This window comes from Molothrus aeneus, chromosome Z (genome assembly GCF_037042795.1).
Source record: "Molothrus aeneus isolate 106 chromosome Z, BPBGC_Maene_1.0, whole genome shotgun sequence".
NCBI classification, from domain to species: domain Eukaryota; kingdom Metazoa; phylum Chordata; class Aves; order Passeriformes; family Icteridae; genus Molothrus; species Molothrus aeneus.
In genome coordinates, this window is record NC_089680.1 from 46442200 (window position 1) to 46559930 (window position 117731).

Genomic DNA, 117731 nt, shown 5'->3' on the forward strand with positions numbered 1-117731 from the left:
CAAACACTCTCAACCGAAGCAACAACAGGCAACATAGCAGGATGGAAATCACTGGAACAGTAAGAACTGCTGTCCTTAGCTGAAAGATAATTCCATCAAGGGGAGATCACAACCACCAACCCAGCGACCACTTCCTCGCTACAGACCCCAAATCTAGTAAAAGAAGAGACTGCATGTATGATGTCGTCATTAGCACATCTGTCAGGACACCTCAAGTCCTTTTGGAGAAAAATGATGCCTGTGAAAGGACCAGATCACTGAATGCTTCAAGGGTGTTGAGCAGAATTTCAGAACCAACCAGCAACCACCAAGAGTGATCTTCATCCTTTGCTACCAGGTGCCAGCCCAGGACATCCCAGGAGACTGAGGCACTTCAGCAGATACGCCACCAGACAACTGTGGAGAAGCAATATCCATGGATGGAGCACAGGAAGGAATTCCTGTGGACACAAATTGTGGCTGCTAGTGCAGCAGCTGTCCTGGGCCTGCCGTGCCTACAGGAATTGAGATGACTTCTGGTAGCCCTCAGGATCCTTGCAGTGTGTGCACACATGTTTCCCATGGAGAAGTACAAGACAGGTCAGGTACTGATGCACAGATGATTTCCAGTGCTTCCTTTAACACATGTTGTGCTCCAACCCTGAGTAAACTGTAGAAGATTGCATGCAGGACTGACAGAGAGACAAAGACATCTTTGTTTAGGGTCTTTAGGGGGAAAGATTTCTTTCACCTACAGCTCTGTCCACTGTAGGCATCTGGCTGTGCTACTTATGTGCAAGTGCCATTCCTGAGAGCTGTTTTAGGTGCTGACAAAGTGAATGGTTTTGCTCCCCAGTCCCCTTTGCAGTCTTAAACTTGGTGGCTGGGCCTGGGGTGTCCTTGGTGATTGGGGTGAATCTCTGAGGTGTTCCCTGAGATGTCTCAACTGGTCATCCAGCAGCAAGAGCCTGGTTGAGCAACCGCTGCTGACAGCCTGTGTCCACAGAAGTGGCTTTTGGGAAAGAGCTCTCCCACACAACACTTCTGCTGTGCAAAGGGCCTCCAGCAGCCAACACGTTTGTGCTTTCTGTTGAGATCCAGCGCAGAAGTTGGAGCAGCATGTTCTGTAACTCTCTGCCATCCCACACCATTAGGTACCAGAAATCAGGCCAAGAGGCAGGCTGGTATCCCATCCATCTCTTTCTGGCCCATGCAAAATAGTGAGAAGTGGAAAGCTATCACTCCAGCAGAGTTGGTTATGAAGGGGAGCCTGACAGCAGTGCAACAGAACAACACTCCTGTTAGCCATGAGCAGTATCTCAACCTGTGGCAAGCCACTGGAAGAGCAGAGCTGACACCTGTTGTGGCTGGTTTGCATTTCAGGAGCTACATAGCATGGCCACATTCACGGTGTCTGTGCAGCAATGATGAAGCAGTTTATCCAGCTGGGCATACCTCCCTGGGAGCAAGGTCCTGACTGGCATGGAGCATTTACAGAGGTGGATGAGAAGAGACAGAAGGGAACTAACTTTCTGCACCGTGATATGCCTTGCAACTCTAGGAAAGGCATGACCAGTTTGCAGATATGATATCCTCAGGTATATTTAATTCAAGGCTAAGTTATACCAGGACACAGCCCAGTACATCTGCACTGAAGGGGAGACACTGCAGCAAACACTGAACTCTTCTTTATCCCTGCCTGCAGAGGACAAGGGGCCTGACATGGCTCTGGATGGAGACACGTGGAGGAAGCTGCTAATTAGTTATGACCAATTAGCTTCATCTTTAACAAAAACTTCACTGGTTCCTATTTTTCCTACTGTAATTATTTCCAGCCCCATGTAGCTCACTAAAACTAACTGTGCCACAGGTATGCGGGCAGGTGGCATGGAGGGCACAACACCTACCAGCCTTGGGACTGATTTAAAGCACCATTGCAATGGTAGTGCCAAAACTGGAAGCCTTTTCAGAGTTTGTGGCATTGGCATTTCCCATCAAGTGCAATAGCTTTTATGATGTTGAAAAATGTTATTGGAAGATGCAGAAAAAAAATGTCAATTGGTTTTAATTTTGTTTTGGAACTTTTCCTCCCTGCAAAATGCTGCCCATAGACAATACTTTTCTACCAACAAAATGACTCTGTAAAAGAAAAATATGTAGGCATTATTTTCAGCATGGAATTGTGATGTTGGGCTGAGTACTATTTTTTTCCCAAATGATAAGGACAGTAGAACAGAAAAGCATTTTACTCTTATCAAATAAAGGGAACAATATAGTCTTGGAGGAGTAGACAAAAAACCTCATGCAAAACACAAACAGTATGTCAGCTTAGCTTTGCAAGGCTGACAAAGCAGAAGTTATGCAAAGCAATGATATTGCACTTACTCAAAATGAGAGTTGAGGAACAGGCACCTAAAAAGGACACTGGACATAAAAGACAAACCCCAAAGAACCATATAGGGACTTCCAATAAGGTGTGCAACTATGTAAAATAAAGTAATACACATACATCAAGTAATCAGGGATAGCCAATGAGTATGTCATCAGTGTGTATGATTAAAAACTCTCAGTTTTGAGCATTTACCCAACGTTCAGGGCACTCAGTTTGAGGAAGGATTCTCTGAGTGACCAGCACATTGCAATAAAGAATGCAGCTTTCTAATACTCAAACCTATGTTAGAAAGTTTTTATCTGTACAATTTTGGTATTACAAGGGGGCTTGAAATTTAATTCTGCTTACCCTGGATATTGCTCCAAGTCTCCAAGCTTCGAACAGCTTGACACCAGAATGTGCCAGAGGTTCTTTGTCATAAAAAATAAGCTCAAAACCAGAGCAGATACTGATCCAATAGCTGGAGTCTCAAAGGCAGACTTTGCACTTTGCAGGAAGCTGTCATTTAATAACAAGGAGAAATAAGGACTTCATCTCAAAGGTAGTGGACCATGTGACCAAAGCAAACATCTAGCTGCAGAAGAGTACAGTACATTTCACCCCAAATGTGTCATGGTTACAATACCTTCTCTTCCACTGACTAACCCAGTGTACTGTTTTCCCCTCGGGAGAGCTCCTGAAGTTCAGCAGAAAGCACATAGATAATCTCATGATTTAGCATCTCCGTGCAGGCCCCAGCTTCTCACTGAACTTAGGAAAGGGGTTAAATTATCTCACCTGGCATTATATTATATCAGCTCCAGCACTGTGGCTCGGTCATTGGAAAGTGTTTGTGTTCTTGCACTTGGCATGTCCCTAGACAAACTAGAGCTAATGTTTTGTAAAGGAGCTCTTAGCACTGGGAGATGGCTGGAGAAGTGTCAGCATTTTCTCAGGCCACAAGTGAGCTCTTAAATGGGAAGAGAGCAAGCCTGAGGCCTTGTGTCTGGCAGGAGGTTGCCCAGCCTGCAGACTGGAAAAGAAACTCAGCACTGTGGTATAGTTCCTGCTACTGGGTGGTGTAGATATCTACCCACAGAAAATGCCTTGCCCCTTAGCTCTCACCTTCACCCTCGATGAGAAGCTCAAGCTTAGAATAAACATTAACCAAAAACAACCTCCCCAGTAGTGCTTCTTACCACTCTGGCAGCACGCCAGAATACAGAGCTTAGCCACAGCATATGAAGGTGCAGATCCTGCAAGCCCAATGCCAGCCAGGCCAAAAAGAGGTGTAAAAGGGAAGCTTCACAGCATCTTCTTGTTGGCAGCTCAGAGACTTATTGAGCCAACACTGGCTTTATGTGTTTGGCACCACTCCACTAATTTATCCTCTCAAACCCTATGAACTTTTGGTGGCCACAAGATCCTGCAACAAAGTGAACTTACAAGTTAATGGGACATCATAGGGAGGAGGGTGGGTGTGGAAATCAAAACCATCCTTTTTAGGGTTGGAGCTGGTGTTTTAAGGTTGAGGTTAATGCAGAGATAGAAAGCTTAATTTCACAAGTAATTTATGCAAACAGTGAAGCTCAGCAAAGACTGGTTCTAAGTAGAAAGATGCCTGTTTTACCACAGGCGCCAGCACAGGCAGAAGGAGCTGCTGGGCTGCATAACCAGGTCAAACTGTTTCCCAGCCACAACAGTGGTCAGTGGCAGCACAAATCATTCTTGAGCACTTCATGCAGAGGTAACCAAGAGGTTCAAAACACCCATGGCACTGACTGATAGTCACCACAGGTCTTGCAGGGGCCTGAGGGATTTGTGTCTGGCCCAATTGCAATTTTGTGACCTAAGTTCAGTACCACTGAAGTTTATGAAGCAGAAGGAAAGCAGATGAGAGCCCATGAGGACATGTGAGCTTGGCTCCAAGGTGTAAGTCTTTATAGGCCTTGCAGGTATTCCCGCATTCACCACAGTTTAATAAAGAATGACCACAAGTGATTGGTTATCAATATGACCAGAAAAGATGGTCCTCAGCCAATAAATGTGGAGCAAAACCAAGAGCTGAGGAAGACACAAAAGAAAAGAAACTTATAACAACCTTCACATGTCCTTCTCTTTTGATTTAATTTTAAAATTATTTTCAGAATTCCCCATCAGGATCAATACTTTGATACTTATATCTGTATCAGAAGAGTTTATGTATCACATGGACCAATGTTTATTATATACTGTAGATATATGTCAGGCTGTGGTTTAATCTAATAATACATGTTTCAAATGTCTTTATTATTAAACATAAGGCCAAGTCAGGAGGAAAGATTTTTAAGCTGTCGCAGAAAGCTCTAGGAAACAAAATTGTGAGTAAACTTCTAATTTTCATGGTCTTGATTTAGAAGATAGTATCTGTAACAACAGCAAAATTCTATATGCACTCGTGAACATAAGAGTATAAATAAATTAGATTAGCAATAACTTCTGTGGAGAAAAACCTTCTGCCTTTTAGACTTCCCTATATACAAGGCATACTTTGAGAATGAGCTCATTTTTTTTGAGATACTGTAGTAGGCTTCCAGTAACATTTTCTTCTTATCCCACACTTTTAATGTGTGCAGCTCTCGGTGACCTTCAGGGGATCTATCCACTCGTCTCAAAACTTCACTTCCACTTTGATTACTTCTCTGCTGTGTGGTTGGTGCCTCCACAGCTCTCTCCCATCTCAGTCTTCTATAATGCATTGAAACTGGCTGACTTGTCCAGTGAGGCAGACCATGTGTCTCAGGTGAATAGGTAACGTTTCCCCTACAGTCTGTCATCTTGGCTACAGCCCATGGGGCTGAGAATACTGTAGGCTATGAATTCCTCCCTTTCCTTCCTCTACAAGCACTGACAATTTGAAGGGTTGGGTTATCAACCACCAGATATTTAAAGAAGGCATAAGCCACTTGGGTTCAAGGTCAGTCTAAAACATAGAGCAGAGCCCCCTTGTAGCAGGGTCTGCTGTCAGTGCCAGCACTGCAGGCACACCTGGAGTAATACACCACTCAGCAGGAAAGTGGGGCAGCAGGATCTGGCATTGTGTTTAGGTAACGAGGGAGTGTTCTTGGTTCATTATCTCTGGAGATTTTACTTGTAGGTAAAGATCTCATTCAAGCCTCCATCAGAAAATGTATAAAAACCCTGCTAGATCTTTTGCATCATGTCAGTTCCTGTCATGACACCACAACTGATATTTCTTCTGCACCCTCAGCTGTAATCCTGAGCTGCATAGGACAGGATGGGCTAAATGGGGAGGAATAAAGAAGAGGATTAAACTCCTCTGACACCTTCCAATCCATTATAAATCTGACTTCATATGGTCCCATAACTACAGCCTTGCTTATTAGGGCAGATGAACTCCTGCGACCAGACTTCCCCCTCTGGTCCATTTCTTACTGACAGTTGCTACTGATGACCTTCTGCAGTATGGGAGGGAGGTGATGACGAACTCTTTTTGTTAGCTCTCTTCCTCCTCTTCACTAACAACCTCCTCCAGGTCCTGAGGTCCCTGCTCTGCTCTCTCTTTCACATAGGCTGCCTTGATCTGTTCAAGTTCACACAGCTCTGCCTCCAGCTCTTCTCTGTGCATTGACCGACGGTTCCTCAGCAGTTTCATGGGGAAGGGGTTTAAGTCATTGAAGGCAATGTTCATCAGCTTCCTACGATAGAAAGGACAGCTGTGGTCAACTTATTTACTGGCTGGTAACACATGGTAGCAGATACACCAGGAGCATTCTGGGGTATTAAAGAGTAGGGCCACAGACTTCAGCTCTCTGAGATAAGAAGTCACCAAACAGCCGAGTCTTAAAGGAATTCTTTCCCACACAAACACCAACCCAAGCAGTACTTCACATACACGTGTACCATCCCACCTTTTAAGATATCAGTGTGCAGCCATCATTTAGGAGACAATGGATCAGATGCCGATTCTGATGGCCTGTCAGGGAGGGATATTCCTGATGCAGAGCTTTTCTGATCACAGAAATCTGCATCTCAGGTACATGTTGCCATTCAAGGTCATGGGTTGTGCTGTGTTCCCAAATACCCCAACTACAGCTGAGAGAAATCCAGCAATCACTAGCACAAGTACCAGCTGCTACAAGAAGACTGACCCAGACTTTGTGGCTTGCTCTGCTGGTAGCATGCCTTTGCTTGAGCCAAAAAGATTTTAAATAATACAATGAAGGGAAAGTCAAAAAGAGATAAATGGATCCATGTGCCACAGACCTATCAATGCATTTGTGTCTCTCTTAATAAACTAGTCACAACTCCTGTTAAACTGACCCAACAGGCAAGCAAGTACAAATACAGAATGGAAGCTTGTCTACAACTCAGTCCTACCTGCCGTCCGTGATCATCCTCGTGAAGAAGCGTAGGTACTGGTAGATCTCCACACTGTCATGAATTCTTAGGATTTCCTCCTCATTGTATTTAAAAATTGCAAGAGCATAGCGGAAAATGACCTGGAGGGTTAAAAGGTATTTGAGTAGATAAAGTTTTAAGTAACTTAAGGTCCAGGCCATCCTGTAGAAAGATGGTGTTAGGCACATAGCACTGCAGTACAGACTAGATCCAGGGTTACTCCTGCTCTCAATAGTATGTTCTAGGGCAGGCCTAAAGGAGTACAGAGCTAATCTCAAGAGAATGACCATCTGTTAGCTAAATTGCAACCCCAGAGAATACCAGGCTCTACAAAAGTACCCCACAGGGGTTTCACAAGGGTTCTGCAGTTCTCCCTATGCACAGGGACAGTGCAGGACTCACATTTTCAGATACTGTCTATCTTATGCTGCCTTTATCTGTAATACTCCTAGTTGTGTCACAGAGTAGGAGACACCATGGCCTATCAGAGAGATGTTTTGCAGTACAACTATCTGCTAAAAAGTACCAAGTGCACAGAATCAGAAACTAGGTCTGCCTACTAGGAGCAAGTACATAGAAAACAGGGGCTTGGAGACATCAAAGCATGCCACCAAACAGGCAGGATAGGCCAAGCAGTTCAACCTCACGTATGTTTGACATATGTGTATGCCCATCACCCTGTCACTATGCCACAGAGGTGGTACCGATGGAAGGAAGGCCTAGACTGAGAGCTGCACCTTAGTTCCCTCATACAAGAAGGCATCCCACACTCGCAGGAGGATGTCGCTGACCAGGCTGTCCACAAAGGCCACCAGAAACCAGTTGAAGGTGATGAGTGAGACATCAATGCAATACTGTTCAAAATGAGCCATGAGGCGAGGCACCTTCTCGGACAGGAAGTCTTTGAAGACTCTCTGATCTACCTAAAATTGACAAAAAAGAAAACAATGAAGTCTTAGTCAAGAGCAGTCCTGCTGTTAGAGGAGAGGAGTGGTGAAACAGGACAATGGCCCTTGCATGTCAGGGTCATCACTGGTGCTGCCTTCTAGTGAACCACACCCTAGGAGGAGCAAAGCATCCTTTGTCTCCCAACCCTTCAAACTCACTGAGCAGTGTACTTGTATGTGGCATCCACAGCAAGGCAAGGCTGAAACAAGGCCAAGATATAGGCAGAGAAATACACATTCTTCTCAAGCAAAGAGTCATATTCCTTGCCAATCTCAAAGTCAACAGGGAAAATCTGACACATCTTCCTGCATTGGTCTTACTGGGATTTTCTGTGATACCATGAGCATCCAATTGAATGACAGGCATTACAACCTGCTCAGGTCTGAATGACTGTACATGGCCCAACAGACTGAACACCTTGAATACCTCTGACTTTGCAAGAGGAACCTGGTTTTCTCACTTAAGCTTCTCTTTGTGGTCTGATTACTGTCTGTGCTTTGCTTCTGGTTGCATGAGCCAGAATACAGAAATACAGTCAGTGAGATCTTTGATCCGGGTTTGTAAAGGTTTCATGTCAGTAGAGCCATGCTTTCTGGAGGGTAAGTGCTAAAGAGCAGGATCATGTTCAGGGCTTCCCTCTGCCATATCATATCAATGCCCCAGCTGTATCAGCCCACTTAGCTGTGGCACAGGGGTACAAACTATACAGGTAATACGCTTTGTCTTCAAAATTTGCAATTGTAAGTTTTCCAGCCAACTCAATTTATCAAGCCAACCCACAAAGCATCACCTTAGATGTTCCTCTTTACATGGGTCTTGGCTAGACTTTCAGATACCAACCATGAGGTCAGAAATTCTTTCTAAAGAAGACTTTCAGCTGACAGTGTTTTCTCACGAAATGTAGGCAAGCCTCTTCAGTGTGTCATATTTTCCCTGTCAGTCTCTACTTATACAGTATTGAGTGCTGTCTATTAAATCCTACAGCTAACACAGCCTCCTCTGGAGAGACATTTTGCTATCTTCAAAGTGATATAACTGTTTCCTCAGTCTGTGAGTTGGCCTCTCCACCACCACACCACTGTCCCAGTAAATGTTAGTCAACAAATTCACTGGTATCAGTCACTCTCAGCTACTGAGTCTTGAAGCCTCCTCTAAGCCCACAGATAAAAACAAACCTTTTTTTCTCTAAAAGGACCTCTTTCACAACAGAGACACCAAGTAAGGCTTACCAGACCAGGCACTGATGGGTGTGGGTGTTGTGGCAACACAATTACAATTCCATTGAATTATATGAGAGTTAGCTTATCTCAGTCTGCCTGGGAGGACAGAGTATATCTAACACAAGACACACTGAAAACCTTGAAATCCAGTGATTCTGAATCAGGTGGGTAAGCTATTTGCAGCACAACAGCTGATATCAAAAGGCCAGAATCTTTTCTGATGTGCAGAGAGCCCCATAGTGAGAACTAACACCATGCTTGATCATGGACTGAGGCAAATACAGTGAATATAAAAATCTCAGCATTTTCATCCACATGTACATGGCACACCAAAGAGTGCAGCTTCAAAAACTGAAGGGCTGCAAAGTGGTGGCTTCCTCATATTCAGTCTATACATACCAGAATTTGCTGCTTCAACTCTATTAAAACTTCTTTAAAATAAGTAACTGTGCAATTAATGGGGCACTTTCCTTCTGACTAATGTGATTTCATTTTATTACCTCATTTCCTAGAGCTGGTGACCAATTTTGCTGCTCTATGTGAATGTAACAATTTTGAACTCTCAAGTCTCCAATGCCTGTGCAATGGAAGGGATTGTAAGGTGCTATCACTATCCTGTGAGAAATCAAACACACAGCAGGTTGACTACTCACTTTTAAACCTTTACTTCACATCACTGTATGAGAGTCCAAGCAGATGTGAGGGTGCTCAGCTCACCTGTGATGTTATTAGTGTTTCACTGTAGTAATCTGCTGGCATTATGTTCTCCACAATATAAACTAGACACCAGAAAGCACTTTCCTCATCTTCTAGGACCAAAAGAGCAACAGCTGCCAATCTGTGATGGACAAGACATGGTGAGAGTATTCAGTACTGCAGGAGGAGTCATCAACATAGGAATTAAAGAATACAAGAGGTCTTTTTGCATGTCTCCAGCTCCATCAGTATCCAAAATATCAAATGTGGCAGGAAAGCCAGACAGAGGCAAGTGATCTGTTTTCATCTGTTTCTGATGTGATCTTCTTTCCCATGTGGCTCTGTCAGAACATATGGAACTGATGTGACAGAGAGAGGTTTCCCAGCTAATGGAATGTTCTGTAGATCTGCTGAAGTTTGTAGTGTGCTGATTTAGGCTATTTCAATACAAGAAAGAGGTCACACAGAGGTACTTCATATTATGTGATATAGTTAATCTCTCCATACATTCTTTACAGCCCTGACCTCCTTCAGCTGTGACTTACTGCCTTTTAGACAGACTAGAAAGATGATGCCTTTTATTAAGGGCTCTCTGGAGGAAAGCTTCTATCATCTTTCTGAGGATCATCCAAAGATCATTTGGAATAAACAGCTTATGCACATCTCCCTCATGTGAAAAGGTCCAACTAGAAATTCCCTTCTAACAGCTAACGCCTATTGCCTTTTCTACTGGCAGCACAATTCTAGGAAATTTAGGTTCATCTTTCCTATAGCCTTCTTTGGGAAGTGAAAGAAACTTTTATATTCTCTGAACCTTCTCTTTTCCAGACAGAAAACAACTGTGGTTTCCTCAGTCTCTCTTTGTGTCATTTGCTGCAACTCCCTTGCATGTTAACACCTCCCAACATTTCCTCCAACTGTTCTCAGCAAAAAAGGGAATCACCAGGGTGGTGTTCTGCTTTACTACTTTACATTATTACTTAAAAATTCAGCCCCAGCCTTGTGGTGTTATTCTGGGACTGCTTCACTCCTCCTCCTATAGCTGTGCTTTCCCATTCTGTAACTATAGAGATGCCATGCAAATGCATCCTGCTGCTTTCTGGATCCCAGTTACAACACTGGATGAAAAAATAAGTCACCAAATGCAGAATTCTGCAATTAAAAATTAAATACCTACAGCTAGGACAGAACTGTAGAGAGGCAAGAGCCTAAGGCTGCTTGAATCACAGCCTAGAGTATGTGTCTACACCTTTTCAGTGCCATCTCATGAAGAAGCAGCATACCTGTTCAATCCCTGGCAGTATCCAATGGCAGGATTGTGCCAGGAGAATGCCAATAACACCCTCCGGAGCCTGGGGATGAGCTGGGAGGTGGGAGAGGAGAAATGCTTGTTGTTGGTCAGTGTGCGGGGCAAGTCCAGCTCAATCTGCCGGCAGGCCGGGTGCTCAGTGCTCCTGCTCTGCTCCAGCAGCCGCTGGTAGTGGCCAGGCGCTGGGCTGCAGTGCCGGCTGACCATCCACCACCACACCCGCTGCCGATGCTCCACTGGGATGCCACTTCGGATCAGACTCTTCAGCTCTGCACAGGGGTTCAGCTCGCCAATGCTGTTCCATCTGTCACGGAGGGGCTTCTCCACTATTTCCTGGCTCCGCAGTTTGTTGGACTTTATCTCAAGGGCTTGAATTTTGGCAAGGAGTTTCCAGTCCTCAATTTCATAGTCAGGTACAGTCATAAACCCATACTCATCATACTCACTGGAGGGACACAAGGCAGTGTTTAGTTCAAATGACAGTGCTGGTACCTGTGTCAAGGACACTTAACACTTACATCCCAGCTACAGCCTGCTGCCAGGCTCACATCACCTATACTGGAGCACAAGTACGTACTTGCGGGTGGGCACCCCCTACCCCCCTCCCTTTCCAGGCTGCACTGAGATCTGAGAAATGCTCCATAGGCTTCAACTTCACTTTGTTGTGCTGTCACTTAATATCAAATCTGGGTTTTTCTGATCCCCTTGCTAGGGATTTTTTAAGTGATCTCAAACACTCATTTGTAACAGTACTCCTTCACTTCTCTGCATGTGACTGCCTACCTCAGAGCCTTAAAGACAAATGAGAACCTGCAGCACTGGAATACACACACCAACTCAAGTGTAACTTTGCTCTGAGCTGCAGACCAACCTCATCAGACCCCTCATCAGCCCCTAAAGAAATACTGAGCTCACCCTGTATACCTTCTCCCTACCCTGTCCCAGTGCAGAGAAGTTCTGTAGGAGAGGACAAGAAAGACTTTGGGGCATGAGATCAAAGAACAGAGATCCACAGTTCCTTCTGATGTCTCCTTGTACAAAATGCAAATCTCTTACTGATCAGAACACACCAAGAGTACAGATAGTACAGCTTGTCAAGGTTTGTGCACCATCTGTCCACAAGGTGGGAAACTTATAAGGTATCATCATATTCTTGACAAAGAGACCTAGAGGGGGTCTCCTCTTGTGGATGCCAGCCTGGTCAGGGAGAGAGAAACGGCAATTGTTTCTCACAGTGGTTTGTGAGAATTTTAAGGAATTGTAGGAATGTGATAACTTGTTAGTATAAACAATCTGCAGGTGATGTTTTTCCACTTTGTTTTCCTATTCTTCCCAAGGATGATGTGTAACTAGCCAATCAAGTAGAATGTATCGTATCAGTCTATATAAACTGAAAAATCCTTTGTAATAAACTTCTGTTTCTCCCCTTGCAATTGGGTCTCTCGTCTGTTCTTGTGTCATTCTCAGCTCAAGGGTGACATCATCTCCAAAGCTACATGGAGAACCTGTGAGACTGACCAAACAGATAAAATGGGAACTGCTACAGAACAGGGGCCCCCACTGTGCAGGAAGGCATAGACACAAATGTAGGCCCTGCTACAGAATGTTGTTAGATGTATTTTGCCTGCACACTTCCCTTTGCAGACAGGCTTCTACAAAGCTGTGAATATCCCCATGCTCTCAATTCTTACCTTACAGGGTTCAAGTTAAAACCTTCTTCCGCTTCTTCCTTCACATCCCACTGGAGAGCTTCCTGGATGAGGTTCTTCACCAATTCAGCATGCGAGATGGGCAGGCCAGGGACAGCCTCCTGCAGCTTTCTCAAGACTGTCAAGTATTTGCTCTCCATCTGGCAGTTTCTTGCTTGCAGGCAGGCACACTGTTGGGGAAACAAGAAGGAAAGAGCTCGCTCAGTGTTGCTCAGTGTTGCCTTCCTGTGTTGCCACTGCTCTCTACTGGCCTGGTCTCCACATAAAGTAAAGACTTCTGCAGAGCAAAGCCCCAGGAAACACATTTATTAGTTTTCCACAATCAGTGGAATTACAGCCATGAATGAATCACCATGGTCTATGAACAAGCATAAGCTGCAGTAGCTAACATGCAACTGAAATTGCTTGAGTGGGAGACCTACTACATTATCACCTACTTTAACTACTGCATTGCGTCAGTAGATGGCCACACCCCACCAGCTCAACTAAGGACACAGTCAAAGAGCCAGCTCTGCAGCTGAGTTCTCTGCTGTCTTTTCCCCTCATCCTCAGACAAGTTCTCTACACCACGTTGAGCTGTATCCTGCTAAAATATACCACTCCAGAGACTGAGCTGTAAGTATAGCATTTTCAGGATACATGGTAGCACCACAGACTAGGTGATCACATGCCCCTCAGGATCCCCAATCCCATGGCACTAGTACACATCATTTCTCAAGGAAACCCAACTGAGATCAAACAGCAGAACAGTACCTGCCACCACCTTAGTCCTGCTCACAGAAAGCAAAAAAAAAAAGAATAAGGACTATTAATGCACTCCACAAGTGGGGAACTGAGGCCACATAGGTGACAAGACTCACCCAGTGTCTCACAGGAAGCTCAGTGAAGAATCCTGTTCAGTGGGATGCAAAAGTTGAAAACAAGAACAAAACAGAGAGAATTACGTTGCATATAGAGGGGACAGAAAGGAGCATGTTTCTTTCATACTACCACTTTAGTCAGCATTTTACCTCACACTGAGCATGCTGGGCTCGTGTGATAACTTCCTTCTTGAAGGTTATGGTAGTGTCAGGATGAGAGGGCAGTAAGTTAGGAGGAAGGCAGGGTTTCAAAGAACTAGAAAGCAAACAGATGTAAGAATGGCAATAACACTCCAGAAGTCATACCTGTGAAGACATACCTGTAATGGCACACTCCCCCATCAAATGGCCCTAAGGCCATATTATGATCTCAGAAATGCTTGTTAGGCCTCAGTCTTGATGAACAGCACCTGGGCTAAGCTCTTGTGCTTCTCAGAAATATTGTCTGCTCTCAGGAATTGGTGCTAATGAGCTTTGGTTTTTAACAAACACCACTGGAAACTTATCTTTCTTGCAAACTCAAGTGGAGGAACATTTTTGTCATCAAATTTTCAAAAGTTACCAACTGCAGCCAGGATAGTAAATTACTAAAGGCAATTCTCTTATGAATGTATAAACAGTAGTCCCAAGTGAGACCCTCTGAGCTCTTCTGAACCACAGTGTGCTGTGATCAGTAACCTCCCTCTGAGTCTCTGAGTGGGGCCTCTCAGAGCCAGAGAACTCTCAGGTTTGCTGTGGAGCACCACTGCCAAACAATGATGACAAAGCCTGGGCCCATGCCCCCACTCCTCGAGGCTCATCCCTTTGGCCTGCTGAGAAGTTGCAGACATCTGACATGAGCACTTCACTGAGCTTGAGGGAGAATTTTCACGGGTGCCTTGTACGTACTCTAGGTCTGTGTGAATACGTTACAGAAAATGTACCTAGAATCTTAGATTCTCAAGTATTTTAGGTTAGTTAGGCCTATAAGTGAGTTACTGTTGTGATTGCAGTAAATTCCATAGAATCTTTTGTAAATTGTTTAAATTCAGCCATTGTTTAAGTGTGGTTTACTTTAAGTGTGTTAAAATCTTTAGGCCCAAACTATTGTTCAAGTCCAGAGCTAAGTTTTTTGCACAGGAGTCCACACTGAACCTTGTAGCTCAGTGGGAGGGCTTCCCTTATTCCTTTTATGCTAAAGCTTTCCCATCCTTACCCGTTTCCATCCCCAGCTTCCACATAGATTTTTAACTGATTTTTAGGTTAGTACTATTTTATCTTTGTGTGCTTTAACCATCTAGTAAGTAGTAGAGTGAACCTTGACAATGAGCTTTGCCATGCTTTCACTTCAATATTGAGTCTGCTATGCCTAACCTTTGCCAGTGATTCTTTAAGCAATCAAAGACACTCATTCACAACAATACCTTAAAACCCAGGGAAGTAAATCCTAGGCAAACCCACAAAACAAATGCTGGCACACAGCTCCAGCCTTGAGAGTCGTTCAGGACCAGAAAATAGGATTAGACAAGTCTGAGAGTAACCAGGTTTTTGACACTTATACAGCTAGAAATAAAAATACAACTTAGGAAAACGTAAGAACTCTGATCTAACTGCAAGACTTCACCATGCTGCCACCTAGCAATGTCAAGTCCAGCAAAGAAACCATGACTAGATGGAGTCAGGACTCAATCTGTCAGCTCTCAGGAAATTTTTCTGATTGCCTACACAGGGTTGTTTTTTTATTTGCATAGCTGAAATGCAGAAATTTGGGTTAAGCTTCAGCACCTTTAAGGCTAATCTTCACAGGTATTTTACTTCTATTGAAGAATTAAAATTATCATGTCTAATTTGGGAACAATACAAAGCAGTAAAGAGGTCACACTAAAAAAAACCACAAGAAAGCTTATTCCTCGTGGATCAAAATCTATTCTGGTGCCATAGAAGAGAAACTTTGAAAATAAATTAGTAACAGTTCACACCAAGGAAAAAGGTTCACTTTGGCTTACCTTCATCAGGAGAGCTTTTTCATTTTCAGCAACTCTTGTCCAGAGTCGAGTAACCTGGTGGATCTCAGAATTGAGAAACTGGTTCTGGGTTTTGTATGCATCAATATCATCCTGCCATGAAGCAAAACAGTCACACAAGGAGAGATCTTGAGGGACTTAAAATTCCTCACATTTCAGGGACATCAGATTAAGTTAATGACAATAAAATATCTCAAAAATTCTGTGTTCTGAGGAGTAGACAGGACTCCCTAGTACAAACATTACCTACAAAGGAAATCAAGGCACAATATTGTCTTGCATCAACAAGACACCTGAAAATGCTAAATGTATATACATACTTAAACACTGGAGAGATGCAGACCATATAAAGCCAGGGATTCACTTCAGATTAAGAATATATGTGTTTTGTTTGATTGATTGGTTTTATTTTGGTTGGTTTCTTTTTTTTTTTTTTATATGAAACAAATCTCAGCCCCATGGCTGGCAGGCAAAATGAACACACTCCACAGAAAGTGGCTCTTTTGGCAATTCTCCACCTCACACTAACTTATAATTACAGCTGTGCACATACAACAGCCTGCATCTGAAAGAACCAGGATGTATTGGGAAACTGCAAGACAGAAACACAGAGCAACAAAGTAAGTGAAGGCAGCAAGTCAGGCTGCAGCTGTGAAACAAAAGAAAGAAAATAAAGTGGGAGGCACTGAATGATGACAGAAAGTCAAACAAAACAGGCTCTAAGCTGAATCTGAAACTGACCCAGATGCTTTTTAGGACCCTATTGGCACCAGGTGAGCCCCTTCCAGCCTTCCTCTCTTTTGGAGAGGGATGGAGCAACCACCAGAAGTATATTCTGTGCTTACTGCAATGAACATCCCCCACTGAACTGATGGCATAAAAATGGACTCAAAAGACCTGTGCCATCTCACACACCTTCAGATGCTCAATCTCCTCCTGCTGCTTATACAATGTCTCTACAGTGATAGTGTTGGCTTCTTGCAGGGGATCAGAGAGCTCTCGGGCCATCTGTTCTGTCAAGGTCATGATGACTTCTTGTTTGGCATGGTTCTTCTCCATCAGAAGCTGCACATGTTCCTTGAGTTCCTGGATATGGCTGTCTCTCAAAGTCAGTATCTGCTCCAGTTCCTTCTTTTCTTGTTCAAGAGCTTCCAGTCGACTTGTCAGATCTGCAATTTGTCTCACTTTGTGGCGCACGAGCTCCAGCCTGTCCTTGTCTTCTGTTGCAGTGAGATACATGTTAGATACTCGCTTCTCCTGCTGGGCTGCTTCCAGAGCTTTGTGGAGAAGTTTGACTAGTTCCTGGAAAGGGAATGCAAAACCATTACATCACTGCGCTGTCCAGGGCAATGGCATTATGGACAGCACAGACCCAACAGTGAAATATCTCGAAATTGCCTCCTTTCAGAAGGAAAAAAAAATGCAGAAATCTTGAATCCACAGTGACACGACAGTGAGATGTTCTGCTCTCAGAGAGCCTGTGTCCTAGGTTGACTATATGATGCTTTTATCCCCAATTGTCTGCTCTGTTTATGCTGAATAATAAGTTTTGCACCTTTAAGACTTGTTCCAGAGAGTCAAGGGGGGAGAGAAGAAGCGCAGAGTTTGTTTTCAGACACTGAACTCACTCCTCCACTGGACTGTTGTTGTCTGCAGATGGACAGACAATGGGGCAGAGCTCTCCTTTGTTTTAGTTAGTTTTAGCTAGCTGAGGCAAAGAAGTTCCCTGGACTGTGGGGTTTTTTCCCTTTTCTTTGGAGCTGTTTAAACCTGCTTTGGACTGGACACCCAGCAGAGCATCAGCAGCTGCACCTGTGGCCCCCCGGGCCAGGCCTGGGCCGTGGCATTTCCAGCGCCTGAGGGACTGATCAGAGACTGAGTGAGCTGAGCTGCAACCTGGGGAGGGGACTTTCTCAGTTTGTCATCTCTTTTGGAGCAGCCAGGGGTTTTATTGTTTAATATTGTTTTGATTTTATTGTTTAATAAACAGGTTTTTTCCACTTTTCTCCAAGGAGGTATTTTCTCCTGGACCAGTTGGGGTGGGAGGGGCAGATTGAGTCTGCTCTCCTAGAGGAACCCCTTTGGGGGTTCTCTTCCAAATTTGCCCTGAACCAGGACAGCCTGAAAGGTCTCTGCAGCAGTTCACAGATGACTTGACGTGGATTGGTAGCAAAAAAGCTGTTGCCCACACTGTCTGAACTCTGGCTTTCCTACAGTCATTCTTGGGAAGCCCAGCAGAGAACATGGAGATCTGGTCAGCAGTGTGGTAAAATGGGAGGGAAATAATGCAGTCTGCAACTACCTGTGCTACCAGAATGAAACTGCAGTATCCATTTTAACCTTCCTTCTGACAGAGTCCTCCCTCACTCTATCCTGCATGAAGGCATGAAACCTTGCCCCACAACACGTTGCTGATTCAGGCTCTGCCATCTCAGACACTTAAGAAAGCAAATCAAGGATGCAACTGACTGCCCAACATGGGACTTGGCTCTCCTGCCTCTTCAGCTGGAAGAGCTACCAGCCTCATTAGCAGAGAACCTGGCATTGCTCCATGCTTTGAAGAACAGTTTCATTCATGAGCAACAGCCCTTGCAGTGACCCATGCCCTGACTTCTTATAGTTAAATCACACCTTAAAGGTGGGTCACTGTTCAAAAAGAATGATCTGCTGTTAATACCATGACTCCACCTGGCAGTTCTCACCAGTGTCACAGTACCCGTTCAGGACTGAACTTATCAAGCAACAGAGATGCAGAAGCAAGATAACAGCAGAGTACACTTGGATTTGTTTTACCTCCCTCTTACACCTACTGCACTTCCTAGAAAGAGCTGAAGGTCTTCTTTTGTGCTGGGCACACTTAGGCACACATAAGGTGGTAACACCAGGAGCTTCAACTGGTCTCCAGTTACTGCCTGATGAGCACTTCTCAGTGCTTCTATCACACCAATGTGTAAGGGAGTCCCTGTGCCCAGCCTCAGGGCCCTGACCCTTAGAAATAGTAGTCTCTTCATCACACTCACCTTCTGTGACTTGACTTCCTCTGTGAGCGTCAGAATCTGTTGCTGAAGGACACTTACTTTATCCACTGAGTTCTTCTCCCTCAACAATTCTTCTGAGCCTGGGAAGCCACTGTTCATCCACCTGGCCTTCCTAATCCAGTTCAGCCTGGGCCCCATCCTCCCATCTTCCAGGGTCCCTTCCTTAACTGAGGGGAGATAGACTTAATTTAGACAGAATTGCTCTTCTACTATGGACTCCCAAGTCTTGCTGTGGGGACTCAACAGTTCCGCAGAGAAGGCTGACATACAGGACATGGATAATTGACCCACAGGATTGGAGCCAAACCTGTAGGGATCAGACACTGATATGCCCACAATAAACAAAGTTGTGATGGTTTATGGCACCTGTTAACCCACCTTGCACCCTGCTCATGAATCTGGCCCACAGGAAATGGAAGTTACCACCATGGAAAGGTATGCATCCAGTAGAGCTGCCACACTTAGCTTGTGGCTGTGCAGCAATTATACTTTTACTTCAAATAAATCTGGTGGATTTTATTTGTTTGGGGTTGATTTGGTGGGGTTTTTTTGGGTTTTTTTTCTGGCTTCTGCAGAAAGTTCCAGAGGTAGGAGATAGATGGAACCTGAAGCAGAGCCAAAAGAGTCAGTCTTGTGGCAACAATACAGGAAGATACTTGAGACAATGTAACAGAGTTTTCATATCCCTTGAAAATTTGTCACCATCTCATTTCCATTCCTGCTAATCCCTGCTAGAAGGCACCCCAGTCAGCTGACACAGCTCAGTAACAATCACCTGCACCTTCTGCCTCTTGCTCCTCATCCACATTCTCAGGATGCTCTTGGAATTCATCAAAGCTAAAGACATTCCCGTTGCTCCCCCAGAGCTGCTTGGAGCCACAAATATTGTAGACAGTGTTTCTGAAACAAGAAGAGATCAAGACAGCCTAGTGAACAGAAGTCATGATCACCGACTCTAGCCAGTGCATAGTCAAACTATTCAATTCCTTACCTCCCCTTACTTCTCACCTCTCCTCCCAAAACTTATCTCCTTCATGTGCTGAGAAAATTAACTCTCTATAGAATTGGTGGATTTGAGGAGAGCAAGGTTGTAACCAGTGTAAACCAGGAAAATGCCACAGAATCAGTACAGCACAGCAACAGTCAAATCAGATAATCTTTCCCCATGTGCTTCAGCCCTATACATAAACACATCAGATCAAAGAGAGGATCACAGGTAACAGTAAACTAACCACATCCTTCCCTCTCCCCTTCACTTCCTTCATCCATCCCTATCCTTAGTTCACTGCAGAAATCCCCAGGTACCAAGAAAGGCTGCCAAGAGAAGATCAGTTACCTACAACACAGCCAAAACTGGGACAAATGATCACATTTGGAGTAGCCGCAGGTCCTGTGCTCTGAACATTTAATAAATAACCTTGCCAAAGGTTATTTACGAAGTCATAAACTAAAATGTAGGAAAGAGTTTCAGGAACAAAAAACTGCAGTCACACCCAGGAACAGTTTGTTACAACTGCTGCTATCAGATATTGCCAGAAGCACTAAGAGATGACTTGATAGAATCATGGAGAACTACAAAGGTACAAGTAGTTTGTGTAAAACCTGTACCAGAAAACATGCATACAAATCTTTTTCTTCTCCTCCTGTGCTGTCCTTCAGCTAAAACAAAAAACAAGTCCCTTGTTTTAAGATCTATAAAAGACTCAGTGTTTGCTGCTTTCTTAACTGTAAATGAAGCTGCCATTTAGATACCATTATCCTTTTGCCTTGCTACTCTAAGGCTCCAGAGCAGAAGAGCAGACATTGCTGACCTTGGAGAACATACTAGTGTGTAAGACTAGCAGACCTTCAGTCCCTGTAGTCTGCAGCTAATACTCATCCAATGCAATTTTCCTACTTTTCCCTATCTAATGCTGCACTGTTTTCTCCATGAGTCTATGGCAGCTCAGGGATCCAGATGTGCTATGCTCATGAAGACCCAGCCTGACAGTGATAGAGCCTGGAGAAATGTTTACTGAACAAGGGCAGCAATACAAATTGAAGCTGGAAAGAGACAATTGTTACTTAAGCTCATGCTTGAGTAAAAGCACAACACGGGAGCAGGGGCCAAGGACATGTTTGTGTCATTTTTAATCAATAGGAAAGAATGGATAGCCTGAAAAATAGAACAGCTGACTTTGAGGAACTACAAATGTACAAGTAGTTTGTGTAAAACCTATACCAGAAAGTATGCATACAGTTTTTTTCCTTCTCATCCTGTGCTGTCCATCAGCTAAAACAAAACAAGTCTCTTGAGATCTATAAAAGACTCAGTGTCTGCTGTTTTCCTGACTGTAGATGAAGCTGCTAACATGAAACACTGGTCTCATGGGGGATCTTTCTTCATAAAAGCATCAGATTGTAGCTGCAGCAGTGGTGGTAAAAAAACTACAGGCAACTTCCACACCAACGATATTTGGCAGGTGCCTGGCTGCCTACCACACCTACGGCCACTTACTCATTTTTTATTATGTGAAAATTAGCGACTAGGAAACATTTAAAGAGATACTGATGAAGTTGTCTTTGTGAAACTGTAACTGCCCCAGACTAGTAACTTTTAACCTGATGGGGCTATCCATTGCAACAGAAGCAGGCAGTGGGAATACTAACACCCTTGAAACTCAGCAAGCAAGAGCAAGTTGTGCAGTCAGGCCACGTTACAGGCTCAAGCTCCTTCTCCCTGGAGTTCCTGCTTTGGAGAATACACTACATTCAAGGTCCTTTGAAACTACTGGAATGAGCTAATGAGCTTCTATAACTACCTACTGAGTAGAGCTGAACCTGATCATGCGCTCTTCCAAGACCACTGTGCAGATGGCTCATACTAGGCATGAAAAGCACTGACTACACTGAAGAGAGCTTAGTCAAGTCCTAGGTCTGCTACCAGGATCTTTACTAATAGAACTAGATTATGTGAAATGCATCAAAACAGGGGGATGTGAAAGACCCACCTGCAGGAAGTTTACTTTGGCCTGGACTAGCCTCTGAAAAGGTGCTTCACAGTTCTCCAACCTAGGGAAGAGTCCCATTTCACACAATACATGACAGGCAAAGAAGGTACACAGTGGCAGGCCAGCTTGTCAACTGCACTGCAGTTCTCTTCATGCACTTACTGTATCTCTGTCCAAGGGTGCTTAAGGGAGATGTTCTGCAAAGCAGTAGATGTTTGGGGTGCAGGCAAAGATGCTGCCTTTAAACCCACTGCTTCTGTTGGTGTTTTCACAAGAGGCAGAAAGTCTTCATTGTCAACTACATCTACAAATATAAAAACAAAACAGGACACAAAAGCAAATAAGCAAGACAGAATTCCATTGGACTTTGGGTCCTTCATGTAACCTGACAGCCACAACAGCTTATACAACAGATACACATTACATGTGCAAGTGGTCAAGGACAGTGGGGTAGGCTTCCTTAATTTTAGGTTAAATTACATAAGTTTCCATGTACAAACAGAATGATCTACTCAAGGACAATCAAGTGATTTCAACCATATATATGAGCATGACTAACATTAAACAATCAAACTTTAATGGCTTAAAGGTATAAGGGAGGAGAATTTTGCTGTTCTCTTCCCACATTCCAAACCACATTTGATAGTTTTAATGTGCAGATAACACTCTGCAAGAATAGTTTGTTACCAAATTTTTGCCTGCTGTAGCAAGATGCCAGAACCTTTCAGAGCAGACACTAACTAGGGAGGGCATTATTTGTTTCAAACAAAATGTACATATAGTCATTACTGAACAGGTGGATACCCTGATTGTGCCCTCCCCTGATCCACTGACCTATCTACTACCATTTCTAGGAATGGACATCTTCAGCCCACTGCTGGAAAAAACATTACTTGCTTGAAATTTCAGAGGCCTTACAAGAGTGATATATCAAATGTGTACATTTCACACGTGTGAGGAAAATCAAGATGATCACAAGACACATATCCCCAAACATATGCTGTGGATAGGAGGCAGCTTTTTCACTTTTATACATAATAAGGCAGAAGTGTCCAACATTGGCCAAGTACTGATATCTGGCACCTGCATTTAAAAGCCTGACCAAAACTTCTACCCACTTCCAGATGAGGAACACCATTCATCACCAGGGGGCTGAAAGCAAAAGAAAGGCTAACATGTGCAACACCTACTTGGTCTTCCAGCCAGAGGTTCATTCACAAGCTGGGAGCTGCCCACAGGAAATCTGCTCTGAGTGTTGCAAAATTCCCAACGTCTCATTTGCAGCTGCTGCAGCCAGTACATCATTGCTTGTTTGCTGATTGCCTAACAAAACAGGAAAGGGAGGGGAATCATCTCATCAACACAAGACAGAGCCTGAGGAGATGACCACCACTTTCCTGCACAAGCCAGCAGGAAAAAAGGTCAGCTGTATCAAGCCTATCCATAGCTGTATCTGCTGTATCTGCATCCTCTGGTACTAATACTGATTTAGGAGGACAGAGGAAATTTTTAGTATGGCCTTAAGGGGTAGAATCTTAGTGGACCACTGACCTAATTTTAAATGTGGTTTGGTTTTTTATGGTCCAAGACTAAGCAGAAATGTCCCAATTGTTTTAGCCAGGAAGCATCCCCAGAGCTTTTTAACAATTACTTACACAGAAATAAAAGCCTAGCAAAGAATCCTCCTGGAACAACCATTTTAGACAGAAGAGTTAAGAGTTTGTGTTCTGTAAATGACATATGGACTGCAGGACTCCTCAATTACTTTAATTTGGCTCACAGTTCCGCTTTTATTCCTACTATTAAACAACAGCCATCTCACAGGTAAGGAGACTTGCCAAAACAATGCAAGTAATTTAGGTCCAAGTCATAGCAATCTAAGCTACAAGGACTCAAATGAAACTCAAGCTAAAAGATACCTGAGTAACAAGTATGTCTATCCTGACTGAGAATTTTTCATTACCTTCAAAGTAAAAGCTCTGCTTGGTGTTCTGATCTCAAAAACTCCTTCCCCATTCTCCATTTTGCAGTCAAAGCTGGCACTGGAGAGATCAATAGACCCCAAAGGATTAATGTCCTGGGCAGTTCTGTAGTACAGTAAGCGACATTTGTTTTCATCGTAAAAGAACCAGCGAGACTTCCAGGTCTTGATTGGCCCCTTGATACCCAGCTTATTTAAATAACCACAGAGTTTTTTTCTGGATGTCTCTGTGCTGGTTTTCACCGGTACATTTTCCAGTTCTCTGGGAGAAGGAAGCATGTCTTTCTCTCTTGCTGAGGTTCCATTGCTGCTGTTAGTGTCTGGATCTGACTCCACTAAACTGCCTGGAGCAGCAAGCATACATGCTCCGCTTTCTGGTCCTTTCTTCATCCCTTTAAGGAAATAGATCGAAACAGGATACTCTCTAGGTAAATAAGCCAATCCCAATTATATCATCACTGTTACAGAACCTGCAGACAACAAAAAAAGGAAGGAATAAGTTCAGGTCTGCCACATGACAAAAAAATACTTCCTAGCTTTCAAACTACCTAGCCAAGGTCTCCAACTCTACTTTTGGTCATTGCTCCCTGCCCTCCTCTGCTCCGATGACCTTTAATACCTGTTTTCTCCCTTTTTCATTCCTAAATTAGGCTGGACTAGCAGCCAAGAAACAGTACCTTAATCTCTTGTGAGAAAAATAAGTACAGCCTATGGGCATACCAAATCCATAGCAATAACCAGGGCCTTCAGTACTTAATGTTAAGGAACAGCTGAAGAAAACATGGCAAGATAACAAGCTCTGCAAGTAGGCACATAGTCAGGTCAAGGAATTGCAGGTAAGTGTGTCCTGGTATTTGCACTGAATGTTCAACTAATATTTTAAACCATGGCATCTGGAGAAAAATACAGCATTATGTAGCATCCTTATGAATAATTTATATCAGCTGACTATAGTTGTTAAAATGCCTGCATGTTACGTTAGTTCTTCATCCAGTAGAACAGATTCATATGATGAATTATGCACCAGAGAAAGTAATTCTGTGGTCATTGCAAAAGAGACTTGGTTGCCTTAGTGACCAAAGCAACCACCTGGGTCCCAGAAGTGTAAAATAAAAAGATAAAATTCGGGCTGGAGGAGATCTTTGTAAATCTCAAGTTCAACTTATCTCTCAGATATAAAAGCTGTAGCCAGCTACACAGGCCCCCATTCAGGTAAATTTTTCCTTATGCAAGGATGGCAATTTTGCCATGTCTCCAAGCACTTTTTCAAGTGCTTAACCATATGACAGATGTGATCTTTTGCTCAGAGTGGCAGATACCCACAGCTCCTGTATAAAGAAAGCTAACAACACTCCAGCAAAGTATCTATAAATAACTTCTTGCATTTTTTGAAACTTCAGTTCAAGACACTAACAAAGCTGAAGCAAATATGCGAGCAAATAAATTGCTGCAGTGTTAAGTTAGTGTGAATCCAACTGCAGACACAAAACTATTCAACCCAACATCCAGCTGTATGGCAACATGTCAGTGAGATAATACAATGGAGCACACTGAGATGTTTCCCAAGCTGATCTATTTCCTCTGCTCTTAGGAACAACTTGTCCTCATGACTGAAAGGTTTATGCATCCTAGCACTGGCTAAGCCCCAACATGTTTATTGCTGCCCCCTCCTGTTCCCACATTAGCTTTACAGACAGCTGTCAATAATGTTCACTCTTTGTGAAAAGCTACTTAAATTCTTTTAGTTCACTCCCATACACTGTGGATCACGGTTGTGAACACATTCACAAACACCAACAACAACCACTCTGCTACCTTCTCCTTCAGAAGGTGTTGCCTCAACTACACTTCTGAAACGCACAAAAAAACTTCATTTCCAAGCTAGTTTTGCTTGTCATAAAGGAAATATCATCAGGAGGAACAAACACTTTCAACTTTCCCAAACAGACGCTGAGGCTTTTATGTCAGTACCAGAGTAAGTATCTTCTGTACCCTCTGCAGATTCCATCACGCTTCTACTTCTTGCCAGCGTGATGATCCATGGATCCACACCATGAACAGGACCAAGCAAGGACTTTATGTAATTTAATTTAGGTTATTTAGTAAGCATTAGGTTCAAGAAACAAGTTATAAGGAATCATGTCAGAGCTGCATTCAAAGACCTCTAGATAAGACCTCACCTCCTTAAGGGAAGTAATGAGGAGCTCCTGGAAGCCACCGTCTCCTGGCACAGAGCTATTGCTGCAAGCACAACCAAGCAGGTACCCGCAGTCTACAGCAAATCCAACAGCAACAGAAAAGCAGCGTCTGTCTCTAGTTTTCTTCGGTCCAGTAACTGCCGGGGAGCTGTCTGAAAGATATATTTAGCCGAAAGCTGCCCCGACACTGACTCACCAATGAAAACGGATCAGGGTGGACCCTGCAAAAACCTTTCCGGAGCTGTGATCAACGCAAGGCAGCCCCCATGGCCACTCCCCGTGCCTCCCGCAGTGCCGCAGAAGCGCCTCCCAGCCCAGCTGCACCGCGCGGGGCACCAGCGACGGGGGCCGGAGCCTGGCCTGAGCCTGGCACCGCTCGTACCAGCGCCCGGCTGGGGCGGGGGGGCATCCGAGCCGCTCGCCGCTCGGGGAATTTGCGGGGGGGGAGTGGCGGCGCGCCAGCCCCGCAGCCCCGCCGGGAATAGCCCCGCCGGGAATACCTGCGGTGGCCGCCGCCCCGCGCTTCCTGCCGGGCCGGTCTGCCGCGCTGCCGGCGGGGCGGGGCCCCGGGACAGCGGCGGCGGCGGAGCGCGAGAGCAGCGGGGCGGGGGAGGTCAGCTGCAGCCGCGGGAAAAATATCAACAACAACAACAATATAGGGCATTTCAGACGGGTTTCGGGAAGAAAGTGATTCATCAGGGTGATGAGACCCACGGAAGGCAAGCAAGCAGAGAGGGACAGCTCGTGGGCTAGACGGGACCAGCAAGTGCCATCTGCCATGGAGCACTTCTCTCCAGAGCTGAAAAACCACCGGGTGGTGGATGCAGATGCTGCGAGAGGCACGGCTGTGCAGTCAGCTGGGGCAACTCAGCTCAGTGAAGCACATTTCACGGGGTAAAAACAGTGGTAAATTGGTGAGTTGGGATACTGGAGGCTGATAAGATCAAGCTGCACCAAAGGAAAAAGCCTCTGGAAAAGATACTGCAAGGAATAGGGGTGTCAGACCACCCTAATGAAGCAGTGTAGGTCCTGGGGGCACAGGGGACGAGACATGCAGCACAGGCAGGTTCACATGCTCTCTGACAACTGCCTTTCCTCCCACCAGTGCAGCCTGGCACTGCTGGCCTTGGCAGGTGCTGTACTGGCCTGGGAAAACGCTTCTTATGCCTTTATCCCAAAAATAAGGAGTCTGGGTGGCTTTAATTTTCCTTGTGTGCAGTGATAGCTGTGCCTTTTCCACTGGTCTCAGAAAAGCCCTGAGAGTTTAGAGTTTAGAAAGTGTTGCTGAGTTTTATCACTGACTTTAGCTAAGTTTAGTACCCAGAACAGCAAAAAGCAGACCTGTCCAGGTGTGGCCCATCTTTCCACTGGCCTAAACTGCCAAACTGTAGAGCACATAAAGCTCATTACAGCATGCAAAATTTACAGATTGCCATAGACAAATCTGAGACAAAAGACAAATTTGAGACAATCTGTCTCAAATTTGCCTTTTCTTGGTATTTGGCCAGTAGACTGGATTATAGGATCACATAGAATCCCAGAATTGTTAGGGGTGGAAAGGATCTCTGGAGACCATCTAGTCCAACCCTCCCTGCCAAGGCAGTATCACCTAGAGTAGAATGCATTGAGGTAGGATTTTAATATCTCTGGAGAGGGAAACTCCACAACCTCCCTGGGCAGCCTATTCCTGTGCTCTGACGACTTCAATATAAAGAAATTCTTCCTCATGCCGAGGTGAAAGTTCTTGTGTTTTGCTTCTCATCCTGTCATTGGGCATCATTGAAAAGAATCCGGCATCATCTTCTTGTCACCTGCCTTTGAAATATTTGGATGTATTGATGAGATCCCCTCTCAGTCTTTTCTGGACTGAATAGGCCCAGGTCCCACAGTCTGTCATAAGAGAGAAGCTCCAGGCCCCAAATTATGTTTTTCTCCACGGGACCTTCTCCAATAGCTTCCTGTCTTTTTTAAACATCATCAGTAGAGACTGACTGAGTCTAGCTCCACTAGGAAAAGAGGGAAGTGTGAAGGGTATAACTGATTGCACAAAGTCCTTCTTTCCCCTGAAGGCTGAACTACCTTCTCCCCCTCAGCCACACCTGGAGGGAGGTGGCAGAGTGTGACAGAAGCAGTGGCAATAGGACAGCGCTAACCCATGTGAAGGCTGGCCTGTAAGTGCCTTGGAAGCCTCAGCTGGGGTGCTTCAGCTGGCTAGTGCCCAAATGGCTCCAAAAGAATCATCCTGCTCCTACTGTCGTCTTATATACTGGCACTGGCAAGGCGGGACATCAAGTGCTGTGTCCAGTTCTTGGCTACTCTAAAAAGGACATTGATGTGCTGGAGCATGTTTGGAAAAGGGAACAAGGCTCATGAAAGGACCAGAAAACATGTCTTATGAGAACTAGCTGAAGGAGCTGGGGTTGTTTAGTGTCCTGAAGAGGAGGCTCAGGGCTGACCCCATTGCTCTCTAAAACTCCCTGAAGGGAGGGTGCAGTGAGGTGGGGGTCAGTCTCTCCTGCCAGGCCTGCAGTGAGAGGACAAGAGGAAATGGCCTCCATCTGAGACACGGGAGATTCAGATTAGATATTAGGAAAAAAGATTATCACTGTCAGACTGGTCAGACATTGGAATAGGTTTCCCTGAGAGGCGGTGGAGTCCCCCATCCCTTTTGTTTAAGCATCTGGATCTGGAGTGTGGTTGAAGAGTTACAGTGGCAGTGCCGGGATGGTTGGAGTGGGTGACCTTAAAGCTCTCCTCCAGACTCGGTGATTCTGTTATTTGGGCAGGCTCACAGGGAGCTGAGCTCCTGAGGACTCGCCGAGCTGCATCTGCCGCCTCAAGCGGGGCGGCTCGCAGCCCCGGGTCCAGCGCTCCGGCACGGCCCGTGAGGGAAGGAGAGGCCGCGCTCCCCCCTGCGGGGCGACACCGCGCACGGCGCCTGCGCCCGCCCGCTCGCGCTGCACGACGGGGCGGCGCCGTGAGGCGGTCCCGGTGCCTGCCGTCCTTCGCTGCCCGGCGTCCCTCGCCGCCCGGCCTCATCGCTCGCTCCCTCCCTCCGCCATGAGGAACCTGCGGCTGCTGCGGGCCGGCGAGTGCCGCTCCGCCGCCGCCACGGGCACCCCGCTGTGCTTCTGCCTCGGGGCCGAGCCCGGCGTGGTTCTCGTGGGCTCACAGTACGGGCTGGTGGAGCTGCGCCCCGGCGGGGACTCGGTGAGGGCCGCGGCTGCGGGGCAGGGTTCTGGTGCTTGCCGGCGTGTTGGGGTCGGCTGTGGTTGCAAAGCCTCCGCCAGCGGCAGCTCGCCGGGAACTCGCCTGTCTCCTCATGCGGCTCCCCCTTCCTGGCGGTGTCTGCGCGATCCTGGACCCTCCCGCTGCTCCCCGCGGCCGCTTGCTGCTGTCTCACGGTGCCGTGGAAGCCGCTGCACTGTGGTTTCCGTGGCTGAAGAGGCTTTCTGTGCCTCTAAAATACTCTATCTGCCTTTTTAAGAGCGTGGCTGTGTTAGACACGTGTCATTCGCGTGGTTTAGTCTTAAGCACGACCTGACGAACAGTTGCATCCGAACAGATTCACAAAACAGAACCAAGCAGGCAAAGAGGTGGTGAAGAGTACAAGAGGAAACTTTGCAAACTTTGCACTAGGGAGGAAAACACGCCGACATACCTCTAAAATAATAGAATGCTATTGAGTCATGAATTCCTATTAGAGCTGTGTTGCTTTCTTCTCAGTGTGCAACTCTGAGGCATCTAATTCCTTCAGTACATTCAATTCTGAAATTAACTGACAAAAAAAAACTTTGGAGCTTTCCAGGGATTTAATTTTCAAAGATTGCTGTACCTTAACCATCCAAATGATTTTCCTTAGAAATTATTTTTTATGCTGTGTATAGTAGTCTGCATGTCCCCTTAAGAGCAGCGGGACACTTTTAGCAGCTACCCACGCACTTCTTAATGTTGATACTCTGGTGAAACGTGAAAAGGGTATTGAAAGGTGATTAGCAGGGCAAATTGGAAGTTGTGTATTGTTTGCTCCCATATTTGGGTTTTCTCATTTTCTTCTATCACTTTTGCCATAAGTGAAGATAAGTACTTGCGAGTTGGCTTTTTTCTGGTGCCATTCACACACTCTTCTACTGTGTAGTGTTTTGTGTCACTGCAGTAGGATGAAATATACCTATGTCTTTTACGCTGTCATTTCTGCAAAAATCCCAGGGAGGTGATGTATAATTAGTAAGCCATTGGCCTTTCTGTATCAAGGTGTCAAGAGAAGTTTCCCTGACTGTGGATGGGTTCTTGCCTGAGGATGGAAGTGGCTGCATCGTGGGTGTTGAAGATCTTCCAGAGCAGGAGAGTGTGTGTGTTGCTACAGCAGCTGGAGACATCCTACTGTGCAATTTGAGCACAGAGCAGGTAACATGGCAGGAAAGACTCAGCTGTACTGAGGAAATTTGGAGGAAAGAGTAACATTTAAAATTTCTTTAGTGGCTAGTTGTACACTCATTGCATACTGAGCTGTGGCTAGTTTCCATTCTCAGGGCAGACAAACTGATTTTTGTGGTAGCCTTGGGAATGACTAAAGACAGAATATATACTCTGTAAAAGAACTTGAATTGAAATGATGGTTTGCCTGTGTACAGCCTGCATCCTCTGAGTTTGCTCAGTGGGCTCCTAGCAGCAAAGGATCTGCTGGAGAGTCTTACAGAAACAGGATATCACTGAGACTAGGTAAAGAATAAAGTAATCCATTCATAATCCACTATGTAGCTACCATTTTGTTATCAGTAGATACATGTTGGCATGATTTAGGAGATGGCAGAAACTGAGATACTTGCTTTCTCTTCCTTCCTCAGTGTCTTGTATCATCTTCAGCAAGACACCACAGCAGCACCCTCTGAAATCTGAATCAGCTCCCACAATACTAGTCCAGCAGTGCAGGTTTAAGTGGACATGAGATGATAGTGGTCTGTCTGAGTTAGCTGTAAAATTGTGGTTATTTGCAGCTTGTCTGTTTTGGTTCATGTTTGCACTTGATTTGCAGATACCACTTAAATGTGCAGTTAGCTGTATCTGAAAAATGTGTCCTGTATTGCAATTTATAGTGTATCATTAGGGAATAGATATTACCAGAGCTTTTTGGGGTTTTTTGGTTTGTGGGGTTTTTTTTGTTTTGGTTTGGTTTGGGGTTTTTTTGGGGTTTTTTTTGGGTTTTTTTGGTTTTTTGGGTTTTTTGGGGTTTTTTTTTGTTTGTTTTTTTTTTGTTTGTTTGTTTTTGGTTTTTTGTTGTTGTTGTTGTTTTGGTTTGGTTTGGTTTGGTTTTTTTGTGGGGTTTTTTTTTGCATTGACAGTTGCATCAGGTTTAACATCAGATTCTTTATTTTGTGGGGTTTTGGCTTACTTTTCTGGTTTTTTGCTTTACTTTCCAGTCTTCTTTTGGTGCAGTCTCGGCACCAAGAAGGAGGTCTGGAAGACTCTTCTGCTTATTCTAAAACCTCCTCTGTGTAAGCGAGAGTTAGTCTGCTGACAGGTGCCCAGTCACACTTTTCTTACCTGGAAAGATTGTGACCCCCAAGCCTAATTTCTTGAATGGCATCATGATGCTTTTTATCACAAGTGATATATTTGTCGTTCTGTTCTATGCCTTTTGCAAATCAGGGTAACCATGCATAACAAAAGTTCTCTGCCTACTGCTATTACTTGCTCATGATGGCCCAGTAAAACTAGTCCAGCTTTCCATAAACTTTGACATTGGTTCAGGTACATACAGTTGTCAAGTTCAGCATTCACAGGCTGGTCAGCGTTTACCCCTGTGCTGGAATTTTCTAGGCAAGAATCATTATGTCTGTGTTTTGTTACTGAAGAATATTTACCAATGTAATCACAGGCCCTATCAGGTCATATTAGTATTGACACTATATGTGCTGACATAAGACTGAGAGTTGCAGAATGAAGCTCTTTCTAAAATGGTGTATGGTAGAATGTGCTAGACTCTACATTACCTGGGTTCTCATTCATAAACATTCTGGAACTCTTTTTAGTCAGAAATGTGTCTTTTGTTTTGTTCAACACAAAGTGTGAAGTTAGACTTTAGATTTTTTTTTTTTAAGTAGAAGGCAATTTTCTTTTCCCTTGGTGACTGTTTGCTTTTGTGCTGGGATAGTGCTGCCCTCACGTTCCTGTGATCTTATTTTGGTTTTTAGGTGGAATGTGTTGGAAGTGTGGACAGCGGTCTGAGTGTGATGAGCTGGAGTCCTGACCAAGAGCTCGTTTTGCTTGCAACAGGTACCAACAATAGCCTGTAAGCTTTCCGCCTGTAGAAGTGAAACTCTATATGGCCAAAGCTCAAAACATAACCAAGATTGAGAGAGAGATGAAAAAGTTACAAGACTAGGACTAGGACTTAAAGTGGAAAAAACTCTACCAGATCCTATATATTAGATTTCATTTCATGGTTCATAAGGTGTTCCGGAGATCCAAGCAGAAATAGGTTAGGCCCAAAAAGCTGCTTTGTGGAAGAGTTTTTAGTCCTTAAAATCTTCCCAGGGAGTACCTTTGATCTTGTCTCAAAAGCATAAAGACTTCTTTATATCACCATTTGGTTTCTTCATAACAAAAACTGTTTCTTGGCCTTTGGTATGAAATATATGTGTCACAGGCCCTAATTAACTACAGGTGTGACTCATCTAGAAAATAAAATTAGCTTCAGACAAAACAGAATCATAGAGTGCTTGAGACTGAAAGGAAACTCTGGAGATTGCCTATTCCAACCACCTTGCTCAATGTGTGTTACTTAGAGCAAGTTATTTGGGGATTTTGTCCATTTAGGTTTAAGACCCCATAACTCTCTGGGCATCCTGTTTCTATCTGTTACCACCTTCAGAGTAAAAAAAAACCACTTTCTTAGGTTTTAAGGGAATTTTCTGTATTTTAGTTTGTGCCCATTGCCTCTTGTGCTGTCGCTCAGCACCACAAACAACATGGCTGTGTCTTCTTTACTGTACCCCACCTCCCACATAATATATTTACACATGCTGTTGAGATTCTTACCTGGAAAGATTGTACCTGAAGCCTTCTCTCCAGGGCAGTCTGGCTTGTCGTAGCCTCCACTCATGTGACAGATTTTTCAAGCCCTTAATCATCATTTTGATCGTTTGCAAGACTCACTCCAGTATGTCCTTGTCTGTCTTGCACTAGGAAGCCCAAAAATGGAGTCAGCATTCCATATATCTCACCAGCACTGAGTGGAGGAGCAAGATAACCTCCCACAGCCTGCTGGGAGCACTCCTAATGCAGCCAGATGCTATTGTCCACCTGTGCAGCAGGATGTACTGCTAGCTAGTTCAACTTGGTGCCTCAGGAAACACAGTTTATTGGTTTTTGCCAAGCTGCTCTCCTGCCACTTGATTTCCACTCTGTCTTTAGTTCCTAAGATTATTCTTTTCCATATGCAGGACATTTTTTTCTTGTTGAGCTTTATGAAGTTCTGGGCAGCCCATCTTGCCTACATGACAGGGTCCCTCTGGACAGCAGCAGAATCTTCTGCTTTACCTGCTGCTTTTCCCAGCTCTGTGTCATCTACAAACTTAGAAAGGGTCCCATTCTTTGGATCATTAAGGACAATGTTAATCATTGTGCCTAGTGTCCAGAGGCTTGCTGGTGACTGACCTTGAGCTGCACTTACTGACAGTCCTAGCAAGCTTTTGAGCTTGGCAGTTCAGCTGGTCCTCACTGTCCTTTTATCTATCCCATACTTCATTGGTTTGTCTGTGATGATGTGGCACACAGCATCAAAAGATTATTAGAGTCAAGATAAATGAAATCCACTGTTCTCCCCATATTCACAAGCTGGTCATCTCATTGTAGGAGCTTATCAGGATGGTATGATTTTCTCTCCATAAATCTATGGTGACTATTCCCAGTGGCCTTCTTGTCCTTCATATCTCCAGAGAAAAGGAACCAGGTATTTGTTAGGAAGGTGGAAAAACTTATTAAGGTTAGGCCAGGAAGCATATTTTTGAGGAGAAAAACTTGGAAGTGTTCTGTTCCAGTTTGCGGTTTCATGCTTTGAAGGATATGTTCTCTCTAGTACCATGTTTTCTGTATTCAGGTACATGGCAGAACAATAGGAGCACACAGGAGAGCGCTTGAGTTTTTATTTGCTGCAGATACCATTACCAATACCATATTTTATATCTGCCTTGCAGGTCAGCAGACTCTCATCATGATGACAAGGGATTTTGAACCAATTACTGAGAAGCAAATCCACCAAGATGAGTTTGGAGAAGGTGAGAAGTGCACTGAAATTAAGTTGCCCTAGCTGATGTAGTTGATATGTTGTAAGCACATGGAAAGTAAGGAAATGGAGCTGAGCACTTTGAGGCCCCAGGAGACATTTTATTTACATTGTAATGCTGCTGGACAGCAGAAGGGTAAAGTCAATATTGTTACTTGTCAGCAGAAATTCAAGTAAGGTCCATATACCAATGTACTTTCTAGGCTACATAACTTCCCAGCAGGTTTTTAGAATAAAATCTGGGAAGAAGGTGTGTCATCGTTGAGTCAGGAACGGGAGTGAGGCAACACATTAACTCTCTTCAGCAGGCTAATATGAAAACCCATAGAAACCCATTGTGCACCATTCCTGTACAGGGGGACCTCATTGGTCATGTAATCAACACCCTGTCACCACTGGCTAATTAAGAAGATGCCCTTTGGTAAACGTATAATGGAAAAACAACTGTTCAAAACACCAGCTGCAAGATCGTTTTAATTCTTTCTCTCAGCCTTCTCAAAACTCCCCAGAACAATTCCTGGGAAAGTTTATCTGGCTTTCTCTCTCTGACCAGACTGTGGCATCCACAAAGGAGTGGGTTGCTTGAGGCTGTAGTTGTGTACATAATGCACAGTAGTTAAGGTATTATCTGTAAATCTTCCACTACAAGGATTATTTCTTCTCCAGGAAAGTTTGTTGCTCTTGGCTGGGGTAAAAAGGAGACACAGTTCCATGGATCAGAAGGGAAACAGGCAGCTCATCGCAAACAGACGGTATTATACTGCTTTTTTTGTGTCAAGCCAATGCTCTCTCAGGGAAAACATGCATAAAGAGAGTTTCTGTTATTCCTGTGATGCTGATTTGCCACCACCTTTCCAGTAGTTCTCTTCATATGCCGCTTCTGTTTGTTCCTGTGTTGTCTGAAATCATACATTTTTATCTTTCTTTGAATTCAAGCAAGCATCATGGAGTATTTACTTTTCAAACAGAGCTCAAAGTAAGATTTGCAGCCATTCCAGCATCGATCTTAAGCAAATCTCAGTTTACCGTGTGTCCAGCTTATGCACTGTTGTCTATAATTAGAGACCCCAGTGAATGGGAAGGATAGTGTGTGGTCATGTGAAGAGACAGTCATATGCACTTGGAGGAGGAACAGATTGAATTAAATAGTTTTAATTCTAGTGTTTCCTAAAGCAACATTTTGAATAGTGAGTTTTTAACTTACTAGTCTTGACACTTTTTAATGGATGGATTTCATCCTAAGGCTCTTGAAAGAGCAGTCTGTTTAGACAAAGACAGCAGGTGCCTTCCCAAGCTTTGATGCCACTTTCTTTTGTGTGACTTCAGGAAGTGCTACCAACATCAGCCTGGGATGATGGCAGGCCTCGGGTAACGTGGAGAGGAGATGGGCAGTTTGTTGCAGTGAGTGCTGTCTGTCCAGAGACAGGTATGGCACCCCACTTCTTTGAAATACCAGCTTGTGTAAAGGGCTTCTTAAACATAATCTAGGTAAGGCAAGGACTGTTTGTGTCTGTTGACCATTTAGAGAGTGAGTTGAGCTATTTAATTGCCCTTTTCTCTGCTCTGATGTTCTCAGAGCCATTTTATAGATATGATATTTTGAATATTTTCTGTGTGGTTTGGTTTTCAGTTCTGTGAGATGCCAGGAAGGAGTACTACTTTGCAGATACTATCTGAACTATTTCTTTCACCTGCTCAAGCTTTAAGCAATACCTGATAGGCTCTCAATGCCAAATGGATGAATATGTTTGGGTTCATATGCCCACTGTTCCTCACAAGTGTGCAAGTTAGCCTCGCACACTTTCTTTTAGATACTGGTGATACTTTTCCCTTGGTTCTGCCCTGAAGTCAAAGAGGTGATGCATTACTTCTAAGACTGTGTGTTCATGAAAAACTGTACATTAACTTCTAAGACTCTATCATGGAAAACAATGTATTTTCCATTATAAATACTACTTTCTGAGCAGTTTAAATGTATTGGTTAACATATTGAACTGCGTCAAACTGCACTGCTCTTCCACTTGTTTGGATTTTTACCTTCAGTACTTCAAATTAGGGAGGATTGTAAATTTATAGCTCGATTTTAACATTTCTATTGTGAGAGCTGGAGCGGAAAATTATTATGACTGAACTACATCAGACTGAAATTCCTAACACAGTTCCTTTAGTCACTTGCTTACTATGGGAGAACTACCTGACACAGAATAAATTCTTAGCCCTTAAGGTGTACAAGAGAAATCTCCTTTTATGCATGTGCATCAAAATTTGCTCTTGTGCCCTCATAAAATTAGGAAAGTCTCTTCCCAGTTTTCTTAGACTTCTGTCTCATTGCTCTCTCAACCTGTAGGTGCTCGGAAGGTCCGGGTATGGAGCAGAGAGCTTGTGCTGCAGTCAACAAGTGAGCCTATCTCAGGATTAGAACAAGCACTGTCCTGGAAGTGAGTAGTACTGCAGTCTGCTTGCCGACAGCAGTGGTGCTTGTTATTCCCTGGTCACAGTCTTTGATCAGCATCATTTTAATTTCTTCAGCATTTGGTTGATTTTTCCCAAAACTTGAAGAAAGTTGCCTTCTGATTTAGCATAAGGAAGAGTAGCCCTTTAAACCCTGAAAACCCTAATACTTGCATCACAAATGGGAAGAAGGGATAGAGTCTCTGCATAAAGTCAGAGTCAAGTGGGTTTGGGCTCAGCTGCATAAAAAGAAATATTACAGGTTCCTTTCCTAGTGCTGACATTTATTTGGTGACATATCATTTGGTGGCTGTCATAAGCTCTGGTCTGTGCTGGATCTATGACTGCCTGAACAGTGCTGAGGAAAACACATCCTCTGCTGCCTTTTTCTTCATGCCACTGGAAAAAATGTGAGATGACGGGGATTTAGAGTGACAGTTGGGGATTGTGTAAGCAATGAATTTTCATTTGAATTTTCATTTGACTCTTTTTTAAGGCCCTCCGGAAACCTGATAGCATCTACACAAGAAAAACCCAACAGACATGATGTGGTTTTTTTGGAAAAGAATGGACTTCTTCATGGAGAGTTCACCCTCCCTTTCCAGAAAGGGCAGGTCAAAGTAAGTTCCTTGTCTGGGCTTCTTTGATGAGAGTGTAATGGAGAAGAGGACTAGATCTCTTCCAGATTCTAGGAAAAGGTTTTTAACTTAATACTTTGTACTTATCCTAATGGGAGAAGTGACCTGAAAAGAGAACATGTGGAGAAGATGCAAGCCCGTAGTACAAAGACACATAGTAAAGGATGACTGTAGCCCTGGGGTACTTCTGTGCTCTATATACTTTATACTAGGCAAGTGAATCAAAAGTACTTTTCAGCATGTCAGTCATTGCAAGAGTGAGGTTATATACTCACATTATCCCAAATAAGTGAGAAGCTATTGCTAGAGTCTTACTTCAGCTTCTGTGCTTGGATGCTGAGAGGTCTTTTGGCAGGTGCTTAATGTCAAGGAAAGCAAAGAGAAGGCTGCTGTCATTTTTGTGGCCTCTTCATCTGTGGTCTTCTCAGGATGCCTTCTCAGGAGCTTTGTGATGCACACAGGCTCTGTTTGTGTATTAACTGATGTACCTTTTGTTGTTGGAGCCCCTCCTGGTCTTGTAAACTTTCTGTGAGCAAGAATATCAGCCACAGCCATGTTTATTTCTGCAGGTTAACGAAATGCTTTGGAATGCAGATTCTACAATCCTGGCTATATGGCTGGAAGACCTGAAGGTGGAAAACTCCAACCCAAACACTTATGGTGAGAGCACTCCATGGGGCTCTGGCCCTTAACGCTTGCCTGCAAATGTTCTTAGCAGCGGGTACTTACCTGCAGGGTAGGAGACACTGTGGAGGCTTGCAAGTGGCTTTGAGACCACTGTGCTGGTGTCATGGTTTAACCACGGACAGCAGCCAAGTGACCCCACAGAGTCACTTGCCCACTTCCCCACCAGCAATATCATAGAGAAAATCAGGTGGGTAAAAGCTGGAAAACCCATGGGTTGAGATAGTAACAGTTTACTATGAAAAAGAAAAGGCCATGTGTGCCATAAAAAGCAAAGCAAGGAATTAGTTCACCACTTCCCCTGAGCAGGCAGATGTTCAGCCATGTCCCAGACAGCAGGACCCCATCACGTGTAATAGTTACTTCTATTACAGAAGAAAAATGCCATCAGTTCAAATATCCCACTCTTCCTCATTCTTCTTCTCACTTAATATATGAACATGATGTCATGTGGAAATATCCCTTTAATCAGCTGGGGTCACCCGTCCTGGCTGTGTGCCCTCCTAACCTCCTATGCATCCCCAGGTTCCTTGCCATCTTGGCAGTTTGGCAGTAGAAAAAGCAGAAAAGACCTTGGCTCTCTGTAAGCCCTACTCAGCAATAACTAAAACACCACTTATCCATGCTGTGTTCAGCACAAATCCAAAACAGAGTCCCATACTTGACACTGTGAAGAAAATTAACCACCCCAGCCAAAACCAGCTCAGCTGGTGAGGAAAAACTGGTAGTTCAGCCTGAGATTGAAGCATCTTCCAGGCTGCTGTAACTGGAAGTGGTACAAATGGAATAGTAAAGGTCTGAGTCTTTCATTAAACCAGGAGTACTGTCTCAAAGGGTAGCTCAGTGAATTTTAGGATTGACTTTTGCACAGCGCGTTGTTTTCTTGTGCTGTGTGTTGTATGACATAGGTCATGGACTGAAGACTAAACTGTTATTTTAATTGCACTTAACCCACCCAGAGAAGGGCAGTGGTGGTTGGGAGGGATGGTTTGAGCTGGGTCTCAAATACTGGTCTGGTAACTATTTGTTTTTCTGCAGTTCAGCTGTGGACCACAGGGAACTATCACTGGTACCTGAAACAAAGTCTACACTTCGGTAGCTTGGAGGAAAATCAGTTGGTGTCACTGCTATGGGACCGAGAGAACCTGTATAGACTGCATATACTCTGCCAGGGCTGGCATTACCTCTTCTACGACTGGCACTGGACCACAGACCATGGGCTGGGGGAGAATAATCAACATATGGCAAATGTGGCTGTCATAGATGGAGGTAAGCAGTGGGACAGCTTTCCAGATCTAGGGTGAGACAAGGTGGGGTAGCCTTTTGTATTCAGTTCTTCTTTTAGTTGTTGCTACAGCGCTTTTAGGGAGGGATCCACGTAATTGATAGATGCTTCAGGGTTAGCTCAGTGAAGATAACCACTAAGAGCACACCAACCATTTTCCTGTAACATCATTTCTGCTTCCTATAAAGAATCCAGGAAGAGCTTCACTAGCATTTGGACTGGTGTTCATCTTGGATTTTCTTCTCTTTTCTTCCACAGATAAAGTGCTTGTCACAGCCTTCCAGCACGCTGTGGTGCCTCCACCCATGTGTACCTATGAGCTCCAGCTCCAACAGGCAGTTAATCAGGTTGCATTTCACACAGATCCCAAACATAGTGGGGACATGGCTATCCTGGATGCTGATAACAGGATCTCTGTGTACAGATATGGTGAGAGCATGTTACAGCCTTGTTAAAAGAAACCCTCTGTTCCTGACAACAGTACCTTAGGAGACTGGTTAGGTGATGGTCACTTAAATCTTTACACAAGACATACTTGGTTTAGTGTGAGTTCAAGCTCTGCTCTCATTTCCAGTAGTTTGAGTGACATAGAAGCATTTTGGTGATGCGTTGACTTTGTGAGAAGACAGTGTTTGGCACTTGACTATGTCATTGTGCTGGTAATATTCCCCTGCCTAGCTTCAGCTTGAGTGCAGCACATGGTATCTTGCGTAAGCTGTTCTGATGGCATGATGATGACTGTCACTGGGAAGTGTCTAAGAATCTGTCTGGGGCGCCCAGCACTTCCCAAAGCAGTTTTATATACAGCATGCTGTGAAGAAACAGCTGTTTTGTACTGCAATGTTGGAATGTGACTGTCTTCCTCAAAGTGTTAATGAGAATTAACATTTTGGCTGTAAAAGTAGGGATGGCATTTTCTGACGTTTTTAATACTTGCACAAAGCATCTACTTTTTGCAAAGATTGAAGATGGAAGGGGCTCTGTTGGGTGGATGTCTAAACTCTGCTTTGTTCTGCTTTGTGTTTGCTAGGACAGAGTACAGGAAATGACCCTTCTGTCAAGTTTGGAGCTGTGGGAGGAAATGGCTTTAAAGCAGCTGTAGAAACACCGTACCTGGATAAAACCTACAGGTAATAAAGAACTACTACATCTGTAGAGGGGAGAAGAGGGCTGTACCTCACTGGATGCTTTGAGGTCACAGCTCTTACCACTTTTCTCAAGATTTTTAAGAGGCTATCAGATAACATGGTTTCATTTTGTGGACACTGTCCTGCAACTAGTGCTTTGAACGTCCTTTACTGAGGTCTCAATCGAGCAGAACCAATCTAGACTGTTAATGACAGCAGTGAGATATCTCTTCCCGAGCCTTCCTGTGCCTGGTGCACAAAGGAATGATGGTGCAGTGCCCAGGCGCATGATCACATCACACAGAGCAACAGAACTGCTTGCATGGCAGAGACAGTGATGAGGTTAAAAATCCCACCATGCTCCCTGTTTGTTCCTAGAGGATTCATGCTTTGGGTATTGGTGTTTCTGCACTGGAGCCCTCCCAGTCATGCTGTATATTTAAACAGCCAGGCTGTGCTTAGGAAGTCCTCTGCCTCTTTAGTGAGGTGGCCTATCGAAATCAGGTTCTATTTGTGTCCCAACCTCTCCTATTTTGTGACAGAGTTGATGTGAGCAGCAGCAGCAATGAAGTGATGAATCCTCTGGGGCTCCGATTTCTCACCTGGCTGCCAGATGACAGCTTCCTGGTTGTTGGTCAAGGTCAGCATGCTGCTCAGTCTGTCCTTCACCATCTGACTGCAGTGCCTCACATGGCTGGAGCTGAAGAAGAGTGCCTGAATTTACGGTACTAGAGATCTGTCAGTGGTGGCTGAAGTCTAAGAATGCTTTCTGGACAGTGCCTAGAAGGAATTAAGTCTCTTATTAGCCTGGAGGCCATGGGTTAAGGAATTTGGCTCTCTTCTGACAGGAGAACCAAACAGCTCATGAGGCTCCCTACTGATCAGCACTTGCCTGTAGTCCTGATGTCTACACCCAGCCTGGCAAAGGTGCATGCTAGACCTGCCTGTATCAGTACAGGATAACTCTGTTCCTTGGAATTCGAGGCCCTTGGGGAGAGGGGACGGCACATGACACTGAATTCCTCCATTCCTTTTCCCACCATTATCAAGGTCCAGGAGGGGACCAGTAGCCATCAAAATTGCTGTCCTCCTTCTTTTCCTCCTCCTCACCTGCTGGTCTTTGTGGGGCCAGTTGAGCTAAAACCAGACACAAAAGAAAGCCACCTGGGGTGCAGAAATATGGGAGGGCTGCTTTTTGCAGCACTCACCCAGCAGAGACAGAATGATTTGCACATGAACTGTAGAACAGAAAAAGAAGGGTGTGTTTGCAGAGTGCTGCAGTGCAGACAGTGACCAGCACAGTTAGGCAGATGCCTGTTGGCTGGAGTTGCTGGTGCTCTCTGGTGCCACTGTCAGCTGACATAGGTGTGAGAAGACTGCAGAAGATCCTTACATGGACAAAGTATGTCCATGCTGGAGATGTGCATCTTTTCAGCTGGGTACAAGAAAGGCAGGAACAAAGTATCTGGTCTTAAGTGTGTCTGCTGTGACTGACATTCTGTATGTCCTCTGTCTTGCATCAGGTTGTCAGTGCCTGTAGATGGAGAAGTGATCAGCCTGTACTGCAGCCCAGTGACCAGAACTGTGGCTCTGCAGCTGACTGATAGGCGGATCCTAAAATACCTGTGGGGTAAGCTGGGCCCTGTTAAAGTACCTGGTCTTAGGGGTAGTTGTTACATATTTCTTAAAAGGTTTAATGAGATGATTTGATTTTCGGGGACTTGAGTGACTCTTGCTCTGTAGTTGGTGCTGCTTTTATATTTCCTCTCCTTCCAGAAACGGGCTGAAATTAGTGATTTGTGTCACAATTCAATTAAAGGTAACTTCATATATATACACACGCATATGTTAACAAGAATATGCACATACAAAGTTCAGTGCTTACTGACTGCCACATTCATAGATCTCTCTCATTCCACAGTGGAATAAAGGCACCACTGAGCCCCTGGAAGTTACCACCTTCTTGTCCACTGTGTCATGGATTTCTGTGCCAGCATTCCCCCCCCTCTTTCAGATAGTGTAGCTTATTCCCAGTTCTGATTTTCTTAAGATACATATCATGTGGTTTTAATGTCTGAGTTTTTGTTTGGCTGGAAAACAATTACATCTTCTTTGCTCCTTAGAGGCTTCTGCTCCAGTCCTTGAGCCCTGGCGGAGTAGCAGTAGCTCTGCTGTTCAGTTCCCCTACCATTGTGTGCAGACTTCCATCACAAGGATCAGTGGTGAAGTAAGTAAGACTGCAAGCAGATTAAATTCCCTACTCAGTTGTTCTCTGTGCCAAAAGTACACCATGGTCTTCTGCCCAGGGCCCAGTGATACTTGTTCATGTTCTTCATAAGGCCCTTTGCAGAGCTGAAAGTTTATCTTCCCTTGCCTTCTAGAGCATTTTTGGTGGATTGCAGTTAACACCTGATCACCCTGTTCTATGAATCCAACAAATAATTTCATTAAAAAGTGAGAAAATTCAGATTGGAAATTTCTAGTAGTTACTGCCACACTCTTTTTGAAAGGAATGTTTTGCTCAGTTTTGTTTGAACTTAACCTATTAGCAAATATGGCTGCACTGAGTTACTGCAGATATCCTGCTACTGCTTTTTTCCTGTTGGAGATACTTTCTTGATAGTTACAACAGCTTAAAGAATGACCAGCTGTTTTGCTGATATTTCTGGGTTTTCCTTCCTTCAGTGTGCATCCAGCTGTAGGAAGCTGCTTTGCTCAGCTCTGTAGTGGAGCTGTTCCTCTGGTATCCTAGACCAAGTGCTGCTGAATAGAAGAGCCTAGATTTCTAGCGTGGCTTCTGCTTCCATTTTGCAACTGTGCAGTTACAGGGTAGGCCAGGCTGGATTTTCAGCCAGCAGTGTTTAAAGATGTTTAAAGTTTAAGTCCTCCTGGAAGAGAGGTTGGATCTCACTTGCTGTCTGGCTTCTTTAAGTAATTCACATGAAGTACTCATTACGTAATTGTAAGGTACTTCGATGTAAGGTACTTCAGTGCTTGTCAGTGTTGTGAAAGACTGGAGGTTGTGATAGCTCATAGTTGTCATTATTTTAATTACAGGAGGTGATCTTGGGCCTCACGGATCGATGCCGGCTTTTTGTTAATGATATTGAGGTACAAAGCTTTTGCCCCTCATTTCCTGCCCTTTTTCTCTGCCAAAGGCAGCTTCCATATCCTAGTCTAAATTCTGATAAACTTTTTTTTTTTACAGGTTGCTTCTAACATCACATCATTCGCAACATACAATGAGTTTTTGTTGGTGACAACCAACTCACACACCTGTCAGTGCTTCTGCTTGAAGAACTTGTCAGTGAAGGGTAAATATCATTTAGCATTTGTCTTGGAAACACAAGATGTCCCCATTTTTCACATCCAAACCTGTTGTATTTGGGTTCCTCAAAGGAAATGTTAAAGAGATGAGAGTAAGAGAGCTGCTTTCAGAAGAGAGCAAGGAGCTCAGGAACTGACTATATATCAGGTGTTTTTCACAGGGAAGAAAATTTGTGCTGTAGTTGACTCTTACACTGTTTCTAACAGCCTAGCCTTGCATTCTCTTCCTTCCCTCCATGTTCAAAAGGAGAAGTCTGTGTGCTATTTGAAGGTGTGTGTTAGGGAGGGCAATCGCTGTAGAAAGAGTTTCTGGTGGTGTCTGGCTTTGAGAAGCATGATGACTTTGGTAAAGGCAGGACAGCAACTTATTGGTCCTTTTACACCCTTCAGTGCTACTCTTATCTGGTCTGTTGATCTTTGTCATCCTGTTGTGCAGAAGACACAGCTCTGCTTGTCTTGTTCAACACTGATCAGCACTCCCCAAGGTCTCATTCTGTCAGAAGTTGTTGAAGATTGCTGTTGTACTGGTGGCTTGGTTGGTCCAGTACAGCCTTGCCTGGCTCCTACAACATAGGAGGTCCTAAATGGGGCACTGTGCTGCATGTGCCATGTATGCTGATAAATGTTGTCTCCAGCCCTCCAGGCCAGCCTGAGCAGCGCTGCTGCACCCAGTAGTGAGACCCTGCGCAAGGTGGAGCGAGGCTCACGTATCGTCACCGTTGTTCCCCAGGACACAAAGGTGGTGCTGCAGGTCAGTGCTCTGCCCGTGTCTTCTGACATGTGCTATTAGGATGTGCAGGGGTCTGTCACTGTGAGCACCTTGCCAACCTGCAAACAGTATGTGCAGTGCTACAAAGCTGGTGCCCTACAGTGCTACAGCAGAGCACCTCACAAATCTCCAGCTGCAGAGGGATTTTGAGCATGCCTTTGGAAGTTAGATTCAGTAGAGGCAGATAGGTATGTGCAGAACTGAGAAGGACTATTCAAGTTCCTAATGGCTGAAGTAGTGTAGTGCTACATATTGTGCCCTTTCACCATGAATCTCAAGACTCACTTCCTAGTATTTACTAACAGCCCTCTATTAGCCTTGGCACTTAGTTTTTTGCTGAGCTCGGTCTTCAGAACTGCTAGAGATTCACAGAATGGAGAAGGCTGTAATTTGAGAGGCAGTTTTGGAGGTGTGGAGCTCAACATCTTCCTCAGAGCAGGACTAATATGAAAACTTGATCAGGTTGCTCTGGGTCCTGCCTGGTTGGGTTTAGCCCAACCTTCTGAGGAAGGAATGTTTCTGGACTGAGAGAGTGTTCAGGTATTTTTCCACAGTTGTTGAAATTGCATGTCCTCTGAAGTGAGCAGCCAGGCCCATGCACTTGCAAGTAGCAGGCAGGCCTAAGAAACTGGCCACTCCTTACTTTCCCCACAATGTAGGCAGAGTAACTAAAGTAAGTATTTGTGTGGATCTTGTGTTATAGATGCCAAGAGGAAATCTGGAGACCATTCACCACCGTGTTCTGGTTCTTGCCCAGATTCGGAAGTGGCTAGACAGGTAAATGGTGCTGGTGTATTCTTGTCTCCCCTTCTCCAGTCTGAGCTGTTAGAGGCTGACTAACCTGGAAAAGAGAGGGAGGCTAAACTCAGAGGAATTGACCTTGTTAGAGGGAACAAAACTGTTTCTAGTGTGACCACCTAGGAGTATAGCTTTCAGCTGTGCCAGGTACTTCTCACTTCACCACTGAAGGGCTAAAAATTGTGTGGGTGGGAGAAATCTTCATCTACGTGTGCTGAAATTGCGTGGGTGGGAGAAATCTTCATTACTCAATTCTCCAGACATCTCAATCACTTTAAGATTAAGCTGGCTGTTTTCCATTTTTTACTGAGTTCATTTACATTGAAATTTTCTGAAAGGGAAATTGATACAAAATGTAACACTGTTTTAATGGAAATAAAAATAATCTAAGTTCTGTATTGCTTCATCAACCTTGCAAGCTGGTGTGTCCCACTGCTAGGGTCAGCAGTGAGCTGTATTGACCTTGCACATTTTTCTGGAAGGCTGTCTACACAGCTTATGGTGTAGGCTGTTCTCATCCCACTGGTTCTGTTCTTAGCTCTAATCAGTTGCCTTTGTTTGCATCTTATCCACTAAGAAACTCTCCCGCTTGACTCATTCCTCCAGGCTTATGTTCAGGGAAGCTTTTCAGTGTATGAGGAAGCTCCGAATCAACCTCAATCTTCTCTATGACCACAATCCCAAGGCAAGTCTGCCCAGCATTCTTGTATTGTTTGCTGCACTAAACTAGCCTGGAATCCACTGAGCAGTGTGCTCAAAAGTGTAGGTGGTACTGCTTTCAGCAGTGATGGCTGTTCTGCACTGCAGCATCACACAGATCAAATTTAGCATTTCCTTCATCCTGTACTTCCAGACAATGTCTCTGAATTTTTTCTTATACTTGATGTACATGTTCTTTCTGTTCAGAATATCAGTGATAATGCTCTTGTTCATTTCAGGCATTTCTGGAAAACACAGAAACCTTTATCAGGCAAATAGATTCTGTGAACTATATCAACTTGTTTTTTACAGAACTGAAGTAAGTATAAGTCTGCAAATGGAAGCATGCATGTAATTAGTGGTGGTACTTTATTTTGTCAAAATATTGGCAACTCTTCAGTGTGGGTGCAAGGAATCAGAAATTTGGCATGTTGAGTCATAAAGGCTTGAGTAGGCTCAGTAGTTTCAGAGATAGCATGTCTTGTTGGAAATTCCCGTTTGCAGGCAGCCATTAGATTTTTGTAGCAAGTAATTAGTACATTATCCTAGTGCTTTGACTTCTCTGCTGGTTTGCTGTAGAGTAGTAAATGAGAACAGAGAAAGTTTTTTTCCCTCATAAAGAGGAGCAAGGTAGCAGTGCATATCTAGTCTGAGGCCAAGATACTTGCTTGAATCCTCAAACCAAGTCCCCTGACTTCTTTTTTAAAGGCTCAGTGATGAGGCTTTACAGTGATGGTAGTTTCAGGACTTCTCAAGCTTGCTGAAGTCAATAATTGTGTAGGAACTGGCGCTATCACTTTGGTTTGATTTTCAGTCTTGACCTGACCAGAAATAATAGCAAATGGCTTACTCTTCTGAATTGTTCAGTGGAAATATCCATAGCAGATTTAGTGGAAGACAGCTGTATCTTGTAAATCTTGTCTTCTGATTTTTTGGTGCTGCTGAAGTAATTGTTTGACCAGTTTTAGGGGATTTTTTTATGCCTTTCTTGGCTGACAATCAGTTTGGACTGACAGAGATTTTTGGAGAACTTCCTGTTAGCATGGCAGTTAATGAGTAGTTATGTTCTGCATGCATTTGAGTTCCTTAACCTTACTGTCTTTGTTCTGGGCTATGTGGCGGGTGGTGCTCTTATTCACATTACCTGTTTTTATGCAGAGATGAAGATTTCACTAAGAGTATGTACCCATCTCTGAATGGTAGCAGTAACAGCCAGCCATGCCAGCATCCGGATCAGAAAAAAGTAAACCTCATCTGTGACGTGATGAGAGTTGCCATGGAACACATTGACCCTCAAAAGTGAGCACTTTCTTACTGTAGGTAAAGGAACCATTAGAGAGATTTCCAGTAAGTCACTGGCAGGAAGCAAAGCTGTCCTTGACATCAGTTCTTTGGCCCTAGGTTCTCTGAGGTGAGCTTGTGCTCCACAAAATTAACTATACCATGCCTTGCTTCTGCTGAGCATGCTGTCCTGGAAACATCTAATATTTCCACGGACAGCATACCAACATTTTACTATTAAATAAAATAATAGAATTAAAATAATAAATGCAGGATGCTTATAAAGATTTAGGAGATACACTCAATTTAGGATCAGTCTGTGTGGGAATGGAAATATGAGCAAGAGTTTCATCTTGGTGAGTTGCTGACTGTTTGAAGCAGCTGGCCCTTTGGAAAGATATCAGCTGTTCCATTTGACACTGAATTACTTTGTAAATGATCAGCTCCATTTTCCTGATTGATTACCTTTTTGGTAACCATCCTTCTTGGATGAATCAGCACCAGACAAAGATAAAAGCTGGGAAAATAGGATAATAACAATGCCTGGTGAAATGGTGCTAAAGTATTGACAGTCTAATGTTAAACAGTGGAGAGGGGAGCAACTGGTGGTGAGTAGCTGCTGAGCCCTGAGAATTTAGACTCTTTCCAGCAAACTATTTCAGAAAACAAAGCATTTGCTTGGCTGGGAAAGCTATTTTGAAATAGTAAATATGAGATGTATGGAAGTACAAATAACACCCTAGAAAGCTGTCTTTTTTTTTAAAAAATGCTGGTTTTGTGCCAGATTTCATTTGGAAAACCATGTCCAGCTATCTGAACTTTCAGAGAGAGTTCCTTCATCATGCTAGCTGGCACGGTAAAGGAAGCTCATTCTACTCAAAACACACCTCCATCTTTGTGACATGTTTGGGAAGACATGCTGAGTAGAAGAACCTTTCTGGTCTATTCTCTTCTTTGCCTGTGTTTGCTGCCTTCCTCTAGGAGGATCACAGTGCCTGAGCAGTTTATTTTATTTTTTTTTTGCTAAGACATAAACTAGAACTTGCACAAACTGCTAAAAAAAGGAATAAGCTGTGTTTCTGCCTTCTCACTTTCTCATTCACTTCTTCTCTTTTCTTCAGATACTGCCTATCAATACTGACAGCACATGTGAAGAAAAGTCCTCCAGAACTGGAAATTGCTCTCCAGAAGGTTCACGATCTTCGAGGTTTTGTATCAGAAACTCAAAAGTTTTGAAACTGGGTCATTTGCAGGAGCTTTATGTTAAGGAAACTTCTCTGTCCAACCAAAACTGTTAAGGGGGAAATTTCCCCATCTGACCATCCATGAGCCTGGCAGACTGGCAGTCACATTGCACCACCTGAGCTGGGACCACCCCCCAGAGCTACATCCCCTACACTCACAGTCAGACCAGGATTCCTTACTGGCTTCACCTCAATTTCCCATATCAGAATCTCAGGCATCCTGATCCGTAATATAATTTAGTCTCAGTGCAGTAACTAAGTAACAAAATAGCAGCTCCAACTAGTGCCTCTGAGGAGAGGCCCTGAGCAAAGGAACCCCTGGGCCTGTGAGAACTTTTATACCTTCACAGTATATCCCTGCAAAAATCTGGCAGTCCTCAGCTCCTACTGTGTCTCACAGGTCTCTGTCCCCTTTGCTAGGCAAGGGGTTGGCAGTTCAAATTGGAGTTCTTACCACCCAGAGCTCAACCTGCAACTCCCAGCACAGCTGCATTCTGAGATCCTGCACTGGATGTGTTCCTCAACACTTTGATCATTACATGGTTCACTGAAAAAATTATTTTAAGGTTTCTGTTTACGGAGCAAGCCAGAAATGGACTTGAATCCAGTGTGTGTTTAGGTACAGCAGCATATCAGCTAAGATAGGCTGCTGTACATGCCCTCAGGTCACCCTTTTGACTAGGTCTGTTGGCAGTTACCCCAGAGTTGGACCTGTTTTCACTTTCCAGTTGGAGCTCTAGTTCTCCCAGCATGGAATAGGAGGTTCCTATTCTGGATTCTGGTATCCCAAACTAACAAACTTTGCTTTTATTCTGTGCTGATCCTTCAAGTTCATCACAGTTGCATGCTCACTGCTATGCTGGGGATGGTCCTTGAAGTTGCCCAGTAAAGGCAAAGTAACCCCTCTGCAAGACAGAGCAAGCTGTTAGTCTGATGGTCCCTCTCTGATGTCAAGGTTGTGCTTGATGATGCATCCTTTCCTCACAGCAGAGCTCCACTGCTGGTGGTGTAACAGGTCATATGCTGCTTTATCTTGTTGCAGAAAGCATTACGCCAGGTGTCCAAGCTGTGAGTGCAGAAGAAGCACTAAAGTACCTGCTTTTCCTTGTGGATGTCAATGAATTGTATGATTATTCCTTGGGGACGTATGATTTTGATTTAGTCGTCATGGTGGCAGAAAAGTCTCAAAAGGTCTTGGCTCATATTTCCAGCTAAGGAACTTATTTTTCTACTTTCTCAAAGGTTCTTTGTAGTCTGCAGATCAGCCTGCATGCTTTCTTAGTAACGGCTCTCTACCCAGGCAGGATTCCAGTTGCCCAGAAGCCCTATGTGTGTTTGGGATGATGCTGGGCAAGTGTCATGTCTCTGCATCCTTTGGTTCTTGAGCACAGCTCTGGAAATTTATTTGTGTTCAAGGCGAAGCAGCGCTCTTCTAGAGCAGCAGGGCAAAGTAGCTCTGGGGAAGGGAGGGATTGGTATCTGAAGTTTTGCGCCTTTTATTCTCAGTTCTGCACTTTTTTTTCTTGCTTATTTAGTCATTCCTATGATAATAGCATGTGTCTTCATGTGGGTTTAATGTGAAATCTCTGAACTGAAATACATATCTGCATTTCAGAGTTTCCTAATATTATAGCAAATTCTGCAGCTCATCAGTTAGGACACCCTATTCCTGTTAACAGGTTTTATAACCTTTGGTGTGGGGAAGTTGCTCAACTTTATGGCTGTAAATTTACATAATCATAAATAATAGAAAACAACATTTGATATGACACATAGGCTTGAATTTTAAATGTTGCCAGCCTTTAGATACTGTTGAAGTCCATGTGGGAGCCTGGTAATTCAAGTTAGTAATTTCTGGCAAGAGTATGTGCACAAATTGATTAAGATGGCTTACATTTAGGGGAAAAAAAGCCTTTTTTAGTGTATTATCATATTTTTTCAAATATGGGACTGTCTGTTTGTGAAGATGGGGCAAATAAGGATTTTAGCAGATTAACTCAATTGCCGTTTTTATTGCTCTTTGCAGGACCCAAAAGAATACTTGCCCTTCTTAAATGCCCTCCGGAAGATGGAAACCAATTATCAGCGATATACAATAGACAGACACTTGAAGAGATACACAAAAGCTCTTGGCCACCTCAGCAAATGTGGTAAGTGTCCTAAGGAGGATTTCTGCAGTGTAACATGTCCATTTGGGAGAGCCTTTGAGGGAAAATAGCTGAAGAAAGAGAAGGATTGCATAAGATCATCTTCCCATCTGGTAATGGGTGGTGAACTTCTGCTACTTGCTTTTTGTACTGTAGGTTTGTGTGGGAAGAAAGAAGTGTTTACTTCTCTGTGGTCATGAAACACATGAAGTCTTGTGTTGTTCCTGTTCAAGTGAATTGTGCCTGGTTAATATCTCTGGCAAAACCTCAAGGAAGTGAATGCTTTGATTTTACAGTAGCAGAATGGGTGGTCTTCCACCCAGGCACTTCTAGTTGATTCTTCATGTTGTGAACCCAGACTGTCTGGGAGCCAGGAGGGCCATGTACATTCTCCTTAATTTTTACAAAAAGTAAATTATTTCTGCAGGTCCTGAACACTTCTCTGAATTTCTGAACTTGGTGAAGGATCAGAATCTGTATTCTGAGGCCTTGAAGCTGTACCCCTCTAGCACTCAGGAGTATAAGGTGTGTAAGCTCATGACAGTGCAGTTTATATTCTCTTAGTCAAAGGTTTATATTCCCTTATGAATGTGTTTGGATCTCCTCAGCACCTTGCATGAGGGCAGGAATGAAACTGCAGCTGCATGTGTTCAAGTTCTGTAGATCATTGCTCTTCCAGTGTTGTCTGAGACCCTCTTCTGAGATAACAGCTGGAATGACTCTCAGCACTAACCCTGCGCGACTTGGTCATCAATGGTTGTTATTCCTTTGATCCTGTGACTCAGAGAGCACCTGGAAGTCCTGTTTCTTCTGCTGCACTATCTTGTAGTGTGCTGAATAACTCATAACCTCAGGAAGACTTCTCCCTGTTTTGACGTCTGTGTGGCTTGCAGATTGTGTGGGGACAATTTGTTATCCTTAAACTATTCTGAAAAGTGCTGAAGAACTTGGACACTTTTGGATGTGCTGTTTCCTAGTACATAGTGTCCCTTATTGGTTTCAGTGTTACTGAAGAACTTCAGCTTGTCCAAGGTTGAGATAAAATATAAATACATTTAATATAAGCTAATGTAGATACTGTAAATACACAACACACAAGCCTTTGTACAAGGAGGAGTTGAGTGAGAGAGGAAATAGAGAAAATTGGTCTATTTGCAGTACAGTGAAAGCAAAAAGGAGTCTTTATTCATGAGGGAGATCTGTTTCTGAGTGACTCCTTGGGAGTAATTTATTATTCCCCCTGTATCCTTCCAGTGAAATCCACTTGCCCCTTCTTCGTGCAGATAGTGAGCTTTGAGTAGCCTGTACCTGTAGAGTTACAGGGCTCGTGTGTTCCCTTGTGTCAGTGTTTGTTTCCTAAAGTAGGTTGGTTCAGAGAGACATTCTAACAAAAACTGCTCATGTGGGTGGGGAAGAAGGGTCTGGTTTCCTGTAGTATCTAATTTACCCAGCATTTGGTTTGGATAATCAGGTACCTTCCTGTGTCACTTGCTGTAGCTCTGTGAAGTGTCTCCATGTGCTGATCACCAGCCCTTGGCTTGATAGAGTTTGAAATGAGGTAGAAACTTCATGCCTAGAAATTCCTTGGAGAAGCTGGGTAAGAGGCTTTTGTTGACGAGCCTCCATTTTTACCAATGGAGGACTGCTACTGACCTTTCTTTTTTTTTCTTTTTTTTTCTTTTTTTTCTTTTTTTTCTTTTTTGTCCCTCTTTTTCAGGATATCAGTGATGCATATGGGGAGTACTTGATTCAGAAGCAGCTGTATGAACAGGCTGCATTGATATTTGCTCGTGCTGGCATCTTTGCAAAAGCACTTGATGCTTTTCAGAGCAGTGGCAGCTGGCAACAAGCCCTGTGCATGGCATCACAGCTTGGTTACACAAAGGATAAACTGTCCAGCCTGGCACGGAGCATGGCAGGTAGGCCTTGAAGAGATGTAAATGTGCAGAGCAGAGTGGCTGTTGTTATTTATGGTTCACTTCAATTTTTCCTAAAATTCAATGAAAGCTTCATTATTCAGCAGTGGTTTTCTTAAATGAGAACAAAGATCCCATGTTTCCCCAAGGTTTGTGCATTTGCACATGACCTTTGTTTCTCAAAGGAACCAAAAGATGCTGAAGCTGAATTGGTAGGCAACACAGGAGCTGCCAAGCAAACTGTGCCCTTGGCTGCCCAATGCTGACTGCTTCTTGCATTGTTCCCTTGCAGCTGGTTGCCAGAGTGCTCTTCCAAATTGCCTCATTAGTTAACCCCAAGGAATGGAGGTGCACTGAAGTGTCTGATGTAACTGAGGCCTCTAAGACATTAACTGGTGCAAGTGCTGTGCCTATTCACCAACCTTAAGGGCTGTTGGATAATTTGGAGCTGCATCTTGTTTTCTCCTTGAAGCTAGCTAGCAGCTAGGACCAGCTGGTCTGTAAAGCTGTGTGCTGTCCTAAGGAGAAGAAAGTACCTGGTCACAGAATTTGTACTCACTAGCACATGTCAGACATGAGGTGTGTTGTGGACCTGGTGGACCTATATTTCAGCAAGAGAATGGAGCATCATTTCTCAGAGGCAGAGTTTATGAGGGGCCACTTAACACAGAGGGAGTATGGCTTCTGGAAGTCTTCTCTTCCAAAGTCAGATACCCCAGTATTTGCTTTTTCTGTCAATGTGATTTAAATCCTTCATGCTTTTAATGCTTTTTTATGGTGCCCTTTTTAAATTACAGCTGTAATTTAGCAATTGAGTACATGTGTGAGCAGAGAGAATGTGTCTCAGTGAGTGGGATTTTTCCTCTACTTTGTAGTTTTCTGGCACAAAAATCTAGCTGTTTCGGAAAAGCTGAAACTCCACTTTTTCTTGTAGGAAAACTAGTTGAACAGAGAAAGTATGCAGAGGCAGCCATACTCCTGGAGCAGTACACTCAGGTAATGTCATCACCCTCCTGCCTGTGGCCAGTAACACCCAGTATTTGTCAGTCAGATACACCATCCGTGTTTCCTCTGTTCTCCTGCACCACATGTGACTCCATGCATGCTGACAGCAAAACATTCTGTGCCATGGGCCCCCTTGGGGAGGGCAGAGCAGGCCTGGGTGATGCCATGAGCAGGGTGGGGATAAATGCTGTGTCCCTGAGTTTTTCCACTTGTAAAGCCTCCCATGATTTGATACGAAAAATGTTTCAGCTCTTTTTTGTCTCAGGGAGCTGAAACATGAGGACTGGAATAAGGAAGACAGAGTTCCAGAGGGATTTCCCCTTAGTGTGGGAGAAGTAACATAGATTTGCTGAGTTGGTTTGTGGGTTTTGTTTGCTTGTTTGGGTTTTTATGTCAACACCTCGAAGTAGCTGGCATAGTAGTGTTTTCCTCTCTTGACTGGGATACTGCTGTGTAGAAATACCCATCTGAATAACTTCTACCTGAGCATGTCTTGCTAGCAGCAGCAGCAACCCATGGTTTCTCTTTCCTTCTAGGACTATGAAGAGGCTGTTCTCCTGCTCTTAGAAGGGGCTCTTTGGGAAGAGGCTTTGAGACTGGTAGGACACTTCAAACCATAATAACAGAAGTAGAAATAAACCTTTAGAGTGCAAAAACAGAGGGATGTGGTGTGGGTTAGATCCTTGAATGATACCTTCTCTTTCCCTGATCCAGATTCACAAGTATGGTAGGCTGGATATCTTGGAAACCAACTTGAAACCTGCTATTTTGGAAGGTGAGTCTGTGCAAGAATATTTCTCTGTGCTATAGAGGCTAAAGAAGATCGTTGCTGGTTCTGTGGAAAGTCGCAGCATTCCAGTACTGGAAGGTGTATGGAAGGATACTTTGTTGCCGCCTAATTGATGCTGCTCAGTTATCTGCGTTTGGTTGTCCTCAGTGCATCTTGAAGCCCTGCAGTGTCATGGGATCTTTTTAGCTTAGTCAGGCTCCTTTGGAGCTTTTCCAGACCTCACAGTCAAAAGCTGCAAAGAGGTCTGTGTCTGCATGTCCATGAACAAGCAGAACAGTCCTTGTTCCAAAGCATATATGGCAGCAGAGCTATGGACCAGGAAAATGGCTATCTGTACTGTAAACTTTGATGAGTAGTTTTTGGAAATAAAAAATTATTTGATAGCTTTATTCTCCCTTCCGTACAGGAAGAATGTTTTATTACCATTGCTTGTTCTTCCTTTTCATGCTTTATGAGTTGAGGGATTTTTTTTCTGAGGTTGTTGAAGGACTGTGCTTGTGTAAAAAGTGCTTTTCTTTCTCTTGCACATATGTTTATGTTTTGATTTTCTTAACGATCAGCTCAGAAAAGTCAGCTGATCTTCCTAGATTCCCAGAAAACAGCATTTCTTCGCCATAAGAGTCGCCTGCAAGTGGTGCGAGAGCTGAAGGAGAAGGCCTGTGAGAACCTGCAGGGTTGGTATTGAATTGCATATGACTTTTTCCTACATAAATAACTGTGATCATGTTTTTATGTGTGGTTTCTGTTTGCTGTGATGGAGCTGTGCTCTCCTTTAGCTCCAGTGGGACTTACAGGAGTAAAACAGCACCCTTCTCAACCCTCCTTGCTCCGTATTTGGAGTGTGGTTACTTTTGTATTTTCAGCTCTTCCTTGGGTCACAGCTTTCACGCAAAGAAAATGCACCTGAAAGCCGTTCAAAATGACACAGCATTGTCTCCACAGTACCAACTTGACTGGGTGAGACAGTGCTCAGCATGTCCTCAGTGCAAAGTACCTATAGGCATATTCACCTGCCCGCTGACACAGGCTCAGGGAATTCCTCTGAAAGCAGAATGCTGTGTCCTGGTCCAGTTCTGCTGCACTGAGATTCTCATCCCTCTGATTGTGCTGTTCAATGTCACGATCCCCACCAGGGCGGAAGAGCAGTGTTGTTCTCACAATTACTGTTTCCTCTTGTGTGCTGGCTCAGTAAGTTTGGGAGCTATAAGGCTCCAGAGCATCGGCAGGTAGAATGACTCTTCCCAGCAAGCTACACAGATCAATCAGAAAGCTTGAAATAATTCTGACCGTTTTCCATACTGTGACAGTTGTTACCATGTTTTGCAGATTATGAAGTGCCAAATTGTCCAGAATTGGAGCTTTTCTCTGAAACCAGCAGTGTTGTGACAGCCAGTGACATGAACAGCAAATATACACACAGCAATTCAAGAATATCAGCGTAGGTATCTGCCTTCAAATCGGGTAGTGACTGCTCTAGCATCAGCATTCAGGATGTTAGCTTGCTCATGCTTGGCTTGCTCCTCCTTGCAGCTGTGCATGCCTTGTAGCTGCTTTAATTACAGGCATTTGATGGTTATTTTAGCTCTCATTGGAAGGGAAAGGGCAGAAAAAGCCAAAAGCTACTAGTGCAACAGGAAGAGCAGAGGAGCTGAGAGCACAGACTCTGGGTGGGTTCTGGCTCCCATGGATGTTGGGCATATGGCCAGAATGGCTGACTGTAGAAAGTTAGATAGAGAATACAGGCAGAGCCTCTCAAACGTTAGCAGCTTGTGCGCATGCCTTGTGTTCTTTGGCCCAGGTTTCACACTTGGTGCGTGGGACTTGCTACTAAATCTCATACCAATGTCTTCCCACAGTGGTTGTGTGCATTGTTTGTGAGTGCTCTCAAGAGTATGAGCTGCAGTGTGAGCTGGGGTGTATAACAGGCTGGTCAGGCTGGTGTAGTCTCTGGGACCACTTTTGAATTCCCCGGATGAATTTAGGAAGAATACAGTTGTGGGGAAAATGTGCACTTTTTAGACATTTTTTATTTTTTCTTGTGGAGCAGATGTAAAAAAGAAGGAGAATGCAGGCTTAGTATTCAGCATCAGAGTGTGCGGATCACTTAGGAACATTATGCAAGTAGGTCTGGTCTGTGAAAGAAGTTGCTTTCCTGTGATCATGGTTAGCAGCTGAGCAGGCTCTGTAGATGGCAGAAATTAAAATGATCACAGCCAAGCACAGACCCTGGCACAAACCCCAGTGTTTTAAGTGGACCTCAACTTTGCCTGATAGTGACTACTGCTTTGTGCTTGGAGCAGCTCCTGCTTTGTGTTGTTGACATGCTTCAACCTTGCTGGAACATGGAACAGTCCTTTTTGGAGTAGAGAAACAGCTTGATTCCTGTCTTGTGTTTCAGGCCACTAAGTATATTGGTTGAATAGAGCTGAAAACATTGTCAGAGCACCTAAGGTTACACACAGTCCTCTGTCACCGGAGAAGGCAAAGACTTGAGTGACAAGCTTCATGCACACTGTTGATGTTCCTTCAGAAGTAGCCCTGCTAACAGCTAATCTGTTGTGCACCCTGTAACTGAACGTGCTCTTTCCAGGCGATCCTCAAAGAACCGACGCAAGGCGGAGCGTAAGAGATACAGCCTGAAGGAGGGGAGTCCTTTTGAAGATATTGCCCTTCTGGAAGTCCTGGGAGAGAGTGTTCGTGCTGTTGAGACTGTGAAAGGTAGGATAATTGGTGATCTTAATCCATGCTACAGCTTGTGAGGATGAGGACAGCTAAGGTAGTGTGCTTGTTCTTACTGTGTATGCTGGAGAGAAAAGCTACCTGGTCCATACAGCTCTCTGCATTGAATGTTGGTTTATTTAATCTGCCTCTGTGCTCAGAATAACATGAACTTCTCTGCATTTGAGGTTGGGAGCAGAGAAAAGAAGCCTTCTCAGTACCATTTCAGATTTGTCTTGTTTTTGTTCTCAGACACTGTAGGGGCTCAGTAGGAACAGAACCAGTTCTGAGTTGCTGCTCTCCTTCCTGTGTGCTGATAGCAAAGAAATGCAGCTTTTTATTTAGTATACCTGTGTTGATTACTATTTTATTGCTTCTGTTCCCTCCTGCAGGAGAGATACACATCCTTCTGAAGCAGCTTGTGCTCTTTGGTTATGATGAGCAAGCTGGAGCACTGCAGCAAGTCCTGGAAGAGGTTTTGCAGTTGATGGAGACCTCAGTCCCAGAAATCTGGACTCCAGACCTGCAACAGAACTCTGTCAGCCTGGTCTGTGCTCATCCACAACACTTATCACTTTCACTAGACAGTATCAAGTGTTTAGCAGTATTTTGCATTCTCCAGCACAGACCTAGAATCCTTCCGTGGCTTTCAAAATCTGGGTTTTTTTTCTATTAGAGGTTCAGTAGATATTCTGGGCAGGACCTGCTGAGTCAGTACACTCTAGATGGGTACAACATATATAGTCTACTGTCACCCCTGCCCTGAGTGCCACATTGATGTGATGAGGGCTTCTGAGGCTTGTGTTGCCTTGTCCTAGTAATGACGTGTTTTTGTAAGCTCCATCTTAAGCAATTTATAGAATATGGGAACACTCCCTCTTTCCTAGGCCTAATGGTAGAATTGTACTGGAGTAGAGTAGGTCTTGTGAAGTGAAAAACTACTGGATTGGTCAATTAAGTCTGAACCATATATCATCAGAAGTAATTTACATAAAGAAGGGTTATGTCAGGCTTCTAAGCTTCAGCTTAAAGCAGAATAAGGAAATCACAAGGGCTTTAGTTAGTTCTCTTCCAGAGTAAAAGTCTTTATTTCTAATAAGTGTTTCTGAGCATTTATGGTGAACACAAAATGTTCCCCAGTATCTTCCCCCCCAACTGCTGATTAGCAGGACTCTTAAAGACAGACTCAAAATGTTCTGTGTGACAGGGAACAGAGACTCCCAGATGAACTTTAAATATTGATGGTGCTGTAATGAAATCAGTCCTGCCAAATCATGACATTTATGGTGCTGTGAAGAAGTAGGTGCTGGATAAGAGTTCTGTGTCATGAAAAGCTGTGTGAAAGCAATTCTCTCTTTCTGCCTCTGTAATAACTTTTCTGAGACATTACTGGGCTTTGATCACACCAATCACACTTTGATCCTGTTCACTTTGTACTGTGAGGTCTCCTGGTTTTGGACAATCATAGCAGAGTTTCCTTTGAGGGTGTTCCTTGCTTGTGCCTTGCATTGTTCAGGTTGGAACATGGCTATTTCTTCTTACAGGTCTTGGGGCCCAATTCAACTGCAAACAGCATTATGGCTGCTTATCAGCAAAAGAGGATGATGCCTCCTGTTGTACAAGGTTAGTTGAGTCTCTGAGTTAAGTTTAGGTGTGAAATGTCAGGGAGGTTAGTGGGCTTGGAGGCTCTCCAAACACTGCTACCTGCCAACAGTTGTACCAGTTACTCAGCTGTGGTGGTTCCTTGCTTTTCTTTATGGGTGTACCATCCTGCCTTGTGGCAAGTGAGCAGCTTTCTTAATAAAGTTTATTTTTCTCTGAATTCATGTTCTAAAACTGTTTCACCTTAAAACTGTCTTCTGTGCTAAAATATCTCAACTGTTCTTGGGTTACTGTGTGTGTAATGTCAGTTCATAATGTTATGAGGGAATTGAAAATCTGATTTCTTAAAGACCGTGTTAGATAAATCATCTTGTAAATTACCTGCTGAATTTTTCTCTCTGGCTTTGGCAGTCAGGCCCTTGACCAGACCAGGCTACAATCTGTCATGTCACTTTGCCTTCTCAAAGTCCTTGCAGTGAATACAAAATCAGGGCTGAGAGACCTAGCCAAGGGTGGTCCCAGTTCCTCAGTCTTTCATCTTTCCCCTAGTCCTACATCTTCTTTCCCTGCTAGTCCTGAAATTGCCAGAGAGAAAAAAAATCTATAGATTCAACCTGTCTATTGCCAATTACCAGGGCTGGCTTCAGAAAAAGCTCTTTGTCCCGAAGGAGCTCACTGTGGTGCATGATGGGCCAGTGACAGGTGAATTAATGGAGTTCTGCTTTGTGCCACTAATGGTTGTGGCTTTGTGCCTGTGCCTCCTCGTTCTGAACAGTAACACTTAACAATTAAGAGGGGACTTGGTGTGCCCAGACGTTTCCTGGTGAAAGCATGTCTTCTGAGGACACTCTCCTGTGCAGGCTGGTTATCGGTCACTACAGGGAAATTATAGATGGCAAGAGATTTCTCAGCATCCTTTGATGTAAGAAAAGTGGACAAAGTAGTTGACAGCTCTTGAAGAAACTGTATGCTGTTACCCCCTGTTCTGACACTTGCTCCATTTGTCTTTCAGATCCAGAAGTACTGACTCCACCAAAATTCAATAAAAATGTACAGTGGAAGCTGCATCTTCTCCAGTAACCAGAAGCCAAGGAATCTCTGTGGACTCTGAACTCTAACTTTTCATATAATTTCATTATATCTTTGCAGAAGCCGTTGCTGTTCTGGTATTTCTGATACACTGTTCTTAGGGCTGTGCAAGTGAAGGGTCCCTCCACCTGGTGCAGCTGTGACTGCCACCCATATGGTGTCACACTTATGGGCACAGCCCTCATGTCCACTGCAGAGGTGGCTTGTGAGGCTGGGGAGCAAAAGGACATGCAGCTCTGACAGCTCCTACCACTGTTCCCCCCTTCTGGATGAAGCAATCCCCCCAGTGTTGGATGGGTTAACTTCACTGCCATCCCTCCCTCCCAGAGTTGATACCTACTATGATAACAAGCCACATTTTAAGCACTTCAGCCTGCTTTAGAGAACTCACCTGCAAGACTGTACCAATCGCAAATTCCTGTAGTTGCCAAACAAATTTTGTGTCTTTTCTGCTGAAGCTGGGTGTTGTTGATACCAGATTTTCATTATTGCTTTCTTATATCAGAATGAATCCTGCAGTGCCAACAGACATTGTATTGAAACTGGGCCTGGTCACACCAGGGTGGTCTTGGACAGAGGTGTTGGTGTTCCACTTTGCTGGGTAATACTACCCTAATTATCTGAGATCAAAGATAAAGTAATGGTGCTTTATGGCACTGACTGATCAGCAGCTGTATCCTGATAATAGTGCAATAGTGCACAGCATTATTGCAGAACTGTGTCATCTGGAAACTGATCTTGTACTGAGAATTAGTTTTTTCCTCAGAATACTGTCATCTGATGCAAGAAGTAACAGCAATAGTTCTGGGAGCAGAGGAAGGAGATGAGGCTGGAAACCCTCTCAGTGGCAGCATCCCCTTCTTGGTTAATTTTGGCCTGGCAGTTGTAGTGTTCAGGCCATTTCCATTGGGTTCTGCAGAAAAACACCTTACAAGCAAGGCGCTTACTGTCTGTTGGAGTTGTTTAATGGCACAGCTGTGTTCTGACTACACAGCGTGAGCATGTGCAGTGCTGCCAGTAACTGTTTTTGTGTGGCAAGAACTCCATCAGATTGGAGTGGCCATTTAGTCTTGCACTGTCTGTGTTGTGCTGGCTTGGGCTTGCTGGGTGGAGGGGAGTGGTAAAAGTCTTTTTTCAGTGTGAAGCATTGGAGCACATCTCCAGTTGTTCTGAGTTGCCTGGCCTGTTCTGGGTTGTGTGGGGGTGACTTAAGCCTGTTGTCAAATACTGTGACTACATTGGAAAGAGATTCTCCAAGAGTAAAGCCTTTTGAGATGGCAAAACACATGAAAGTCTTTACAGGGCAAGACTGTTTCACAGGATCTGGGTCTTCAAAATGGTAGCAGAGCATAGTCCATGGTGAAATACAGAAGCCATCTACCAGATCTGGAGAATCTGTGCTTCTCTGCAAAGCACTCTGGCCCTGCAACTGAAATCTGACACTGACTCTAGTAATTCCTGACATTCCTAAATCTGATGCCAAGAAATGCTGAGGTCTTGCACAACTGAAGCTATTGTTTAGAAAGAGAACACAAGAAAAGATAAAATTGCCACTGGCTTACTGAGGATTCATGCTTGTGCCTAAATATGCGTATGATTTCTTTGGTTTTTTCATCATGGTGATGGTGAAAGCCAAAGACCCTTTTGTGTTAGGTGTGCTTTCTTGTTCTCCCACCAAGGCAAAAATCTGCCATCCAAGTGAAGACCAGTCTTATACATCATTCTTAAAATTCTTACTGTCTTCCCCTGCACCTTTCTGTCCTGAGTGAACTTGGAGTAAGGAGCAGTAGAGCTGGGAGCAGCACCTAGAGTGGGTGAGCCTTGAGGGGGAATATCCCTCTTACTACTTCTGCAGTTGCTGAACCTTAATTTCTTCTCAGCAGCAGCTCGGAGTCAGCTTTCCCTTGATTTCTGCTGCCATGTTCTTTTGCTTTCTTAGTGATGCCTGTAATCTTGAAATATACTCAGTTTTAGTTTCTGTCATTACAGACATATTGAATTTACTCTTAGGAATTCTGTGGGGGCTCCTACAAACACAGTTACCAGGAATTGAAGTAAACCATTAATGCAGAAATACGAAGTTCACTTTAAAAATGTCTCAACCTCTGAGCAAATACGGCTGTATGGAAGCCTGTTTCTCTTGCTAGATATTTTTCACCTGTCTGCTGATTAGCTTCATTAAACACAGAAGGAACATAAATCCATCAAGTTCAGTAGGAAGTTTCATGAACAGATGCACAGTGTGGTTCATTGGAGCCATAGATTATAGTTCTTGCCAGTGATAAACACACCTGCTAAATAAAAGTGTAGAGTGCTTTGTACAAGTGTTCCCAGGTATACTCTAATGAGGTCAGAGTCACAGATCTTTCCAAAGAGGCAACTCTGCTCTGAGGGAGAGACGAGTAAGACCCTTGACTTGTCTGCAAGGTGGTTATGTTCTCTTTCTCTGCCTTGGAGGCTTTTAAAGAATAAAGTTACTCTTTGAGAGAAGCAGAGATGAGACTATAGTCTCATATTCTATAACTGCAATTGTAAATGGAGAAGAGGGGGAGAGAACTTTCTTTGTAAATGATTATTAAGTGTTACAAAGAGAGAACAAAGCCAGTGGCATTTTCATCAGGGTGAAATAGAACTCTTGTACCATTCTCTTTTCCACTGGGATGGCTGCAGGGGCAGGGGTCATCTGGCCCTCCACCTGATAAACTGTCACCCCATCAGCCTACCAATCAGCCCATGTTAATCCCTTGTTAATCCCTTCACAAATCTCATGGCACATCTCATGGAAAGTCCTTTACCACATCTTCCTTGGCTTTAGGCTGCATTCCTGTAACAATATCACAGAAGATAGTACAGTTCCAGTAGAGATCTAATTACAGCCAGGTGTGGAAGGGAGATGCTTTATCATCACTGGCTGATGAGTGTTAAGGTTATGCTGCTATTCTGCAGCTCTCTTCCAACAGAGATGTTGTATTGGTTGCTCGCAGTCTTCTGTATTGACTTGGCAGCTGTAGAGGAAAGATTGGAGGAAGGCTGTGGGTCCCTGCAAAGCCTCAAAGTCACTCGTGATGCTTTGTGGCCTTGAGGCTACCCCTATAGGTGGCTGCCCCTTCTTGGCTTCAGAGAGCTGGTGCCCACTGCTGCCATTCCTGCGGACCTTTTCCATACAGTGTTGACCTCACACAGTGCTGGACATGCTGCCATCCCTCCCCCTGGGGTCAGCCCAGTGGCAGTGGTTCTCCTGGTGATGCTGCTGATTTACATCATAGATAGGCTTGTCCCCCTGAATCGTGCTCCCCATTTGAGTGTGTGGCAACTGTGACTCAGCTGCACGCTGTTTCCAGACAGATGAATTGCAGGGGGTTATGCTTCACTCTGACCTGCTCCGAGAGGTTCTAAAACCATCACTCCCACCCAGATGTGATGGGCCATGGGCCAAAAGCAGCACATTTCACTGTGAAGAAGCATGGCTTCCCTTTCTGGCCTGGGTCTGCTATGAGGAAGACCACAGCTCTCTAGCATTTGCAGCTGGCCTTGGTCCAAATTAGTTCCTGTTGCAAAGCATTAGCACTTTACCTCCGGAGCAGCTGAAGCCGTAGTTTGTGACAAGAATGGATTCATAGACTGGCTGTGCTTTTGTCCTTGTTCCTTACTGTCTAAGCTTTATTCTGTAATTTAAGGCATATTATTACTGATGTCAGCAATAGCTGAACTGTGGCTGGTGTTTTAAATTAGGCCACGGCCACCTGTTCATCTTACTGTACCCCATTCTGGTGAAAGATTAATGGTTTAAGAAAAGATTTTGCACAGTGAGTCATAGGAGAACTATAAATACTTTAAAGATCCAGAAAAGTGGGAAATGGCAGGTCTTGCAGAATAGTTTTGAAACAAGTAGAGAACACAAACAGAAATCGTGCATTTGGCAAGGTTCCATGTTTTACTGAAATTAACTAAATCAGCTAAAAAACATCCTTTAGATGAACTTAGCTCATTATAATGTGAAAGCCATATCTGTAAAGATTAGACTACCCACCTCCAAATGAAGAATCCTACCTACTGAACATGCACAATAAATTCAAAACACATTGCACCCTTATATTGAAGCAGGCAAAAGATTGTCCAAGAGCTATTGAATCAGCAGGTATTTAGATATCAGGTAAGTGCAGACAGATATTTTGAAAATATCTTAGCTATACTGCTTGGCTAGAACTGGATGTGCTGGCTCTGTGGATTAACCAGCTAGCACCTATCTCTGCACAAGCATGAAATAAATGTGATCCTCTGTGTGGTTTGGCTTCTTGCATACCAGGTTGAAAGAGCACATTTTTGGGAATAACTTTACGACAGAAACATCTTTATTCTTTTCCAGCAACATTTACTTATTATTTGCCCCATTTGAGTGGGTACAGCAACATGCTGCTGCATGGGGGAATGGAAGAAGAGGACACCCTCTCCCTAGAGAATGTGTTATTGTTAGGAGCAGCATTTTGCTTGTGTAACAAAAGCTCTGTGCACTCTTTTACTGAAAGCCATTTCACCCAGAGATCATCTTACTTAACTCAAAGTTGGGCTTAGGATGGAGCTGAACTGTACAAACCAGATCTGGACTCAAGAGATTTTTACTAGTATTGTCCTGCTGCTTCTGGAAGTTCACATCTTGACAACAATCAAATTATTAGAGGATCACTAAAATCCTGATTGCAGAAACAGTACGGGATTAAACCACAGAATTTCTGTACCAACCTCAACATATGCAGACAAGCAACTGCAAACCTTGATAGTTTTATTACTCTAGGAAGCAGTAAAGCTGGTTATTGTGTATTACAAATGTATTACATAAAAAATGTGTAAATACATCCTTGTACCCAAATGAGATTTTTGCTCCACTTAGAGCCTGAGCAGTGGCTGTCCCCTAGCTGAGGGGCAGTTCAGCAGCACTGAACTGTTAGGCCTTTCAGCAAAGTGGGGGTGATCAGCTGCTGCTCCTGCCTCTCCTCTGACAGTACATTCTGTCAGCCACACCAGTGCCTGCAACATTAACACATAGGAGGAACTTCAGTGGTAAGCAGAAAACGTCAAGAGAAAGACCTCTAAATCATTGTTTCTTTCCTTTCTCAGTAGATCTGGGCTCAGTTCAGCTTCTGAATTAAAATAAATCCTTTCATCCAAACAAAGCACTTGTCCCAGACTTCAGTTCACTTACAGATTAGTAAGTGACTGTACGACAATAAAGCTGCACCAAAAAGCTTCCATTTCAGAAGTCACTTTATTTACATTTTCAGTAGGAAGGAAGAAGAGGGCTTGAGGTTTTGTTGAAGCTATTACTAAATTAGTATGCTGCTGTTTCCAGGCCACTTTTCCCCACATTACAACATGTCACTCTAGTTAATAAACATACATTTCCATTAACATTTTGTGGTCTTTGGTTGGCTTGAAATCTGAAGATAGATTGAAAGATTATTTTTTACAAAATCATTTTGGCCAATGTTTCCGAAGATGTTCCTTTAACTGCGGGATTGTGGACAGCTGTTGTTTACAGCGATGGCATCTGAGGGGGAGTTTGAGAAGTTCAGAGGTATGGTCTTTCACTATCACTTTTCCCTTGCTTCTTACCATCTCTATCACATCTGGGGAAAAAAATAAAAAAGACCATAGGTATTGAGACCACATAGTGTCATGAAACACATGACACTGCAAATCTCTGTGCATTGTTTTGCATGCACAATGTGTCATTGCTGCATTCTAATTTAAACCAGCCACAAAATTTGTTGACTTTTACTCAGAAATTTGTTGACTTTTACGCAGTGCTACTCCCCAATATCTTAAATTAAATAAAATCTTTCACTTACTGCAATTAAAATGTATGACTTGCACATTTGTTTAGAAGAAAAGCCCGAAGCCAGAATCTGCAAGTGGGATTACATGTTATGAAATACTTTCTCTAATCATTACCTTGAGAGTTTAAGAAGTAGTCTGTAGTAAAAGAATTCCAGTGCTTTTTGGTTTTCAGGGCCAGAGAATCAAAATCCTGGCTGATTACATGCAAATGTAGCTGACTGAAAAAAAATATAATGTAGATATGAGAGAAGAAGGTTAATGCTCAAAGTTGTTTTGCAGTTGTATCAGTTGCAAACATGATTCAACAGGGTGCCAGCCTTGTGGGTCATTCCTGACCCTGTGACAGAAGAAACACAGTCTGTTCTGGAAGCACTGTCTCTTGCCAAGCATGTCACTTATAAACAGTCAGGGTCAGTAGTCTGCATATTCCATTGGTCCCTCACTGCAGTCTATATTCCTGCTAGTTTCCAAAAAGGCAGAGACAGTAGTGTTAGCAAACCACAGGTTTATTAAAGATTTAATAATAAATCAAAGTTTTATTATTTGTAGAGTAATTGAATGGGACTTGATCAGTGTTCAAAAGCTTCATTCAAGAACTGGAGAACAACTGACTGCAGTATCAACAGACACTTGGACACTCTAAGGTCTGGACTTAGACACAAGACTCAAATCCTTGCTTGGTATTAGGCAGGACTTGGCAGGTCTAGGAGTCAGTCTCTAATCTCATGCTGGTGCCCTGAGAGCGGGATGCCCCAGCAATGGCAGCAGTGCTTCTGTCACTGGGGCCGGACCACAGGCATCCCACAGCCCTAGGCACCAACCTCTGCTAGAGAAGCCCAACAGGCATTTCCCCCGTGCCTCAGGATCTATACAGCAGCGTGGGGCAAAGGACTGCACACCAAGCTGTCTCTAGTGTTGAGGAGGACTGCCTGTTCTTTAGCAATGCCAAATCTCCTCATGGATTTAGCCCCAGATCTGTGTAACTGGAACAACAGCATGTCCACCACATGACTCCTCTAGGTCTTACCTCATACTGGGGATAGCATGGTAACCCAGTCGGAACTCCAGGCTCTCTCTGGCAGGGCACTGTTCAATCATTTTTTGCCCAACGGCATGCATATGTTCCAGAAGTGCAAGGTGGTCCCTGGTGACTGACTTCAGGCTTGAAATAGGGTCCCATGGTAAGATAAGCCAGTGGTAACGTGCTTTGGGATATTTATCCTTGATGACTACAATCTTTTCATCTTTGTAAACCTTGCAAAAAAATGAAATAACTAGATTACTTTCCAATTGAAAGTTAAACATATTATTCCTATAAGCACTATATTTAGTGGAGAGATGCTATCCAGTGAAAACTTTTGCTGGAATTAAGCTGCTCCAGGATAAGTACCCTCTTCCATAACATAACAGGCAGCTATGGAGAGGTGTTCCAGCATCCTTTTTCATATACTTCATTATAAAAGGGGCAAAAGCGTTCTAATCTTACTTTGCAGTAAGTTAACCATAACTACAGGGGTATATGAACTTTTGAAAATCACCTGGACTGAGATATCAGTGAGGCCTAGGGAACTCTACTTCCATCAAGCTACGCTCAAGCTCTGCAGTCACAAACAAAACCACGGTGCTCAATACAGAATATGTTGGAATGTATTAGGTTGCAGATTTCCAGAGTGAAGCACAAATCTCAGATGTGCTATCAGCAGTGTGCGGCAGACCTCCACCAGCATTATGAAGACAAAAATATTCAAGTCTGGGCTATTTCAGTTCATCCTACCCAGTGTTCTGCTTTGTAAGATCACTCGCAAGAAGGAGAACAGATTCCTGTCCATCATGTCCTTCTTCCTGTTTTCATTTTGTTTTATTCATTTTGTTCTGCAACAATTCAGTGCAGCTGAGGAAGAGAAATGGTTGGGAAGCTTGTGGACAACAGTGGGGAGAATCCAGCAAGAAAAACCCATCAGGTTGTGACAGAGAAACTGTGTATTGTGTCTATGGTCTCTTAGCAGGGCACCAGCTGATGAGAGATGGATGATGTCTTTGTCACCTTTGCTAATTAAGTCTTGTATGTTTATATACAGATCAGTCTTACTCTACAGGAAAGAAGAATAGAGTTCTATTGGCACACAAATCATAGGACTGATTCTTTCAGCAGCAAGATATTTTATACACACATATTACTGTCTGCTCCTGCTGCCAACAGGAACAGGATCACGTTCAAGTCTTTTCATGTCCAAGAAAAAAGAAATATGGCCATTTAATATTTGATTAAAAAGAAAAGATAGGAGTTCTATTGTTTGTGTATTCAGATTGAAACTACAACTAATAAAGCTAACCTTCATTCATAAACAGTTATTTGTGTCTAACATTAAAAGAACAGTTTTAAAACCTGCTTACATTTCGCGTCAAGAAAGCCTGGTTTTGGTAAGTATATAGAATTCTCCTTCAGGGGTAAAAATTAAGCTTCATGTTTAAATAGTACAGAAGAAGAACGTACTCTATAGGGGTTTTATCATCCCCTATATATAGACTCATTTGAAAGCGCTGGCAACTCTAGGACAATGGGCATCCAGTTCTCCTGTAAATCTACGCAGTTCAACACTTCACACTTGAATTACAAGAAAAATCAATCCAGAAACAGGAGCCTTCTGTTTAGTTATCAGTTAAGCAAGGACTGGCTCACAGGTTTGGCACAAAGGGTTACAGTGAATGGGGTGACATCAGACTGGTGACCTGTCACTGGTGGGGTTCCACAGGGCTCCATCTCAGCCCTGAGCTCCTCAACAGCTTCATAAATGACCTGGACACAGGACTGGAAAGAACAGAAAGCAAGTTTGCCAACGACACTAAGCTGGGAGGAACTGTCAACTCCCTTGAAGGCAGGAAAGCCCTTCAGAGAGACCTGGACAAATTGAGGGCTGGGCAGAAGTTTAACAAGGTAACGTGCTGGACTCTCACCTTGGACAGGGCAACTCTGGACATAGAGAGACTGGGGAGCAAGAGACTGGAGAGCAGCTCCATGGAATGGGAGCTGGGGGTCCTGGTCAGTGGCAAGTTGAACGTGAGTCAGCAGTGCCCTGGCAGCCAGAAGGGCCACCCGTGTCCTGGGGGGCATCAGGCACAGCATCACAGCCAGGCAAGGGAGGGGATTGTCCTGCTCTGCTCTGCTCTGGGGCAGCCTCACCTTGAGTGCTGGGGACAGTTCTGGGTGATACAATAGAAGTCATAAAGCCCTTAGAAAATGTCCAAAGCAGGGCTAAGAAGATGGTGAAGGGCCTTGAAAAGAAGCCATATGAGGAGCGGCTGAGGTCACTTGGTCTGTTCAGCCTGGAGGAAACTGAGGGGAGACCTCATTGCAGTTACAACTTCTTTGTGAGAGGACAAGAAGCAGCAGGCACTGATCTCTTCACTCTCATGACCAGTGACAGGACTTGAGGAAATGGCCTGAAGCTGTGTCAGGGGAGGTTTGGGTTGGATATCAGGAAAGGCTCTTCACCCAGAGGGTGGCTGAGCACTGGAACAGGCTCCCCAGGGAAGCTGTCATGGCACCAGGTGCGTCAGAGTTCAAGAAGAGCTTTCAGGTACATGATGTGATTTCTGGGAATGTCCTGTGAAGGCTAAGAGTTGGATTCAATGATCCTGACGGGTCCCTTCCAACTCAACATACACTATGACTCTAAATTATCTTCAGCCTAACAGTGATCATCACCTGAAGGGGCCCAGTGAGGCCAGAGGTCAGATCACGTCAGCTGACATAAAGGTATGAAAGTTAAGAACTTGCTGGAAACCAGGAAACAACACAGCGCTAACTGCTGGAGAATGGGAAACCCTGTGGCTTTCTCAGCTTCAAATGATAACCCTGTTCTAGTTGGGTTCCCTGAGGAAACAAAGCAACTGCACAGCTTGCCTGCTCTCCCATCAACCTTTTTGAAATCTGTTGGCCAAATCACACAGTGCAGAGAGCTCAAAGAAATTAACACAATGAGAATCTGCAAAATCAGTACAGTAGAGACTCCCAAGTTAATGTTACTACAGAGAGAGATGCAAGTATATTTCAGCCCTCATGCAGGACTCCACTGATTAACCAGACTGTTAAAGCAAATTGCAGAAGGAAGAAAGAAAGCTCATTTAGCTTTACTAGACAGGATCTACTGTAAAGTGCAAGTATACATCTCTCACCTGCATTTTTGGATCTTGCATGGAGCTCTTTAGACCCTGACTCCAGTGTCTTAAATGTTCCTATAGCACAGAATGGGAAAAATAAATTGTAAGACAATTAAGCGTTCAATTATATACTTCAAAGGATTCAGTAAAGAATATTCATTTGTACACAGCAGTACAACAGCTATAACAGTATACAGTTATAGTTATAGTTATACAGTATATAGTATATAGTTCAGTATAACAGCTGAATGAGAGCTCAATTATTTCCTTTCTATAAAATGCCAACATACCTGCTCCAACTGCCCCCAAAAAGCTACTTTTGAAAACTTTTAACAAGATACTGTGAAGATGGAAAGTTCAATCTTCCAAACATTAGATATTCAACAGCACGGAGCTATAAATGTGTTTAAATTTAATAATTTGCCTGCATGTGTCATGGCACAAGGCCCTCTGCTTCAGGGATCACAAGAACCAAAGAAAGAACAAAGATGTCCATTAACTGTCCTATCCCATACTGCTCTGCACAGAAAAAAAGTAGTTGCAGTGTGTGGCCTGATCCTTAGATGTACTGATTTTTTTTATATTGTTCAGTGGCTTGTAGAGAAAACAATAAAAGCATGGGGAGATCAAGCCAAGACAGACTATTTCTAAACTTTGCTACTGAACACCTAATAGAACGTGTGTCTTGAGTGCACCTTTTTCAAAACAGATGTTTTAACTATTCAGAGCAGTAATGATATTCATCATATTCTTACAAAGGAAGACGTTCAAACATTATTATAGTCCTGGCAGGGAAACAGTGTGAGTTGTCAACTCCCTGCTCATCCTACCACAAATCTGGCCCTAACATAACCAGCCCAAGTTCACAAATTAAATAAGTGGTTAACTCACAGCAACCTGAGAATAAAATTTTGTCTTAAGGGGTTTCATTTCTGTGCCTTCTCCTCCAGCACTGCACTAGTTCCAAATGCATTAAGGTCTTTTATTTTGTCATAGGGCTAAAAACTCCCTTTCAAAGATTCTGGTTGCTAACATTCACTAATGTAAGCATGGTTCTGCCACATGGAATGAACAAAGCAGGAGGAGAAAAAAAGCTTCGTGCAATTACAAGCAAACAAATTTTAAAAAGAAAAAGCTCAGGTTGTTCTGTTCTCTGTGCACTTGCTTTTAGATAACCACTCAAGAGCTAGGACAGTGTCCTTGGGTGACTGCAGCTAAATAGAGCTCACGTGGACTGTTCTTCTAGCAGAAACTGCAGCTGAAACCAGAGATTAAATCCTCATTTGCTCATCCTCACACATACCTAACTCTCAGGTCAGGTTAGCATGGGTCCCAAGTAACTTTCCCAGGGCATGGGTGATGTCAGGAGCACGTAACACCTCTCATGCTCTGTATACTTTGAGGATCTGTGCTCACCTGAGATGCCTGCCACTAGCAGAATCCACAAAAGCAAAAGACCATGTCTCCTCATGGAGGAGACAACCCCAGGAGAAACAGCACAAGTACTAATAGCAACACACTCGCCTTTTTGCTCGAAGTTCCTTCATGTGTAGTTACACTGGTATTGCTTAGCTTTGGATTTGTAGAACTGCCTTGTGTATCCACCACCTCCAACTTCATTGTTTTTCTGGGCACAAGTTCTATATCATCATTCTCACAGGAGCCTTCATGTGGCATCTTGTCTGTTTCTGGAATAGTTTCCCCAGACTCTTCGGCAAATTGCACCGTGTAGGGGTAAAGGTTATTTACAATATGCAGAACTTGGCCTGGCTTCATTTTCACCACTTCATCCTTGCCAATATTCACAAGATCAACACTAGTTGGGTTGACCCCTATCTTTAGTAGACAGAAAAAGGAAAAAATAGTAGAAAATTATGTTGTGAGTGGAATTGCCAACTTCTGTTCAGTTCTCCTGGAATACCATTATCCTGGAAAGCAAATGCATTTTGTATTCACCACCAACCCTGCCCACATCAACCCACTTTAGCAGACCAGGCAGCGCAGCACTGGGGACATCTGCTTCTGTCCCAGTCTTGCAGTCACGGCTGTCAGCACACAACCTCAGGGCCTGTGTCACAGGGAGCCTGGGTCTGCAGCAGTTACACAGTTACAGCATCACTTGTGCTGCACTTCCCACACCAATTAGCAACCTATTAAACAACTAGTAACAGCAGCAACTATTTCTGAGGAGTAACAGTAGTTTTAGCAAATTATTTAAGTGCAATGGTATTGTGATGTTGGCAACCTACAGTGATTGCTTGATAGCTGGATTTTGCATCGTCATGTGGGTGACCCTACAAAAATGAGGAGTCTTCAGCAAAATGCTTTTAGTTAATATTTATGCACAAAACGGGCTTTAGGAAAACAACTCTCTCCTGTGACTGATGAACTCAGTCAGAGAGACTTTTTGTTAGCTTTGTCACTGCCATACTTGCATGCTTCACAAGATGGTAACACACTTCTCACTTGGTATTCACTACAATGAAGCACACACCTGATTCCAGCCAGGATCTCTTTAGTCTACAGCTCTGCAGTTTCACTCAGGTCAAGGATGCTTCCCATGAGTGAATAAATTATCAAACAACTGATCACTGGAACCTTGTGCCACACACCTGTCACCTGGGGAGCAACTCCTCAACAGGCAGAGAAAACATGCTGGCACCCACCACCAGAAAGTATTCCCAGTTTTGAGATTCCAGTAACACAATACTCAAACCATGACTAGGGTTGATTTCTGAGAAAAACTGTCCTAGATACCTCTGCCAGATTCACCAGATACCCCCGGGGTGCCTGTGCCTAGTGGGCTGTGGAGGCATTTTGAGAGAAGACGTGACCCCTCAGCAGGTAGAACATGTTGTGGTAGTGTCCGCACAGGCTGATGCTGGGGGCGCACACACACACAAACACCAGCACCAGAGACCTTTCCCTTCATATTATCTCAGAGATACTGGGTCTGGTAAGCATGAGGCAGTAGGCCTACCTCCATCCATCTGGTAACAGGAGCATTCCAGCAGTGCTGTCTCACATCCCATCTCTTCCCATAAGTAACCACATCTTCAGCTTTATGAGCTCACCCATAAAATATTCTACAACTGAGGAGTTCCCATTAACACAAGAAGTTCAACCTTAAATGAAGGACTGCCTCAGCTTATGAAGTTTAAGACTCAGGAGGAAGATAAACAAGTTTAGTAGAAGAAGTCCAAAGTCTCTCAAATGCAGCACCCAACAGAACTGACTGAGTATTCACAACAGCATTCTCTGATGCTGCAAGTCTTGCTGTCTTAGACTGGAATGTATCTAGAAGGAATAGTGCAGCCTTTCATTGAGGTCCACAAAGAAGAAAGTTCACTTCTGAGGGTCACTTGCTCTAACCTCCCTTGGTGATAAGAAAGCTTCAGGTCCCTCAGACCCAGTGATCATTATCATCACTTGGAGCATTTGTGGAGCTAAGTACAACTGTCCCAGTAAGTACAAGAAATACTGCAGATCCATACATAAAAACATACCTGTTTAACTGTGACATACCCCTTGTTACAGTCTGCTTTTAACTGAACTGGAAAAGAAAGAACAAAGTGTCACAAAACCATGCAAATAAAAAGAACTCTGCTGAACCACCCAGTGCAGAAAACACTCCTCTTTTTGAAGAGCTGTTTCTTTCTGGAGCTGATCTCTGTGAATGCGTGCCAAGAATACTTCTGCCTCATCTCTTCTTTCCAGGACTACAGGTAAAACAGAGCCAACCCACACACTGAGCCAAGGGTAGAATTACTTCAGAACAAAGCTGGATTCTGTTGATGTCTTATACATATTCTTGACATTCTTACCAGCCCTCTGGGACAAAAAAAAATAAAAAAGGCATAGAGCAAGACTGTGTCCAGAGGCACAGAAAATAAAGCAAGGAAGATGTGCAGTATTGTATAGGTGATAGGTATTTTCATACATTCTCCAACATCACATTATTTTATGTATAAAATAACAAGTCATGCTAAAAATCAGTTGGTGGAATACTATGGAGAAGAAGTGCTGCTCACGAGGCAGGGATGCAGGCAGTGAAACACAACTTTTGGCCTGGGAACTCACATTAAGATTCAAAGCTTTAGTTTATGGAGGTGGATGTCCTGTCATTGGGTGTCTCTGATTTTTTAGGCCCCAGAGTAAGTGCTTATTAAAAAGGATTGATGACTTCAAGAACCAGGCAACCCTGCAGACCACATAGAGGAATGAGGCAAGCTCAGCTGCTCTGCACATGGAAAGCAGGATTTGAGCAAAATCACCTTACCTTGCTGCCGTGAACACTTCTTATCCGTTATCCCAGTCTCTGGGCCACGCCCAACTACCACAGCTTCTAAGTGCGGCAGTTTCACTCGCTGAGTGCATTTCTCTTTGCCCACGAGCCAGCACACACGCATCACTGAGCTATAGAGCAAAATAAACAGTGTTTTACTTCCCGAGGGCCACCTTCCTGTGGAACAGGGTCCATGAATTCTGGTGCCAGCCCATCCATTAGCTGAGCCAATTCTGCTAACTTGGTTCAAGTTTCTGAAATTCAAAGCAAAGCATGTCACCAGCACTTGCATAATCTAAGAGCAGGTTGCTGGTGAAAGGGCAATCCTGTTTTCCTTCCTACACCACCGTACATTCTCACATCCGTGAACCATATACAGGAAAAATCAATTGGATTTAATGGGACTCCTCCATCTGACAGAAGAGCCTAGCCACCAAAAAAGCTCAATTTGTTTCCCACTGAATCAGAGTTCACCAGAGAAATTAACCACCAAAACAAGAGAGAGCAGCAGAAGACAAGAGATGAGAGAGAGTCGGGACAGCTTCCATCCAGCAACACTCAGCACACAGACCATGCTATGAAACCTTCAAGTTTACATCAATTTGACCCTGAACAGCAAAGATCCCTCACCCTGCCCGGCGCTCGGCCCTCTTCCTCCCAGCTCTGCGGTGGAGAGCTCATGCCCGCGGAAAGCCAGGCTCCGTCCCGGTGTAACACCGGCACTGTCACACACTCATCCCACGGCACACCCGTCCCCATGGCACACCCACACCCACGGCACACCCGTCCCCACGGCACACCCGTCCCCACGGCACACCCGTCCCCACGGCACACCCGTCCCCACGGCACACCCACACCCACGGCACACCCACACCCACGGCACACCCACACCCACGGCACACCCACACCCACGGCACACCCATCCCACGGCACACCCATCCCACGGCACACCCATCCCACGGCACGGCACACCACACCCATCCCCGTGGGCCCCGTTCCCATGGCAACGCAGGGACGGACCCCTCCCCCTCACCGCGCGGGTGACGTTCGCGCCGCCACCGCCCCGCAGCCAATCAGCTGCTGCAGCGTGTCACCCACGTGACCAGGCAAAGGCTCCCGCCGCGGCGCGTGGCCCGGCGCAGGCGCACTGGGCCCGCGGAGCCGGGGGTGGGCAGTGGGTCCTGGCAAAGGCGCAGCGGAGTGAAGCGGGCCGGGCCGCCGGCCGGCCTGTGCGGCGCGGAGTCAGGCCCGCGTAGGGTGAGGGGGGGAAAGGCGCGAAGCGGTGCCGGAAGGCGGCGGCCGGGCCGGTGCCCCGTATCCGGCGCAGCTCTGTGCCTCCGAGGGCGGGAGCGGCCCGGCGCGCAGGCGCGGGGCGAGGCAGACGCTGGGCAGGGACGCCACCACCCGCGCGGGGCGGGGCGGGGTCCGCGCTCAAAGCGGGCGGCGGAGGCGCGCGCTGATTGGCCAGTCGCCTTCCCCTCCCCATCAGCCATTGGTGGGCCACTCGCCCGGGCCCGGCGCGCGGCGGGGCAGGACTTCCGGGGCGGGGCTGGTTGTTAAGCGGTGAGGCTGCGGGACCGGCCCGAACTTTCCAGAAGAGTCGGGATCAGAGCAGCGCCGAGTGGGTTCTGCGTCCGCCGCCCCGGGGGCCTCCTGCCGCCGCCACCGCCGCTATGGTGAAGGAGACCACCTACTACGATGTGCTGGGCGTGAAGCCCAACGCGTCCGCCGAGGAGCTGAAGAAGGCCTACCGCAAGCTCGCGCTCAAGTACCACCCGGACAAGAACCCCAATGAGGGCGAGAAGGTCGGCGGGACGGAACGGGGCGGGCGGGAGGGGGCCGTGCGGGTGTCCCGCTGGGGGTGCTGCAGGTGCCTGAGTGCCGGTGACTGTCTTTTCCGCAGTTCAAGCAGATCTCGCAAGCTTACGAAGTGCTGTCGGACCCGAAGAAGAGGGAGCTGTATGACAAAGGAGGCGAGCAAGCTATCAAGGAGGGCGGCTCTGGCGGCGGCTTCGGGTCACCCATGGACATATTCGATATGTTCTTCGGCGGCGGGGGAAGGATGCAGAGGGAGAGGCGAGGTAATGTGTCGGCGGGGATATCAGATTCTCTGAAGAGAATGTCATAGATGTAGGAATTTAAACAGAGTTTAATTGAAGTACAGGGTTAATCTGAAAATTGGAGAAAACTGTTGTCCCTTAACACCTGAAACCCCAAGGGAGGGCGTTTGGTTGGTGCAGTGGTAGTTTGGTCTCCTGTGCATTGCCCTCTGTTAATCGCTAACCAGGTGTGTTTGGAGTACCTTTAGCTGAGTGTAAGCCTAGCTGCTGATAGACAGAATGGGAAATGAAAGGGTAAAGTATCTTAAAATAGTTTATTAACTAAGCTAGTGTAAGTGTAGCGTGTAAAAGCAACTAACTTGACATCAAGATCCAGTTCAGTCTGTGAAACTTTTCTCTGTTCTGCACTGTGCATTGGTATTATGTTGAAGGTGCAGTAAAATGCTACCCAGAAGTTAAGCTCCAGTTTAATCACGCTGGGAACTTTAAACTTGTTAAGAGCAGTGCTGATCCCATCACCTCTTAGTGCAGATCTGCTGAGAAAGGGAAGAAAAATTGTTTTGTTTTTAAGTGTTAAGAGTCTGTAACAGCCCAGAGCTCAGCATCCTTTAGATAACTGAGCCTACAGCAGCTGAAGTGCTAAGGAGTTCCCGAGGGTAAAACTGTAGTTGGTCATTTCTGGTTCCAGAAGGTCTCGTGGTGAGAGGAGGAAGGTGCCGAAGTGGAGATTCCAAACAGAGTCTCTCTGTTTGTAGGAGATCTGTTTGGTGACTTTGTTGAAACCAGGGTCCTGCATTATAAAACTTACACATTTGAGGTACTGTACGTTCTGTTGCTTTTACTGTTTGTACCTTTCCAGAAGGTATCCTCTGACTTTGCCAGAGTCAAAGTCATAACAACTGTTACCTAATACGACAGCAGCTGAGAAGGGGCTTTTGACTAATACGAGCAAAACAAGGCAAAGCTCTATTGAAACCAGATGCTAAAACCCAGAGACTTGGCTTACCATGGCTTGGCAGGGAGATGTGAAGACCAAGCTTCTAAGCTTGAGTAAATACTTGTTCTTTTACAGGTAAAAATGTGGTCCACCAGTTGTCAGTAAGTTTGGAAGATATGTACAATGGTGCAATGAGGAAACTTGCACTGCAGAAAAATGTCATCTGTGACAAGTGTGAAGGTAATGTTGAAACTGAAACTAAAGAGAATATGTTTCTAAAGCTTTTGGGGTTTTTTTTCTGGTAGCACATAACCACCTATCTCCATTTTTTGTTCTCAGGTCGTGGTGGTAAGAAAGGTGCAGTAGAATGCTGCCCTAATTGCAGGGGAACAGGCATGCAGATCAGAATTCACCAGATTGGGCCAGGAATGGTGCAGCAGATCCAGTCTGTGTGTATGGAGTGCCAGGGGCATGGGGAGCGTATCAGCCCCAAGGACCGGTGTAAGAGCTGCAATGGCAGAAAAATTGTTCGGGAGAAGAAGATCCTGGAAGTTCACATTGACAAAGGTGAGGTGTCTTACTGAGGTGAAGTATTGAACTTGAATGTGCTGACTGACTTTGCAGCACTAAAATAGAAGCCTTAGCAAATACCTGGTGTCAGTTTGGTAAGCAACAGTGCTAAATACGTAGCAAAATTGCTTATTGTTGTCTTACAAAAAGTAGAGTTGTTTTCTAGGGAAGGTCAACTACCTCTGTGTTCACTTCTTAAGCCTGGCACATAAATAAGAGTGAATTCTGAAACTTGCATTATAGTAAGCAGTGAATTATTTTTCAAGTCCCTCTAAGGCCAGTTTGTGATCAAGTAGTCTAATCAATTTTCACTGCCTGCAGCAAAACCCTGCAGACTCCGATCACTTCCGCTGTGTTTCAGTGTGAAGGGGAACCGGGTCTACTAGAGTGATAGGGTGCAGAGACAGTGCTAAGCCTCTCATGCTTAGAACTCTGTTGGCTACACACCCCTGACAGTGCTGCCCAGCACAGGTGCTACTTCCTTGCCTGGCAAAATGCAGCTTGATACACAGACCCTCAGTGTGATGGGTGAAGGTAATGGTATTGAGTGACAAATGCATCTCTGCTGAGGGGCCTGCCCAGAAGCTGGTGGGAGAAGTCTCTGGAGCAGTGCAGCTTGTAGGACAGAGCAAGCTGACAAGTACTTGACTTTTACTGACTCGCTCGTGATTGTGACCTGCAGCTGTTACATGTGTAAAGTGTAAGCAGAGCTTATGCAATGCCTGAATTTGTGGGCAAAATCCTACAGTAGCAGTAAATATGAGGACTAGAAGGGATATATTACTGATATTTTGAACATATGAGGATGTTTTTCTAGAAGGAAGGGAAAAGAGACTCATATAGCATAAGAAAGCTAGTATTTTTGTTCAATAGACTTCTTGTGTGGGTGAAACAAGTTTCTTACAGGAGGTTTTCAGTCCATGGGGAATGCTTCTTCTACATGGCAGGCACTGAGATGATGCTTCATAAGGAGATGTGCCACATATTTATGAAACTGAAGAAGCTGACTAGTCAGTTGCTCTTGAAATAGAGTTTGTACACAGTGTTTCTGATTTCTTCTTTGTATTTGTGTGTATAATGAAAACTGTCTTGATGATATTTTCCTTCAGGACTTTATGTTGGTGGCTCTTTTGGCAGTACAGTTAAACCTGATGGTCTTGAGACTGAATTCAGGTTAGCACTGCTAAGATCTGTTGAACAAGTGAGTGGATTAAAAGAAAAAATAAAAACAAATGCTTCAAGGGAAGATCCTGATGTTCTTGCTTAAAGATACCTTGATGCCAGTTCATGCCTCTAAAAGTGTTTGTTGGTGGTGCTTTTATCTTAAAAATAAGAAAAATGTTTTTGTTTTGTGCAATAGGAATGAAGGATGGTCAGAAAATAACATTCCATGGTGAAGGGGACCAAGAGCCAGGTCTGGAGCCCGGGGATATTATTATTGTCTTGGATCAGAAAGACCACTCTGTATTTACAAGGTAAAGATGCTTGAATTCTCTTATGTTATCTCCTGTGATGTTTTTCCACATGCTTCCTTGGTTACCACTCATCTTGTAGGTACTGGAGTGTCAGGAGATAGGATCACATGACTGTCACTCAGCCATGAGTTTGTCTGGGTGGTCAGAGCAGCTCTGAGGTGAGTTCTGGTGCAACTAGTCTGGCCACTTGTGTTCTAATAGCATGAGCTAATCTCCCGAGAGCTTTGGCAGCAGAAGGGGATGGAAGGCAAACAAAAGCAGTTACAGCTAAGAGTTTACAAATCTTTAATTTTAAGAACTCATTGGAATACTGAAATTTTTAGTAGTTTTGAATATTTGTGACATGTTTCCTTGCTTTCAATTATTTAGCTCAGAAAATTGCCATTTAATGTAGTCCACTGTTGTCCACATGGCCTCAAGACACAGAAAACTTGGAGTGTGTGCACATGCATTCGTGGATCTTACTTAGGACAAATTTACTCAGTATAGTGTGCACCCTTGTGATCAAGTGCGGTTTGCCACACTTTATTTCCTGCCCAAGTGCTATAGGCAGCATAATTGGTCCTGTCTGGCTTTTATTGTGAAAGCAAAAGTGACTCAAGCAGTGCTGACCACATCTCAACTATTTTGTGCTCCCAGGCAATACTGCTGGGTGTTGCATACCTCCCTCTGTAGTGTTACTGTTTGTGGAATTAGTCTGTCCAGTATATTTTGGTCCAGTTAAAAGCACCGTTGATGAGCTTGCAGAACTGTGTTGCATTTGTTTTCTCACTGTTGCTGCTCAGAGCAGTTACAAAGGAAGTGGTGGGTTTAGAGAAAGCACTTATCACTGACCTTGTGCTTGTAAATAGGAACAGTGAGCCAAAGGTTCTTAGGAAACCTGCAGCTGGTCTGCCTGACTATCATGTATGGTGCTGAGCTCTTGAAGCTGGTGCCAGAATTCTGTGCCAAGGAACACTGAGCTCACAGGTTAAGAATCACTTCTGCTTTGGATGAGCTTACTCAGCTGATTTTTCTTAACTTCCAGTGAAACCAGACACTGATTCAGATGTGCCAAACTGTTCTCATGGTTTCCTGGGACCTGAAGTCAAAATTCTGTTACATTATTTTTGTCTATCCTTCTGCCCAATGCTTTCAGTTCTAGTGTCCTTCAATAACCCTTGATATTACTGGTCTTGTGGGGTTATGCTGAGGTCATGCTCTCACACAAGTGGGATGTTCCTCCTCTCCTGTCAGAGTCTAAAATTAGCTTTTCGTTCAAGTCTTCTGTCAGATGTTTTAAAAACAGGGTGAGTGCTCTATATTCTTTGAATAAGATGAAGGATTTTGTAGCCTTTGAACATGTAGACAATTACTAGTAGTGCCATACTGAAGTCAGAACACAATTAAAGTAATTAACACTAGATAATTCCAGATACTTCTTGGTACTTGTATCATTACCCAGAGTGGCCATCACGTGTTCAGACTTACCCTGGTAATAAATCTTGAGGGTGTCACAGATCGCCATAGTGCAAGCTAGTGCAATTAAGACTGTATTTATCTGCACAAAGAAAGGAATGAATTGTCCCAGTTTCAGTATTTATGAGGCTGAGAATTTTTTTTTAATTGGGAATGAGCAGTGAAGTGAAACTGGATGCCAATGGGCCTTGCTGTATTTATTTCTTCTCAATAAACACTTGCAACACTTTAGATAGCTTGACATGATCGTAATGGCTCTCAGAGTGAGCATTGTTCTAGTAATTGAGGAGCTACATTAATATTTGGTATGCTTTTTTTAGTTGCCTGGGTTTCTGTTATAATTACAGCTTATTGTAATTTCTAGATTTTAAATATTGAAGTTGGGTATGATCCTTGTACTGTTTCTCTCTCACTGTGGCTGTTGTTGATTGGTTCTGCCTTAGACGAGATGAAGATCTACTTCTGTCTATGGATATTCAACTGGTTGAAGCACTATGTGGCTTTCAAAAGCCCATCACAACTCTGGATAACAGAACTATTATTATTACCTCCCATCCTGGTAAGAGTTGGTTTGTTTTCTGTTGGAAATTCTAGCATACAGTGAATGTAAGCTGGAAATCTAAAGGAACAGAAGCTCCCCATCTTCATGTAGATGGGATGTGTGCTGGTATCAAATTCTTTGCCCTAGTCTTTGCAGTTCAAATCTTAAAATAAAAAAGGATTTTTGCATAGCAGTCAGCAGTAACTTTCTCTTTGCGTGACATAGTAACAGACCCTACCTCATGGACATACTTGCATCCTGAGGATATCTCATGAGAATTGAAGGCCGTGGGTCTCTGAAAACCACTTTTTCAGCCTTGGAAGCGATGGAGCACTTAATAAATTTGTAAGTATGCTTCCTTTGGGAAGCATAACAAGGTTTACAGGAATGTAATGTAGACATCAATCTGCTTTCCTACTCATATGTTACCAGGCAGTAAGTTCCTGTTAGACTACTACATGTTGCTGTCTAACCACAATGTAGAAAGCTACATAAATACTGAAGGGAATTATAACTAAAGCTGCTTCTGTTACTTGCATGGCTCCCTTCCTTTTTTGGTAATTTTTTGTTTATTTTTTTTTTTTAGGCCAGGTTGTTGAGCATGGGGCTATTAAGTGTGTGTTGAATGAAGGTATGCCAATCTATCGCAGACCATATGAAAAAGGACGTCTGATCATAGAATTCAGGGTAAGTGAATCAACTCACTTCCACAGCATTTCAGGACTGAACATCCATCCAAAATTCATCCAACAAGCACTACCCCTGTCAATAAGAGATACCAATAATCAGATATCCTGTTTTGGTATTTGTTCTTTACAATGGTGGGAACATGGAACCCATCAGAATTATAGTTCAGAATAGAGAAAACTTCCGGAACACTGTGCCTTCAAAGTATATTAGGTACCAGAGGAGTTTCTTCAGCAACCTTGTGAATTTCCATTTGCTTGACATATTCTTTAGTTTCTATTGCCCTGTAGGAAGGATGCATGAGTAACTTCAACTTCTGCACTGGAGCAGAAGAGTAGGTTGGAAAATGCTGGTTTTCTTCTCTGGGGAGAAGCTAATACTGGGAGCTGTAGGAGTAAGCCCCGTCTGCTACAGCTTAGAATATATTTAACCATATCTCTAATGTTGACGTTTTGTTTGTATTTATATTATATATATATTTGAATATGTTGTTGTATATGCTATTATAAATATGTAGTAATATGCACTATTGTATTACATTTCTACTTTGCTTTTGTGTTTGATTCTAGAGGGCAGCCTGAGGCAGATGAAGAAAGGTGTTGATTGAGTTGCCAGAGTTAGAAGCTAACTTCATGCAGGCATTAAAAAACAGCTTAGTGATGCTGATATTTTTGTAAGCTCTGAATTTAAGTAACCTAGGATGACAGACCTGACTTTGGCAGATATTTAACCTGTAGGTCTCTTTGACCTAATGAAAAGACAGTTCAGATAGATTTGAGTAACCTTAGCTCTTGATTTCAGGTGATCTTCCCAGAGAGTGGCTTCCTCTCCTCAGATAAGCTGTCCTTACTCGAAAAACTGCTACCTACAAGGCAGGAGATAGAAGAAACTGAGGAAATGGAACAGGTGGAATTAGTGGACTTCGATCCGTCTCAAAAGCGAAAACACCACTATAATGGAGAAGTGTATGAAGATGATGAGCATCAGCCTAGAGGTGGTGTTCAGTGCCAGACATCATAAATGGGCCAGTGAATAACTTGTGATGCTTGTTTTGTATGCAGTAGTGGATGAGTGAAGGACTACAAGCAGTTTACCCTCACCTGCTATTTGTTGTTCTATCCAGCCATAGTCATTTCTAAAAGCATAAAGAAATAAACTAAGTTACTAAACTGACTTTGCGATTTGTATAAAGCTCCAGGATGCAAGCTGAAATGAAGTTGACTGCACTTCACCCCTGCCTCTTGGTCCTGAAAACTCCCTTACCTGCTTGTCTTTTATTCCAAACCTTGTAATTCCTGTATGTGTGCAATTGCCCAGGCTTAAACTAAGATTCTGTGGTGTGCTTTTTAGAAATTCTAGATCTTACACTCTGTGAATAAAGTATGTACAAGTACTTATAATCCATGGTAAGATGTAGTAAAGTTTTGTACCAATTAGGATAATAATGTTTGGGCTTGTACTGGTGTTCGTTAAACAGGCCCTGGCTGTAATGCACCCACATGGTAGATGAGGCTAACACAGATGTGGTCAATCTTCACAGGCCCATTAATGTCATGAGATCCCCAAGCTCTCCACGCTATTCCACGTGAGGTCAGATAGTCCTTTCCTGTGCCAGCACTGGTCCTGACCCCAGAGCTAGGTGTGGAGCTTGCTTTGTTTCATCAGTGACTCACGTTTGGCTGCTGTCCTGCGCCACACTGCCTGTGGAGCCAGGGGTTGCTTGGAGCTGTCTTGGCTACTGTGCATTAGTAAAATCCTCTAGGCTTTGTCAGCATGCAGGTGGCTTGGAAGGTCAGACTGCTGCTAGGTGAAGCTCGATTTCCACCCTGATTACTGAAATCAGATACCCTTGGTGTGTTGTGGAGAGCGGCACCGGTCCTCTTAGTGGGTATATGTGATCCTGCAAAGGAAAGAAGGCTGTTGAATACAACCAACCACTGCATCTGGGATGTTCTGCAATGAATGTATTGTGTGCATTATTTCAAGCTGACTCTTAAATTTCTGTATGAATGTTCTAATTATTGTAGATGAAGTGTTTCCGATATAATTACAAAATTGTTCATTGCCTCTTTTCTTAGACCAGATGTTGGTTCAAAAACACCACCCCCTTCTTTTTAGACAGCTATTCACAGAAAAATCTTTAAAACCTTCTTTCAGAAAATATGCTGAGAGGACATGTCCAGATTTAACCTCTCGTGTGGTAGTTTAGTCTTAACCATCTGGCTTGGGACAGAGCTTATGCTTTTCTGCTTGGAAGCAAAAGTGTCGCGAGGAGAACTCATCTAAGTAGCTGCTGCGCGGCAGTACATGTATTGTAACCTGAATATCTGGAAGCTCTTAGACAAAACATCTCTAGTTTATCTAAATGTTACAAGTTTCATTGTATAAAGACAGCTAGTATACCATGGATTTTGTACCTCAAATGTGGTCCCTTTCAGGTACTTACAGAACTGTGATCTTTCACCTGCATGTTTCACCTACTTTTCTGTTTTCTTTCTCAACAGAAATAAAATTCTGTAGGCCAAGTGTTTTTCCAAATTCTACTTGAATGAGCTCATCAGTGAGATGAAAAATGTGACCTGCAGGTGCCTGTGCTCTGTCAGTAGGATGGTTTGAGTCAAGGGGAGAAACAGAAAGTAATCTTCTTCTGGCTAGGGCTTAATCCTGCACAGCTGGCTTGAGACTAAAACAGCAGTAAAATAAGCTCCTTTTTTCCAGCTCAGTAAGCACCCATGGTTTTGGATTTTTTTTTCCTTAACCACTAGATAAAAACAGCAAGAACAAACAACACCCATTCATAGCCTTTCTCTTGACAGTGGGACATGATTTTGCTTCAGATGACTGTGTATTATATTTAAAAAAAACCTCATTCCATAAACTTAGTTTCTCAGGAACACTGCATTTCCTTTCACCACACCCACCCATAGCTGCATTGGAATAGTTGTGGTGACATTCTTGACTTACTCTGGAGGCCATGACATGACAATCCTGCTTGGTGCTTGATGGCCACACGGCAGATGGGCCAGGTTCCTGGAGGAGGGTGGCTGACCAGGAGCTGCCTCTAGAGGCTTTAGCAGTCCCGGGAAGGATGCTCTGCTAGGAGGAAGGGCAGCAGGAACACCACCAGATTAGTATTCTGTTTTGAAATTAGTTGGTTACAGATACAAAATCTGTGCCCCAAACAAATACTGGCAGCAGAAGAATAAGCTTTTAGCAAAAAGCACTGGATGGCAAACGTTAGTAGGACTTTGTTGTCCCATGATACTCTGGGGATCATACAGTTAGAGCAAGCAGCTAGATGTGTTCTGTGCCACTGAAAAATGAAGTAAGAATTTTTTCTGACTTGTTGCTTTATGTGGGATACAATTTCTAGTTTGGGGAAATAAACAGAATAGACAGCTCTAGAAACTAAGGATACAGTAGCACATAATAGCTGTTTCTGTAACTACCAGTATAGTAACCTGACCTATTGTAATCTGAGTTTGCAATTACTTCCAGTATTTCAACACCACCTAATTAATGTGATCAAGCTTATATTTTTCTTTATTACAATTATTCTTTTCACTGTGCACCAGTGAAAAGCATTTAGGACTTCATATTTTCCCCATAAAACAAAGTTCCTATTGCACAGGCTGGCTGTGAAAGAGCCTACTCTCACTTTTGCTTTGCTTTCAGAGTCCTTAGGCTACAGGTCCTCTCCTTCCCATAGTTTTGAATACCTGCTAGCCAGCAAGAGTGGAAAAGGTTGGTTCAGCCCAGGGGTATAAACTCAATCATCCCAAATCTGCTCTGAATTTACAGTGTGAGGCAAGGTCAAGCAACTTGCCCTATGCTTTTTCATTAGCAGCTTCACCTGGGAAGACATGTTTGTGACTGATCCCTGCTCAGAGCATTAGGAAAGCACACTAAGACAAGAGGTTTGATTTAAGCCACTCTTTGAAAACAGCACATAAACAAATGCCAGGCTTAACTGTTTTCTTAGGGAGTAAATGAAAACTGTTACAGTGCCCAAAGAATGGGACTTCAACTACCCTGTTAACTGCTGTCAGGAAAACATAATAATTATAATTAATAATAAAAGTAGATCCACATCTCAGATAAGTGCTAAGTGCTTTAAGTCTCTGCCATAATGGTGGGCATTCCTGAGCCAAAGCCAGTGTGTCTACTGAGACAGCCCCTGAGAAGCCTGATGCTTCCATGCAGACAGAACTGGTGAGGCAGGTGTCAGTACAGGTGGTTTCCATGGATACTCCAGATACTTCAGAAAAAAAGGCTGGTACCTGTACAAAGTGTGCACAGGTGGATGACCAGCTGCAGCAGGTGGCTGAATGACAAGAGACAGTGAGTTGGCTGTGCAGTATATAGAGGGGCTGAAGCAGAGATAGGTAGGTGGGTTCAGAGCCACACACCTGCAATGGATACCAGTGAGCCTGAGGCACCCTGCACCCTGGGGACCCACAAAAGCAGGGCTCCAATTCAATCTCCAGCCTTCAACTTGCAGATCAAAAATACAGATCTGATGCATTAAAGGCTTTAGATATCCATGAGCAAGGCCAACAAAGAGAACCTCACCAGCAGTGCATTGTGATTACTGTAAAAATAAAATCAAGTGGTTGTAGTGGGCACTGAGATGTCCATTTGCCAGCCTAATAGACAGTCACAAGGGGCATCCTGCCCTCCAGGAGCTGGGATCCATGGTGTTGCCAAGAGGGTATCCTGACCTGTCATACGCCACTACGCCCATCACTTTTTCATATGGGTACAAGTGATGCCACAAGCCAAAAAATAGGTGGGATCAAGGAAGACTATAAAGCCCTGGCAAGGCAGGTGGAAAATATCACAAGGCATCCCCGTGCCCAAGTGATCTCCTTATCTGCCCTGCCTCTTAGAGAAAGCAGGACAACCAGAGACAGACACATTGTGCAAATCAGTGTCTGGGTTTGTGGCCAAAAGCATCAAGAAGGTTTTTGCTTCTGTAACAGTGGGTTGTGTTTTTATGATTTTTAGCCTGTTATGGGAGAAGGGGATCCCTCTGGCTAAAATGGGCAAGAGAATCATTGGCAGCACTCTGGCCAGTCTGGTGAGATGGGCTTTAAACTGAAGGACCTGGGAGGCAGGGTGCAAATGGCAACGATTGTGCCATTGCTTCCTCCTGGGAAGCAGGTTATAGCAACCACTGCAGAGTCAGATGTACCTTGGCTGCCCCTGGAGTTGAGGATCAAAGCACAAAATATATCATAGGTGCTTATGGCTATGGTGAATCCTCTCACATCCCTTCTAGGAGACCCCATTCCTTGATTATCCATGAAGTGTCAGTATACAAAAAGATGCAGCTTGAGGAATGAACAAGAACTATATATATATATGCATTCACAGGGCCATGATCTCACTGAAGTGCTGAGACCTAGTGGGATAGCTCACATGATTGGAATATTGTCATGGATGGGTATGTCCTTTTTAGAAACAACAGAGACATGTCAGAGAAGCAAGGTGGTGGAGTTTCTATTTACATGAGAGAGGAACTGGAATGTATCAAGCTCTACCCAGGGACAAATTAACAAGCTGAGAGATTGTGGGTGAGAATTTTCCAGTGTGCCTGGGCAGCCAGGAGGATCAATCCTGTCCTGGGGTGCATCAGGCACAGCATCACCAGCCGGGCAAGGGAGACGCTTGCCCTGCTCTGCACTGGGGTCGCCCCACATCAAGCCCCATGTGCAGTTTTGGGTGCCACAGTGTAAGAAAGGCATTAGGCCAATACGGAACATCCAAAGGAAGGAAACTAAGATGGTGAAAGGCCTTGAGGGGAAGTCATATGAGGAGTGACTGAGGTCACCTCAACATGAGGAAGAACTTCTTTTGAGGGTGGCAGAGCACTGGAACAGGACATGGACTCCCCCTCTCTGGAGATACTCAAAAGCCACCTGATCTAAGTGACCCTGCCTTGGGAGAGGCTTGTATTAGATCTCCAGCAGCTCCTTCCATCTCTAACAATTCTGTGATAATCAGTCCAGGAGGCTCATGGAGTGCATCAATGAGAATTTCCTGACCCAATTGATAGCGGAAGCAACTAGGAGAGGTGCTCTGCTGGATCTTGTACTCAAAACCAAAGAGCTTGTTGAGACTGTTGGGATTGTAGGGACTGTCAAGGTCAAAGGCAGCCTCGGCTGCAGTAGCCATGAGATGGTGAAGTTCAGGAGACTGAGAGGAAGAACTAGGATGAAAAGCCAGTTCTCAGCTCTGGACTTTAGAAAAGCAGACTAGTCTCTTCAAAGATCTGCTTAGAAACTCTGCTTAGAGCCTAAGAAGGTTAGTTAATATTCAAGGCTCACCTCCCCCAGGCTTGAGAGCAGTCCATTCCAGTGAACAGCAAGCCAGGCAAAAATGTCCAGGAGGTCTGTGGGGATACACAAGAACTCCTGGTGTCCTGGATTGCCAAGCTAACTGTATTTTATCTGCCATCTGTATGGCAGTGGTCTTCTGTTACGTGGGCAGTTTTCCTCATCTCTTCCACAACCACTCCTCCCTCTGGGGAGCCATCTGCTGATAACAGGCTATTGAATGTCACTGCATGACTGATAAGAACTACAGCATCCCACTGTGAGATGCTCTGCCCAGAGGGAGGAGCCAAGCATTCCTACCCAGATATAATCTTGAGATTCTGCAACACCTGCATGGCTTCTCCACTGCATTACTCCGAGGAAGAGCTGCTTCTTCCACTGAATCTTCAGAGGAAGACTACACCCTTTCTACAGGATCCCTGCTCCAACAGAATCACACCTGATGCTCCAGGACTGCAGCCACAATTTCCATTGGACTGCTACTAAGACCCTGACCAACAGGGTGTCAGGTTGTGTTCTGACTCTGTCGGTGTTGTTTTAGTTTACTTCATTGTTTATTTTCTTCCCTAATAAAGGAACTGTTGTTCCTGCTCCCATATTTTTTGCCTGAGAGGCCCTTAATTTAAAATTCATACCAATTCAGAGGGGCGGGGTTTACATTTTCTATTTCAGGGGAGGCTCCTGCCTTCCTTAGCTAACACCTGGCTTTCCAGCCCAAGACACCTGGCTAAACTAGAACACAAGAAGGAATTATCTGGAGGGTATAACCAAGGCTGGGTATATTGGGGGGAACACAGATCTGATGTGCTACACAGATGTGGCATCCAGAGATGAAGTTATGGAAGCTAAAGCTTAGCTGAATAACAAGGGCCTCTAAAGTACAAAAGTGGGAAAGGGCAGGGGAAATGTGGGGCCATTACAGAATTAGATGGAGCATCTGGTCACACATGACATGAAAAATGTTGAGGTGCTGAGTACCTTCTATGCCTCAGTCTTATTTAGTGACAACATAAGCTCTCAGAATTCCAGAGATCAAGGAGAAAGTCTGGAGCAAGGAGGATGTTCCCTTGATGTAGGGATGATGAGGTCAGAGAAAACTGAACATACACAGAACCATGGGCCCTAGCAGGACGCACCCACACATGCTCTGGGAGCTGGCAGATGTCATTGCAAGGCCCCTCTTGACAGTCTTGATTGATCATGGTGACTGGGAAAAGTGCTCAAAAACTGGTGGAAAGTAAATGTCACATCTGTCTTTGAGAAGGACAAGATTGGGAGATCCTCAGAAAACAGTCTGTCAACCTCACCTCAATCCCTTGGAAGGTAATGGTGCAGCTCAACAGAAACCATTTGCAGGCACATCAAGAGCAGGAAAACCATCTGAAGGGGCATTTTGTCAAGAAGGATTCACCAAAGGGAAGTCATGATTAACCAACCTGATACATTTTACAGTGGAGTGACTGACCTGGTGCATGACAGGAGTGAAGTGGGTATGATGTCCCTGAACTTCTGTAAGGCACTGTTTTCCATACAATCCACACAGAGAAGGTGCTGAGGTATGGGATGGATGAAAAGTGAAGTAGATTGAAAACTAGCTGAACACCAGGCCCAGAGGGCGGTGATGAGTGCAACAAAGCCCACGGGGAGGGCAATGTCCCAGGGTCAGTACTGCCTCAGCAAGAAGAGGGAGAAGTAGCTGATAAAATAGAGTCGCCAGGCAGAGGGATGAGCTGGCAATAACATCATGAAATTCAAGGGGAAGTGCAAAGTGCTGCACCTGGGGAAGAGCACCCCAATGGAACAGCACACACTGGGGGCACTGGGCTGGAAAACAGCCAAGAAGGAAGATGAGGGTCCTGGTGGACACCAAGCTCAACTTGAGCCATCTTCTTGTAAAGAAGGCAAATGGTGTCCTGGCTGACAGCAGAGGAGGGAGGCCACCCTTCCCAGCTACTCAGCAAAAGTGAGGACAAGCTTGGAATGCTACATCTGGTTTTGGGTCTTCCCATAAAAAAGGGAGAGAGTTGTACTGGAGAGAGACCAGTCAAGGGTCACAAAGATGCTTAAGGAATTGGAGCAGCTCTTCTATAAGGGAAGTACTATTAAAGACATTTTGTCAAGATCTTCCCCCTTAACAGAAGCCCATGGAGCTTCTCAGATATCACTGACAGATATTTCTGTTTTTTCAGTCAGGAAAAATAATCACTTTTTAGTATCTAAAACCTCCCTCTGTTAACCTATCTACAGAAGTAAAAAACAACCTGGGAATTCAGACAGCATAGCTCAACAGAACTGAACACCACATTTGTAGCAAAGGTGCTGTGTGAGAATTCCAGCTGAGCTTTCTCTACATTTCCCCACCCCACTAAAGACACAGACAAAATACTTAAAGTGGAACTAATTTATTAAGTTGAAGACAAGTTATTACTGTCTGAAAGATTACTGCAGTAGGAAAGCATTCTACAAGAGATGAGGACAGAACACAATATAGCAGATTCAAATCCACATGCATTTGATTCATCATTACAGGAAAAAACTCATTTTTCTGCATCCTAGAAAAGACACAGTCAGACTTTAAAAGACTCTGGTGTACATTCAGAACAGTGTACATTAGTCATAATCTCTCAACAAAAAATCATGTGCTTCAAATTGAAGAGCCTGCAAGTATCTTTTTATCATCTTGTGGGACCCCTAAGCATAATCTCAGCTAGGTCCACAGGCATATGAAATTTAAAAAAAAAATCTTTTAAATACTTATTTAAAGCATTATCACATCACTAGGAACGCAGCCTATGTAGAAATGCAACTTTTGCATGTTATAAAATATTGATCCCCTGGAGCCTGTTTCAGTTATAGCTGGTCTGAAAACACCTTGCACTTACAGAAAGGCGGCCCCGGTAATAACTCCTTTTAGTCTGGAAGTGAAGTAAAACAAAACAACAAACAAAACAAAACAAAAATCCCCAAACAAAATCAACTGTATCTCACTGCCACATTAGGCAGGTTTACAGTTTAGAGCAGGAAGTGCTGGCAGATGGGAAAGGATAGTTTCATCCTGAGGCAGCTGTGTGACACTATTTTCCAATATAATTGGAAAAATGATAGTGTAAATTGAACACAGCAAAGCCCAATGGCATAGAAATAACCCCATCATCAAGCTGATGATGCTGTATCCTCATCTGCATTCCAGGAAACTATTCCTGTTTCAGCAGTGGGGAAGAGACAGCTTTCCATTCCACATTCTACTCAAAAAAAAAAAAAAAAAAAAAAAAAGCATTTTACTGTATTCTAAGAAGTCAGCAATCACTCATAAGCATGTACAGCTGCTGACTCAATGAACTTTTACAAACATTGTAGGAAGGGTACAGACTTCAGGAGGCAGAAAAAGCATTCTCACTGAAGTTGCTTCTACTACTCTAGTAAAAATAAAAGTATATGAAATCAACTGATGCTATATTTATGCATCAATCTACTCTAGGTAGGTAAAAATGTAATTCTCTGGAAACCTGAACTGAAAATTGAGCAAGTGTCACACTGCATATTTAGACCTTGTTAAAGCACAAACACTAGTAACCTGCAACTAACAGGCATGCTTCAGAGCTTGCTGCAAAATCAATCTATGGCTTCCAGAGCTTGAGGAGGCCGTCTTCACTGTAAGTGGCAATCAGGTTCTGATGGGGGTGATGAGCAATGCCAATGACATCTTTTTCATGGACCTAGAGAGTAAGCAGAAAGAGGCATTAAGAGAGTCTTCCTTCAGCAGATTCAAGACAAATATTCTCTTCAAAAAACAAGTGAAGGAAAGCTAGACTGAGGGTGCTTTGTGCACAGAGCAAAAGCAGGGGCACACACATCACCGTTCAACTCCAGTTGCAACAATTTCTGACATGGCAGTTACTTTTTGTTGGGCAAGGGCAGGTTCAGTGAAGGTTTACATCCACTGAAATCCACAACATCAATGTGTTCCCTGTTAAATTTAAACATTCAAGCTGGTATTCCTCTAAGCTCAATCTAAAGCAAATTTAAACCCGGTACCTTTAAATCTGATGGCTTTTCCAGATTCTCCACCAACTAGAGCCCAGGTCAAAATATGCCCTCATTCAAGGAAGTCTGAACCAATTGAGTCTTTGCTTGATGGGTAAATACTTCCCTAATTTCTACAATTATATGATTCTAAAAACCCCAGACACATTCTATGGCCAAATTCCTGAGATTCATTTGTTACCAATCATGTTTGCTAGAGATGAAAGACTGCTTGGTCTGAGAATGGACTTCATAATGAATATTTACATCATCCCTGTGTTTAAAACTCTGGAAAAGCTCAGAGCTGAAAACTTACAGTCAGAGTTCTCTCCAGCTTGCCCGTCACTGTGCTGAAGCAGTACAGCACAAAATCTTCACCAACACAGTAGATCCATTCACCACGAGGTGAAAGTGCACAGCAGACAAAGTCACCACCTTCTCTCTTACCAGAGCTAAAACTTCTTACAATCTGTAAAGAAAACAGAAGGATTAATCAGCAGCATATCAATAGCATGTTTAGGGCAAAAATATTTAAGAAGTACTATGTCTGTTCAGAACACAGATCTGTCCATAGCTTCAAGAGCTTTCTGTGTTCTATAAACTTGAGTTCAGAATAGTTTGTCATGCAAGCAAACCAGAGAAATCAGGTTTAACCCTGCTAGGTTATTAACTAGGTCTTCTGCATTCTTGAAATGACAGAGTGATCTGAAGGGATACCAGTAAGACCACATACCTGTCCTTGCATATTCATGATGACGACAGTATTCGATCTGTTGCAAACAACAAAGTGTTCTGGGTTTTTAGGCAGCAGAATGACACTGTTCACAGTAATGTCTGTCCCCGCAGTGCTACCAAGGGACTTGAAGGTGTTGGAGCACTCTGTTGTCTTCACATTCCAAACCTAGTGTAAAAAAACCAAAATAAAACAAATCAGCTTCAAAAATGAAAGAGCTGATATGCAATTATTTCAGATAAGGGAATCCCCACATCATAGGACAAGAGCTGTCAGTTCAGAGTCTAGAACAAAGTAGAACAGGCAGTGAGCACTACACGTGTGTCTCCGTTTCATAAATGCAGCAGAGACATGTTCTGCAAGAGACTGTGATAACAAATCTCATCAGTTCTCACACAAATCTACAGCAGAGTCACAAGCATACTCATTGCTGCAGATAAACCCCCCCCCCCCCCCCCCGAGTCCTTCTGCAGTGACCACAACAATTGTAACAAAGCAGGGATAAGACAACAAGAGTCCGAAGGTGTCCTTTACAAAGGGTAAATGCCATCTTACCTTCACTGTGCCATCGGAGGATGCACTGATAATATAGTGGCCATCCTGCGTAAAAGTAGCTTCATTGACAAAGGAAGAATGACCACGGAATTCCTTAAGGGTTTTCCCAGATTTTAAACCATGAATCCTGTCAGACAAAAGAGGTGGAAATGAGTAAGCAAATTCCACTCAGTAACCAAATAGGATCAGAATTTTGCACTGCACAAACAGTAATCAACATTTTCCAGATGCTAAGAACTGTAGGAAAAGGGGTTTGAGAATCTTTTCCTATTAAGATTAGAGCAGTGTTTGAGTATTTTTCTGAGTATATTTATTCTCACTTCCTCTAACCTATCCTGCAGTAATCCTTAGGGGAAAAAAAAAAAAAGAACAAGAAAGAGGAAAAAGAAAATAAAATGAGAGGGGAAAGAGGAAAGGAGAAAGGAAGGCATATCCACCTAAATAATTTTAATAACATCACTACCCAACACGTCTTTAAAATAAATGGAGTTAGACCCCTCAAAAGGTGCACAGCTGAAGTACAAAAGGCAAGAACTAGAAAAAAAAATCCCACCCCACCAAAAACTCCAACCAAACAAAAACCAAACAAACATAATCAAACCAACCCAAAACATCCTTCCCTACACCCAAACAGGAGTTTCCCAAGAGAGGCAGTGGGATCTTGAACCCTGGAGATTTTGAATACAGAGCTGTTCAAGGCCCTGAACAGGCTATGCTAACTAAAAGGCTAGCTGTGCTTTGAGAAGCATAGTGGACTAGAGACCCCTACAGGCACCTTCTGGATTATACAATCTCATAGTTAAACTGCTTAATTAAAAAAAAGTGTTTTCTGTTCTCCCACATTCTCAGTTTATTTACCTGATTGTCTGATCAAAAGAAGCACTAAGAATCTGACTGCTGTCTTTAGAGAAACTGAGGCACGTAACACCTTTACTGTGAGCTCGTTCAAATCTTCTCAGACACTGACCACTCTGAATTTTCCACACCTGAAATGGAAACAGCAAATAAGTGATTACTTTGTTATGAGAACACATAAGCTTCAACATCAGAGCCGATACATATGTTAAATACATGTTAAATTTCCTTTGAGTTTATGCAGAATGAGAACATTACTGCTATTGCAAACTGATCTTTTTGGTGACCACCTCTCCCAACATACTGTACAAAAAGATTTGTACCTTGATCTTTCCATCCTGGGCTCCAGTTGCTAGCATTTCTGTATCTCTACTGAAACACATGCACAGCACTGCATCATCCATCATCATGAAGTTATCTTGTGCCTGGTACTTCAGATCCTAAACAAAAGCAGAAGATTCATGGGTCACTGTAGTGAAATCAATGAAGTCTATTTTAAGGTAAAGTGCAAAAGCATTAACAGTTTTAACTTCAGTTATACTTTATAACTTATTCTAAATCAGACTTCATAGCTTTGTAATACAGGCTACTACCACTGTCACCATTTTAATGGCAACAAAAACAGTGCAGGAAGGCAAAGAAGTTATCACAGAGACAAATCTATGACAAACCAGACAACTACACCCACATAACTATTCCAGACTGATATTTGCATCACCTAAACAGAATCTTCTCAGGTTCACAGGCCCTAAGAAATTAAAACAATTTCAAAGAACAGATCCAGGTGCTCTGGCAAGCCAAAGTCACTCTGGGTGAAATAAGGAGTAACTTACCTTCCTAATCTTTCCAGTAGTGAAGTTCCATACTTCAATGAAGCCATCAACTGAGCCAGTAACCAGGTACTGTCCATCTGGAGAAAACCGAGCACACTCCACATGTGACTTCTGCCCAAACTGTTTAAAAAAGAACATAAAAAAAGCTTAAGAAGCAAATTAAAAGGCTCAACTCATTAAAACAAAACCACAGTGTCATTCTGATGCTAAAAATACAGCACCTTCTAGAGGTATGTGTATGTATATTTAATGCTGAAGTACAAAAAAAAAAAATCTGCCAATACATAGAGAGCTGCATTTAAAAAAATGGTAAAACAAAACAAAAAAACCGTCCTTTTGGTCTGGTAACATCCAATGTTACAACAGAATCTGTATGGTTACATCAGGAGCTGAGTTGGTTCCTTTGTATTTTTGTTTTTGCAGTGAATTCTCTGTTAACAAACACCTTTTAAGTCCCTGAAATTTATCGTCGTCAAGACTTCAGAACTTAATAAATTTCTGAAGTTCATTTGGAGTAATGTTTCTCCAGCGTAATTTTTACAGGGAATGTTTGGTTTTTTTCACTGTCCAATTTTTTGATTTCTAAATTTTTAAATTCAAGTGGCCATGACAACAGGAAAAAAAAAGCTTCACTAGCCCAAACAAAGATACAAGATTAGCAATGACAAACAAAAAAAAATTTCTAATAAAGCGTTTTTAGCAAGTTGTTACTGAACTGATTTCACGAGTTGAAGCTCTTGGCTTCTGAAAAACAGTTTAAGACACAGGTACTTCCTCACACAAATGAAGAAGGGGACTACGCCAATTCCTGCAAAATTATTGGTTCTGAACTGTGAAGTCAAAGATGCCGTTATCTTAATCACAAACACCATAAGCACCTAATCTTGTTAAAAAACCTAATCTCAGACTCCCAGAAAGAAAAGTCTTCTGATAAGATAATAGAGGGAAAAAGGGAGGAAAATACACAGTTGGGGGCTGGGAGGGGGAGGGGAACGACTTACAACAGGGAAAAATAAGCATTCAGAAGATTTCCTCTTATCTCTCAACATCAAACACTAGAAGGAAAGATCAGCAGAAACAAAGCAAACATTACCTTAATGTGCCTGCTCAGCTGCGTGGGGAACTTTTCTTCTTCCACGTCTTTCACAGCTGCTTTGCCTCGGAACAAGTCAATTGTCATTCCGGGAGGAAGCAGGCCCTGGTGCTGCTGCCATTTCAGCGCCTTTAGGAGATGAAAGCCGCACCATTAGCTACCAATTAACACAAATCTACCACACAGAAACATCGTCTGCACCGAGTATTCTGACAATCAGAAAAGGCTGAAAACACACCAGAAAATGTGTGTCACAGAATGTTATTCTCAAAGTGCACACTTTGCTGCATATTTACTCTGCTGCAAGAAATCTACTGCTAGAGCGATGACTTCTTCTACAACTGCTAAACCCTTTCTAAACGGGAAAACTTTTTTAAACTATACCACATTTAAGCTTTTCTTTTATACAGCTGGAGACTCAACTACATCATAACTAGTTTTATACAGCAACAACCTAAAGACATAGCCATTAAAGCATCTTTCAAGACTCACCTGCCCCAAGAGTGCCATCAGACGAGATGGAGGCACCACGCTGACCTCTCCAGCCAGAGCTTGTGCAATAGCAGCTCTCCGCTTCTCCTTGCTACTCCCATCGGGGTATGCCTGCAGAAAAGTTATTTTCATGAGGTTATTGTGATAAGTAATTTTTCTTTTCTAAAAAACCCTCTGTTCTTCTGAAATTAAAACTCCTTTCACATAAATTTTCTGTTAGGAGTTCAAAAGAGGAGCTCCTCCCCCCCCTTCTCTTTAATACCCACCTTAAAAGCAAAGAATCAGGGTTGGAAAAGATCTCCAAAATCAGACCCCTAACTAAGTTAGCCATTAACCCAACATGCTCTCACAAAGACTTTCAGACTGACGTTAGCAGTCAGAAAACATGCCTAGTTTTTACTGTCATTACACAGCACTCCTTCTGTTCACACAACCTGCATTTTCTTCTGCGTAACACTGAAAGGACAAGCTGCAGATACCATCTTGTGGACGGACACAGGGCCAGATCCCCAAACTCCCAACAGCAGCACAGGTTTGCTTCCTCGTGATAAAGTGTCATGCACTACTTCACAGAAGGTGCAAAACTATCAAACGGTGAAACTGCACATTCTCGCTCCCCAAGCCAAGAAAAAAAAAAACAAAGCCGTGAGCCATCAGTAGCATGCAATGATGCTGAGGAGAGGTCTGTAAAGAAAGGATTAACCAACGTACCTCACGGGGATCAAAGTAAGATCTGGCCAAAAGGTTTTCCAAGTGGATGTAGCGCTCCGGCTGAGTTTGTTTCAGCATGATCATGGGATCCGTTTGCCTCAGCAAAGACCGGGCAGCACCGAGTTCTCGGAGCTCGATCAACTCCAGCACAACCTGCACCCAGAGACAAATGTCTGCATCAGCAAATGGTTAGCGGAAAGCACCACACGGAGGTTTCCACACGGACCACAAGAGCCCGCAGGAACCCCGCACTTGCTCACCTGCTCATAGAGATCAATGAGAGTCTTGTCGGGCAGCTTCAGAGACTGTATGGCCTGCAGCACCGTGTCCCAGTGCCCGCTGTTGATGTCCGCCACAAAGCTCTCGATGCTGTCCACGGTATTGAGGGACACGGTGGTTTCCTCCTGCAGGGTGGCGAGCGCCCGGTGGAGGCTGTTTTCCTTCAGGTACTGCATGATGAGCCGGATCACGCTGCGGCCGAGACACAGTGCACGGTCAGCCGGGGCACCAGACATACGGGCCGCGCTCCCCGGCCGCAACCCTCGGCCCCCTCACGGCTCCGGGGCCGCCGCGTCTCGCCTCCCTTCCCCTGCGCCGCTAGGGCCTGACTCAGGCCCGGGGCCGCCAAACTGCTCCCTCCCCGCTCCCCCAGCCGCAGGGTCCTTCGCCACCGGCATACTTACTCGGAGGATTCGATCTCGATGGACATCTTGAAGCGCCGCTGGTGCTGAAGACGCCGCTAGCGGTAGCAGTAGTAGCAGTGGTGGTGTCGACGTCGCCACCAGGCCTTCCGCCCGTCCTTCCGCCGCCGCTCCGCACGCCACTTCCTCTTCCCGTCCCGTGCCTCTGAATAAATAACACGCGTGCCCGCCCCCGCCCCGCCCCTGGCGCCGTGACGTCACCCGGCCAGGACGGCCCCTCCCGGCAGCAGCGGCGGGGCTGGCGCGCCCCCCGGCGGCGGAACGGCGGCAGCGCAGGGCCGACCGGGCGGGCGGCGTGCCGAGCGCGGGTGTGCCCTGCTTCCCACAGGGGTTCCTGCTTCCCGCAGGTATTCTCTGCTTTCCACAGAGGTTCCTGCTTCCCGCAGATGTGCCCTGCTTCCCACAGGGGTTCCTGCTTCCCGTAAATGTGCCCTGCTTCCACAGGGATTCCTGATTCCCGCAGGGATTCTCTGCTTTCCACACAGGTTCCTGCTTCCCGCAGATGTGCCCTGCTTCCCGCAGGGATTCCTGCTTCCCACAGGGGTTCCTGCTTCCCGCAGGGGTTCCTGCTTCCCGCAGGGATTCCTGCTTCCCACAGGGGTTCCTGCTTCCCGCAGGGATTCCTGCTTCCCACAGAGGTTCCTGCTTCCCGCAGGGATTCCTGCTTCCCGCAGAGGTTCCTGCTTCCCACAGGGATTCCTGCTTCCCACAGGGTTCCTGCTTCCCGCAGGGGTTTCTGCTTCCCGCAGAGCCGCAGCACCGCTCCAGTCAGCCCGCGGTATCCTGGCGTTTATCAGCAGTAGTGTGACCGGCAGGACCTGGGCTGAGTGTGCCCCTGGTGAGGCCACATGGCTAGTGCTGTGCCAGCTCTGGGCCTCCCACGGCAGGAAAGACACTGAGATGCCAGAAAGCCCTGGAGCTGCTGAAGGGTGTGGAGCACAGGCCCTAGGAGGAGCGGCTGAGACAGCTGGGACTGTTGGGCCTGGAGAAAAGGAGGCTCAGGAGTGACCTTGTCACTCTGCTTGTCCCTGGAAGGAGGGTACAGCCTGGTGGGGATTGGCCTCTTCTCCCAGGCAGCCAGTGACAGAACAAGAGGACATGGTGCCTCAAGCTACACCAGGGGACCTTCAGGTCAGACATCAGAAGGATTTCTTCACAGAAAGGGTGATTAGGCATTGGAATGGGCTTCCCAGGGAGGTGGTGGAGTCACTGTCCCTGGAGGTGGTTAAGGAAAGACTGGACATGGCATTTAGTGCTGTGGTCTGGTTGACAAGGTGGTGTTTGGTCATGGGTTGGACTCAAAGATCTCAGAGTTTTTTCGCAACCGAATTGATTCTGTGATTCCACCCACTGTCATTCATAGGGATCTCAGAAGATTCCCTGTGGTGACACAAGCATGGCAGGCTGCAGGTCAGACATTCTGGCAAAGACACACAGCAGTTCCTTGGCCACATGTTTCTTGGCTCGCGCAAGTTTGCAGGTGCAAGTCCAGGGTGTTACTTGCAGTTTGCAAGCCTTAAAAAGCCATTGTGAGCTCTGCATCTCAAGAGTGCGGTCATGTATGAAAGAATGACAGTGCACCAAGCAATATGAGTAGGGAAATTAATAGCATGTCTTGGCTGCTCTAATTATGGACCAAGAATTGGAAAAATTATGGTCTACTGGGCAGAGCCCTTCAGTGATGCCTGGATGAGAAGACAACTCACCTTGCAACACACTGAAAGTAGCTCTGGCGGTCCATCTGTCCTGCTTGGACTCTGGACTGAGGTAGCCCTGGTTAGTGCTACAAGATGAGTAAAGCTCCCTGTGACTCTCCTGGCTGCACACAAGCTTTTTTGTCAGGAAGAGAGGCTCTTTGTTCCCTGGGCAGCACCAGGATCATGCAGCTCATGGCTTTCTGGGCACAGCACTTCCCACTTGCACTCAGTGATCCAGTGATACCACTCAGCCTGATACCAGAGCTAGGCTGCCAGTACATGGGGGTGTGGAATCCACAGTATTGGCCCCTTCTTGGATGGACTTTATCTTGCTGTTTTTTCAGGCGTGTGCATTTTGCTAGATGAGCCATGGAAAATACAGCGGTGTGTGAGAAACTTCCTCCCTCTGCCAAGGAAAGCTGTTCTTTGCTGTCTCTGTCTCCAGAGTACTCAAGAAAGTAATCCAATAGCACGAAGTTGAAAAAATGGTGAGCGAAATACATGGCTAACATTCTGCATTCTGTTGTTTCCTCTCTGTGATCCCGACTAATTTTTTTAACTGCTTTTACAGAGGCACAGGGATTACTTCAGGGAAGTTCCAGGTTTGTTGGTTTTCAATGACAGGTATATTTATGTTGTTTGAAGGTTGTTTTGAAAACAAGTCTGATCCAGACTCTAACAAAGAAAAGCCATAAAACCTAAAGATGGCAGCTATTTTTGTGCTGCCAGCACATAGGAATCTGGCTCAATTCCTCAATAAATTCAGCTGGTGCACTCTTGCTGTTCTCGCCCCCAGTGTTAACAGCCTCTAGCAGGAAAAACCAACAGGTTTTGGTCGGTTTTTCCTGGTCCTGAGCTGTCCCAGTCCTCAGGATGGCATTTTTCTGAGAGGTGAATTCAGCACAGGAACCTGCTAACAGACTGGACTGCATGCTGGTTTACCTAGCCCTTCTGGCCCTCCTTCCCTGATAGATGCAGAGGGCGGTGGACACCCCAGGTAAACCTTCTTGTGCTCTCCATCTGAGAAAAGGGTCCCAGTGCTCCAAGTGCTATGCAAGCACACAAGAATCAGACTTGGACTTTGAGGCTAGACACAGCTACAGCCAATCTCATCTGGTGCTGGCAGCACTCCAGTGTCTGGAACCATCCAGAGATCCTTCCAACTAACACTCACAGGATGCCAGCTCTGGCAGAGCATTACATAAGGGAAGGAGAGGTTTCTATTATATATTTTGGCTCCACTGGGAAGTGAATGCAAAGGGATATATACGGTCTTGATGCAGTTAGGCAACACAGTTATCTCTAGTACACTGGAGCTGACCCCAGTCTTCATTGGTCCCAGGCCCATTCTTTAAATGGAAGGTGAGCAAGCATCTTGGAATCAAAAATTTTAAGGCAATATGTTTACCTTTCTTTCCGGCAGAAAATTTAATAAAATATTTTTTAATACCTCTTGATTCAAAAGTAGTCAGTTTCCAGCTTTCTGCTCCTTCGTGCATCCTGCTCTTTTGCTTCTCTGGGAGAGCAGCTTGAGTACCAGGAGTGAGGTGTGCCTTTTTCCAGCCAGGCCACCAGCCTGCACGGCTGTGAGGCAGGATCCATGAAGCGGATGGGATGCAGAATCACAGCCCACCCCACATCCACGAGGACATCACATTGCCCACCAGTCAGACGTCTGACTTCATGTGCAGCTGTCTGCTGCCCCACAAGCTACAAGGCTTGTTTTCTATGCACCAGAGCTGTGCTATGACACCAGGATGCCACATAAGCTTACATTGACAATGATGTCCTTTCCCTGCTCTCTGAATTACTCTGGTGATCTACAGTGAAGTTTGGCTTTTCTCAGCTTTCAGGTCACAAGGCCAGAAATTATTCCTTCTGTCAAAGTGCATTTACTGTAGTCTCAAAATAAGATGCACACCTCTGGGGCCAGCCTCTTGAGAGAGGCTGTACAGGGGAAGCAGCCTGTGGTTTCTGTTTCTCAGTTCTTGAGAATACTTTTTGTGGATCCCTCAAGAAAAACCCCACCCCAGGACCAGTGTGTCTCACAGAGAGAGACCTGTGAACTGAGATTAATTTGTGGTTCCAGAGAGTTGTTAAACCTGTGTGCAAAACCAAGTTTTACTTGTCATTGCTGGTAAGGCAGACCACATGCTGGGCCAAGTGAGAAATGAGGAGACACAGATAAAAGGACATTGTCATCCCTTCTTCTGGGTACCCAGTAGGAAAGGATGTGGAGAAGCTGGAGGGGGACCAGCAAAACATCTGCAAGGCAGGAAAGGGCATGGACCACATGGTCTGCTGGCAGGAGCTGGGCTTGCTTGCCTGGATGAGGAGAGGGAGGTTTAATATCAGCCTATAATTACTGGAAGGGTAATTCCAAATGGCTGAAGGCTCTTTGATAGCCTCAGCTGACACAAGGAGAGGCAGCAGCCACCTAGCTCTGGGGCTGTTATCAGCAGCTCTGGGGCAAGCACCAGGGAGGCAGGGACCTTGGAGACAGGGGGTTTAGGCGTGGAGGCATTCTCTGTCCTGAAGAGAGGATTTTTCTTGTGGCCACAGAAAGCCTGGAGGGGGCTGGGAGGGTCTTGTGTCTGTGGGGCTTGGACTGAAACATTTCCCCCTCCCCCCAAGAGCTCTGGTGATGCTGGAGCCCTGCAAACTGTGGACCACACTCTGGCTTCATCTGGCCCTCAGCAGCACAGCAGGGAAGATTGGTAATTTAGGCCAGTCTCTGAAAGATACCCAGTGAAATGTATCTTGGACTAATTAGGCCTTAGGGCTCAGGAATTCAGTTCCAGTTGCCTGGCCTCTGTTTTGACCCCTCCTTCCTTTGAAGTTCATAGAGGAGAGGGGAAAGGAAATGAGAGGAGAGGCCCTGCTTTTCCTGTAAAATGCCTCATTCCTTATAAAATCGTTTGGCAAAAATCTCTTTCAGCTGGATAAGCTGAATACTTTAATACATGCCTGCAGTCATTTTCCACCCTTGTCTCAATTCCCCTGGCTGCTTCGTCACTGTTCTGCATCAGTAAAACTGTAGATGCACAGACATAAATGCTTCTCAAAGAGGTAACAGAGAAGATCTGCAAAGGCATGCTAGAGGGCTCTGAGTTGCAGCATTGTTATTTCCTGGGCCACCTCGAAGTGCACAGCACTATGGAGTACAGAGGCTCCTGCTCCAGCTCAGCTCTGGGTTTTGAGACCTTTCTTCCAGGACAGCCTGCTGGGACACAGCTTCCAGCCTTTCCCAGGCTGTGAAGAAACCACACTGAAAATCCTCACTTCCATGTTAGCAGGAGGGAAGCAGCCCAGGGATGGTGAGGGAGAGGCACATAGTGTCTCAGATATGTCGTAGGCACCTGGGGTTTTTCAGAGCAGTGGGGAACCCAAAGCTCCAAAGGAAGGCAGCTATATTCTATCTAATAGGAAATTTCCAGGAGGTTTTGGTAGGAAAGTGTCTCTGGAGGTCTGCAGTTCAACTCCCTAGTCCAAAGCTAGATCACGTTGTGTTTGACCATGTTGAGTTCTGCATACCTCCGAAGACAGAGACCTGGTCTCTGAGTTGTACCACCCTCAGTGGAGGAACTGTTCCATGCCCAGTTGGAATGTCCCATCCTGCAGCATGTTATGTTTCCCCATGTCCCATCCTTGTCTCCTTCTGGAAGAGTCTGTCTCTGCTTTTTCCATGATCACCATTCAGGAAGTGGATGACCCCTGTGAGAACTCCCCAGCTGTCCCTTCTCCAGGCTGGAGAAGCCCAGGTCCCTCAATGTCTCTTCATGCACCCTGTGCTGCAACCTCATAACCACCCCAGTGGTCACTGCTGGATTCTTTCCAGTTTGTCAGTGTTTTCCTTGTAGGCCCAAACTGAAGGATGCAATAGTGAGATAAGCCTTCAGCAGCACAAAGTGGTGAGCAAGAATCACCTCTTCTGTGCAGAAACTGATGACTCTGCTTCTGGCCCATTCCTCCAGCTGCTGAGATCCCATCAGGTGACAAGCCTTCCTCCTGAAATACAGCAACCAGTTGATATTAGTTATGGGCTTTTTCTTATCTCTCCTTGTGATGGGTTGAAATCCACCAGATGCCTGTGCAGTGGGTTGTCACGGGTCCTGATAACTGCCCAGAGTTTCTGTCTCTCTTGGCCAGGGATCCAGAGAGAGCAGTAGGAACTACTGTTTCCCTAGAAAGTAGCCTTGCTGCAAAATGTGACTGGGAGAGAGTGTACTTAGAGCTGGAGTCATTCTTACTTCTCCTTTTGAGAGGTGAAAGGATGGCCCAAGTGTGGTCAGAGATTTCCTAGACCTACATTTAGTGCCCACCTGCAGTCCTCAGGCTGGGAGTTTTCATATCCTGTTTCATACCAAACCTCCTGCACAGCTGCAGGGAGGAGGACTGAATCTGGCCGCAGTGGCAGGGGCTGAGCTCTAGTGTGGGTAAACAGCTGGGAACAGAGAAGGAGTCTCCAGCTTGCCTCATGCTCTTCACCTTTGCCTGCATGGGGGTCTGCAGCAGCATGTAAAGGGCCCATGCTCAGAGTGCCCACTGGCTTCATCTGAGTTCATCTGCCCAGCTGATTCCTGCCTTGGGCATCTTGGAGGCACTGCCACCTTCCCCAGGCTGCAAGGGGCAGCTAGCTGACCTGAGGCTGGTTGGGCACTGCTCTGTGCGGGTTGGTTTCCTGCTCTGTGCAGTGAGGGGCCCAGGGAGGCCCAGCACTGCTCACAGATGGTAGGCAGTCACTGGGGTTGCAGAGAGGACAGCTTTCAGGTAGTGTTTCCACATGCAATTAACAGAAAATGTCTCAAAAGCCATGTATACAGCTGTGCACCGGTGCAGGGGCATTGGATGCATTAAACCAATAGGGCCTCAGCCACCCCAGCACAGTTTTCACACAGGTGGCTGCTATGTTTCTAATCTGTGTAGTTTTGAAGTGCTAAACCAGCTTGTGATGCGAAGACAGGCTGGCATAGATTTGGGTGCATGCAGAGCACAGAAGGCCTCATGAAAATAAAATGTGGTATGGTGTACTTCGCAGTATTGTCTTGGAGGGGGAGACCATGCTACAGATTTATGTTAGGAGCTGGATTTTCAAACTCATTTGAGTGATGTTATTGGGTAGTCATGTCAAAACTGCTTTAAGGTTAGAAATGAAATTAAAAATTAGGCTGAAAAGCTGTTATTCACAGGCAAAAACTGATCCAAGACATTTATCTTTCATTTTTATGGACTGTAGACAAGGGAGAACTGTGAGAAGACTAGTTTCTATGTAACTGTATGAGTAACGACACTCCCTAGTGACGTTTGATAGGAGTGAGTATATTTAACTTGAAGGCTGTGTTACATTTCCAAGCTGTAATCTTGGGCAAGGCCCTTGGATGCTTATAAAAATGAGGCAAGAGGCAAAAAAATGAGCAATAAAAATAAGGAAGGGACAGGAAATCATGTTTGTGGCTTGGCAGGCAACAGCTGTTCTTCAGGGCTAGCCCCAGCCCCAGTTCTTGCCTTGAGATCATCAGCACCAGCAAGACACTCAGTCTGCTCTCCAGGAGCAGTGGTCACTGCTCTGTCACCAGTGTAAAATGCTTTTTGCCATGATGGGACTTGGCTTTGGAGAAAACCAAACTGTCTGACAGTACGTTGAGGCCAAATCTGTACCCAGTTTGGAGACTTGGAGGGCTGGGCTTTGATAGCACACACTGGCCACCACTCTGCCCTGTGCACCATGGCAAGAAAGCATCCAGGTAGCTGGAATTTCTTGTTCTTGGAAGAGCTCTCCCTTCAGGCTGTTCCTCCCTGGTACTCCAAACAAAAGCAGTCTCGGTGCCTCAAAATGTCCAAGCAGCTTGCCCTTCATTTGGCCATGTCTCCACCTCTGGTATTTCTTGCGGGGTTCAGTGCAGGAAACTAGCTGCCGTCCCTTAGGACAGACAGTGTCCAGCTGGAGAAGGATACTTTCTCCCAGATTGAGGGAGTCCACAACAACCACTGCACCTCTCACCCATTTGTCTAGAAGCCTGGCAAGGGAAGAAATTTATCAAGTTTTTTTTTCCCAGATGGCAAGAGAGGGATGGGCTGACAGGAGGGACTGGCGCCGGGACAGAGACACTCCAGCAGCCTGTACTGCTGCTTGGCTGTGGAGGCAGCATGGAATCTGGTGTCCTTCTTGTTGCTTTGTGTGTAGCCTGGCCATAACAAACCAGAGTGGACAAGGCACAATTGCTTGATTAGCATAACCCTTCAATTACAAGTGGTTTATTTGGTTTTTAATCAATACCTGTAATATCATCATGTGGCAGGGTGGCTGGATGAGATTCTTGAGTATTCTGTCCCTGTCACTGGAAAGCACATACACACACGCACACACACACACACACACACACACCTCACAAGGGGCTGAAGTCAAAAAGTCAAAACTTTGAGTCTTGGAAATATCTGCTGGCACTCTCCTCTTACTGTTTTCATAGTCAGAACCCCAAGCTGAGTGATGGAAGCCGAGCTCGTCCTGGAAAAAGGAGGAAAGCCAGATATTTGACTGCAGAAAAAACCCCAAAACCCAGTTGCCTGCAGAATCCCTTCTAAGCCAAGGTGGGAAAACACAGCTGCCAGGGTAGGTCAGTTTGCACTCATCTGAGAACAAAGACAAACTTTGCAGGCATTTGCACCTAGGTAGGATTTTCTTTTATCTGTGCAACTTGAGAAGCTGAAGGCAGTACCTAGTCATTTAATCTCAATTGTCTGCCACAGACCGCGTTTTACGCTTCATTGAGTAACTTGGTATAGCACCTTCACCACTGCTTTTCTGACCAATTTGTCTCACCTGACTGATTTCAGACCCCCAGCAGTGCTCATGGTGGTGGAGCCTCTGGAGTTCTCCAGCTCACACCCCTCCATTCAAACCAGAGATGACTAACCTGAAGCAGCTCAGCTCGGAGGTGACCGGGACTGGGAATATCCCTGGGGCAGTAGAGGTGAAGACCCGCGGCAGCCCCTGGTGCACCTCTGTGTGCACACAGCTCCTCCTGCTCTCACCTGCCCAGAATGGCCAGGGGCTGCAGCTGAGCCCAGGCTGACATGTAAGGTCGCATGAGACCCAGCAGCACAAAAAGCCAGCAGGGCCTTCTGAAGGTCTCCTGCTCTGGGATATGACAGGTCTCTTCCCAGAATGATGTCAGGATAGCTGTGGCTTTGTGCAGCCATGTCCAGGAACCACTCCCCAGGGATGAAGACCTTCTCCCTCCCTGGTGCACTCTATCTTTGCCTATCCAAGTTGTGGCAGCTGTAGTGGTGGATTCCTGTGCTTGCAGCAATGGCAATAAGCACACCCACAATGCCTGCCTATGCTGAGGGTGTCTGAGGAGGCACACCATGCAATGGCTGTTGGCTGTGAGTCTGATGTTTGCACTACAAGGAAAGGAGACCTACTGGAGACCTTTGAGACTTCCCAGCTTGGCTGTGCAAGCCTCTTGAAGCTGTCCTTGCTCTGAGTGCAGCTTTGGAGCTGGGCATCTCCAGAGGTTCCCTTCCAACCTAAATTTTCACAGGATTCTGCTGTAATGGCAGGTTTATTTATTTTCCTCTACACAGGAACTTACTGAGAACAAATTAGTCATAGCTGGACTAGTGTTGGGGTGAGAAGGTTGTACAGAGCGTTTTTTTAAATTGCCACCCCAGAAGAGCTTTACCAAAATGGCAAGTTGCCACCCAGTACGAGTCAATTGATCACCTGGGGCTTTTTATGCTTGTTGGCCAAGTCACAGCACTACTCCAGCAGAGACAGGCCATGGTTTTGGCAGAGGATCCAGTAAAGGTCCCAAGTGATTACCGGCATCTACAGGTATGAACCTCAATAAAACTTTGCGTGCTGTTTTGTACTCATTTTGTTCCTTGAGTATTTTTACATTTATTACTTTTAGTGGAAGTTTTTCTGTGCCAGGGAACATAAAACTCAGAAGAGCAACAGCACCAGTCTGCAGAAAACAGAAATGTTATATGTCTCTCTCCTACCACACATATATATGCAGATATATACTTACATATTCTTTTTCTGTTTTTTATAGTGCTGGAAATAATCATTATGAGGGAGAGGCTGACATGGGGAAAGACAGAGCCTTGGTCCAGAGGGGTATCTCTAAATGGGAGGACTGGACCACCAGAGTTTTACACAGCTCAGGCAGCAGAAGTGTCAGTGGCACATCTGATACACAGGGGTGAGGGAGGAATAACCCTCAGGATTGGTTCAGACTGAGAAGTGACTGGTGGATAGAACTTGGAGGGAAAAGAGCTTGAATGTGAAAAATGCATGTATTTTATGATTGGCTTTTCGCAAATATTAAAATGAATATTATATGTGTTGTGTTAGAAAGTAATGCTGTATTAATTCTCTTAAATACTGTGTTAAATATAGTTTTAGGTAATAAAAATTGTTAAAACAGAAACGATAGGATACTCTTTTTAAAAAAAAAGGACTCGCAGCGAGATAGCAGCCACAGGACACCTAAATCTTTCAGAGAAGAATTTATGGCCCTCTTATCAGAAGAAACTGAACTTCTTCCTGCCTTGAAGGCGCTGTTAGGATTTGGAGGAAGAAGTTGATGATGACCAGACAGAATACTGTATTTGAATGGAATTTATGCATCATGTATGAAGTGTATGAATATGCAACAGGCTATTGTTTTTAAGAGTTAATCCTCTGTTAACGGGTGTCCTTTTTCAGGCTTGTGCTGCCCAGAAAAAGGTACCCGGACGTCTGTAACTCTTTGTCTCTATTGTCTCATATTGTCCTAATTCAGTTTGTCCAAATTATTATTACTCTAATTATATTACTATTTTTATAACCATTTTATTACTATTAAACTTTTAAAATTTTGAAAACAAGTGATTGGCGGTTTTAACATTGAACATGGGCCAAAAGTAATTCTCATTGCGTATAATGCAAACTGCTTACTGAGCTGTACAAGGAGGACCACAGCCAGCCCAGTAGAGGGATGTTGGAGACTCCTGTGTAGCTGCGACTCCAGAAAGCTTTTCAAGAGGATTCATTACAGTGAGGAGATATGGATAATGATGCTGGCCAAGTTCAAAATTCTTCCACAGGCCTCTGCAAAGCTGCTGAGGTTACAGGTAGTCAGACCAGTGGAAACCAAAGTGTTTAAGCAGGGAGACTGAAGCATGTAGGCATGCTGGCAGAAGACAGCAGGCAAAATGTCTTGCTGTACTGGAATGAACAGTACACAGCCTGCTGGCATGGCCTAAATAACTCATTGCCTGGATGGGGCAGCCATGTGAGCTCTGCCAGCATGCAGGGTATCAGCCACACTGTCCTTTTTGCTTCCTCTCAGGGCCATCACTTCCAGTATGCTGGTGAGGTAAAGGTTAGGGTGTCTTGCAACACAGCCTGTTCTCAGTCAAAAAGGCAGTTTTTTGGCACTGTCTACTGTCCCTCAGCTTATTCTCATGTCTGGCTGCTGCTAGGTGGCATTTTTTCTGAAGGCCAATATATTTCCAGTGTTGTTCTTTCTGATACCACTGTGGTTCCTGCTGGGTGGGTTTCTTGCTATCATACCATCTCATATTGCATGAAGCTGAAATGGCTGGAACAGTCTCTGCCCTAAGCTGTTGGTGCAGCAGCAGCCATGGTGTTAAACACGAGCAGAAGTTGCTTATTTCCCCTGAAGGGGGATCTTTATAGCTCTGCCCTGATTTTCTGTTGTAGTCCCAGAAATACTGTAACTCTGACGGCAGGGGTTAGAAATTTGATTTGTTAAGACATTGCAATGGCATTATGTCTTGGGTTTTTTCAGAATTTCCTGGATGTTACTGAAACAGGATAATCACTTACTCATGTGCAACCAATGACCACATGGAAGCTGCTCACAAAAGAAGCAGCAGTCTCTTTGCTAACAAAGGAACTCCTTACTGCTTTATTTTTCCAACAAAAAATTTCCAAATGTAGTAATTAAATTTATCCGTTTGTTCCATTTTTGTGTTTATTCTCACAAGAGAGCCCAGTGAGGGGATGGAAGACAGGGTTCCTTGGTATTGTAATAAGAGCCCTGGTCTGAAGTTTTTTTTTCTGTTGGTAATTACTCTTAGCTCAAAAATGCCAGAATGGTGAAGATTTTTCTTGTTTGGACTCTTTTGTCTAGTGTGTTCACATTACCATAGATGGAATACTTTGGAGAAGCTATAAGATTTCAGTTTAATCAGGTCCAGGCACAAATTTTGGACCAAGCGCTAATACAGCAGAGCATCAGGAACATCTGTCTCCCCTCTGCACACAGATAGAAGGGGACTCAAGAGCTAACCAGGCATGACAGAAAGATTTGCTTATACAAGAACCATCTTCCCTTTTCTCCTCTTCAGTCTTCCTCTTGTTCTCCCAAATGCAAATCGGTAACGCTGATTATTAACGCTAGGTCTGAAAAACGTTTCTATGTTTAAATGTGAGGACAGATGGGTGTTTGGTTTGAGGGATATTAGCCAACCAGGAATGCATAATCAGCACGGTAATTAACTACAGTCAACACATCCAACGGCTTGCGTATCCCGGGGCGGGATTCCTAGGCCTGAGACCTAAGAAGTAGTAGACTGGAGGAGGAGTCAGCTTCCCGAGGGGAATGGAACTCTGGTGAGCTGGGGTAGAGCGGTTTGCCCAGGGGCATGGCTGGAACTAAGGAGATGTGGTAGGAAGAAATACTCGTGGTAGCTAAGCAGGTCAGGAGGACGGCGAGGAGGGGCTGGGTTGGCTCTCTGTCCCCGCGTGTGTCTGGTGCATGAGCTGGACCTGTGGTGGGATACAGGGGTGGAGAGTGCTGCCCGGGGATGGCCCAGCTTGGTCACACCAACAGGAGACACCCCAAAGTGAAGGGCCAGACTGCTCTCCTCCGGCCATCATTCTGGAAATGAAGAAGAAAAAAATGCGTTTGGGGCTCCACCCAGAGTGGCCTCTGCGCATCTCCCGTGCTTTGAAGCCAACGGGAAGCGGCGGCAGGTGCGGGATGCGTTCAGTCTTCTCTAAAGGCTGCACCTGAGCTTAATTGTATTTGGGAAGTGCCCAGGTTACTTTTTCACAGCCTCAACCCTTGGAGTGATGTTTATGTTTCCTTTTCTCTCTCCCTGCACCCTCACATTTGCAGATGATTCACCGGCTCCTGTCCAGAGGCAGTTAAGACTAAATCAATCAGGTGTTAATGATCCACCTGCAGGCTGGACTTTCGCAGCCGCTGTGAACTAATTCTCTTTCTTGGCCACATCCCCAAACGGTGACACTTTATGCCATCTGACATCAGCTGTTGTCCCTCGTTTGTCTCTCTGGGGAAGGCACCAGGCTAAATCATGAGATCCTCTCTCCTGGTAAGTTCGCTGTGGCTGGTACCTTCAGCATCCATCAGAGAACAGTCACTCTGTAGGACTGTTAACCCTGCATCTTCATAGTGTTAAAGTAGCATGAGTGATTTATGCTGGGACATCACAGTATCATAGAATGGTTTGAAAGATAAGTCCTGCCATGGCTCTCCCCATCCTGGCCCAACCAAGGCAGGAACATCTCCCTCTAGACCTCACTGGTCAGAGCTCCATGCAGTCTGACACTGAACACTTCCAGAGCTGGGGCATCCAGAGACTCCTCTGAGCAACCTGTTCCAATGCCTCACCACCCTCACAGTAAATAAATTATTCCTGATATAGTCTGAATCTGCCTTCTTTCAGTTTAAAGCCATTTCCCCTTGTCTTATCACTATGTGCTCTTGTAAAAAGAGCAGCTCTCTCCAGCTCTCTTGTAGCCCCTTTAGGTACTGGAAGGCCGCTACAAGGTCACCTCAGAGCCTTCTCCTCTTCAGGCAGAACACCCTAACTTGCTTGGACTGTCCTCATAGCAGAGATTCTCCATCCCTCTGATCATCTTGGTGGTCTGCTCTGGAGTCAGTTCAACATGTCCATGTCCTCCCTGTGCTGGGACCCCAGAGCTGGATGCAGGGCTCCAGGTGGGCTCTCCCCAGAGCAGAGCAGAGGGGCAGAATCCCCTCCCTCCCCTGCTGCCCACGCTGCTCTGGATGCAGCCCAGGACACGTTTGGCTCTCTGGGCTGGGAGTGCCCATGGCTGGGTCGTGTCCAGCCTCTTGCCAAACAGAACCCCTAAGTCTTTTTCCTTCGCTTCAGTCATGACAAAGGGAGGAAGGGTGCTGGGTCTTGTGCAAGTTACAGTTCTGAATTTAGGGAATCTTCCATGGAACATGTCCTCCAGAAACTTAGACAACCAGCCAGCTCATACTAGCAGGCAGTCAGAAGAATAAACCAGAAGGGAGGACTGAAAATCTTTTAATACATCCTCTACTCAAAGCAGGCAAACCACAATGTCAGGTCCAGTTGTTCTGAGTCTTTTCAATTTATGCTTGTGGTATCTCCAAGACCAGAGACCCTACCAGCCCTCTGGTACTAGTCTGCATCTCTTATGCAGGGAAGCAACTTTTTCTTGCACCCAAACAGCAGTTTCTCTGTGCCAAGTCTTTGCCCAAAGGATGGTAAAGTAAACACGTGCCTTTGCCACACACATCCTCTTCCTTGGGCACACAGGGACAGCAGTGAGAAGCGAGGCCACAAGCACTCTCTGCCCATTGGGAAGGAGTCTTAGGGCAGGGAGGCATCTGTGATTCAGAATGCATGGGGAAGTAGCAAGGAATCCCAGTACTGTAGTCTGTAGTGGGGCTGGAGCTGAAACAGAAAAGGCACTTCCTGAAGTTGAGACCAGCCTCGTTTGCCCTCCTGCTGTGCCTCTCCACACAGGGCTGGTGGGAGAGATGGTGCCAAGGACAGGGCTTTCTCACTGTCTCCCACAGGCAGCAGTGCCACAGTGAGTCTCTCCCTGCAGTTTCAGCTGCTGCCAGTGGGTTGGAGCTGTGCCTTCCAGGCAGGGGTTTGGCCCACAGCTGACTTTTACACTGGGTTTTAAGGGGCTGGTTTGCAGAAGGGAGTGTGATGGCATTTCAGGCATGATGACTATGGTTTCCATAGCAGCCCAAAGGCCTGAGTCAGCATCTCCCTGCTGCTGTGACTGGAAAGATTTGTTCCAGGCGTGGCACATGAAAACACAACACTGGATCAGACAAGGGTAGTGTGTATAAGGTTTGAGCTAACTTGAGGGCAGGAAATACATCAAAGAGAGGACCAAATCAGTTTTTCTCACAGCTAAATGTGGGGATCTCTTTTGAAGAGTGGGGGTTGCTTGTGCCCACCTGAAGGGTGAGTGCTCTCTTTAGCATGAAGCCTCTTTCAGCCTCTTCCAAGCATATCTGCCTGTGCTCTTGCCCTGTGCTGGCTGGGGCTGTGCAAGTGTGTGAAGTGCTGTGTCCAGATATGCACTGGCTCAAACTTCTTGGATGGCAGGAGAGCTGAAGCATGGTTCTCTCTTATCCCTCTTATCTCAACACAGAGATAACTGTGTTTGTCTTTGCAGTTGCAATTTGAGAGCAGGAGTCACCAGTGTGAAGGAATAGCAAGAACCGCTCTGAGCTCTTTGTAGCCCATTGCAACTCAGGACATGCACTGAGCAGGGAGCTGCGGATTATCATTACCACCAGCAGTGCAAAACTCTGCCTTCTGCATCCACGGGAGTCAGAGGGCATAAAACTCTCAGGCAGTTCACCACAAGTCCTGGCCTCTGATCATCTGCTTTTAATGAGAATGTCAAGAGAAAATCTGTCTGGAAAGGCAAGACTTCATCTGTCATGCACCCATCCATGTTGGGCCCCTGGCCAGGGTATGCACCCTGGTGAATATCCTCCGCACTCACTGTGCAGGGTTTGGGTATAAGAAAAGATTCGGTGGCTCTGCTCAGGATGGCCAAAAGCAAGCCAATTAGAAATAGAGAGATAATTCCCCCTCCCTGGACTGGGAAAATACATAAATAGTCATTTGAGTACTGTCAACCTTTTCTGGCATTCAAGATAAGGTTCAATCTTACATGAGCAGCAAAATATTTTTTCTTCTGATGGGGCATTCTTCTAATGAACGTGTGAACAGATTCAAATTACCAGCTCACTGCGTCCCCCTGTACAACAGACCAGTGACAAATGGCACTGTAAGGATGTGGGAAAACCCCCCAGTGTTTCTTTAAGTGCTCTATTTTGAGACCAGTAAGCGCTGAGTAAACACTGGTGTGCTGGGAGCAAGCTGTGCTTGAAACATGAAACTCCTCTGAGAAAGGTCATTTGCTTCCTTTGGGTGCATCACAGGATTGCTAGCAGGAACCAGCTCTAACTAAGCACAATGTGGAAAAACCTGTCCCATGTCTCCATCCCTCGGGGCTCATGTCCATCCCCAACCCCCTGCTGCCCTTTTTGGCTGTGTGTTCCCTGTCCCTCTCCATTGTAAAGAAGTTGGCACCTCCTCCTAATGGACTATTGCCTGGTTTCACACCTCCTGTGTCCAAAGGTGTGTCCGGATTTTGAACTCCTGTAACCTGTGAGCAGTCTCCTTGCCCCATCTGCCACCGAGAATGTCTGTCCAAAGCAGTAACAGAACCTGCCCTTGGGTCCAGAACAGCCCAAGCTCCACTTCTCAATACAGCCACAGCTCCCAGGACTCATCAACTGCCTCACGATGTGTTTGTTAATCTGTGTGTGCAGTGAAGTGAATTAGCATTAGTGAGGCTAATTTATTTCTTGGAGGTTGCCAAAACAAACGTTGCAACTCAGGCTTTCTCTGCCATAGGATTTTGGTGTGCAGGATTGTGTTGGTTCTCTTCTACACATTGACTCACAGAACTAACAATCCTATAATGGGGTTTTGACCTCCAAAACTACCCAGATTTGCCTGGAGCTGTGGCACCTCCGTACCCCAGCAGTCTTATTCTTTGTCCTGTGCTCCAGTGCAAGATGTCTCTGCTGCCTTTTTATATACAAGGACCTTGCAGAGGTGGATGTATGAACAGAGACATACACGGTCCTCATGATGATGTTTTGCCAGGTACAATAGGCCCAGGGTAAGATACACAGAGATGTTGCTCCATACACAATGTGGACCCACAGCACAATGCAGCGTTTGGGCAGGAGAGAGGGAGTGTGGGTATGGTCAAAGGTTTTCAGCTTCTGATCCAGCTCCGTGCTACCTGGCTTTTTGGGTGCTCTGCAGGCTGTTTCCCATCTCTTTGTACTCACCCATTTGGGTCAGTCTGCAGTACAAAGGACTTGCTCTCTTACTTTAAGGATCTTTCATGTGATTGAAGTGCCTCTTTCTGGCTGAAACAGAAGTCCACTACCAACTGGCAGCAGTAACAGCTTTGTAGCAAGCAGATTTTGGGGGTCCCCATGGCAGTGTCTCCAGGTGGTCTAGCCTGCAGACATCTGCATGGTGTTTGCTGGCATCAGGTGTGCACTCACTGCGTGTGCGTAGTGACAGACATAGCTTTCCCTCCTTCAGCCTGTCCAGGGTCTCACAGGTGGGGATGACTTCTGTGTGTGTGCTGCATCATGGCACTGTCCTGTGCATCAGCACATTCTGTGCCTTCTGCTCCCCAGAAACATGTCAGATAAGCCCCTGATCTGTGGCACTGACCTGCTTTATAGTCAAGAGAGCCATTGCTGGCATCAGGCTCAGGTTAAGAGCACATCTGCTCAGTTCAGTGCCAGCAGCCCTTTCCCCTACTGAGTCCTCTTTGTGTCAGGATGTTCTCTGTATGCTTGGTTTGCAGCTGTCTCTTGAGGGGACAACCAGCCATCCAGGGTTGAAAAGCACCTATGCCACAGTCCCTTTCCCTGCCTTGAATTTTGACTTCTCAGAATGCAGTTTTCAGCCCAAAGAAACTCTTCCTGCCAGCATACTCAAACACAGGCCAGGAGCCCCCACCCAACCACCAGGCCATTCTCTGAAACTCCTATGCTCACAGACTCACCTGTGATTGCATGTCTCCTCTCACCAGTACAGATATGAATGCTTTAGTGGGCAACACATGAAATACCATATGGTGACCACCAGAGAGAGCAAAACATGCTAAAGGGCTTGGCAGCACGACTGCCAGATACCTTCTGCTGAGCTGTAGAATTTTGGCCATAGGAGGTAGTTTTCCTTTGGTTTGCACAGTCCTGAAGCCAAGGCAGAGGTTGGTAGCTGGAGCAGCAGGTTTGGAAGGAATGAGCTGCTTTGCTGTGCAGCAAGGTGCTGAATCAGAGTGCCTGTAAATGATGGGACAACAAAACCAAAAATGACATACTCAGCAGCTGCCAGACTGGGGCATTCCTTCCCCCAGGAACTCCCGTGGGTCAGGCTGGGAGGGCAGCCTGTCACACAGATCCAGGGCAAGTACAACTTCTGACACCAGACCGCTCCTGCATCCTCAAAGATTTCCAGCCTGGAAACTGCCGGGGAGAGGAATTTCCAAAACAAGTATTGCTATTCAAGGAATGCAGCAGGGGGAAGAAATAATCACAACAGAGATAAGGAGAAGTTGGTTGATTTGACAACTGTGCAAGTTCCTCTGTCTTCCGGCTTGTTTAGGATGAAACTTCAGCCCACCTCCCTGTGCCCCAGGTGACACAGTGCTGCCTTGGCATCAGCTCTGCTGGTGGGGCTGCAGAGGCAGCTCTGAGGAAGTTGCAGGGAAGGTGAAATGCAACTAGAGGGGTCAGGGTAGTAGAGGGGCATCTGTTCCCACTCCACTCTGTAAATGCACCAACATAGCTCCTCTCCTTTGCAGCCATCCACTGGGCTTCCTCTGGCTTTTTGGTCACCAGACTCTTTCAGTGCACGTGCAAGTTTCAGGCATTTCTGTGGAAAGCCTGAAGTAGCTGTACTGCACTGTCACAGGGATTTTGGGGCTTATCTGCTTTTCTCCCTGTCCTGGGCTGTGTTGCTCTCAACTGCCAAGATTCCCTGTCTCACCACCAATCCCCTCAGGGTCCAGCTCTGTTTAACATCTATCTGGACATGTGGCACTCCTCTGGCAGACTGCTGAAGGCTTCGTATAAGTGTTCTGCTGGAAAACATCTGGGTCCATGGTCTTGTTCTCTCCTCCCAGGGATAAAGAAAAAGCTGCATTGCTCTTGGCTTGGAGTTTGGGAAGAATATGTTTGCTAAAGCCAGATGTCTGCATGCACATTTGCTGACTCCACACTGGGGCTTTTGCACCTGAATCTTGCAGAGGGGTTGTTCTCCCACTGACAGGCAGCAAGGGATTTGTCAGAGCTGAGATCAATATCCCGCCATTCTAGGGGGCAGATGGGGCAAAGAGACTGTGCACATCTGTAGCTTGGAAAATAAGTGATATGAAAAAATAGGCTCAGTGGCTGGACAACCTGCAGAGGACAGGATGGACAGACAGTGCTTGGGTAGGTGGATGCAAGGCATTCACCTGGCTGTCCCCAACACACCTAAGTGATGGGGCTCATATGTGCACACAGGAACTAAGGAAATGCCCTGAGTATTGAGACAATACTAGGAATTAATAATTTCAGCCCTTTAAGGTGAAATTATCCACCCAAAGGAGTGGCTTTAGATCAGCAGTTCCATCTTGACTCAGAGGTATGCTCAGTTTTGTTTGTCTACCCTGTGCCATTTGAGCGTACTTCTTACACTGATCATTTTAACTCACTGCTTTTCCAAACTTGCTCAGCACTTTTATCTCTTACAAAACACTTGTGAAGATCTAAAATATAAAATGCAGTTGGCATGGAGTCATTCTTCCTGACTCCTGCCGGTGTCCAGCTCTGCAGCCTGAGCCCTGGCTTATAGTCTTGTTGCAGCATAGACACAGAATTTTCCTTTAGAGCTGTCAGTGCCTCCTCCCCAGAGATATACCCTGTGTGAAGGAGGAGCACAGCAGAGACTTTACTGACCTGAGGCTAGAGGGTTCTATTACAGCCTTCTCCCTTTTGCTGCACTATACTTCTGAATGGGGCTCAGAGACATTCTTTCCCTCTTGGATGTGGTTAATTTTTGTAGCACTCTTTGCTCATTTCTGCAGTTCTTTGAATATGCATGTGTCCTTCTTCCTCTGGAAATACAGACAGCAGCCAAGTACTTTGCCTACCAGGGCTGTGCACAGAAGCAAAAGCTGCCTGTTTCTAATGCTGTTACCCACTTTCTTACAGCTGGGGGGTTGCATTATCCTCATTAACTGCAGCACAAAGAGCTCATGG

The 117731-nt window shown here is 44.9% G+C and overlaps 5 protein-coding genes across 7 annotated transcripts; 2 read left to right on the forward strand and 3 right to left on the reverse strand.

Annotated features, from left to right (window-relative positions):
• Window positions 1–4460: 4460 nt before the first annotated feature.
• Window positions 4461–25911, reverse strand: TBC1D2 (TBC1 domain family member 2). 2 transcript variants are annotated; one of them, XM_066569838.1, is made up of 14 exons: window positions 25686–25911; window positions 23488–23975; window positions 22715–22847; window positions 21687–21828; window positions 19316–19434; window positions 18517–18701; window positions 16412–16798; window positions 15479–15589; window positions 12616–12803; window positions 10899–11369; window positions 9637–9757; window positions 7489–7674; window positions 6731–6852; window positions 4461–6048 (listed from the first exon to the last, which is right to left on the reverse strand). In XM_066569838.1, exons 2-14 carry the CDS (start codon window positions 23893–23895, stop codon window positions 5847–5849), a joined length of 2775 nt encoding a protein of 924 aa, XP_066425935.1. In that variant the 5' UTR covers window positions 23896–23975; window positions 25686–25911; the 3' UTR covers window positions 4461–5846. The 2 variants fall into 2 exon arrangements, with proteins under 2 accessions (XP_066425935.1, XP_066425934.1); XM_066569837.1 differs by having other exon boundaries at window positions 19310–19434.
• A 4101-nt stretch (window positions 25912–30012) lies between these two features.
• On the forward strand, window positions 30013–64966 carry ELP1 (elongator acetyltransferase complex subunit 1). Its single transcript, XM_066568888.1, has 35 exons — window positions 30013–30110; window positions 31898–31979; window positions 33902–33982; window positions 34657–34742; window positions 35317–35416; window positions 36338–36428; window positions 36938–37061; window positions 37649–37739; window positions 38802–39032; window positions 39307–39477; window positions 40079–40178; window positions 40718–40900; window positions 41699–41805; window positions 42299–42402; window positions 43233–43286; window positions 43384–43489; window positions 44138–44253; window positions 44975–45048; window positions 45676–45754; window positions 46008–46087; window positions 46927–47067; window positions 48171–48256; window positions 49336–49484; window positions 50320–50443; window positions 50868–50965; window positions 52158–52359; window positions 53291–53352; window positions 53898–53960; window positions 54076–54136; window positions 54712–54825; window positions 55478–55589; window positions 56742–56869; window positions 57262–57416; window positions 58414–58492; window positions 59484–64966. Exons 2-35 carry the CDS (start codon window positions 31937–31939, stop codon window positions 59549–59551), a joined length of 3663 nt encoding a protein of 1220 aa, XP_066424985.1. The 5' UTR covers window positions 30013–30110; window positions 31898–31936; the 3' UTR covers window positions 59552–64966.
• APTX (aprataxin) lies at window positions 64805–74975 on the reverse strand. Of its 2 annotated transcripts, none has more exons than XM_066568891.1 (8): window positions 74875–74975; window positions 73836–73972; window positions 73063–73109; window positions 71081–71392; window positions 69572–69631; window positions 66423–66649; window positions 65510–65613; window positions 64805–65184 (listed from the first exon to the last, which is right to left on the reverse strand). In XM_066568891.1, exons 2-8 carry the CDS (start codon window positions 73963–73965, stop codon window positions 65030–65032), a joined length of 1035 nt encoding a protein of 344 aa, XP_066424988.1. In that variant the 5' UTR covers window positions 73966–73972; window positions 74875–74975; the 3' UTR covers window positions 64805–65029. The 2 variants fall into 2 exon arrangements, with proteins under 2 accessions (XP_066424988.1, XP_066424989.1); XM_066568892.1 differs by lacking the exon at window positions 74875–74975 and adding an exon at window positions 74472–74604.
• A 399-nt stretch (window positions 74976–75374) lies between these two features.
• DNAJA1 (DnaJ heat shock protein family (Hsp40) member A1) lies at window positions 75375–84094 on the forward strand. Its single transcript, XM_066568889.1, has 8 exons — window positions 75375–75646; window positions 75745–75922; window positions 76974–77078; window positions 77178–77405; window positions 78769–78883; window positions 80785–80900; window positions 81469–81569; window positions 82371–84094. The coding sequence occupies exons 1-8, from the start codon at window positions 75515–75517 to the stop codon at window positions 82587–82589; spliced, it is 1194 nt and encodes a 397-aa protein (XP_066424986.1). The 5' UTR covers window positions 75375–75514; the 3' UTR covers window positions 82590–84094.
• A 6199-nt stretch (window positions 84095–90293) lies between these two features.
• Window positions 90294–98021, reverse strand: SMU1 (SMU1 DNA replication regulator and spliceosomal factor). Its single transcript, XM_066568903.1, has 12 exons — window positions 97886–98021; window positions 97463–97673; window positions 97203–97355; window positions 96492–96602; window positions 96000–96128; window positions 94907–95026; window positions 94397–94513; window positions 94077–94204; window positions 93219–93345; window positions 92664–92831; window positions 92247–92399; window positions 90294–91623 (listed from the first exon to the last, which is right to left on the reverse strand). Exons 1-12 carry the CDS (start codon window positions 97909–97911, stop codon window positions 91525–91527), a joined length of 1542 nt encoding a protein of 513 aa, XP_066425000.1. The 5' UTR covers window positions 97912–98021; the 3' UTR covers window positions 90294–91524.
• Window positions 98022–117731: the final 19710 nt, after the last annotated feature.

What these genes read in the sequence shown, in the direction of transcription:
- SMU1 (XM_066568903.1), bottom strand. Translation starts at nt 97,911, where the DNA reads ATGTCCATCGAGATCGAATCCTCCGA. An exon ending in TCATTGATCTCTATGAGCAG is followed by an intron (nt 97,356 to 97,462) that starts GTGAGCAAGTGC and finishes CTCTGGGTGCAG; the next exon opens with GTTGTGCTGGAGTTGATCGA. An exon ending in CTACTGGAAAGATTAGGAAG is followed by an intron (nt 94,514 to 94,906) that starts GTAAGTTACTCC and finishes GCTTTTGTTTAG; the next exon opens with GATCTGAAGTACCAGGCACA.
- TBC1D2 (XM_066569837.1), bottom strand. Translation starts at nt 23,895, where the DNA reads ATGAAGAAAGGACCAGAAAGCGGAGCATGTATGCTTGCTGCTCCAGGC. An exon ending in GCAAGAGGCAGAAGGTGCAG is followed by an intron (nt 18,702 to 19,309) that starts GTGATTGTTACT and finishes ATCTCCCCTCAG; the next exon opens with TTAAGGAAGGGACCCTGGAA. An exon ending in TCTTGTATGAGGGAACTAAG is followed by an intron (nt 6,853 to 7,488) that starts GTGCAGCTCTCA and finishes TTAACCCTCCAG; the next exon opens with GTCATTTTCCGCTATGCTCT.
- APTX (XM_066568891.1), bottom strand. Translation starts at nt 73,965, where the DNA reads ATGCGTGTGTGCTGGCTCGTGGGCAAAGAGAAATGCACTCAGCGAGTG. An exon ending in AAGGAACTTCGAGCAAAAAG is followed by an intron (nt 69,632 to 71,080) that starts GCGAGTGTGTTG and finishes TCTGTGCTATAG; the next exon opens with GAACATTTAAGACACTGGAG. An exon ending in TGCAAGATCCAAAAATGCAG is followed by an intron (nt 66,650 to 69,571) that starts GTGAGAGATGTA and finishes TTTTTTTGCAAG; the next exon opens with GTTTACAAAGATGAAAAGAT.
- ELP1 (XM_066568888.1), top strand. Translation starts at nt 31,937, where the DNA reads ATGAGCTGGAGTCCTGACCAAGAGCTCGTTTTGCTTGCAACAG. An exon ending in GAAGAGTGCCTGAATTTACG is followed by an intron (nt 40,901 to 41,698) that starts GTACTAGAGATC and finishes GTCTTGCATCAG; the next exon opens with GTTGTCAGTGCCTGTAGATG. An exon ending in GGCCTGTGAGAACCTGCAGG is followed by an intron (nt 54,826 to 55,477) that starts GTTGGTATTGAA and finishes CATGTTTTGCAG; the next exon opens with ATTATGAAGTGCCAAATTGT.
- DNAJA1 (XM_066568889.1), top strand. Translation starts at nt 75,515, where the DNA reads ATGGTGAAGGAGACCACCTACTACGATGTGCTGGGCGTGAAGCCCAAC. An exon ending in ACCCCAATGAGGGCGAGAAG is followed by an intron (nt 75,647 to 75,744) that starts GTCGGCGGGACG and finishes TCTTTTCCGCAG; the next exon opens with TTCAAGCAGATCTCGCAAGC. An exon ending in GTCTGATCATAGAATTCAGG is followed by an intron (nt 81,570 to 82,370) that starts GTAAGTGAATCA and finishes TCTTGATTTCAG; the next exon opens with GTGATCTTCCCAGAGAGTGG.